This window comes from Artemia sp. Qi Xiang Cuo, chromosome 20 (genome assembly GCF_049724085.1).
Source record: "Artemia sp. Qi Xiang Cuo chromosome 20, ASM4972408v1, whole genome shotgun sequence".
Classification (NCBI taxonomy): domain Eukaryota; kingdom Metazoa; phylum Arthropoda; class Branchiopoda; order Anostraca; family Artemiidae; genus Artemia; species Artemia sp. Qi Xiang Cuo.
The window spans coordinates 43434224-43578402 of record NC_142813.1 but is presented as its reverse complement, the minus strand read 5'-3'; the positions used below and the strand labels follow the sequence as shown (position 1 = coordinate 43578402).

The 144179-nt window shown below is 35.6% G+C and overlaps 1 protein-coding gene across 3 annotated transcripts; it reads left to right on the top strand.

Annotated features, from left to right (window-relative positions):
- Nucleotides 1-28406: 28406 nt before the first annotated feature.
- LOC148940242 (dual serine/threonine and tyrosine protein kinase-like) lies at nucleotides 28407-120699 on the top strand. Of its 3 annotated transcripts, none has more exons than XM_089105844.1 (15): nucleotides 28407-28623; nucleotides 35123-35418; nucleotides 41275-41454; nucleotides 49330-49457; nucleotides 50863-50990; nucleotides 58443-58603; nucleotides 73970-74201; nucleotides 76556-76803; nucleotides 90369-90581; nucleotides 98160-98343; nucleotides 100159-100315; nucleotides 103238-103484; nucleotides 107411-107660; nucleotides 112443-112607; nucleotides 117756-120699. In XM_089105844.1, the coding sequence occupies exons 1-15, from the start codon at nucleotides 28497-28499 to the stop codon at nucleotides 117836-117838; spliced, it is 2799 nt and encodes a 932-aa protein (XP_088961970.1). In that variant the 5' UTR covers nucleotides 28407-28496; the 3' UTR covers nucleotides 117839-120699. The 3 variants fall into 3 exon arrangements, with proteins under 3 accessions (XP_088961970.1, XP_088961969.1, XP_088961971.1); XM_089105843.1 differs by having other exon boundaries at nucleotides 98160-98352; XM_089105845.1 differs by having other exon boundaries at nucleotides 28494-28789; nucleotides 98160-98352.
- The last annotated feature ends 23480 nt before the right edge of the window (nucleotides 120700-144179 follow it).

Here is a 144179-nt window from a genome sequence, read left to right as displayed (position 1 = left end):
GCTAGCTACCGCTGCAACCTAGATAACAACATAATGTCGTGTTTTTCTATTCACGTCATAGCTCTAATAAAACTATGACGACAATCATTATTTATCTAGTAGGGTTTCAGACAAGGTGGTTCTAATGATGTAATTTAGTGTTGATCTGACTCTAATTTTAGGAGTTCTGGGTTTTATATTTCTTAGCATTGGACTGATCGTCTCTTACTAGGTTGGTAGCTGCTGCTGCAACCCGGATTCACGTATATTGTTATGAGAGGCAACGCAGCCGAGTGGTCCGAGCTGCTGGTGTTAGCCACCAGTCTCTTCGGAGGCGTGGGTTCAAATCTTACCACTGGTATTATGATTTATAAAGGAAACTGCTGTATATAGAAACCTTTTGAAATTAACAAAAATAATTATTATAATAAAATAAATTGTTACGATATGGTAAAGAACTAACTCTAGGCCATAGTAATTAATTCAAATTTGAAAATAAAGAATTATGGCGGAAACCCAAATGGTAGTATAAGTAAGCTACATTTCATAAAAACTGTCTAACGAGATTTGAACTCAGATCGCAGGATTCAAAGGCCTAAGTGCTAACCACCACACCAAGTAATGTCAATTTAAGAAAGAATTTTAACAGTATATGATAAATTAAAGACCAAACTCTAACCATCAGCATTGTCAATCAGTTCGTGTTAACCTCGTCTCAATAGTGGAGAATATCGTGATGAAAGTCAATTTTCTTGATTTTCAAGCCACTATATTTTCTTTGAAATTCAAGCCAAAGGACGGTGAGTTTGCCATATAGAAGTTTTGAACAAGGCTGTTCTAATAATGTACTTCTTAATTGGATCTGAATCTTTTTCAGGAGTTATGGGTTACATTAGTGTTAACTATGGGGCGTGATCGTCTCTTACTAGGTTGCTAGATACCACTGCAACCTGGATACATGCAACCTCTTGAATGACATCTCGCTCGCATCTCGCATCTCATCTCGCTGCAACCTCTTGAATGACAAAATTTATTATTAAATATATTAATGTTTTATGTAACGTCTCTTAATAGGTTGCTAATTTAAAAATACAAAATTCCGCATTTTTGCAGATAGGAGCTTGAAACCTCTACTAAGGTTCTCTGATACACTGAATATGATGGTGTCATTTTCATTAAGATTCTATGACTTTTAGGGGGTTTTTTTCCCTTTTTTCAAAAATAAGGCAAATTTTCTTAGGCTCGTAACTTTTGAAGGATATAACTGAACTTGGTGAAATATAAATATCTTAAATCAGCATGAAAATCCTATTCTTTTGATGTATCTATTGGTATCAAAATTCCGTTTTTTAGAGTTTCGTTTACTATCGAGCCGGTTCGCTCTTTCAGTACAGTTAGTTACCACGAACTGTTTGATGGTACCATTTATTCTGAACTATATCGGTCTTTTATGTAATGTTTGAAAGACTACAGTATGGAAAGACATCAAAAAAGCAGTTTTTGGTGGAAAAATTTATTCTCTTTTAGAAATAATTTATTTTAGTTACTATAGATTTTTAACCCAATTAATTTCCTTTAAAATTAGCCATTGAACAACTATCTACGATGTTCCAGTGCAAAGCCATCTCTGGATACAAAAGAAAAAAGAAAAAAATATCCCATTTAGGCAAAATGTTGTAGTAGCTGCCACTTTTCTTGATTTTCAAGCCAATATATTTCCCTTGCTGTTCAAGCCAAAGGGCGGTAAGTTTTCTTTCAAGGGGTTTCAGATAAGGTGGTTCCAATGGTGTACTTTTTTTTGATCTGACTCCCTTTTTAGGAGCTATGGGTTTTTATATTTCTTAACATTGGACGTGATCGTCTCTTACTAGGTTGGTAGCTACCACTGCAACCCGGATTAGGACTTTAAATCCTGTAATCTGAGTTCGAATCTCGGTGGAGTGTTTTTAATTTTAGAATTAACTATACCGATCGTTTATATAACTGTAGAGTTAGTAAAGGCAAGAGTTTGTTCTTTATTATAAAAATCTTACCGCTGGTATACGATTATGTTTGAAAGACTGCAGTGTGAAAAGACATCAAAAATGAGGTTTTTGGAAGAAAAATTTATTCTATTTTAGAAATAATCTGTTTTAGGTACTATAAATTTGTAACCCAATTAATTTCCTTTAAAATGAGCTATTAAACAACTCTCTACGATGTTCCATTGCCAAGCTATCTCTGGAAACAAAATGAAATAAAAAAAATATCCCGTTTAGGCAGAATGTTGTAGTAGCTGCCACTTTTCTTGATTTTCAAGCCAATATATTTCCCTTGCTGTTCAGGCCAAGGGACAGAAAGTTTACTATCGTCTCTTACTAGGTTGCTAGCTACCGCTGCAACCCAGATATTCCAATAATTGTCTTTTAATGTAATTCTTTAAAATGAGCCATATAACAACTCTCTACGATATTCCAGTGCCAAGCTATCTGTTGAATTACTAACCTATACTATAATTAAGTGGCGTATAAAATTTAGTATAGGCAAGCGGTCGTTCCTTATTATAAAATTAATTTCCTTTAAAATGAGCTATTGAACAACTCTCTACGATGTTCCAGTGCCAAGCTCTCTGTGGAACAGAAAAAAGAAAGAAAAAAAAATCCCATTTAGGCAGAATGTTGTAGTAGTTGCCACTTTTCTTGATTTTCAAGCCAATATATTTTCCTTGCTGTTCAAGCCAAGGGACAGAAAGTTCCCTATACAGGGATTTCCGACAAGGCGATTCTAATGGTGTACTTTTTGTTTTGATCTGACTTTTTTTTAGGAGTTATGAGTTTTTATATTTCTTAACATTGGTCGTGATCGTCTATTACTAGGTTGCTAGCTACCGCTGCAACCCGGATTGCTAGCTACCGCTGCAACCCAAATTTCTAAAGATAAGTATGTGCTGCATCATCATCTATATACCTCAGTTACTATAGACTACAGCTCGTTCCTTAATGTATTTTCTATTCACGTCATAGCTCTAATATAAAGCTATGACGACATTCATTATTTATCTAGTAGGGTTTCAGACAAGGTAGTTCTAGTGATGTACTTTTGTTTTGATCTTACTCTATTTTTAGGAGTTTTGGGTTTTTATATTTCTTAGCATGGGACTGATCGTCTCTTACTAGGTTGCTAGCTACTGCTGCAACCCAAATTATAAGAGGCAGCCTGGCCGAGTGGTCCAAGACACTGGTGTTAGACACCAGTCTCTTCGGAGGCGTGGGTTCAAATCTTACCGCTGGTATACGATTATGTTTGAAAGACTGCAGTGTGAAAAGACATCAAAAATGCAGTTTTTGGTGGAAAAATTTATTCTCTTTTAGAAATAAATTATTTTAGTTACTATAGATTTTTAACCCAATTAATTTCCTTTAAAATGAGCTATTGAACAACCCTCTACGATGTTCCAGTGCCAAGCTATCTGTGGAAAAAAAAAAAGAAAAAAGAAAAAAATATCCCGTTTGTGGAGAATAACGTGGTTAAAGTCAATTTTCTTGATTTTCAAGCCAATATATTTCCCTTGCTGTTCAAGCCAAGGGACAGAAAGTTTCCTATGCAGGGGTTTCGGACAAGGCGGTTCTAATGGTCTACTTTTTGTTTTGATCTGACTCCTTTGCTACGAACTATGGGTTTTTATATTTCTTAACATTGGACGTGATCGTCTCTTACTAGGTTGCTAGCTACCGCTGCAACCCGGATGTCTTTTCAAAGATATTTTATCATTAAAGCAAGTCCAAATTCTAGCAACGATTTCTACTAGGCTTCGAACTTTTGGTTTTATTTTTTAAGGTTTTTGAATTGTTGTAATCTCTTGTTAAAATATATACAAATATTTTTGCAATTACCAGTTTTTTTGCTCTTTACTCAATTAAATGTCTTTTCATACTGTAGTATATTCAAAGATATTTGATTATTACAGCAAGTTCGATTTCTCACAACGATTTCTGCTAAGCTTCAAAGTTTTTTTTTTCTAGTTTAATGTTTTGCAATTGTTGTAGCCCCTTGTCAAAATATATGAAAAATTTTTTGCAATCACCAGTTTTTGCTCTCTATGCAATTTAATGTAATTCTCCATACCTGAAAATTTTCAATTTTTCCTCATATGTGTGACAAGTCTGACAACGTCATTACAATACTGATGTATATAAAAATGATTTCACTCAAATAAATAATTTTTTTCCTGAAATTCATGCTCTTAAAGAATTTTCTCAAAGTACTGACCTGTCTAAATAGTTTCTTAGGCCAGAATATAACAGGATGACAATTTTCCTGACAACAACGATTTCTACTAAGCTTCAAACTTTTGGTTTTCTTTGTTAAGGTTTTCGAATTGTTGTAATTCTTTATCAAAATATGTACAAATAGTTGTGCAATTTTCAGTTTTTTGCTATTTACACAATTTAATGTCTTTTCACACTGAAACTTTTCAAAGATATTTGATTTTAAAGCAAGTCCAATTTCTAACAGCGATTTCTGCTAAGCTTCAAACTTTTGGTTTTATTTTTTAATGTTTTTGAATTGTTGTAATCTCCTGTTAAAATATACACCAATATTTTTCAATTACCAGTTTTTGTTCTTTAGGCAATTTAATGTCTTTTCGTACTTCAAAGATACTTGATCATTACATTTAGTTTTTTTCCTAAATTAGGGTTTTTAATGAATTTTCCAAGACTTCTCACCTATCTAGATTGTTTTTTTGTATGCGAGAATATTCCAAGATACGAATTTTTTCGAAAAAATATGGAGCCGTTTTCTAGAACTGACACACATATGAAATTATTACTCACCTGTAAAGATAGTAATATAATAAGGAAATGTAATATTTATACACGCTTATCATTCTGCAAGATAATAATAGTTTGGCTTAACCTATATAGTACACATCTCTGTAGTGCTGTCCTATATTGCCAAAGAAAAAATTCCGTTTTTTTTTATTTTTCAGTTCAGAATCACTAAAGTTATTATGCAAACTGCAAAAATATTTTTGACATATGAGCAATAGTTTTAATCTTTTAATTCAGACTAGAAAAATACCTTAAAAAATTTTAAATCAGTTTTGTTTTTTACTAGGTTCTAGATACTTGATACGGGACTTAACTGTGACTTAATGTGAGTCTGAGAAAAACTCAGAGATATATTAATAATAGCTTGTGTTACAACAGGAACCTTATATTACTTAGAAAAAAAGATGAATGTGCCAGTTCTTGATACTTTTGGTATGTGGATTGACAGTATAAGAGGATTGATTATTTTCCAATTTACAAGATTCTGAATATTCAGATAGTGAAGGAGCTTCAGAAAGCAAAGAAACTTCAGAAAGTGAAGGAGCTTCAGAAAGCGAAGAAACTTCAGAAAGTGATTTGGAGTATTCCTCCAAAATCAGTGAAAACTCAGCATCCTCAAGAGAGAGAGTGAATCCTCACGGACTGTGAAACAAATGATGGAAGATCACCAAAAAGATCCTGAATATTCAGAAAGTGAAGAAACTTCTGAAATTACAGGAGCTTCAGAAAGTGAAGTTTCTTCAGAAAGTGAAGTTTCTTCACTTTCAGAAGTTTCTTCAGAAAGTGATTACTCAGCATCCTCAAGAGAGAGTGAATCCTCACGGACTGTGAAACAAATGATGGAAGATCACAAAAAGATCATGAATATTCAGAAAGTAAAGGAGCTTCAGCAAAACAGGAAAGTGGTATAGCTTCTCCAAAAACTGTAAAATTTGCATCACCTATAAAAAGTTTTGAAACTAAAAGACATCCGGAGTCATCATTTCGTGGAATGGACGGGAAAAAACTCAAAGGTAAAAAGTTTGCAAAAACTGAGTCATTTTTCCAAAAAATTAAGTCATTTTTTCCAAGAAAAAAAGAAGAAACAGCAGACAAAAAAGTAAAAAAAAGTTCTTTAAAAAAGGTTAAGTTAGGCCAGGTTAGGTTAAATTAGACTAGGTTAAGAGTTTACTTTCGTTTAGATTTTTCAGTTTAGAGCTTTAATTTAGAGCTAGGTTAAGTTAGGCTAGGTTAGGTTAAGAGGGCTAGGTTAAGTTAGGTTAGGTTAAATAGGGTTAATTTAGGATAAGTTAGAATAAATTAGTTTAGGTTAGGTTAAGTTAAGTTAGGTTAAGTTAGGGTTCAGTTAGGTTAAGTTATTTGTGAGCATGTGCGCATGCTTAGCTAATGGCTTAGATTAACTTGTGTTAAGTTTAGTTTTGTTTTTTTAGTTTAGATTTCTAGTTCAGAGTTTTAGTTTAGAGCTAGGTTAAGTTAGTTTAGGTTAGGTTAAGTTAGGCTAGGTTAAGTTAGGTTAGATTACTAGTTTGAATTCTGACTGGTATGTGGATTGACAGTATAAGAGGATTATTTTCCAATTTACAAGATTCTGAATATTCATATAGTGAAGGAGCTTCAGAAAGCAAAGAAACTTCAGAAAGTGAAGAAGCTTCAGAAAGCGAAGAAACTTCAGAAAGTGATTTCGAATATTCCTCCAAAATCAGTGAAAACTCAGCATCCTCAAGAGAGACTGAATCCTCACGGACTGTGAAATAAATGATGGAAGATCACCAAAAAGATCCTGAATATTCAGAAAGTGAAGAAACTTCTGAAATTACAGGAGCTTCAGAAAGTGAAGTTTCTTCAGAAAGTGAAGTTTCTTCACTTTCAGAAGTTTCTTCAGAAAGTGAAGAAACTTCTGAAATTAAAGGAGCTTCAGAAAGAAAAGAAACTTCAGAAAGTGATTTGGAATATTCCTCCAAAATCAGTGAAAACTCAGCATCCTCAAGAGAGAGTGAATCCTCACGGACTGTGAAACAAATGATGGAAGATCACCAAAAAGATCATGAATATTCAGAAAGTAAAGGAGCCTCAGCAGAACAGGAAATTGGTATAGCTTCTCCAAAAACTGTAAAATTTGCATCACCTACAAAAAGTTTTGAAACTAAAAGACATCCGGAGTCATCATTTCGTGGAATGGACGGGAAAAAACTCAAAGGTAAAAAGTATGCAAAAACTGAGTCATTTTTCCAAAAAATTAAGTCATTTTTTTCCAAGAAAAAAAAAGAAAAAAGAAGAAACAGCAGAAGAAAAAGTAAAAGAAAGTAAAAAAAAGTGAAAAAGTTTCACGGACTGTGAAACAAATGATGGAAGATCACCAAAAACAGAATAAACTGAAAATGCGTTAGTTACGACAATATATGGATGAATTGTTATGTTTGATGATATTGTCCTAATAGAGCTAGGTTAAGTTAGGCCAGGTTAGGTTAAGTTAGACTAGGTTAAGAGTTTACTTTCGTTTAGATTTTTTAGTTTAGAGCTTTAATTTAGAGCTAGGTTAAGTTAGGCTAGGTTAGGTTAAGAGGGCTAGGTTAAGTTAGGTTAGGTTAAATAGGGTTAATTTAGGATAAGTTAGAATAAATTAATTTAGGTTAGGTTAAGTTAAGTTAGGTTAAGTTAGGGTTCAGTTAGGTTAAGTTATTTGTGAGCATGTGCGGGTGCTTAGCTAATGGCTTAGATTAACTTGTGTTAAGTTTAGTTTTGTTTTTTGAGTTTAGATTTCTAGTTTAGGTTTTTAGTTTAGAGTTAGGTTAAGTTAGGCTAGGTTAGGTTAAGTTAGGCTAGGTTAAGTTAGGTTAAGTAGGGTTAATTTAGGTTAAGTTAGATTCAATTAGCAAAGGTTATGTTAAGTTGTGTGTGAGCATGCTTAGCTGCAACCGCTGCAACCCGGATTATGATGAACTTTATCGGTCCTTTATGTAAATTTTGCTGAATTGTTGCCTCTCTATAAACTTCATTATTGTCTCTGCCACTTGTTTATCATTTGTTTCAAAAACGAAAAGGATATCACAGTTGAAGCATGGCTTGCCTCATTTCTTATTAAACAGGATATACCCAATTTGGTCACTGACAATTTACTGAAGTTCGTATAGAGTGTGCCATGGCTGAATTCGCAGACCAATGCTAGTCTGATTAGAATAAAAGCAAACAACATTGCTCAACAGGCTCTGGCATTTCATTTTCATGAAAAACTACTTGTCAACCTAAAAACTAACCTGTTCTCAGTGAATATTGACTAGATAATAGATCAGTCTATTGCCAAACAGCTTTGTTTGTGTCAGTTTCTGTAATGTCATTATGGGTTTACTGGTAGATTTACTTGCTCTATTAGAGTGCGATCATGGATCAGTATCTATTATTTTCACTCAGTTGGTTGGAGGGACGGACTATGTTAAGAAAACGGGCGTCCCCATACAGAACTAGATTGAAGATTGCAGAGTCTGAGAAGGCGAAGCAATCCCATGTCTTTTCATTAATCCCTGACAATAAAGGTTGCAGGTGGGTTGCCCAATGGAACCATTAAACAGCCTTGGCTACAAAAAGGAATAAGTGGTTTATAAAATGCTTCCTCAGGATAGCAACTCTGCAACTTTGCATTCACATTTGATTTGAATGAATGATATGCAATAAGAAATCAGGTATAAATTAAAAAATAGATAATTTTCAAAACATTGGAATGCATGTTCTACAGGAAATGAAGGTTAGCCTATATTTGAATACAGTATTAAGTTCTAAATGTAAAAGAATTTTTATTTCTTAACAATTGTTCTTTATTCTGAATTCCACACTTATTTAAATGAATTTCTTTTACTGTATACTGTTCAGTCTATAGGACTGTAAAAGCGGAAAGGTAATGTCAGAAAGAAGCAAGATGGGATAGGCCGGGACTACTTATTTACTAAATTCTAGTATAGTATTCGCTGTGCTTTGCAGTGTCTGTGCACCTTTACCATATTAATGGTTCAAAATTACTTTCATTCAGGCACCTGAATGATATGTAAAATATTTGCTCTTGGAAGCACGTTAATTACTAGTTTGAATTCTGACAAGTTCCGTTGTAACCTATCCAGCCATATGTCATTAGAAGTAGAGAGCAAACATGAAATAAATGATATTATTTCATGACGTCTTCAGAAACAACATAATGCCGTGTTTTTCTATTCACGTCATAGCTCTAATAAAGCTATGACGACATTCATTATTTATCTAGTAGGGTTTCAGAAAAGGTGGTTCTAATGATGTACTTTTTTTATATTTCTTAACATTGGACTGATCGTCTCTTACTAGGTTGTTAGCTACTGCTGCAACCCGGATTCACATATATAGTTATGAGAGGCAGCGTGGCCGAGTGGTCCAAGGCGCTGGTGTTAGCCACCAGTCTCTTCGGAGGCGCCGGATGGAGAAGAAGGGGGAGAAGGGGGCGCCGGATTTCCTAGCATTATTTAAAAAAACGTTCAGAAATTAAATAAAAAAACAAGTTTTCAACTGAGAACTTTTCAACACCAAAACTTAAAACGAACCGAAAATATTACGTAGCCTATATGATTGGGTTCGCCCCTTAGTCGACATGTCGCTCTTTACGCTAAAATTTTTTTTAGTACTTTCATAAGAGCTATTTATTCTAATTAACGGCCTTTGTGATTAACGGGTCATTCTTAAAGAATTGGAAAAAAATTCAAACTTTAGCGTAAAGAGCGACGTATTGACTAGTGGGGAGAACCCCCCTCATATGCGTAATAATAATATACGAATATAGAAGTTCCTTACGTAAGTTAATTTGTAAGTTGCGTATATTTATTACTAATAAAAACGTTCGTAAATAAAAGCCATTTAGCCAAAAAAAGTAAAATTAATTTGAAATTTTCGTTTTAACTATTCATGTACGGTGAGCAAAAATCAAATCCTGCATTAATTTAAAAACGTTCACAAATTAAATAAAAAAAAATAAGTTTTTTTTTACTGAAAGTAAGGAGCGACGTTAAAACTTAAAACGAACAGAAATTATTCCGTATATGAAAGGGGCTGTCTCCTCCTCAACGACTCGGTCTTTACGCTAAAGTTTTACTCTTTCTCACAATTCTGTTTTTTAGAACAATAACAAACTTTGGCGTAAAGAGCGAGGCGCTGCGGAGGAGACAGTCCCTTTCATATACGGAATAATTTCTGTTCGTTTTAAGTTTTAATGTCGCTTTTTTTTTATTTAATAAAGAATAGTATCCATTTGCTAGAAAAGAGGCAAGAAATTAATAGTTTTTAAAAATTAAGTTTTTTGTTAAAACTAGTGACGGCGTATTTGCATTACAGATATCAAAATATACCATAAATTATACCGTGTTTCTGTAAAAGGATACCACAAAAACACCGCTTTTTTCAATGGCCAGCACCGCTTTGTGGTACCGGTCTAGTGGCAACAATGCCTGTAGTTTCCTAACCCTTGAATATACTCATTAAATAAAAAAAACAAGTTTTTTTTAACTGAAAGTAAGGAACCACGTTAAAACTTAAAACGAACAGAAATTAATTCGCATATGAAAAGGGCTGTCCTCTCCTCAACGCCTCGCTCTTTACGATTAAAAAAACGTCTTTACGTTTAAAAAAAATAAGAGCTGTAAGAAAGTCAAGCTTTAGCGTAAAGAGCGAGGCGTTGAGGAGGGGACAGCCCCTTTCATATACCAAATAATTTCTGTTTGTTTTAAGTTTTAACGTTGTTCCTTACTTTCAGTTAAAAAAAACTTGTTTTTTTATTTAAATTTTGAACATTTTTGAATTAATGCAGCTTTTCATTTTGGCTCACCGTACATGAATAATTAAAACAAAATTTGCATATTAATTTTACTTTTATTTGGTTAAATAGCTTTCTCGAAACTTTTTTAATTTTATTTACGAACTTTTTTATTAGTAAGAAATATACGTAACTTACGAATTAACTTACGTAAGGAACTTCTATATTCATATATTTTTAATACGTATATTAGGGGGCTCGCCCCCTAGTCAATACCTCGCTCTTTCAGCTAAAGTTCGAATTTTGTTCCAATTCTTTAAAAATGACCCCTTAATCACAAAGGCCGTTACTTAGAATAAATAGCTCTTATGAAAGTACTAAAAAATCTTTGGCTTAAAGAGCGAGGTATTGACTAGAGGGTGAACCCAAACTTACACGGAATATTTTCTGTTCGTTTTAAGTTTTGATGTTACTCCTTATTTTCAGTTGGAAAACTTGTTTTTTTTATATTTAATTTCTGATCTTTTTTTAAATAATGCTGGGAAATCCGGCGCCCCCTTCATGGCAATGTCCCTTCCCCCTTGAAAACTTCCTTCATATAAAGATCTTCCCAAATAACCCCTTGTCCCACCCACCCCCTGCCACCACAAAAAATCCCCCCTGAAAAGGTCTGTGTACTTCCTAATAACCAATACTATATGTTAACATTGGATAAAGTTCATAACTTTCATCCTAAAGGACATATTTATCATATTTTCAACCATGTTGAACAAAATGGCTATCTCAAAATTTTGATCAGGTGACTTCGGTAAAAAAATGAGCGTGGGAGGGGGCCTAGTTGCCCTCCATTTTTTTTTCACTTAAAAAAGGCAGTAGAACTTTTAATTTCCGTTCCAATGACTCCTCCCACGATATTCCACGACCACTGGGTCAATACGATCACCCCTCGAAAAAAAAAAAATTAAAGGCATCCGTGATCTTTCTTCTGGCAAAAACTTCAAAATTCCACATTTTTGTAGATAGGACCTTGAAACCCTTATAGTAGGGTTCTCTGATACGCTGAATATGATGGTGTGATTTTCATTAAGATTCTATAATTATTAGGGGGTCTTTCCCCCTTTTTTCGAAAATCAGCCAAAGTTTCTCAGGCGCGTAACTTTTGATGGGTAGAATAAACTTGATGAAACTTATATATTTGAATTCAGCATTGAAATTTGATTGTTTTATATGTATCTCTTGGTATCAAAAACCCGTTTTCTAGAGTTTCGGTCACCATTGAGCCGGGTCGCTCCTTACTTACAGTTCGTTACCACGAACTGTTTGAAAATCATTTTTTTTTGTTCTTCTATAATTTACGAAATTTAATGGTGAAAAAGCTGGTGAGAACAAGGCCAGAACAAAATTTGCACTTTACTGAAAAAATACAAATGAATTTGCATTGTCAGTTTAATATACATATACTGATATTTAGTAGTCAAAATGTTAATATTATTTGATTTATTAAAGTTATAAAAGTACGAACATTTATATTTTTTTCAATAAAATGCAAATTTTTTTCTGGCCATGAGAAGACATAGGGGTTTTGAGCCCAACTTATGTTAATTTCTACTCGTTCCCCCTCATCAACGAAAAGATGTCTCTGGGTTGGTCATAATTCTGCTAGGTCATAAGTTTTTTGGCCATTAATTTACTTCTACTACAAAAATAGTAAAACAGAACCTTTCTCTTTCTTCCAAATCCATACTCTTCAGATGCTGAGTACAATCCATTGGCTAAGCCAAACTTTCGATTTCTTTGGTAAATTTAGGTTTTAGTAAAAATAAAAAATGATAATTTTACCTTATCTCAGGTATGGTAGTAAGCGCATCTTTTTTACATAATTTTTTCCACCACAATAAAAAAAAGAGAGATTAAAACAGTAACCCTCCGCCCCCCACCAAGATAACTACCTATAGAATATTTATATACCAGGGCTTGGGGTAATGAATCTTACTGTCTTCTACTCTACGTATTGTATACTCTTCCCATCCCCCCTCTACGGTTACTATCCCCATACGCCCCATACGCCATGCGCCACATTTCCAATTCCCCATACGCCCCAAATTGTTATTTTAGTAATGTTTACTCTGTAATTTCCACTACTAAGCTTTTGAAACTTAAACTGGACAACTTTACTCGTAATTCCGAAATTAACATATTCGTTTTTTACGATTTTATATACTAGCCTTCAGCGTAAAATATTATATTCTGTTGAACCCCTTTTAATTTTCAAAAATACTGAAACACAAGAACTTATGAATTTCAACTAGGAGTAGTCAGCCCCTGAATTAGCACATTAATTTATTGATCCTTTCCTTGGAAGTCCTGTACTTACTTTTCCTTCATTATCTTGATAGAATATTTTTATGATAAACAATTTGCAATAAATATACAACAAATTAAATTTTAAAATGTGAATATTTGATACTGTCTATGCTATATAACAAAATAATAAGAAATACTCTATTTATTTTTACAAAATCTTGATAAATCAACTGTTGTTTGAACAAATTCCGTAGGAATTTCAAAATTGATTTATATATCACAACTTTTGAAGGGTTTTTACCATTTGTAATGTTACGAAGAAGCATTACAATTGGGCAAACTGAAAGAAGTTTAGCTATATTCAACTGTTAACCTTTTAAAGAGAAGGGTTTCTAATTGGAGTGGAGCTCAAAATATTAAACTGATTTTAGGAAACCGGAGGGAAGTCGAGGCCGGGCCCTGCTCCGCTCTCTTCACCAGGGTTGCCAACTTTTTGGTCAATGAATATTTCCCTTGAGCATCCAAAAATGGGACCTTTTCAGCCAAATTTTGTCCATAATATGTCCATCTTGAAATCTCGGAAACTGTTTTTTTTTTTACGACTTGCAAACCTCTTTAAAGTGGTCAGTTAACATCGAATATAATGAAAACGAAAAAGATTCATTTAGTACATTCAGAAAAAATGAACTAGTGTGAAAGCACAAAAGTCATCAAAACATGTAAACAGTAAAAAAACTAATTGTAGGAGCTTAAGGCTCATCTTCCTACGAGAGTTACGCTTGACAGCTATGGTTAGCATGAGGGTCAGCCTTTTCACTTGTTTTGGTAGCTTTTTGCCAATCAGTGTATTTCTTGCGCATGTCATAAGGTAAAATCGAGGAGTTAAGTGACGTTGCAGAGCGCTAGGTAAGCTGGGGTGCCCTTCAGTCAGGGGGTAACATCCCCAAAGGCATAATTACTGGACCTTTGGACAATGCTGAACAAAATAGATGTCTACAAATTCTGATTGGATGTTGGTTTTCGGAACTGATAGGCGTGGGGGGGGGGGGCCTCAAATCACTTTTGACTCTTATAAAGGGTACCATTTTTAACAAAATTTCTGTTGGATGCATCTAGGGAAAAGAATACGTGTGTGGAGGGGCGGGGCTTACTCCAAGGATGGCACGGCCCTTTCATTTCAAGAATTGTTCTTTAAAAAAATTAGAAAAAAGGTCGAACATCAGCGTAGAGAGGGGGGTATTGAGGAGGGAGTAGCCCCCGTCATATATGGAATAATTTCTGTACGTTTTAAGTTTTAATGTCACTCCTTACTTCCGGTAGAAAAAACTAGTTTTTGTGTTTATTTCTGATCGTTTTTCAGATAATCTCAGGAAATCCACCCCTTGTGTGAAAAAATTTCCCATGAAAAATTCCTCTATGCAAAGTTTCTCCCATGTAAAATTCTTCCGCCGGGAAATTACCCCCGGACAATTCCATCCCTACTGCGAATCCTCCCCAGAAAATTTTTTGCTTACGATTCTGCCTGAAAAATACTCCTTACCACTTTTATTTGAAGAAAGACTTGTATACAGTTAGTTTCTGATCCTTTTTTAAGGTCATTGGGGAATATCCCTGTTTGGAAAATACCCCCCTGGAAAGTTTATCCCCCAGACATTTCCCATGGAGAATTTCTCCTGGTGATAATTACCCCATGGAAATTTTCCCCGTGGAAAATCCCCCCCCCCCAAAAAAAAAATAAGATCCCAAGAGAATTCCAACTCCGCTTAAAACTTCCCCCTGAGAGTTCCCTCAAATTGTCTTTTCATGTACAAAGGAGTCAACAACGAGAAAAAAGAAAAATAACACACATTCTGAATACAAACTCTGGTAAATTCTCCCCATGTAAAATTTCCCCTGAAAAGTTCATTCCTAGAAATTTCCATTCCAATTGGATATTCTCCCCATAGAAAATCCATCCCCAGAAGATCTCCTTCCTCCCTAGGAAAATGTTGGTATACTTCCCTATAATAAATACTATATGTAAACAATAGGCAAATTTCATAACTTGCGATCCTTCCTCTGGTGGTTCTGAGGGGTCATGTCATCTCCAAAGACATATCTATTGTATACCTTTCAACAATACTGAACAAAATGGCTATCTCAAAATTTTGATCAGAGACTTTCAGGAAAAAAGGGCGTGGGACGGGGGCTAGTTGTCCTCCAATTTCTTGGTCACTTATAAAGGACACTAGAACTTTTAATTTTCGTTTGAACGAGGCCTCTTGCAAAATTCTAGTACCATTGGTTCGATGTGATCACCCCTGGAAGAAGCAACAACAGCAAATAAACACGAATCGTGACGCTTCTTCTGGCAAACACTATAAAAATTCATTTTTATAGATAGGAGCTTGGAACCTCTACAGTGGGGTTCTCTGATATGCTGAATCTGATGGCGTGAGTTCCATTAAAATTCTTTGACTCTTATGGGGTGTTTTTTACCTTTTTCGAAAATTTGGCAAATTTTCTCAGGCCAACTAATGGGTAACACTATGCTTAAAAAATATTATATATTTAGAATCAGCACAATAAGCAAATTTTTTGGTACATCTATTGATATCAAAATTGATTCCAGATCATTAAGAATCTATTTTTTTTCTTTTGCTAACTTTACATTTTTAGTTGGCAATACTTGAGAAATATATCGATGTTTTTGCATGACTATTGGAAGCCAGAAGCGATTGTTAACGAAAAAGGTGCCTGTTTGCCTATTATCTTGACTGTATATAACGTAAAAGCAAGGAGAAATAAAATCGTTTAATGATGAAAGGATACAAACTTGTAAAGAATTCTAAGAGTATTTGCAGATACTTGTCGGCGGGAAAGAGTTTGAATATTCACCAAAACTAAAAATTGAGTTCTCATGACAATTGCTACAGCGGCAGTATTGGATTTTTATGCTGTTTCTAAATATATAAAATTCTCTCAGTTTATTGTTACCCACCCAAAATCAAAAATCTGGGAAAATTTGCCTGATTTTTGAAAAAAGGTGAAACACCCCCCAAAAAACAAGCGATCTTATGGGAAATCCTTTTATTACATACATCATATCAGAAAATCCTACCATAAAGGTTTCAAGTTCCAATTTTCAAATTTTGGAATTTCTCTTTTTTTCAGAAGAAACATCGTCGGTGCATGTTTATTTGTTTTGTTTTCCACAGGGGTGATTGTATCAAACTGAAGGTCTAAGATAACTAGGAGGGAGCTAATTCAAACGTGAATTTAAAGCTCTTTTTTAAGTGACCATACAGACTGGGGCAGGGGAAAGGCTTGTTTTCTTGGTATTTTAGGGCACCAAAATATGACTTTACCCCGGAGAGGACGAATTTGCAATCAATTTAAATTTCTGAGAAGCTAATTGATTTAAAAGTATCAATAACTATATTTTAGGCTTCCCAGTGTTAAAAGAAAGTAATGCAAAAAGGTGGCAGTACTGGATTCAACCAAGTTGATTCGCTTTATTTGTAATGAAATTAGGTTACGTTTGGTGATCTGTAATTGCGTATCAGCAGGAATTAGGGGGGGGGAGTCATTGCTTAAGTAGGGGTAGGGTAGATTCCTAAAAAATACATTCTAATGGACAAACTGCTTTCTCTTCATGAGGCTTCAGATAAATGTTGAAAGAGGTAGGGGGAGTGAGAATTATTAAAATTGTTTCTCTATTCAGCTAATATGTTACATTCCCATATCTACCAGCGAAGAGGTGGAAAATATAAGGCAGGTCATCATCAGCCCCACCAGGAAATTTCTTTGGGATGGCAAATACTGCTAGGAAAGCAATTTTAAATGGCGTTATTTTCTTTTTCAATTTATACGAAGTACTTTAAAGTACCTTACTTTAGTTGAAAAACATTTTTTATTTTTTTAATTACATACCCGCTCGTAGGTTGAGCTGTTGTTGAATATTGTTTTGGAAACAATAGGGGGCTTGAGAGGAAGGCCTTGACTCAGCCAATCTTTGTTCAGCCACTGTGAAAAATGCCTCTTTCATCTCTGTCGTAATTAGGATGTTTAAATCTATGTTGTTCCAAGACTTGTCCCAAAATCAGAGCATTAGTATCTGACATTTCCTGAGATGTAGTGTGATGAAAGGAATTGCTCTTGAGCCTACATTGATGAGTCTAATCAGCTTCATCAGTTGCCATATTGAGGTATGCAATTTTTCCAGAGCTGCCTTGATTGCAAGTATCAATTTCTGAATCTTTTTCGGGGTTAGGTACACCCTTCTTACCTCCTGGTCAACCAAAAAACCCGAGAAATATGATCCGTCGCAAAGGTTGCAATTCTGATTTCTCGCTCAGCATGAACCCAAGTCTGTGCAGGAGAATCATCTGATTTCTCGCTCAGCATGAACCCAAGTCTGAGCTGGAGAATCATAAAGGTCTTTACATTTTTCTGTACTAATAACTTTTGGTAATTGTGCATAATCTATTTGTTCATGTAAGCATGCCATTGGATGGTTTGAAGATGGCCATAGCTCACGATGGCACTTTGAACTGATAGATTTTGTTTTTGAAAGTGAACCCTAACCTCATTATGTGAGTTAGGTCCTTAAAGTCGGCGGAAACATGAAATACTTTCCAGAGATAATAATTTTGAGTAAGCTCTAGAAAGAATATTTGAAAGATGCTGCTGACATCTATTAACAGAATCCAAGAACTTTATCAGTTTTTGGAATACTGTCAGGAGAGACGTTCTCTGTCTTTAACATCTTTATGACAGTACCTAACGTGAGGTCACTGTATGATAGCATGCTCAGAGTCACTCGTATGGAAGAATCTAAGACCAAGAATGACTTTCTGTCAACTGATGTGAACTTTATGTCCTCTACTTATGCAGTTGATGGTAACAAAATAAACTTTGGGTTTATGCGTGGTGCCTGTGAAGCTGAAAATGCGTCTTGACATTTGTAAGCTCTCGCTCGGTCCGGGATGCCGAAAGGGTCCAAGAAATACTACGTTTTGAAACGATATTTTCTTCAATATTTTAAGTATATACTGTTATCCAGCTAGCATAGCATATTTTTAATTGAATTCTGGAAGTAAATTCAGCTCTAATCACCAGAAAAACTTACGACATGCCAGACCAGACATATAAGTTAGCGCTGTAGTCGTTACAATACTATGCAATGACGGTACGTACGCCTAAGGCATCGTGACCTTATATAATGGTGGTCTGTACTTCCAAAGCATTATGACCTTATGTAATGAGGGTCTGTACTCCCCAGGCGTTATGACCTTATGTAATGGTGGCCTGTACACCCAAGGTTTTATTACCTTATGTAATGCCGGTATGTACGCCCAAGGCTTTATGACCTTATTTAATGACGGTCTGTACACCCAAGGTGATTTGACTTTATATAATAACGGCATGTACACCTAAGGTGTTGTGACTCTATGAGATGATGGTCTGAACACCCAAGGAGTTATGAACTTATGTAATGGTAGTCTGTACACCCAATGGTGTTATGAACTTGTGTAATTCCGGTCTGTACGCCCAAGGCGTTATGACCTTATATAATGACGGCCTGTATACCCTTTACGTAATGAGTAATATACCATACCATAAATATTGGGTTTAATATACCCAAATGATTAAAATATAAATAATTACAAATAAGACACAAAAATTCCCTTCTGTAATATTCTGTTTCATGATTTCTGCATACCATCAGGGTTGCCAGCCTAACCTAACTTAACGTAGGCTAACCTATCTTAACCTAACTTAATCTAACCTAACTTAACTTAACCTAACTTAATCTAACCTAACCTAACTTAACCTAACCTAACCTAACCTAACCCAACCTAACCTAACTTTAACTAACCTAACTTAATCTAACCTAACCTAACCCTTGAATGCTGACAAAGAGATATATTTGAACTATGAGACAAGTAGTAGTAGAGATCTTATTGGGGATGTGTGTCTACGTTTTCATGACAGTGAAGAGTTAAACTCCTTTGTACTAGTCAAAAATTTTCATCATTCAAAAGGTGGATATGTGAAAGTATCATTTCCAGAGAAGTTAGTCCTCAAAGAGAATGCCAACTTAAAAATAATAGTTGATGAAGATGGGCAACTTCTAGATAATGATTCTGGTAACACGTTAGCCGTTGATAGATCTTATTGTCATCTTTCCGGTGTTAGCATTTGAATGAAATCAGTAAGGAAAAGAGGGACTTACTGCTGAACCAACATTGTAAATCCTATTTTTTCAACACGCAAAAACTGTTGCCTCTGTAACAATAATATGATAATAGTCGGTGACATTGCAAGTAAAATAATAAGAGCATTGACAGAAATTGCTAATAATGCTAAATAATGTCTGTGACATATTTTTATGTTGTTACTACATGTTGTTACTTCAATAAAAATATTTTATGCATTACTTTGTTATATTTCTATTATCTTAGGAAACGTTAGCATGTTAAGTGCTTAGAATGTTTATTAAAAAGTTGAAGATTTTTTATTTTCTTTGAAAAAAAATTAGAATTGAACTATAACTTTTTTCTTTTCTCTAAGAAAATTCAGAAGAGAACTTTAAATTTCTTTGTGTCTTTGTGAAATTAAGAACTGAAGTTAATAAAATTCAGACTTGAGTTAACTTTTCATGATCAATGTATAACTTTTTCTATCTTCTATGATAAATTTAGAACAGTAATTTTAAATTTTTCCATCTCTTTGAGAAAAATCTGAACTTAAGTGGAAAATTTTTATTTTTTCTTTAAAAATAGAATTGATCTTTAACTTATTTCTTTTTATATGGATAGTTAGGAAAAGAACTTAGACTTTTCTTCACATCAATGAGAAAATTAGCTCCTTATCTTTTGATGCCTAGGGCGTACAGGCCGTCATTACATATGGTCATAACGCCTAGGGCGTACAGGCCGTTATTACATAAGGTCATATCGCCTAGGGCGTATATGCCGTCATTACATAAGGTCAAAACGCCTAGGGCGTATGGGCCGTCGTAACGTAAGGTCTTGACGCCTAGGGAGTACATGCCGTCATTACATAAGGTCATAACGCCTAGGGCGTATAGGCCGTCATAACATCAGGTCATAACGCCTAGGGCGTACAGGCCGTTATTACATAAGATCATAATGCCTAGGGCGTATAGGCCGTTATTACATAAGGTCATAACGCCTAGGGCTTACAGACCACCACTACACAAGGTTATAACGCCTACGGCGTTATAGGCCTTCTGGCAGGGGATAAGTTGGTCTGGAAATTGCAGCTCAGATTAGGCCCAGCATCTAATTATAAAGATTTTATAGTTGGTTAACATTAGGCACCAATCCCGGAACAGATGACATGGTCTCTTTGGCAGAGTCGCTGGACCTTGTATACGAAGTTCTGGATAACACCATTTGCCCCAGGCCTACCATTACCGCCCAACAGCCTCACTCGGTGGCAGAGCTGGTTTTGGCAATTGAACCATTCAAGAGAAAACAGCTTATCACGCTACCTTTCTCCCCAATGCTGAAAAACTTCACCAAGCAGTGCTCAGAAGAACTGCAGTCATCAACAAAGAATAAGCCACTCCCAGAACATGATAATTTCTTTGATCCTCTCGACATACCGGGCCGAGCGAAAGCACGGACTTTCACTCTTTGAGTAAAGTTTCCCCCTTTTCCTCAGTTTTTACCCCTTTTTAGATATTGGCAGCTGGCAACCCTGATGGTACGCAGAAATCATGAAACAGAATATTACAGAAGGGAATTTTTGTGTCTTATTTGTAATTATTTGTATTTTAATCATTTGGGTATATTAAACCCAATATTTATGGTATGGTATATTACTCATTACGTAAAGGGTATACAGGCCGTCATTACATAAGGTCATAACGCCTTGGGCGTACAGACCGGAATTACATAAGGTCATAACACCATTGGGTGTACAGACTCCCATTACGTACGTTCATAACACCTTGGGTGTACAGACCGTCATTACATAGGGTCACAACACCTAGGGTGTACATGACGTCATTGCATAATGTCAAGTCACCTTGGGTGTACAGACCGTCATTAAATAAGGTCATAACGCCTTGGGCGTACAGACCGGCATTACATAAGATAATAACACCGTGGGTGTACAGGCCACCATTACATAAGGTCATAACGCCTGGGGAGTACAGACCCTCATTACATAAGGTCATAATGCTTTGGAAGTACAGACCACCATTATATAAGGTCACGATGCCTTAGGCGTACGTACCGTCATTGCATAGTATTGTAACGACTACAGCGCTAACTTATATGTCTGGTCTGGCATGTCGTAAGTTTTTCTGGTGATTAGAGCTGAATTTACTTCCAGAATTCAATTACAAATATGCTATGCTAGCTGGATAACAGCATATGCTTAAAATATTGAAGAAAATATTGTTTCAAAACGTAGTTACTTCTTTGACCCTTTCGGCATCCCGGACCGAGCGAGAGCTTACAAATGTCAAGACGCATTTTCTACTTCACAGGCACCACGCATAAACCCAAAGTTTATTTTGTTACCATCAACTGGATAGGTAGAGGACATAAAGTTCACATCAGTTGACAGAAAGTCATTCTTGGTCTTAGATTCTTCCATACGAGTGACTCTGAGCATGCTATCATACAGTGACCTCACGTTAGGTACTGTCATAAAGATGTTAAAGACAGAGAACGTCTCTCCTGACACTATCCCAAAAACTGATAAAGTTCTTGGATTCTGTTAATAGATGTCAGCAGCATCTTTCAAATATTCTTTCTAGAGCTTACTCAAAATTATTATCTCTGGAAAGTATTTCATGTTTCCGCCGACTTTAAGGACCTAACTCACATAATGAGGTTAGGGTTCACTTTCAAAAACAAAATCTATCAGTTCAAAGTGCCATCGTGAGCTATGGCCATCTTCAAACCATCCAATGGCATGCTTACATGAACAAATAGATTATGCACAATTACCAAAAGTCATTAGTACAGAATAATGTAAAGACCTTTATGATTCTCCAGCTCAGACTTGGGTTCATGCTGAGCGAGAAATCAGATGATTCTCCTGCACAGACTTGGGTTCATGCTGAGCGAGAAATAAGAATTGCAACCCCCCCCACGCCCATCATTCCCCCAAACATATCCAATCCATATTGTGATATAGCCATTTTGTTCAGCGTAGTTGATTTCCAGATAGAAAATATGTTTTGAGGAGGACACTCCCCTAAAACCCTCATGGCAAAGGTTTTAAGTTATGCCCTGGGGGCATATAAGGTTTTATAGAAGGCGTTGTCGTAGAAACTTCAAAACAGGCTCATTCGAGTGGAAATTCGAAGGACTAGTACCCTTTTTAAGGGGCTCAGAAGGGGCTCATTCGATTGGAAATTTAGAGTTCTAGTGCCCTTTTTAATAGTCGAAACTGATTGGAGGGCAACTAGCCCCCCCACGCCCATCAGTCCCCCAAACACATCCAATCAAGATTTTCAGATAGCCATTTTGTTCAGCGTTGTTAATTTCGTGATAGAAATATGTTTTTGAGGAGGAAACTCCCCCACAACCCTCAGGGCAAGGGTTTTAAGTTACACCCTGGGGGCATATAAGGTTTTTATAGAAAGCGTTGTCGTAGAAACTTGAAAACAGGCTTATTCGATTGAAAATTCAAAGGGCTAGTACCCTTTTCAATAATCGAAAGTAATTGGAGGGCAACTAGCCCCCCCTCCCCCCCTATACCCATCATTCCCCCAAACACATCTAATCAAAATTTTGAGATAGCCATTGTGTTCAGCGTAGCCTAGTTGATTTCCAGATAGAAAATATGTTTTTGAGGAGGACACTCCCCCCGAAAGCATAGCTTACAATCCTTGTCCTGAGGGCTGTGAGGGGGTTGTCATCCTCAAAGACCTAATTTACAGATCTTAAAATAACGTTGAATAAAATGGCTGTCTCAAAATTTTGATTGGATGTGTTTGGTGAAAAGTTGGGTGTTAGAGGGGGGTTAGTTGCCCTCCAATCAATTCTGACTATAAAAAGGTCACTAGCCCTTTGAATTCCAATCAAATGAGCCTTTTTAGAAATTTCTATGACAACACCTTCTATAGAAACCTTATATGCCCCCTGTTCATAACTTACAACCCTTGCCCTGAAGGCTGAGGGGGAGTGTCCTCCTCAAAAAAATAATTTTTATGTGGAAATCAACTACGCTGAACAAAATGGCTATCTCAAAATTTTGATTGAATGTGCTTCGGGAAATGGTGGGCCTGGAAGGGGTGTTAGTTGCCTTCCAATCACATTCGAATATTAAAAAGAGCACTAGACACTCCAATTTCCAATTCAATGAGCCCTTTTCGAAGTTTTTATGACAACTTCTTCGATACGAAGTGTCCTGCTCTAAAGGAAAAAAAATAATAAATGATACATTGTGCCAAAATCGTTTTTATATGCCCTCAGGCCAAAAGTTAAAACCCTTGCCCTGAGGGTTGTGGGGGAGTGTCCCTAACAAAAACATATTTTCTATCTGGAAATCAACTACGCTGAACAGAATGGCTATCTCAAAATTTGATTGGATGTGCTTGGGGGAATAATGGGCGTGGGGGGGGCTGGTTGCCCTAAATCACTTTCGACTATTAAAAAGGGCACTATCCCTTTGAATTTCCAACTGAATGAGCCTTTTTAGAAGTTTCTACGTTAACGCCTTCTATAAAAACCTTATGTGCCCCCAGGGCATAACTTAAAACCCTTGCCCCCAGGGTTGTGGGAAGTGTCCTCCTCAAAAACATATTTTCTATTTGGAAATCAACTACGCTGAAAAAAATCGCTATCTCAAAAATTTTGATTGAATGTGTTAGGGGGGATGAGGGAAAAGGGGGTGGGTAGTGAGGCTTGTTGCCCTCCAATCACTTTCGACTATTAAAAAGGGCACTAGCCCTTTGAATTTTCAATCGAATGAACCTTTTTTTAAGTTTCTACGACAATGCTTTCTATAAAAACCTTATATGCCCCCAGGGCATAACTTAAAACCCTTGCACTGAGGGTTGTGGGGGAGTGACCTCCTTAAAAACATATTTTCTATCTGGAAATAAACTACGCTGAACAAAATGGTCATCTCAAAATTTTGATTGGATGTGTTTGGGGGAATGATGGGCGGGGGGGGGGGGTAGCTGCCCTCCAATCACTTTTGACTATTAAAAAGTGCACTAGCCACTCCAATTTCCAATCGAATGAGCCCTTTTCGAAGTTTCTACGACAACTCCTTCGATACGAAGTGCCCGGGTATGGAGAAAGAAGAAGAAAAATAAATAATACATTGTGCCCACATCGTTCTTTACTTAGGCAGCGCTATCGCACTACCTATGAAATCTTTGTTTACATCTTTTTGGTTTTTTTTTCTATTAGACTCAATCATTTTCTATTTTTCTATATACTCTGCGGGAGGACAGGGGGGTATTTCTGGGGATATTTTCTGCGGGGGGCAATTTCTAGGGGGGTTGTTTTCTTCGGGATAGGGGGTATTTTTCGGAGGTAAACGCTGGCCACTGGCGCTAGATGTAGGAATTTCCTTTACAATGGTCCCTTGAACAGCTCTCTCTGTCGTTCCAATGACCTACTAGTGGTAAGAAAAAATCATGAAAAACAGAACACATCATTGCTACGATTGCAGAATAGTGATTTTTCTTGTTGTTCTAATTGAGGAGCTGTAAGTTTCCTGTTAGAGGTTTTTGACAATGGTGACTCAAGTGGGCGTTCAGACGCTGAATTCTGCCTCATATTTTGTCCAAGTTTCCCGCTCAGAATGGTTGAAAGCTGAAAATAGGAACTATCAATCAACATTTTCAGAACTGAAAACATATATTTAGGTGATAATTATGACTGTAAATTTCCTAACTCTGAAAGTACCTTTGACTTTCAACTATTCTGAGCGGGAAACTTGGACCGAGTCTGAGATAGAATCCAGCGTCTGAACGCACACTAAAGGTGCACTTCTATTTCGATCTTTCTTCATTTTAGAGGATCTTCAGATTTTGTTTTCAAATTCATGTTAAATTGATTTCAAAATAATATTTTACTTTTAAAACTAATCGAAATAAGGTTTACCATCCCCAATTAGCTACAAATGGCCATTTTTCTTCACCAGACAATTTTTTAAACACATCTTTAAACATTTGGTCGGCATAGACCGTGGCTCGTTCTTTTCTAGTTTGAGCTATTGCCGCAATCATTATTTTCGTGCATAGTTACTATAATGCACTAATGTTATGCAAAAACCGACTAAGTAACATTTTTTACGAAATTGAGTTATGAGCTCCACCTTATGTAAAGTTTCACGACAAGTCGTTTGGTATAATCAGAATCGATCTACGTCTTCAAATAAGGTCACAGTTAAAATTTGAAATTTTCAGTCTAAGTCCTTTTACAGCAATTTGTAAATCGCAAAAACAAGCCAAGTCCTTGGATCCGGTGGTAACTGGACTTGGCATGTTTTTGCTTTTTGTCTGTGGCCGCAGGATTGGACTTGTACTTTTTTGATTCACCACCATCATCAGTGTTTACAAACCAAATGGAATTTCTGGAAGGAGAAAAGGGTGAAAAGATTAAACTAATAAAGCATTTTGCTAAATTTTTATTTTCTTGTGTTTATTAGTTTAAAGGTTAATATTAACGTATTTAAGCCATTTTTCCTTCTCTTCTTTTCATCGTGTGACTGGTAGTGTGGAATTGCTTTCGTTTTGGTGTTTTCTTTAGTTCTTGGTTAGCCAATAGGAATGTCCGACCCTCCTCACTCAGGAGGTTCAGCTACATCTGCAGTTATCTACATCTGCTGTTATCATTATTATGAGGACAAAATCAGAAGAGTCTGGTTAACAAGCAATAGTGATCTTGGTCCCCTTAATCCCACTCTGGGGATAATCATAAAAGCAACCATGCTTTTAAGAAAACAGACTACAGATTTCCAAAAGGACTCAATATTGGCAGGGTCAATCAACGGTGTTAACTGTTTGAAGGTCAAGAATAAATCGGTGTTCAATACGGTTCTGGAGATAAGGAGGCTAGATTTGGCTGATGATCTAATGTTAACATTTTCCTGTGGCAAGGATTACCCTGTCCCAAGTTCACAAGATTGCAGGACCCCCCCCCCCAAGGGGTACATGCCGGAGGGGCTTGTATTTGTTGATAATATACCCTCAATAAAATTTGCCTTTTATGCAGATGACTTAGCCATTGGACCGTGGGTAGATAGACCCGGTGAAAGATTCGTTGCCTGACCAAGACAGTGAAGTTACTGTGGAAAAGGCACATTCCTTTTGAAAGCGTGGCTGAAGTGCGAAGTACACGAGACGGAGAGAACGGACTGAAAGAAAATACAAAGGCGAAGAATATGTGAGTGCCAAAAATATTGTTCATCCTGCTAGAAAGCAGAAGGAAGCTTTTAGAAGTTGCAGGCTGAGTTGTTCTGAAAAACTTGGTAGAGAAACGAAAGCCAGTCTGTTTTAATCATATTGGACTATAGGTGAAAAGAAACAGCAGCAGCAATTTCTTCTCAATTGCGTGAACAGAACTCGACTGAAACGAACCAGGAAAAGAAAAGATGATAGTAACAAGGTAACAAGGTCTTTGCTCTAACCAAAGCAGAACTCGCAACGGTTCAAGGAAAACACGGGAAGTTATATTTTATTAGCACTCCTGACAGACGCCAAGCTCTCAGCAAATCAGTACCGGCTGACTTTTATGTTATAATGCAGCTTATTGAATCATTTCCTGCTTATGAATCCCACTATGCAAGGTCACAAACTTCCAGGAAATATCTTTCTTCTGATCTAAGCCTTCAGAAGATACACGATCTTCACAAAAATTTTGCTGCAGAAAAGGGTTTGCCAGAAAAATCGTTTGCAATGTACAAGAAAGATTTCTACCAAGAATACAATTTCGGATTTAAACCTCTTGTCAGTGACTCCTGTGGAACGTGTGAGAAGCTTAAGCAACAGATTAATTGTGCTGATCCTGAAGATTCCAAAAGAGTCTTGCAAAGTCAGCTTGAGGCCCATGAAACAACCTATAGATCAGCGTACGAGTCTAAAAAGAAAGACCAAGAGGTTGTAAAGAACGACAATTCCACTCTTATGTGGGTTTTTGACCTCCAGCAGTCCCTTCCTACGCCCTTTGTACAGACTCTAATAGCTTTCTAAGCTAATAGCTCTAATAGCTAATAGTTTTTAATAGCAAAAGGTAACTGTGGACCTACAACCTTGCCATTCATGAAATACGCATTTTGAAAGAGGGAAAGTCATACATTTACCGTTGGCACGAAGGAATAGGTGACAAGGGAGCCTCTGAGGAAGCCTCTTGTCTGTTTAAGCATTTGAAGGCACTGCCGTCAAGAATAAGACGGCTAGTCTTGTACTCGGCTATATGTGGTTCTCAGAATCATAATACGTATGTGGCCGGAATGTTTTCGTATTACGTTTCCAAAATTGCTTTGGAGGATTTTGAATTGATAGATCAAAAGTTTCTCGAGCCCGAACATACTCACCTCGAGTGCGACAGCGATCATGCCAGGATTGAGAAGGCCAAAAAGTATACAGACTTTTAAATCCGAGTTCCAGCTGACTGGACGAACTTAATACGTCTTGCAAGGGGAAAAATTCCCATGACCGCCACTGAGATGCAGAAGTCAGGAAGGTTTGACTTTATTGATTTTTTCAGGAATAGTTGTGTCAAAAGGACAGTGGACACCAAAAATCGGCCATTCTCTTGCTTAGCTGTCCGTTGGTTGCGGTACGAAAAAGAATTTGGCATCATCAAGTTAAAACTTGTCTAGATGAAAATGCATCAATCAGAACAATGAATTTTAGAAAGAGAGGACCCCAGAAAGTTTTATTTGCAGGTATAAAGACAAAGTATCCCAATGGGAAGACGATTTCCAAAGTGAAATAAGACGACTTGATGTCACTTCTGTCGTTTGTTCCTGAGGACTATCATGCCTTCTACAAAAGTTTGCTTTATGACAATACAGTGGTGGACTACCTCGAAAATGAAAATGAAGAAGAATTAGCTAATATTCTCATGTTTTACAATTTTTTTTAACATTTCTTACATAAACGAAGTTGACTTAGCTTGAATTTGTAATTTGTTTTTTGAAAGATTTTGAGAAAATTCAATTTGCAAAAACCGGTTAAATCAAAATATACTCCATTTTAGCGAAATCAAATGGCAAATTTCAATTCCTCGATGTTTTTTTGCACATATAATTTTTCCCAAGCAGTTTTCGTTCATAATCGGATTCAGGAGACGCTTTCAACCAGAAACATCGCTCTCCTGTAAAATTTGGAAAATGTGACTTAGACGGTTTTTGCATTACGCTACGGAATGGTGTTTCAGAAATTCATCAATTCTGCGCACCTTGACGGATGGAATTGAACCAAACGCTTCTCTGGAACGGTATGGATCTTTGATTAAACTTCAGTGGAAGGGTTGATGAACCAAATATAGTTTCTCAGATGGCGAAATAAGGATGATGCATAATGTCGAAATTTTTCGAAGAAACTGATGAGAATTCAGCAATATTTGTTTTGGAAAAATCAAGAATAAATTCGAAAACTTATATGTTAACATTGATTAATAGAAAAGAAAGCAAGATTTATAACATCAATGGGGGTACCTCACCTTGCAAATGAAGTTTTAAAATATTCAAAAAATTGTAGATACTTACGAAGAATCCTTAAAGATACATTGAATCATTTGGAGGAAATTAACAAAGAAAAGTTCTTTCACAAAGGTAGGGTAAATACATCTCTTCATAAAATTAAGCTTGGAAAAGTTCTTGAGGTGCTTTTAGCTATCTTGCAGAGTTGTGCGGCAAAGAAAAGTATAAAATTCTGGATTTGTGGCAAAAATGATTAGCCTATGAGATTTGGAAAGAGCATAAAAAAAGGCATTGACTGGTATGTTTACTTTATTCATAAGTCAATAATATGAACTGCAAAAAATTTACCAAAGTATGTCCCAGGAAGGTATTTTGAAGTACCTACCTCCACTCCTTGTCCCTCTAGAGGGTCCTGACCTTTGATGACCTTTAAAAATTTGGGAGTGAGACAAGGACACTGACTTTTGATGACCTAAAAATAATTTGGGTAAAATTCTATTTAGCTACTTTTGGCTATCTTGCAAAAGGGTTAGGCCTAGGTTAGGAAAATGGGTAAAGTTCTACAAAATCATATTGAGTTAGGACTAAAGTTAATACACCATTCGATGCCTCTTTTTTATGCTTATTACAAATATAATGAGCATTTCTATTGGAAATGAATTTCAGGCCCCCCCCCCATATATAGGCCAATTCAGGGTTAGGTTAGGTATAGCCTAGGCCTATATGCGGGGGGGGGGCTGAAATTCATTTCCAATAAAAATGCTTATTTATATTTGTAATCAGCATAAAAAAAGGCATCAAATGGTGTATTCACTTTAGTCCTAACTCAGTAATATGATTTTGTAGAACTTTACTGGAAAATGAAACTTTCAGGGATGGGTCTACAGGCTAAAGTTTGCCCAGGATGATATTTTGAAATATCTACCTCCACTCCTCCTCCCTTTAGAGGGTCTTGAAATTGGCCTACATGACAGGAATTGAAATTTTGACAAAACAATTTTACCTCAATTTTCAGTTATCAGTTTCTTTTTCTCTAGGTTTAGTTCTGAAAATGCAATTTCTGTTATTTGAGTAGAATTTTAAGCCATATGGGTGCTTTTTTTCAAAATTTAGGAAATGTAGGCTATTTGTATATCTTTAAAACCTTATAAATTGGGATTGAGCAAAGTTGTGAAACTGAAAACAATTTTGTTGTACTTCATTTAAGCAGAAGATCTATTTTGAAAGGTTTCACTTTTATAATGCACAGATTTTTAAAGGTCAGGGCCCTCTAGAGGGAGAAGGAGTGGAGGTGGGTACTTCAAAATACCTTCTGGGACATACTTTAGCCTCTAGACCCATGCCTGAAAGTTAAATTTTTCTAACCTAGCCCCTTTCCAAGATAGCCAAAAGTAGCTAAAGTAGAATTTTACCAAAATTTGTGTTAAATGAAACCTTGCAGAATAGATCTTCTGAATAAATAAACTACAAGAATTGTGTTTACAGCTTCACAATTAGGCTCACTTGCAATTTATGAGGTTTCAACTATCTGCAAATGTATTCCCTATATTTAGAAAAACCCATTGATAGGGCTTAAATTTCTACTAAAATAACAGGAATTGCATTTTCAAAACTAAAATTAGAGAAAAGAAACTGAAAGTTATGGTTTAATATTGTTTTTCTAAACTCTAATAGGCTAAGATCCATACCAATAAGTAGACAAATTTCTAAGAAAAAGAAATTAGAAGAGGGTCAATATAGTAGCTTGGCAATACCTTCCCAGATTATGTTTTTGGCCCTTGCCCTGAGGATTGTGGTGGGAGGGGGAGGGATTGTCATCCTCAAAGACCTAATTTCCAGAACTTTAAAGTATGTTGAACAAAATGGCTATCTAAAAATTGTGATTGGATGTGTTTTTGGAAATGGTGTGCATAAGAGGGGGGGGGGGGTTAAACGCCCTTCAATCACTTTCAACTATTAGAAAGGGCACTGGCCCTTTCAATTTCCAATCAAATGAGCCCTTTTTGAAGTTTCTGCAACAATGCTGTCTATAAAACCTTATATGTCCCCAGGGCATAACTTACAACCCTTCCCTTAGGTCTGTGATCCTCAAAGACCTAATTTCCAGAACTTTCAGCTACATTGAAAATAATGGCTATCTCAAAAATTTCTATTGGATGTGTTTGGGGAAATGGTGGGTGTAAGAGGGGGGTTAGTTGCCCTCTAATCACTTTCTACGGTTACAAAGGGCACTAGCCCTTTCAATTTCCACTTGAATGAACCCTTTTTGAAGTTTCTATGACAACTTTCTACAAAAACCTTATATGCCCCAGGGCATAACTTACAACCCTTGCCCTGAGGGCTTTGGAGGGGTTGTCATCCTCAAAGACGTAATTTTCAGAACTTTCGACTATGGTAAAAAAAATGGCTGTCTCAAAATTTTGATTGGATGTGTTAAGGGAAATGGTGGGCATGAGAGGGAGTCAGTTGCCCTCTGATCACTTTCAACTTTTAAAAAGGGCACTAGCCCTTTCAATTTATAATTGAATAAGTGCTTTTTGAAGTTTCTATGACAACATTATCTGACAGTTAATTTTTTAAAATCACCCCCTTCTTTCACAAACCCCATTCCTCCCAAAATCTCTGTCACATGGATTAAACTACTTGGGGTGACAATAACCACTGACTTGAACTGGGATGCCCATGATCAAAAATATCCTAAAACAAGCTTCCCCTTTGGTTTCCCTTCTAAAACTTGTTAAAATTTTCTTGCCCAGGGAAGGTTCCATATCATTATCATTTTTTGGTTCCATATTGTATCATAGTCATTTTTTGAAATAAATATCTTATCTTAAGCTCACCATGTTGGCTGAGAAAAGGAACCTCCTATGCCTTCGTTTTGGTACCAAGACCCTGTCTGTTCCTTGATTACGTTCCATCATTCCCGAACCCTACTTTCCTGCCCACAACAGACCATCCCATATAAAATCCCAAAAAGTCCCTGAACTGACTCGCATCCACACTAAACATGAAAGGTATTGGAAGAGTTTTGTTCTGAGTTTTGTTGAGTTGTACAATAGCCAAGAGAATTAGTCTTTAATTTTATTATTATCAATTTTTTTTTCTTTTGACTTTTTAACTAAGTTTTTGACTCATCATATTTTTTTTTTATGTATTTTCATTAATTTTATTGTTCTCTATTTTGTTTTTATTTTTGACTTTTTAATTAAGTGTTGATCTTTTTCGTTTTTTTTTTATGATGAATTATGTTCAAAGAGAATGTCATGTTCTTTTGATGGTATATGTGTGTATGCTCTTTATTATATATATATATATATATATATATATATATATATATATATATATATATATATATATATATATATATATATATATATATATATATATATATATATATATATATGTATAGTGCCTTTGAAATATATATATAGTTTTTTTTTTTTTTTTTTTTAATGATGAAAAATTCAAATTTGGCAAAATATGCTGTGAAAGAAATTTTAAAAATAAAATTCTATTCTATAAAAACCTTATATAGCGCCAGGGCATAACTTAAAACCCTTGCCCTGAGGGGGGGGGGGTGTCATACTCAAAGACATAATTTCCAGAACTTTCAACAACGTTGAACAAAATGGCTATCTCAAAATTTTGATTGGATGTGTTTGGGGAAATGGTGGGTGTGAGAGGGGGGTTAGTTGCCCTCCAATCACTTTCGACTATCAAAAAGGGCACTAGCCCTTTCAATTTCCAGTCAAATGAGCCCTCTTTGATGTATGCCTCCAGGGCATAACTTACAACCCTTACCCTGAGGAAAGTGGGGGGGGAGGGTGTCATTCTCAAAGACCTAATTTTCAGAAGTTTCAACTACGTTGAACGAAATGGCTATCTCAAAATTTTGATTGGATGTGTTTGAGGAAATGGTGGGCGTGAGAGGCGGTTAGTTGCCCTCCAATTGCTTTCAACTATTAAAAAGGGCACTAGCCCTTTCAATTTCCTACCAAATGGGTCCTTTTTGGAGTTTTTACAACAATGCTTTGTATAAAACAAACCTTATATACCCCCAAGGCCTAACTTACAACCCTGGCCCTGATGGCTGTGAGGGGTTGTCATCCTCAAAGACCTAATTTCCAGAATGTTCAACTACATTGAAAAAAATGGCTATCTCTAAATTTTGATTGGATGTGTTTGGGGAAATGGTGGGTGTGGAAGGGGTGTTAGTTGCCTTCCAATCACTTTTGGCTATTAATAAGGCCACAAGCCCTTCCAATTTCCAATCAAATGGGCCCTTTTTGGAGTTTTTACAACAATGCTTTGTATAAAACAAACCTTATATACCCCCAAGGCCAAACTTACAACCCTGGCCCTGATGGCTGTGAGGAGTTGTCATCCTCAAAGACCTAATTTCCAGAATGTTCAACTACATTGAAAAAAATGGCTATCTCTAAATTTTGATTGGATGTGTTTGGGGAAATGGTGGGTGTGGAAGGGGTGTTAGTTGCCTTCCAATCACTTTTGGCTATTAATAAGGCCACAAGCCCTTCCAATTTCCAATCAAATGAGCCCTTTTTGTAGTTTCTATCTCAACTTCTTTGATACAAAGTGCCCTGGTTCAAAAGAAACCAAAAAAAAGAAAAAACATTGTGCCAATTTCTAGGTTTCAAGAGGTTTCTGTTTCCATATATATATTTTTCACTTGGTCATATCTGTATCTGTATTCCCCCACTCCAACTCAACTTCATGTTGTGGTAACCAATATCAACTTGTATCTTAAGTATATTATAGTGGTTGCTATCTAGATTTTATTCTAATTCTAGGAGCTTCCATATTGTTATATACTGCAGATCTTATCCTACACTTCTACTACTAACAACTCACTGCAGCACAAATCTGCCTCAGGCCAACACAGCTATGTATGCTCCTTCTCCATCCTGATCTTTTTAAGCCCCCCTCTACACCATCCCACTGCCATAACTGCAGGTTCTATTGTTCTATTCTTGGTTTGCAGACTTATCTTCCTATTCTTTCAAACTTTTTTCAACTCTGAAAAAAATACCCAGGGCCTTGGCTATTATACCCTCAACATCTTCACTGCTTCCACCATCTTTACTAATAATGCTACCTAGGTAAGTGAAGCTGTCCACTTGATCAATCTTTTTGTTACTCAACATCTTCACTTGTTCCTAGTCCAAGCAACTTAGCCTTCTGAACATTGCTTTTCAAGCCTATTCTCATGCCCAGAGTCCTAAGAACATCCAAAAATCATTCATTTTGCTAAAATTTTTGTCTAGACACTCAAATAATCAGCATAATATAAGTCTAGGAGAGTTTTACTTTTCCATTTGGTTCCATGCTTGCCCATATCATTTTGTTTTTCTCAGGACAAAATCCATCAAAATGGCAATAGAATGCAATTCCTCTTAACTCCTGATTCAATGCACAACCAGCTTCTAACCTCATTTCCTAACATAACTGCAGCAATTTGGTTCTTCTGCCTAGCACTAATCACTACAAGAATATCATGATAAGGTGGCATGATTGATTGAATCAGTGATGGTTAGACTTATAAAAGACCTAACCAGTATGTTTACAGAAAATGTTTAGTTTTTGTAGCCAACCTACATAAGAGGACTTCTATAGGGCTGTGACTGAGTTTTTTTTGCGACCTGAGAAAAAACAAGCTTAAAGAAAGCCATAAAGACCAGATCAGTAACATATTATTTTTCCACCAAGCTAAAATCCATTTTAATTATGAGTAAAGTAGGCAATATGTAGTTTACTACTGCTACTAACAACTGACCAAGCTGCCCGAGGTCAACACAGCTACAAGCGCTCTTCCTCCATCCCAATCCATTCAAAGCCTCCTTCTAACACAACCCCAGGAATTTCCCATTCCCCTTAAACCTTTTCCTTACAAAATCCTCCAACCCCAACCAAGGACGACGTCCTTTCTGTTCAGCCCTTGACAGTTGGTCAAAAAGGACAATCTTTGGAAATCTGTCATCCTTCATCTGCAGATCCATTTCAATCTCACTCACTATAGCCATAGAAAGTGGGATTGGACCACACTTTTTGTAAAGCCTACTGTTTGAAATAGCCTATGGTCAGTCAGTTGGGTACCCAAAACAATCTGTAGACAATTTCTCTGGAAAATACCTAGCAATTAGAAAATTAGTTTTTTGCTTGAAACCTCACTTATGAGAAACAAGAATTAAGGGGGAAATTTATTGGCTATGGTGTACAATTTATTGTTGTGTTTATGGCAAAGGAACTCTCCCTAAGTATGAAAATCCTTAGTTTCAATTTGGGCATTTAACACACATAGAAAAAAGATTTGGGGCTGAACTGGATCTCTTTTGCCATTAGACCCCTTACCCCAGAAAACGCTCCCAGTTCTCCTGGGATTACCTATATTATCCTTCCTAAGATATCCTAGTGGATCTCTTTTACTATTAAGCCCATTGAGTCGTCCAACTAGGCATATCTAAAAAAAACATTAGTAAACAGTAAAAAAATATGGGAATTTATGTCTGAGAGAAATCTCTTTTATCACTGCACCCCATACCCTAGAATCAGTTTACTGTTCTTTTGATTCCCCCCAAAATTGTAAAAGATGAAATTAATTCTTTGTTTTCAGATAATGATGGAAAACTTGAGGTTTCCCCAACTGAACTGCATGAAATGAATCGGATTCTAGATCGCCCTCCAGCAATATTTGTTTTTGGTCAATCAAGGGCAAGTAGGAATTTTCTAGTCAATGAAATTCTTGGCAGGCAGCTATTGCCACTTTTATCTACTCCTCAAGAAGCTACTGCACCCTTGAAAGTGCTTGTCTTGAAACAAGATGGAAAAATACCACCTAACATTATTGAGACTTTGTCAAAAAACTGTACTCCACTTACATGGAGTGAGATTATGATGGAAGAATCAGAGGTATTAGTTACAATAATCATTAATCTTATGGGTGCATTGGGAGATAGGATAGAGTTGCCAAGGAAAAAAAACATTTGAAGATAATATTTTTCAGTTTTTCAAAGGGTCTTAGGTTTGTACCCAAGTGTTTATGGAATTCAGTTCAATTCAATATCAAATTGTACAAAAACATTCAAACTTTTAAAAGTATCTTGGTGACATTTTCTCAAATCCTGAGGTTAACAATATTGTTGAGTTTGTATTTAATTTTTGTTTTCTTGCTTCTGTCTTATAATTGTTTCTCTTTCATGTTCTTTTTCTTGTTCTGTATCTTGCAGCTTCTCTTTCTGTATCTAGTTTAAAATAACACAAAAATATTCAAATTTTCGAATTTTTTAAAATAAATTGGTGACATTTTTTCCAATCCCTGTGGTAATAACGTAGTTTTTTCTTTTTGTTCTCTTTCGTCTGTTCTGTAAGTTATTTCTCTTTCGTCTGCTCTCTCTGTCTTCTTCCGTATCTTGCAGCTTCAGTCTGTGGATCCAAGTCCAGTAAGTTTCTCCTTCGTGTGTTTTCCTTATTTCTTCCGTATATTACAGCTTAAATTCTGAATTCAGTTTAAAATTACTCAAACATATTCAAATTTTCAAAAGTAGCTTGGTGACATTTTATCAAATCCCGGGGTTGATACTGTAGTTTTTTTTTTTTTTTTTTTTTTTTTTTTTTTTTTTTTTTTTGTAAGTCGTTTCTCTTTCATCTGTTCTTTTTCTTCTTCTTTATCTTGCAGCTTCAATTTCTGAATCCAGTTTAAAATTACACCAAAGTATTCAAATTTTAAAAATAAGTTGGTAACATTTTCAAAAACCCTGGGTTGATAATGTTTTTTTTATCTCTTTCTTCTGTCCTGTAAGTTGTTTATCTTTTGTCTGTTCTCTTTCTTCTTCTTTTTATGTTCTTTTTCTTCCGTATCTTGCAGCTTCAATTTCTGGATCCAGTTCTAAATTAAACAAAAATATTCAAATTTTTAAAAATAACTTGGTGATAAAGAATTCTACCTGCAGCAGTTCCATAGTTTGTTTTGTTCCTGTAAATATAATGTTGATCTGAAGTACTTTCCTTGTCTATGACGATGGTATTCATTTCTTGTTTCTAGCTGTTAGAACTTTTCACGAGCTATTTGTGTCTCGTAGCATGTTATTCGTGTCTCATAGCTGGTTTCCATCTTCTATAAGCTGAGATTTATCAAATCGGTACCGAGATAATAATGTCTCGGATGAAGTTGAATCTCAAAATTTTCTTAGAATGTTTATATTTCCATCTTCTTTTTTTAAACCAATTTTTTTTCAATCCTTGAAGGCTATGAAAAATTCGTTGTTCTTTCAGCTTTTTCAATGACAATACAAAAAAGGATTTCAATGAAAATATATAGAAAGGTATTTATGAAAAACTATGGGGGCAACACTGCTCCCTCCCCCCCCCGAATGACGCACTTTATCCTGCAGTTTCTTTTTCTCCTGTAAATTATGCAGTTTCACTTAAGCAGTTTCTTTTTCTCCTGTATATTATTTTTATGAATGTTTCATTCTCTTATATACATTTAGGACCAATTGAGGAGGGTTGGATTTTTCTCCTGTATATTATTTTTATGAATGTTTCAGTCTCTTATATACATTTAGAACCAATTGAGGAGGGTTGGGGATGTCACTTTTGTTTTTAGCCAAACATCTATCTCTAAAAAAAACTTTGTTTTGTGGGAATGCTATTTCGGTTCTTTTTCTTTAATCTTTTCATGTTCTTTGCTTTTCACTTTTTGCCTTTGTTCTTTGCTTGTTCTTTTCTTGTTCTTTGCTTTTCACTTTTCGCTTTTCAATCTTTTCACTTCGGTTCTTGTTCTTTTCTCGTTCACTCCCTGCCTTTCTTTGCTCTTAAGGGGTGGCGACAAGGACACCCCTTTTTGTAATTTTAAAATTTTGTAATTTTGTAATTTTAAAATTTTGTAAAATGTTCTGTTTCCTGGTTATTAAATGTGCAATTTCCACTTAAATGTTGTTTAATAATATCCTCAACCTTTTCTTTATTTCTTCTGTACTAAAGTTTTGTCAGTAAAGTATGTTTTGTTAATGTACTTGTCGTGGGAAATGGGTTAACTTTCCTTACAGGTCAGCAACCAATCTGGGGCATTAGTTTCAATGAGAGGTTAGGCTTAAGATGTAATTAATTAAAAAGCAATTAATGTAATTAATTAATTTAATAAATCCTTCTATACTAAGTGCCCTGATCTAAGACAAAAATAATAATAATACATTATACCCACATCGCTCTTTACTTAGGCAGCGCTATTGCGCCGCCCATGATTAGTCTCAGTCTCAAAGTTTCATTCCAGTTTTCCTGTGTTTTTCCAGTTGTCCAGTTTTCATTCCAGTTTCAACTTTGTATTTTCTTTCAAATTTTTCATTTGCTGTCTATTCATTGAAGCGTCACATTGTTGTAACATTATTTATTGTAACATTGTTCTCTATCTGTTTACTGTAACATTACACGATTAATTTCTATGTTTAAGATTCAATTAAAATTAAATTTTTACACAAACACCGTGTGTAGAAATACTGATATTTCTATTTTGACGTTCCAAAAATTTTTAAGACAACATGAGTAGAGAGTAGAGGCGCGAAAGTTTTTCTTAACATAATTGGAACTGGAAGATGGCAATCTTGTAATAATTTGTTCATGCACTATCCTTAAAAATTACAGAGTAATGTAATAAACAGGGATTTTACTTTATATATATATATATATATATATATATATATATATATATATATATATATATATATATATATATATATATATATATATATATATATATATATATATATATATATATATATATATATATATATATATATATATATATATATATATATATATATATATATATATATATATATATATATATATATATATATATATATATATATATATATATATATATATATATATATATATATATATATATATATATATATATAAAAAAAAACAAAACAAAATATATATAAAAAAAAAATATATATATAAATATATAATATATAAAAAAAAATATATATATATATATATATATATATATATATATATATATATATATATATATATATATATATATATATATATATATATATATATATATATATATATATATATATATATATATATATATATATATATATATATATATATATATACTTATTCATGTACTTATTGGTACTATTTTTCTTATCGTTTGCGCAATGCGTCATGCTAAGTGTTACTTCTCCCATATATATATATATATATATATATATATATATATATATATATATATATATATATATATATATATATATATATATATATATATATATATATTAAGGTGCATATTAGTTAACTTAGAGCAACTGTGTACAGGAATCTTGGGTGTTTAAATAGATTGAAGTTTTTATCTCCATGCAAGATTGTGACAAATTAAATCTTGCATTAATTAATTATTATTTTAAGTGCTGTCCATGTGCCTGAATACTAACTCACCCGTCAATTTTTCGGGGGCTACAAATTGTTCCGGATAAATCAATAGTAATTTTAGACAGTTGTTTTATCACACCCTAGGAAGACTGATAACTTATCTGAAACTAAAACATCCTTTTTATTTAATGATGTTCTTCATTTGAGACGAGTTTTTCATTTTAATTTAGGAATGTGGTTTTTAAAAATTTAGGATAAAGATCACGTTTTGAATGCACTGAAACTTTTGAATGAGAATCAACATTCTTGCTTATCAAGAGATAGGGATAAATTTATTTTCCTATTTTGTTGAGAAGGAGAGATAAAAACTAAGTGTAAGATGTCAACCTCCTCTCACTGGGAATAAATTCAAGTTATCTGAATTAATAAGTAAAACAAGGGCGTAACCAGGTTTTTTTTTCTGGGGAGGGGTCTCAAAACTTTTAAAAGCGCTAAAAAATGTGTTTATATGCATGTTTGTAACGTTTTTAGGAGTCAATACATTCTAAGACCATACTGGCTATACATGACGTATGAAAACAAGAGAAGAAAGGAAATAATAAATGAAAAATAATATCAAATAGGTTAGATAACGAGGATTTTGTCAGCCAGTGGTAGAATATGAAGACGAAGAACAAGAAAATATTTCGACAAGGACCCCTCCGCCAAGTCGTCTTCAGTGCTAAAAAAAAAAATCAAACAAAATCTAACCATCCGAAGTGAATCTAAAGAGAGCATAATAGGACAGAAATCCTATTTAGGAGTTAGACAGAAATCTGGTGTGTGTGTATGGGGGGGGGGGGTTCAAACTTGGTGACCCCCTCCCCCTTGATATGGCCTTGAAGCAAATCACCATCGTTGGTCACATTTAAAAAGAATTCATAGAAGATGGCTCTATGAGAGATGGTTGATGATTCATAGAAGATGGTTATATAAGAAAAGGTGTCTAGCCACCTTTTCTTTCTCTTCTCGCAAGTGTGGATTTTTGTTATTATTGTTGGTTTATTTCTTGTGTACCTTCTTGTTGGTTTCTTTCTTTTCTTTCTTGTTGGTTTATTTTTTTTCCGCCTTGTATAAGTTGTGTCGTATAAGTTCTATTATGCAAATCAATAAAGTAGTTCAATAAAAATAAGTTAGTAACTAAACAGTAGTTTAGTTGCAACCATAGGGTTAGCACAAACATAGTCGAATCAAAATTATGGTTATACCCTATATTTTTTTTCCAAATTTCTAATATCAGGGATAGAAGTATTCATCCTTTTCTTAAGCTTTACTAAGGGGAACCTGAGATTCTTTTTTTTCTACTATTTACTTTATTTTGCAACTCTAAAAACGTTTCTCTGCATAAAGAAAGTGCTAAAAAAAATTCTATAGAGTTTTATGTTCAAAAATATGGACTTTTATATTTTTTTGCGAGAAGAAAGATCACGGATGCATGTTTATTTACTTTTTGTTCTCGGGGGTGATCGTATCGAATCAACGGTCCTAGAGGATTTGGAGAGGGTTCATTCGAACGGAAATAAAACTTCTAATGCCCTTTGTTAAGTGACCAAATAGATTTGAGGGCAACACGCCCCTCCCCCCTCTCTCGGCGGTTTCCCTCCAAACCATTTGATTCAGCATAGTTGAAAGGCTCAATAACTAAACCTTTGAGGATCATATACAACCCCCCATAGTCCTCGGGGAAAAGAATATAAGTTAGGCAATTTGCCTATTGTTAGCGTATAGCATTTGCGTTTGGGAAATATACGGACATTTTTCTGGGGGATTTCCCACGGGAAGAATTTACTGGGGGAATTTTCAAGAGGAAGTTTCAAACGGGGGGGGAGGAGGAATTTTGCCGCATGATTGGAAAACGGTCAGAAATTAAAAAAAAGAAGTTTTTTTTCAACTGAAAGTAAGGAGCAACATTAAAACTTAAAACGAACAGAAATTATTATTTATATGAGGGGGGCTGCCCCTTGCTCAACCCTCGCTCTTGCGCTAAAGTTTAAATTTTCTTCACAATTCTTTAAGAACGACTCTTGAAACATAAAGGCCATTGAAATTAAAAGACAAGTATTGCTAAAAAAAAAATTAAACTTTAGCGTAATGGGCGAGAGTTGAGGAAGGGGCAGTCCCCCTAATATACGGATTATTTTCTGTTCGTCTTAAGTTTTAATGCTGCCCCTTACTTTCACTTGAAAAAACTTTTTTATATATAATAAAGTAAGTTAAGAATTTGTATTCGTATTATGCTAGTTTTGTTTTTGGATGGGTTCTGCTTGTTTTTCATTATTTTATTTATGTTTTTATGACTAAAATTGTCTGTCTAATCCTCTCTAATTTCTACGCATGTTCCAGGTTGGTAAAAAAGTGGAATACAAAGAAGTACACGTCCCTCATCTTTTATTTCGGGATGATGGAAAGATGTATGTCGTTCCAGAGTTAACTGGTAAAGTTACAAATTCAATATCTGAGTTTGTCAAGAAATCTGCCCCTGTTTTTGTATATGTTGTCAAAGGCTCTGTATTATCTGAAGTTGTAAGTTACTTTTTGTTTTGCTTAGAAAAATAAACAAACTGCAATCTGGCCAATGATACTAGTAAGAAACATCATTAGTCTAAGAAAAAAGCCTTTTACATTCCAAAACATAATTATTAATGTCAACTCTGGCAAATGCAGCAACGATCTCAGAATGATGTTTGGGGGGGGGGGGGTCTGGCCACGTCCAGGTATGGAAAAAGTTCCAAAGCTGCCAGTAGCAGAATTCAACAGAATTCCAAAAGCTGCCGACACTTTAGCAGCACGAATTGTGCTTTGACAGATTTTCTTTGAGCAAAAAGTATTTTTGTATGTAAAAATGGTATTTTCAGACAAAATTTGCAAACAAACTTGAAAACTCCCAATTAGCATTGCTACCCCACTTTTTGCACGGCGGGCCACGCCCCTCAAAATATCTCATTTATACGTGACATCCAAAGATTTTCACATGACATACCTTTTATTGGAGTGTTAGGGCAAATTTAGGGCAAGTTAGTTAAGGATATATCTAGTTTGTTTTTTTTAACAAAGTTCGGTAATTTATGTCAACGTGGGTCACGAAGCAAAATAGTGGGTTGATTTAATCCCATCAATCTTGGAAGTCATTTATGAAAATAGCCAAGGATAATGATTTATCTTCATACGGGTGTTATTAACAGCCGTGGAGTCAATGGAGTTGGTTATAAATTATAACCGACTCCAGACGTTTTCAATATACGACCTCACCTCCGACTCCGATTCCATTCAGCAAAATTTACAAAAACTCCGACTCAGACTCCATGACTTCGCCTCCACATCCATGTTTTAAAGCTTCATTTAACTAGATTTTATAAGTTATAACCGACATCGACCCATGTCATATTCAATATACCGACTCCAACTCCGACTCCTGACTTCATTCAGCAAAACTTCACTAAAACTCCGACTCCACAGTCCTGGCTGTTACACACTCAACTCTAATTCGTATTTTGAGTCATGCAAAACTAGTTAGAACAGTCTTAACGGATAGATCTAAAGATAACATTTTTCCTGGGACTCAAAAAGTATAAATGTACAAATAATAAAATAATAATAAAATAAAAAGTATAAATATAAAAAAGTATAGATATGTCCTGTGGCTGCTTCGTGTAGACTTCATATGATGGAAAAATTAAACGTTTCAGAGGGGCAATAAAAATGTTGCCATTGCAAAGATGATTGATTTTCGGTTTGTATTAGGAAGTAATAACGGTGGTAAATGTTCCTGGTGCAATTAAAAGAGATTAAATTACAAGTTTCGTTGTGCATGTTGTATAAATGGTTGACTCTATCTCTCTCATTAAAGGAAGATTAAGATCAGCTTGCCAGCTTTTACTTTGATATCTCCAAGTCTCAAAACAGCACAACAAAACAGAAATAAAAACCCTGAAAAAGAATCAACACTTAACATTACGCAATACTATTCATTTCCCTCTCATCATTTTCTTATCACAATCATGTCACATTTAATCACAATCATGTCATATTTAATTCCCTTCCTTAATATCCTTCTAAAATTATACTTTAATTTTTACTTATACTTAACATTACACAATACTATTCATTTCCCTCTCATCATTTTCTTATCACAATCATGTCACATTTAATCACAATCATATCGCATGTCACATATAATCACAGTCATGTCACATTTAATTCCCTTCCTTAATATCCTGCCAAAATTATACTTTAATTTTTACTTATACTTAACTTTACACAATACTATTCATTTCCCTCTCATCATTTTCTTATCACAATCTTGTCACATGTCACATTTAATCACAATCATGTCGCATGTCGCTTTTAATCACAATCATGTCATGTTTAATTCCCTTCCTTAATATCCTGCTAAAATTATACTTTAATTTTTATTTATACTTAACTTTACACAATACTATTCATTTCCCTGTCATCATTTTCTTATCAAAATCATGTCACACATGTCACATTTAATCACAATCATGTCACATTTAATTCCCTTCCTTAATATCCTGCTAAAATTATATTTTAATTTTTACTTATACTTAACTTTATACAATACTATTCATTTCCCTCTCATCATTTTCTTATCACAATTATGTCACATGTCACATTTAATCACAATCATGTCACATGTCGCTTTTAATCACACTCATGTCACGTTTAATTCCCTTCCTTAATATCCTGCTAAAATTATACTTTAATTTTTACTTATACTTAACTTTACACAATACTATTCATTTCCCTCTCATCATTTTCTTATCACAATCATGTCACATGTCACATTTAATCACAATCATGTCGCATGTCACATTTAATCACAGTTATGTCACATTTAATTCCCTTCCTTAATATCCTGCTAAAATTATCCTTTAATTTTTATTTATACTTAACTTTACACAATACTATTCATTTCCCTCTCATCATTTTCTTATCACAATCATATCGCATGTCACATTTAATCACAGTCATGTCACATTTAATTCCCTTCTTTAATATCCTGCTAAAATTATACTTTAATTTTTATTCATGCTTAACTTTACACAATACTATTCATTTCCCTCTCATCATTTTCTTATCACAATTAAATCACATGTCACATTTAATCACAATCATGTCACATGTCGCTTTTAATCACAATCATGTCACGTTTAATTCCCTTCCTTAATATCCTGCTAAAATTATACTTTAATTTTTACTTATACTTAACTTTACACAATACTATTCATTTCCCTCTCATCATTTTCTTATCACAATCATGTCACATGTCACATTTAATTCCCTCCTTAATATCCTGCTAAAATTATATTTTAATTTTTACTTATACTTAACTTTACACAATACTATTCATTTCCCTGTCATCATTTTCTTATCAAAATCATGTCACACATGTCACATTTAATCACAATCATGTCACATTTAATTACCTTCCTTAATATCCTGCTAAAGTATATTATATAGATTTTGGAATTCTTCATACTGTTATAGGATATCTTTAATCTATGTAGTAAATTATATTCTAATTTTCTATATACATACATACTATTATTTCCCTCTCATCATTTTCTTATCGCAATCATGTCACATGTCACATTTAATTCCCTCCTTAATATCCTGCTAAAATTATATTTTAATTTTCCAACATATTTTAATACGGGCTTCCTAACATTATTTTAAAATTTTTAACCTACTAATTTAATAAATCTCTATTCAATTTGAATAGCTTTTCTGATCCAAAATCTCTGCTAAACAATTAAAACAATTCTCATATTTGGTAATTCATAAATATCTGCATAAAAATAATCACAGGCCGCTTTGAAACACTACGACAAACTGAAGCTTTTCAATGGCCAATATTGACTGACAAAAGTTCAACTCTGAATGCACTAATTAATTCATTTAATTAAGTAATACTGAATTAATTAATAAATTCTGATTAATTAATTAATACTGAATTAATTCATTTAAAAATACAACACTTGAGACGGTAATGGGATAATGCGGAATGATAAGACAAACACATGTTAAAATATGCACATTTATAACAGTGCAGATAAGTCATTTCTGGTAGAAAAAATGGGGAAGATGTCAGCATAATCGGTATGTGGATGTCAGTGTGATTGCACAAAATTTATTCCCACCAAATTAGTTAGTTGGCCATGCAACAGTTGTGTTATTCCAGTTTTTTTCTGCAAACTTAAATTACCTTGTGTACTGTTAAATTTTATGTTTGTGAGGAAAATTTCAAATCCTTGGAGTAAGGACGCTCTGAGGCAAGGGGAGCGGGGTTTTTACGTTTTTATGTGTAGTGTTCATGTAAGTGAGCTGTTTTCTTTTTGGTGAATAATGTCAATGGACTTGGGCCCGGTTCACACAAAAAGTGACAATAAAAGCCTGTTTTTAATCTCTGTACAACGTGCCTCTTATCCGTTCTTTCTAAAAAATTTCTCTAATTTTCTATAAATTTTCTAAAAAAAAATTCCTGAAAGGTGGATCGAAAAAAATCCATCGAAAAAAAATATATGAATTATGGATTCGGGTCCAGATCTATTTGCGCTAATCCCAGTATTTTTTTCATCTCATTTATCTTTTATATTTAGTTTTTTTTAAGTGAAGGGTTAACTTTTTGGCAGCACAAGGTCAATAAATTTTAGATTTTAGGTGTATGAAAGAGGTTCTATGTTTCTTAAGCTTTTAAGTATTCAGTGTCTGAAGAGGCGCTTTATTGATCGAGATTTGATAAACATACCCCTTCTGGCATATGTTCTGATGAAAAAATATTGAAGCCTCCTAAAAGAAAAGAGATTTTAAGTGTATGAGAGAGGTTCTAGGTGTCTTTAGTCTTTAAGTATTAAGTATCTCTAGGGGTGCTCTACACTGGCAAGATTAGTAATTCACCTTCAGTATAACAGATATCTGGGAGGGGTAGTTGCCCCCCGGCCCTTGTCCCATAGAAAATTGTGTCCCTGGATAGAAGCACATTTTTCGTATAGCTAACTGTTTGAAGTACGGTCAGTCAGGTCTCTTGGGGTGCTCTACATGATCTCTAGGGATGCTCTACACTAGCAAGATCAGTAATTTACCTTCAGTATAACAGATATCTGGGAGGGGTAGTTGCCCCCCCTGCCCTTACCCCATAGAAAATTGTGTCCCTGGATAGAAGCACATTTTTCGTATAACTTACTATTTGAAGTACGGTCAATCAGATCTCTAGGGGTGCTTTAAACTGGAAGATTAGTAATTCTTCTTCAGTATAATATATATAAAGGTTGAAAGCTAGTCATAGTGCACGCGATTTTAATGTTTTTAAAAAAGATTATAAATTAATAACTTTCAATTTATAAATAAAATGGAAATTTATAAATCTGTAACTTCAATACCTTTTGCAAAATAACGATAATAGTTTTCCATATATATATATATATATATATATATATATATATATATATATATATATATATATATATATATATATATATATATATATATATATATATATATATATATATATATATATATATATATATATATATATATATATATATATATATATATATATATATATATATATATATATATATATATATATATATATATATATATATATATATATATATAGTGTTTTCCTTCTTTATGTTCTTGGGGCAAGATGAGCCTAATGTAAAAGAAAGAAAATGTATCGGGCCAAGCGGGGCCCAAAACAAGGTACAAGATGTCTTTTTCTGAACTCAGATTTGGACAACGTTGGATAATTATTTTCTTATCGGCTTTAGAGTTACATTACGTCAGGGCCAAGGAACTTTAATCAAGACGAATAATATTGACAAAATTAGGTTGTATTGATAATAATAGTAGATGGTTATAAGCTTACCTAAGCTATGGATGTCAGATCTTAATTTTTGTTTAAACGATAATTTCGACGGGACCTGTGCCTGTGTTCATCAGGTTCAAATTCAAATCTCTTACCTAAAAATAAAATCACTGAAAAACACTAATAATGAGCCGAACCTGGAATTATTGTTGACATGGCCTGAATTTTTGTAAAGGTATTGATGGCCGCTATCCTAGTAGATCTCAAGAAGGTTGGATTTATAGCAGGGGGTGGATTTTTTTTGCGAATTTTCAATCTATGGGTAATGGGTTCCCAAATTTCGCTGACGCGGAACTCACCTTTGTCTTTATTGATGGCTAGTTTGTTTTTAGCAATTTCCAGAGCTTCTCTGATTTTCTACTTTAAGAATTGTGGAACAATAGCAACAAGTTGGACCTGGTCAAACTTAATGGAGTGAGAAGGGTTTTCAAAAATATGATAGGCCAGTGCAGAAAAACTATCTTCCTCCTTAAGCTTTGTATTTTTAAGGCAGACATCAATGGAATCAGCATGTCCTTTTAATCGGTGATGTAGAGATTTCATGGCACGACCTGTATAGGTATCACCGCAACTCCAAGGAATCTCATATACCCCTGGTGGATCTGAAGTAATCTTATTCTTGCCTTTGTTCAAGAAGGATGAGATAGGCAATCCAGAAGGAAAAAGCACCTTAAAGCCAAGCTTAGTGAGTTAGGAGCTTAAAATGCCAGTAATGCCCTTAATATAAGGTAATGACAAGAAGGGTTTATTTTCTTCAGTCTTTGGGACAGTGCTCTTGGTTTTTGTGCTCATCCTTCTCCTGAAAATAACCTTATCAATTACTTGTTGGGGTGTCAGTTACCTATCAGAACATCTTTTATATGATCAAGTTCAGCCTTCAGCTCAAAATCAGGGGAACATACTACAAACGCTCTATCAACCAATGAATAGACTACAGAATTTTTGACTATGGGGTGGTTATACGAGTCATGTCTCAGATATCTGTCACTATGAGTTGGCTTTCCGTATACGCTCAAGTCAAACCTAGTTTCTAGTTTGGTAATGCCAACATCTAAGAAGGGTAAATTGTTGTTAGTTTCAAGTTCAATGGTGAAATTATTATCTGGACCCTGCTGGTTGGAAATATTGAAAGAGGATCTTATTTCGTCTTCTGTCCAATTCCAAATAGTTAAGCAATCATCTAAATATCTTCTGTAGATCCTTGAAATCCTACTTGAAGATATTATTTTCAATATGCTGTAGAAACACCTCACTGAGACCTGGTGCCAAGGCTGATCCCATTGGTATGCCCCAACTCTGTTTATAAGTTTATGCCTGAAAGTAAAGTAAGCATTGCTCAGACATAAAGACGTGAGAATAGTGATGTGTGTGGTGTCTAAGCAACCCTAGTAGCAAACTCCTCAAATTTAAGTTTTAAGCTGAAAGCTGAACTTGATCATATAAAAGATGTTCTGTTAGGCAATGTATACCCCCAACAAGTCATTGATGAGGTTATTTTCAGCAGAATGATGAGCACTAAAACCAAGAGCACAGCCCTTAAGAGTGAAGAAAATAAACCCTTTTTATCATTACCTTATATTAAGGGCATTACTTGTAAGTCGGGTAATAGATGCTTCAACCCACTCCAATGTTAACTCAAACGCGAGTTACCTTGAGGTCGCCAGGACTTAACATCACACGTTTGTGATAAACTTGAGTTAAAAGACATGGCGAACTATTATTTAGAGACTAAAAGAGGCTTGTTTTCATTCGAGGGACAGTTTTATGAGTATTTATAAAGTAGGCCAAGGCCGTATCAAGGGGGAAGGGTACTGGGTATGATCCTTTCCCCGAATTTTTTTTTTGACCCGTAAAAAAATGCTTATCAACGAACTTTTAATGTGTCTTGTAGGGACTTTTTTAAACCCTTGCCCACCCCCGAACAAAAATCCTGGACACGCCTTTGAGGTAGGCTATTATAAATTAACGCCAAAAAAGAAATATATTTGTTGTCTTCCCTTCAAGGTGGCATATGAAACTAAGAGAGGAAAGAAAATAAATAAATGAAAAATAAAATAAAAAAAGGTGAGAAAACGAGGATTTTGTCAGGCAGTGGCATAACATGAAAACGAAGAATAAGCAAATATTTCGACAAGGACCTCCGCCAAGTCGTCCTCAGTGCTAAATAAAAAAAAAAACGAGAATCTAACCTCTCGAGGTTTACCCGACAACGACAGAGCAAACACTAAATAAAAACCAGGTAGGAATCAATGAAAAAAAAATTATCAAGATGATTGAGCAAGAATCCTTTGCCTCGCAATAGCCTTAGCTGGTCTACAGTTTCGGTTTTCATTAGATATGCAAATATGTTCTCTTGAGTTAGACTGGGCGAAAATATTGATTGAGTCTTTTAAAATTAAATTGTTATAAATTAGGCTTAGTGAAATATCTCCTGTGTCTCTCTTCAAGGTGGGTAATTGGAATAAAGTTAACGTGGGTAATTGGTTTAATGAAAGTGAATTTTCTAGGAACTAGGAGAAGTTCGTGAGCTACGAAGAGCGTTTGGAAATATTCCAATATGCTTTGTCAGTTCCGTTTGGCTGGCTCCTCCTGATCTAACGGAGTCTGATCAAGATCAATTTGAGTACAACATGGGGTGAGAATTCTTCCTTTTTTCCTTTCCTTGAATTTTTCCTTAAATTTTCCTTTCTTTAAATTTCTTTCTTCCGAACTGTTTTACTTGCGTAATTTGTCTTTGACAATTGTTTTAATTACGAAATGCTGTTTTTGTATGATTTCTTTATGGTTTCCTGCATGTAAATATGTAATTAAAATGTGACGTCATGTAGAAAGATCTGTGAGTGGGGGCAGAGATATACCTAACTACCTAGAATTGGGGCGCGACTATCATAAGTTCTACTGAATTGATCCTAAAATTTATTAAATATTACTTGTGTTTTATCCTTCAAAATAGAATATTACCAGCGGCACAACCAAAATATTTGAAAGGTAATAGCCTGACTTATTGATTCACGTTTTCTCTTCAGACAGCACTTCAGGACCATCTAGTCCTACGGAAAAGTGGTGAAGTATTTACACTACTGTAATAGAACGTTTGGTAAAGTTCTAGATGAGGTGCTTTTCGTTATTTTGAAACATAGTTGAATTAGATGAATGAAGGTTTCAGGAATGGGTCTAGAATATTAACTGTCACAAGGAGGCCTTTTGAGGTATATACCTCTAACATATCTGTACAATCATCCTTGAACAGATCTGTATAATCTTCCAGTGCCCCACTAACAGTGGAGAAAAAAAAAGAAGACATCAGTGCTACTCATGCAAAAACTGATTTTCCTTGTTGTTCAAGGTGAGAGGCTGTAAGTTTCCTGTCTGAGGTTTTAAGTAATGGTGATTCCAGTGGTTTACTGTTATTTCAACCCGACGTCATTTATGAGGGGTTGTCCTGCTAATTTTCTTAATTTCCATATATCAAAATAATAGTTACCGTTCCTTAATGAGCTAAAATGGCGTTTCTGTCTCACTAGACAGATTTTTTTAACACGTATCAAATATTTTTTACTATGGGCCGTGGTTCGTTCTTTACTAGCACTTTTCTTCAAAATGAGCCTTTAAACAGCTCTCTATGATGTTATGATGTTCCAGTGGCTCGCTATCAGTGGAGAAAAAAGAAGACATAAGTGTTACCCATGTAAAAAGTGATTTTATTGTTTTTCAAGCCAGGGGGCTGAAAATTTCTTTTAGGGGGTTTTCGGCCATGATGATTCCAATGGTGTACTTTTTGTTTCTATCTGACGCTATTTTCTAAGAATTTGAGGCTATTTTTCCGAATTTCCATAAGCTTTTTTTTTGGAAATAACATTTTACTATTAAGGCTAATCAGGGGGTAGTTACCATTCCTGAATCAGCAATAAAATGACATAATAAAAAAGCGTATACTCTTTCATGATGATTTGACAAAAAATGATTTTGGCATATTTTCACACCCATCATCAGGAAAACACGAGTAAATACTGTAGTTATATGTTTTTCTTTTTCCTTAGGAATCTTATGAAAAAAGATTCATTTGAAAGACGGAAATCTTGGACTCAAAATGGACCAATTGATAAGCATCGTAGCAACAAACCTCCTGCGGCTGACAGTGTACTTGTAAAGCAGGTAGCTGATGCTGGTAAGTATTATCAAAGTGAAAAAGACAGTTGATTTTCCTATAATTTCGTAGCAGAAAGTGTGCTCTAATTTTATTGGCTCTCGTTTATGGCACTTTCCTAAGCCAAACCCCTTGTTCCTTATGCGTATATCAGAAAGGGAACTCCTGCCTTTTTAAAACCTGATTGGTTCTTGATTATTTCTGTTTGAAATTTTAAGACAGTAGAAGTGATAATAGGTTAAATTTCTTCTGATTGGCCCTCCCTCCTTTGCGAAATTTAAGCCATTAAAAGAAGAAAAAGCTTTTTACTCACTACCTTTTTTAGAAATAGTTTCCTTGTTTCTCTGTTGTATTATGACAACAATAATTTCCTATTTACAAATAGTTATAAAATAGTTAGAGTATAACAAAAATAGGGTATAAAATAGGGTATAATATAGGGTGTAAAATAGAGTATAATAGAGTATAATATAATATAAAATAGGGTAGAGTATGAGAAAGAGGGCAGAGGAGAGGAAGAAACATGGAACGAGAAAAAAGAAGATTAATGCATTAATAGTTACAAACTTATATAGTTATAGTTGATATTGTATAATAGTTATAATAATATATGATAGTTATGTGTAATAATACGTTATAACTATTTTGCAATGCATGCATGTAGTAGTTACATACAAGGAGTTACAAATTTGTCGTAGTATTAAATACCCAGCAGCAGAAATAAAGTTATATAATAGTTTGAAACAGAAATTAAAATTAATGACCAAATCAAACTTAAAGATGACGGGTACTGATGTAGATGAATAAATTCTACAAACAAGTAAGGTTAATTCAGTATTCAAGTAAAACTTAAAACGAGCAAAAACTAGTACAAAAAGAAGTTTAGTCCCTTTACTACTCCCCTAACCGTAAAAGTGTCATTTCGTCCGATTTTGTTTAACATGCCCAATACCATAGCATTGTATGAAAGTTTCAACCTAATGCCCGTAACTGTTCCTGAAATCAATATAGATGCACCCAGATACATCCTTTTGACAACTTGGATGCATCTAGTGTCTTTTGACTTAGTGTGACATCCTCCTCAATATTCCCTGAAACTTTCAACTTAATAGCATTAGCCATTCATGAGATATTACAGATAATCCCCTTTAAAAACCTGGATGGGCTAGAGCATTTTGACAAGCAGGATGCAGCTAAACTCCTTTGATTTTATTCAATAATTCTAGGCGTAGTAGAAGTTACACTAATATTTGCAGTCACAGTCGCAATCGCAGCAGTAGTAGCAGTCGCAGTCACGAGTTGTGGCTTTCAAAACGAACATATAAACGTTCAAATGGGAATAAATCCCTTTATTTAAACAGTGAAAACAGGTACAAAAACCTACATATTTCGATCACATATCGAGTGATCGTCATCAGTAGAAATACTAAAACCTGTTTACACTGTAAGTAAATGGACTGATCCCCATTTGAACGTTTATTTATTCGCCATAGAAAGACAGTGTGATCTGGAAAAAGGATGCCTAGTTTAAGGTACTAGGTCGAAAATTCGCTGTGGCTTTCGTAGTCGCAGTTGCAGCGCTCGCAGTTGTAAGTTGTTACAGTCGCAAGTATCCGCACTATCAGTCGAGCTGCATTCGTATTTGCAGTCGCAAACAGCTACAGTTGCAGTCGGGAAGTATTCGAATTCTTAACTAGTCGCAGTCACTAGTAGTCACTGTCGCAAGTAGTCACAGTCTCGGTTGCAAGTAGTCATAGTCGCAGTCGCAAGTAGTTGCAGTCACTGTCGCAGTCACAATAGTACCACCAATAGTGGTCATGAAAGTTTCAAGTTCGTACCCTTAGCCGCTCCTAATATATTGCAGATACGCCATTTTGATAACCTGGAAACACATACCGTTTTTTAATTTAGTTCAACATTCCCCTTAACGTTCCATGAAGTTTCACTTTTATGGCCTTAGTCTTTTTGGACACACACAGGATCAATCATCCCCTTCCCTTCCCCAGTGATAAATCCTGTATGTAAACAATGTGAACATTGTATAATTTGGGGGGCATGTCAGCGGCTGTGGGGGGCATGACATTTCCAATGGCATAGCTTTTAGACGTTTATACTATTTTGAACAATATGGCTATTCTATAATTTTGATCTTTTTTCAGGGGGTAGGGGCATCTGAAAAGGAGATTTGGAGACTCTTTGCCCTCCAAGCACTGTTCATCATGCCCTGAAAGTTTCAACTTAATACCTTCAGCTGTTCCTGAAATATTGCTGATGTGTCCTTTTGATAATCATCATGCACATAGTGTGTTTTGATTTTGTTGTAATATATCCCTCGAGATTTCCCGAAAGCAGTGAAAAGTAGAAGTTGTTGCAGTCGCAAGTAGCTACAGTCGTTTTCGCAACCCAGTCACAGTTGCAGGTGCTGCGTTAGTAGAAATAGTAGTAGCAATACTAGTGGCCCTGAAAGTTTCAAGTTAAAACCCTTAGCCGTTCCTAAGACACTGCAGATTCTCTGCTATTGCTAGCACTCAGTGTCTTTTGATATAGTTCAGTATCCCCATCAACATTCCCCAAAGCTCCACCTTAACATCCTTAGCTTTTTTGGATACAGCCAGGATCAAACGTTCCTCCTTTCCCAATGATAAATCCTGCGCCTAATATTGGGCAAATTTAATAGTTTGCAACCCTTGCCCTGGGGGCTGTGGGGGAGAGGGGTCTTGGTATCTCTAGAGGCGTAGTTACTAGACATTTGACTGTTTTAAACAAAAACATTTTTTCGAAGTTTCAAACATTGTTGGGGAGGTCACATCTAAATAGGACGAGTGGAGGGGCTGGATGCCCTTTGGTCACTTTCGAGCATCTCCCTGCATATTCTCTGAAAGTTTCAACTTAATATTCTCAGCCGTCCCTGAGATATTGCTGATATACCCGTTTCGTAGCAGATCCAGGGGGGCCGATCGCCCCCCTTTCTTGGCTTGGGCTAAAAGTTATATCATTAGATTTTCTGTGACTTGATTGCGATATCAACGCATCTCTGAAAAGGATTTGACGACACTTGATCCGTCTGCCTTAAGTCTTTAGGGAATTGTCTAGAGTGTTTGGTGTCACCCGAACTTGCAAGGCACTTTGTAGCTTGTCACTCGTAAATCGTTGAAGCTTCAAAAAATGTGAATGTCAAAACCTGCTTCTTATTCGATAACTAACCAAAAATCTTGAAATGACTCCAATAACACATACTTCTTAGGATTAGTCGTGATTCTAGAAGGGTTTGAAAAGTATACAATTTTTGGATAATATTAAATAGTTATGGTGTCGAAGCGAAAGCAGTTAACTCTCGACAACTTTTTTGGTTCGAAAGCTAAAGCTAGGCGAGTGGACGCCGAAACTGAAGATAGAAATAATGAGAGTTTTAGTGTTAGTAGCGATTCCAGCGCTTTGACTAATAGTGAGATTGTGCATGATTCATTAGCATCCATTGAAGAGTATAGCCCCAAGCCTAACACAAACATCGAAAATTCCGCCGTCTAACTACAGCTTTCCCTGTTCAGTTCACGAGAAGCAGGGCAGGGATGAAAAGAGATTTTCAATCGTACTCGCTTGGAAGAATTTCATTGGCTAGTACTTTGAATAAGATGAGGGATGTTATTCTGTAAATATTGTGTTTTGTTTAATGTTCGAAAAATTTGTTAAAGAAGCCCCTCGTGATTTTTGCTAAGCTAACTGGAAAAGACGGTGGCTTGGTGTCTCATGAAAATAATCAGTATCATCGCGATTCAGTTGACGCAGGCAAGCATTTCCTTCTAAAACATAACCCTGAAACCAACATTTTAAGCCTTGTAAACGGATAACGTAGCCAGCAAGTTCTGGAAAACAGAGCGAGATTCAAGCCAATTGTAGAATGAATTGTTTTCTTGAGTCGACAGAACATTGCTCTTCATGGCCATAGAGATGATGGAGAATTATTGGCAGAAAAGGACCCATTGACAAACGAAGAGAACTTTCGAGAACTTTTAAGGTACCATGTAAATACCCCTGGGCAGGGGGTATAGTAATATACCGTTTCTCACTCCGGAAACTATATTTAAGCTTTAGTTTTTTGGGGTTTAGGGGGACTAAAGGGTACCTAGGTTGGGTTCGGTTACGTATTTAATGTATGCTATGCTTTACGTGTAAATACCGTTAGGGGTAAGGGGGGGGAGGACACCACTTTAAAACAAAATTTTGACAGCTCAGTTGCAAATGCTACACAGAATAAGTTAATTGAATGTTGTGCCAAAGAGATTCTTAAAGAAATTCTTGCACGAGTTCATTTTGCCAAGTTCTGCAATGTGGTTGTTGATGAAACGAAAGATGTGTCACACAAGTCGCAACTGAGCATTGCCTTTTGCTACAATTGCAATTGCACAAGACGTGAAGATTTTGTTGGTTTTTTAGACCTACACGAAACGTGTTACTCGGACAGCATTGGAAACTTTGAACCGACTATTAAAGGGGAAACGCTTGGAAATGTCGTTTTGGATTTTCTTCGATCTCTTGAGCTAGACTTGGAAAATTATGTAGGCATAGGCAATGATGGATGTGCTATGATGGTTTCAGAACATTGTGGTGCTGTAAAAGGGGCCCAAAGGTGGCAAAGAATGCCCTGCGTTTCCCATGTTTCAACCATGCTCTAAATCTTTCCATGTCAAAAACTTCTCCTGTCCAGAGTGTTAGAAACTCCATCGGAGTAATAAAAGAAATAGTTGCTTTTTTTAGTGCCTCTGCATAGCGTAATTATGTTTTAACCAGAGTAGTGAAAGCACAGCTAACTAGCATGTGTGAAACGCGCTGGATCGAAAGGCACGATTCGTTAATGCAGTTTGTGGTAGAGCTCCCTAAGATAGTGGAAGCTCTTGAGATCATCAGCGGCTGGGCAGAATGCACATTTGGAGCAAAAGTAAGATCCTTATTAACTGCTGTCACATCCTGCGACCTGATAGTATCCATTTACTCTCTTAGTAACATATCTGGATTGATTTTATCGCTCTGTCAGCAATTTCAGAGGAAGAGCTTAGACCTCGCGTCTGCAGCAAGCCATGTTAAGGATCTTCTTATCCAGCTGCAAGTCAAGAGTCGGGAGAGTGAAAGTGAGTTTAAAAATACATTTGACGAGGTAACTAAAGTGGCCACTGAGCTAGGTTTAGAAATAACAGTCCGAAGGATAGCGAAAAAGCAAACGAATCGGATTTATGTACCACTCAGTTCACATGAGGAATATTATAGACGGTCAGTTTTTACCCTGTTGGACACGCTTATTTCGGACTTAGAAAGCCGGTTTTCTTTTGAAACACTGGACACTTTTAAACTCAGTATTTTCTTTCAGTTGAATGGAAACGAATAAACAACAATTGCTAATACGATTCATGACTTGTCCGAGCGATACTGATCAGTAATGGGTTTCCCCTCCCAATCGGTTTGTGAATCTGCCCTGGCCGGAGAAGCGACAATATGTAAAACTCGGTGGCTTTGTCTGAGAGAAAGCAATGCAGGCACAGGTAGAATATCTCAAACACTAGGGGAAACTTTACAGAAACAGAAGTGCTACGCTGATATTTTCCCGAATATTTCAGCGCTCTTGCAGATTCTCTTGACCCTGTCATCTTGTGTGACCTTGACCTGCCAGTGTGGCATCTGTTGCACCAAGTTTTTCTACCTTGATAAGATTGAAAATGTGGCTAAGAAGTAAAATGACGGAGGAAAGACTTACGCACTTGCCCTTCTTCATCTTCACCGTGATATTGTCACAAGTGTAGAAAGTGTTATTGATAGATTTGCTAATAGTGGAAATAGGAGGCGAGAATTTGTTATATAATATTGATATTGTTTCTATAAATGTAGTTTTGTGGATAGCTTTACAGAACCGACAGCTAAATGCCGGATAGAAGCAGAGGTATGCAACTTTCAATATCAGTAAGGTACCTCAGGCTTAATTTAGAATGGTAATTTTTCGCAACAAATCCCCCCCCTCCTTCCTAAAATTCTGGATCCGCTACTGCCCCCATTTGACAACCACCATACACATACTTGTTTTTTTTTGTTTTTTTTTTCAATATTCCCTCAAAATTTTCAGAAAGTGGTCGCTATTAAAAATAATTGTAGTTACAGTCGTGAGTAGTCGTAGTAAAAGTCCCAATTAGTTACAGTTGCAAGTAGCAGCCATCGCAAGTAATATTAGCAGCAGTCGCATGTAGACGCAGTTGCAGTCACAGCAGCAGTTGCTGTAGTAGTCGCCCTGAAAGTTTCAAGTTAATACAATTACTCGTTCTTAAGATATTGGAGATAGGCCTTTGATATTAACTGGATGCGCATAGTGTCTTTGGATTCTGCTCAGTATACCACTCAACATTCCCCGAAACTTCATTTCAATACCCTTAGCCTTTTCGGACACACTCAAGGTCAAACATTCCTTTCCCAATGATAAATTCAAAAATGGACAAATTACATAATTTACATTTCTTGCCCCGGGGGCTATGGAGATTATGGCATCCATGGAGGCATAATTATTTGACTTTTTGACTATTTTGTAAAAATAAATTTCTATCAGTGTTGAGGGTGGGGCATCTAAAAGGACACGAGGGGCTGGATACCCTCCTACCACTCTTCAAGTCCTCCTCAACATCCCCTGAAAGTTTCAACTTAATACCCCTAGCAGTTCTTTAGATATTGCTAGTATGCGATTTTGACAACCATCATGAATGTAGCGACTTCCCTTCAACATTTTCGGAAAATTTCACCTTAATACACTAAGCTCTTTTGGAAACCCAGGTTCAAACGTGCCCCTTGTCCTTATAACCAACCGTATATATTGAAATTGGGCAACTTGGATGACTTACAACCCTTGCCCCTGGGGCTGTGAGGGGCTTTGTTATCCCTGGAGGTTAAGTTATTTGACCTTTATAGACTATTTTGAACAAGATGCCTATTTCAAAATTGTGATCGGGTGTCTTGGGGGGGGGGGGTTAAAAAGGGGCACGGGAAGGGGCCTAGTTGCAATCTAATCGCTTTTTAATATCCCACTCAACAGGCTCTGAAAGTTTCAACTCAATACCCTTAGTCGGCCTTAAAATATTAGAGATACGCCTTTTTGGTAAACCGATGCGCATACTGTCCTTTGATTTAGTTTAACATACTCCTCAACATTCCCTGAAGCTTCACCTTAATACCTTTAGCATTTATTTTTTTTTGGATACACCCAGAATCAAACTGATACAAATAAAGCAAAAACTCCTTATTTACGCGCCTATAAACCTTTTAAAATGAAATTGCTTATTGTCAGTATGTATGCCAGGGAAAGTGATTAATGAATCCCCGGGTGCGGCTCATCAATAATGTCAAACAAATTTACCATTTCACCAGTTAATTGCGCGTTTTAGGTTTAGCAACTTCACTTATATGCATTTTGTATTTTAAAATGGATTTTTAATTTTGTTTTAGGATACCAAATTACGTTGCCAGGGACACGTACACGTCAAATTTCCGCTGGAAACGGATACAGTCAAATAGTAATTGGATTAGAAAGCCTCCCGAATTTAAATATTTTTGCGAGACGTCAATTCCAACTTCGCCTTGTCAAATGTGCAACAATCCTGACTGAGGTTTTTTCTTTTCCTTTTGTTTTATATTGTCTAATAACTAACAAATTTGACACAATATGGTCAATGTTTAAACTTAAGCAGTAGAAAACATTTAATCTAAAAAAATAGTAAGAAGAAAAAAATATTTCGGCCCTTACTTCTGAACACAAGCTAGGTTATGACAAAACAGCCAATTTTGTCAAGTGTCAACGATCGAGTCAATGTGCATTTTGATGGCCCTCCCTCCGTATCTCAATTCTAGCCGGTATGTCCCTATAAAAGTGAAATTCTTCCTTGAAAATTTCTAGAAGAAATTATCCTTTTGACTATCATTAAAAATAGTATTGTTAGCACGTCCTGTTATTAAATTGGCAGTTTTTAAACTCTACGCTCTATTGGTTTTAAACGAAATTTTAATGGCTAGGAAACTTATTTTTGAACATTTAACACAGAAGCGAACTGAATATTCGTCCGCGCGAAGATATTTTTCGTCCGGCGACTGGAAATCTGACTGCTCAAGCGAAATATGACTTCTGCCAGAACCTAGCTTCACTTTATTAATTAATTGTCAGAGGTAGGACAAGAAATTCTTTTTTCTTCTAATTGTTTTGGATATAATATGTTGCTGTCTTTTTCTCAAGAATTAGACAGTGTTTATATCAATAAATTTTTTTTTTCTTTTAGTCCATTTTTGTGGTTTGTCCATTTGTTAACTAGTAAGAAGATGGTGATATAATAGAATAAAAAATGATCAAAATGTAAGTCTAACTTTTATAAGTACAAGTTTATCTTTGTATATATTTTGCTTTCTTTTCTTTTCATTGTACTTCTGTTTTCTTTTCATTGTAGTTTTTATACTTTATAATTCAAACGCATAGGTAGGACCCTATTTCAAGAGTGGTAGTTTTTTTAGTGGGGGGGGGGTCCAAGTATGAAAAAGGTCTTTTTATAGGTTTTATTATATCATCGAAAGTAAGCACTTTTTTCAGTTTGGTAGAGGATGTCCGGCCCTCCTCTTAACTTGGTGTTCAATAACTCACTGCCTTACAAACGTAAGTAAAAGCAATAGTGCTTCTATAATCTAGATACCCTAATTATTACCCTTGATGAGAATTATTCTGTGTTTTATTTTATTCAAATTATTTCTTTTTTCAAAAATTTGTGTGAAGTTCCCAGGCTATTTTGTGGATTACTATTTTCCCATTTGCAGTAAAAACATTGACTACAATGTAATTTTCCATATTTTTATAACGAGATTATAAAAAATAAATTTTGTGTCTGTTTGAAAGTCTTTATTTTCAGCATCCATTTCCTGTAAAAACATTGACTATAATGTAATTTTCCACATTTTTATAACGAGATTGTAAAAAATAAATTTGGTGTCTTTTTGAAAGTCTCCATTTTCAGCATCCATTTCCAGTGAAGACATTTTCATTTCCAGTATAAATATTGACTACAATGTAATTTTCCATATTTTTATAACGAGATTATAAAAAATAAATTTGGTGTCTTTTTGAAAGTCTCTATTTCCAGTATCCATTCCCAGTAAAGACATGTTCTGAGTATCTAAGTCTTGTGAAATAAAACAAAATTTTCCATAATAAATATTTTTTGGTGTATAATTATTCTCTATGTTTAATAATTAAGGTATCTAAATCTTGATTAAAATGTTCTTGATCAGGTTTTAGGTAGCAAATCTTCATAATTACCAAAACTCTCCCCTTGGCTATGCCACTGGTTAAGTCAGACCAGGCTGTCAAATTTTCGATCCTCATATTTTATATTCACTCTCTGAAAACGAAAGAATTTCATGTACAAAAAAAAGGAGATCGTCCCTCTCACACCTCGTATATTTTATCGCCTTATCAAAGTAATTAATTTCTACTAAAGCAGTTGAAAATCAATTAAGTTTACTCAGCTCCAAGGCCGTATCCAGGGGTGGAGGGTTATGGGGTTTCAACCTCCCTCCCTTCCCAGCCCTCACCCGAAATGTTTATCCGACGTAAAAACGTAACAAAAATATAAACAATTTTTTTGCATTTTTAGAATTAAAAAAAAAATCTTTTGTAACCCCCCCCCCCCGAAGAAATTCTTTTGTACTACACCCCCCCCCCCACCCGAAAAAACCTTTTGTAGCCTTCGCTTCAATTATTTTGGGTGATATCCCTATTAGCTCCAAACAAGGCCATATCCAGGGGACGGGTTAGGGGGGTTGCACCCTCCCTTCTCCTCCCTCCCCCCCCCCCCCGAAAGGCTTGTCTGACTTGTTAGAATGTAACAAAAATGAATATAGACAAATTTCATATGTGTTTAAATAAAAAAATTACACCCTCCCCCACTAAAAAATTCTGGATATGGTCCTGGCTCTAAATGTCCCGATTTTCTTCGTTTTCCTTTTTTTTTTTTTTTTTTTTTTTTTAATTAATAATAATATTAAAATGCATACTAAATTCCAGGATATTCCTAAAAGTAACTTTATAGTATCTAACGTCTTGGACGGTAACAAATATGTTTACAAATTAAGGTTTGACCTTGTTGCTCTGGTGGTGTTACCTCAAGATTTTCTCAATGAAGAAATGCGGTAAAAAAGCTGTTTAAATTTTGAGACTATATTAAATTAGCAATTTAGTATAGCAATTATTTAAAAATAATTGTTAATGTGGGTATACTATATTAAATGATAATAGCGAAAAAAACACCTTATTTCATATTGAGAAAGCTTGGTTTTACATCCACCAAATGTAAAAAAAGAAAAGAAGTTGGAATAGTGGTCTTTTTAAGGTTTTCATGGTATGCATGTAAGATTTTGATGTGGAAGCTAGATGGCATTGGTTGTTGTGTGTTTTTTTCCTGTCTTGGGGACGAACGTAGGTTTCCTCTCATCACTTTTCCACACTCTTTACATGTATCCCAATAAGCGCAGCATATACCTATTTTCAAAATTGTAAAGTGTATATTGAATGCCCGATGAAAAAATATGACAATTGAATTTTCGACTCTGAAGCTATTGTTGAATCTAATTATAAAGTATCCGTACTATATATATTTTTTTTTTATCCATTCAGTGCCAAAAGGAATTTGACTTCAGACAGTGTTCTCAAAACGAGAAAAAAAAAGAGTCATTTAAATTTTTTGCAAGCAACCGTCATAATTTCAGACAAAGTGCAACTAGATATATTGTTGATAGGGGAACCTATGCGCAATTTTCGAATCTTTAAAATTTTCCGACCGGGAAGTTTTTCATGATCGGTTCTTTTCAAGCGGCGAATAGTCTTTATTTTTCTCCGACAGTTGTTTTTACCGTTTATTTTTCAATTTTAAAATGAAGCAAGTCCAATGTCTCCACCCTATATGCTTGTTTTGTTGCTTTTTTAGTTGTATAATTGTTATTTGATTTTTAAAATTAAATTCCCTTCTTTTCCTTTCTCTTTCTTTAAATCTCAAAGTGGATTTTTATCCTTTTTTTTCTTTCTGATCTGATTTATTTTCTTATATTAGCTTATTATCGTGTGCATAATTTATATTTTGGTTTCACCCTTTGCTGTTTTCAGATGAACTATATTTTTATTTTATTAGATATTAATTTTTGCTTTACTTATTCTTTTCTTTTACATTTTGTAACTATCTCGACTAAAGGTTACATCTGACATTTCCATACCTCTAAGATAATTGCCGAAAACTGTTTACCAAGTTGTTCTCAGTGGTAGGATCAGCAGGTCAATGTAGATCATAAGGATTAAAGGGTGATTGACCCCAAGGCCGTACCCAGGAGGGTTAGGTGGGCTTGAACCCCACCCCCCCAAAATGTTTTTCTGACACATAAAAACGTAACAAAAATGCGCCTGGGTACGGCCTTGATTGACCCTACACTGCCCTGCGCATCTTTCCCTTTTGAAGTGGATGTAAATATAAATTATACGAAGGGGGGATGAAAAAAAAAGTTTTGAATTCCCTCTCCTTTGGCAAGAACTGATATATCCCCTCGCCAGAAAATGTTTATTAAATATGCAAAAATATTATTTGAGCTGCTTGTTGCTGGAGCGGAACAAGTCTAGAAAGCGCTGGAGGAACAAAACCTTATACTCTGTACATTGTTAAAAATACTAATATTTAAGCTTTCCTTTTTGTTTTACCTTTCGTAATGGACAAGACAGACGGCGTTTTTTTTTTCAGAGCTTATTTATGACAATAGTAAGTTTGCTTTTTTCAAAAATGCTGTGTTTTCATGGAAAATACTTGCTTCCTAAAACCTGGTGGCTCAAAGCAGAACTTTTGTTCACCCAAACCATCGTTTGCCCATACCTTTTGTAAAGGGCTGAATAGACGTAGTGTTTTAAGAGCATGCGCGTACAAACCAAAAGCTTGCATTTTCTCAGAAAATGTAGTGTTTTCATGACAAATATTAATATTTGTAAAACATGGACGTTCAATGAAGACGATTTTTTTGAAAAGCCACCGTTTCCCCATGCCTCGCGTAAAAGACTGGACATCTATTTTCTTCTAGCGTTTTGTGAGGGTGCATGTGCGAACAATAAGCCTGCTTTTCTCCTTAAAACCATAGCGTTATGTTTTATAAAACATGGACGTTCAATGAAGACAATTTTTTTGAAAAGACACCGTTTCCACCTGCCTCATGTAAAAGACTGGACAGATATTTTTCTTCTAGCGTTTTATGAGGGTGCACGTGCGAACAATAAGCCTGCTTTTCTCCGTAAAACTTTAGCGTTATGATTTATAAAACATGGACGTTCAATGAAGACGATTTTTGTTACTTGTCACCTGGTCCCCAGTACTAACTTTAATTTAGGTTAGGATTGTCTCTTAGATACTTGTGTGTGTTTTATTGATCTTAGTCAAATCCAGCTGGATTAATTAAATCTATATCTTTCTTTTTTACAAATCCTTGTATTTCAATATATACAATTTTTTTGAACTGCCGATTCCTCCATAAACGACTTCTTTAATGTCCAGATATTTTATTATGTCGGGTTGTGTGGGTGCAGTTGAGAAGAATTAGCCTTCTTTTTCCCTAAAAACTATATCTTTATGTTTTACAAAACATGGACGAGTAATGAATACGATTTTTTTGAACAGCCACTGATTCCACCTTCCTCATGTACAAGACTCGCCAGCTATTTTCTTCTGGCGGTTTGTGAGGGTGCAATTGCGAACAATAAGCCAGCTTGTCTCCGTAAAACTTTAGCGTTATTATTTATAAAACATGTAAGTGCAATGTATACTATTTTTTTTGAAATGTCACTGTGTCCTCCGGAAACGCGTAACATAAGGGACATAGTTTTTATTATTGCGTATTTTGGGTGTGCATTTGCTAAGAAAAAGACTGCTTTTCTCCTTAAAACTATATCGTTATTATTTACAAAACATGGTCTAACAATGAAGTATATTTTTGTGAAAATCCAACGTTTCTTCCTGCCTCATGTTAAATTCGGTACATATATTTTACTTAGTGAGTTTTATGAGGGTGCACGTGCGAACAATAAGCATGATTTTCACATTAATACTTTAGCTTTATGATTTACAAAACATGTACGTGCAATGACGACAATTTTTTTGAAAAGACACGGTTTCCCCATGACTCATGTAAAAGACTGGACAGATATTTTCTTATAGCGTTTTGTGAGGGTGCAATTGCGAACAATAAGCCTGCTTTTTTCCTTAAATCTTTAGCGTTATGATTTATTAAACATGGACGTGCACTGAATACTATTTTTTTTGAAAAGTCACCGTTTCAACATGCCTCATGTAAAATACTGGAAAGATATTTTATTCTAGCGTTTTGTGAGGGTGCATTTGCGAACAATAAGCCTGCTTTTCTCCGTAAAACTTTAGCGTTATGATTTACAAAACATGGACGTTCAATGAAGACGATTTTTTTGAAAAGCCACCGTTTCCCCATGCCTCATGTAAAAGACTGGACAGATATTTTCTTCTAGCGTTTTGTGAGGGTGCATGTGCGAACAATAAGCCTGCTTTTCTCCGTAAAACTTTAGCGTTATGATTTATAAAACATGGACGTTCAATGAAGACGATTTTTTTGAAAAGCCACCGTTTCCCCATGCCTCATGTAAAAGACTGGACAGATATTTTATTCTAGCCTGTTTTGAGGGTGACTGTGCGAACAATAAGCCTGCTTTTCTACTTAAAACTGTTTATTAATGATTGATAACACTGGGAATCGCATTGAATAATATTTTTTTTGAATAGCCAACTTGTTACCCTTACTAATGTACCAGACTGGACCTATCTTTTAATCTGGCGGTTTTTGTAGGGTCAGGTGTGACGAATTATCCAGCTTTTATCCTTAATACTTTATAGTTATGATTTATCAAACCTGGAAGTACAATGAAGAAGATTTTTGTGAAAAGCCGTGTCCTCATGCATCATTTAAAAGACTTGAAAGATGATTTTCTTATCGAGTTTTTTGATTGTGAACATGCGAACAATAAGCCTGCTTTTCTCCTTAAAACTTTAGCGTTATGATTGACAAACCATGGACGTTCAATGAATACGATTTTTTTGAAAATTCACCGTTTCCACATGCCTCACGTAAAAGACTGGACAGATATTTTCCTCTAGCGTTTTGTGAGGGTGCATGTGTGAACAATAAGCCTGCTTTTCTCCTTAAAACTTTAGCGTTATGATTTATAAAACATGGACGTTCAATAAAGAAGATTTTTTTGAAAAGCCACCGTTTTCACATGCCTCATGTAAAAGACTCTACTGGTATTTTCCTCTAGCGTTTTGTGATGGTGCATGTGTTAAGAATAAGCCTGCTTATTGCCTTAAAACTATAGCGTTATGATTTATAAAACATTGACGTACACTGAAGAATATTTTTTTGAAAAGACACCGTTTCTTCATGCCTCATGTTAAAGACTGTACAGTTAATTTTCTTAAAGCGTATGTGGTGGTTGAAAGTGCGAAAAATAAGCCTGCTTGTCCCCGTAAAACTTTAGCGTTATGATTTATAAAACATGGACGTTCAATGAAGAAGATTTTTTTGAAAAGCCACCGTTTCCCCATGCCTCATGTAAAAGACTGGACAGATATTTTCTTCTAGCGTTTTGTGAGGGTGCATGTGCGAACAATAAGCCTGCTTGTCCCCTTAACACTTTAGTGTTATGATTTATAAAACATGGACGTTCAATGAAGACGATTTTTTTGAAAAGACACCGTTTCCTCATGCCTCATGTAAAAGACTGGACAGCTATTTTTCTTCTAGCGTTTTTTGAGGGTGCACATGCGAACAATAAGCCTGCTTTTCTCCTTAATACTTGAGCGTTATGATTTATAAACCATGGTCGTGCAATGAATTCGATTTTGTTTAAAAGTCACCGATTCCCCATGACTCACGTAAAAGACTGGACAGATATTTTCTTCTAGCGTTTTGTGAGGGTGCATGTGCGAACAATAAGCCTGCTTTTCTCCTTAATAGTGTAGCGTTATGATTTACGAAACATGGACGTTCAATGAAGAAGATTTTTTTGAAAAGCCACCGTGTTCCCCTGCCTCACGTAAAAGACTGGACAGATATTTTCTTCTAGCGTTTTGTGAGGGTGCATGTGCGAACAATAAGCCTGCTTTTCTCCTTAATACTTTAGCGTTATGATTTATAAAACATGGACGTTCAATGAATACTATTTTTGTGAAAAGCCACCGTTTCTACCTGCCTCATGTTAACGACTGTTAATTTATTTTTATTATATCGTTTTATTAGGTTGCACTTTCGAACAAACTCCCTGATTTTATCCTAAAATCGTAATCTTTATTTTTTACAAAAAAATGCCGTGCTATGACTTAAATTTTTTTTGAAATGCAACCGTATCACCAGGCATAACTTAAATGAAGGGCAATATATTTTATTATGTCGTGGTTGGCGTGTGCCTTTGTTAAGACTAAGCCTGGTGAACAACTTAAATCCATAGCGTTATGATTTAAGAAACATTGACGTACAGTGAATACGATTTTTTTGAAAAGCCACCGTTTCTACATGCATAATGTTAATGACTGTAAATATATTTTTCTTCCAGCGTTTGATGAGGGTGCATGTGCGAACAATAAGCCTGCTTTTCCCCTTAACACTTTAGCGTTATGATTTATAAAACATTTAATTGCTATGACTAAGATTTTTTTGAAAAGTCACCGTGTTCCCCGTCATAGTTTTAATTACGCTAAGTTTATTTTCTTCTAGCCGTTTGTGTGGTTGATCGTGCTAAGACTAATAAAGATTTACTACTGACTACCTTTGAGTTATGTTTTACAAAAAAAGGATGTGGATTGAATACGATTTTTTTGAAAAGCCACCGTTTCCTCATGCCTCATTTTACCGAATTTTAATTTAATTTTATTCAAGCGTTTTATGAGGTTGTACATGCGAACAATAAGCCTGCTTTTCCCAGTAAAACTTTAGAGTTATGATTTATAAACCATTGATGTGGAATGAATAATATTTTCTTGAAATGACACAGTTTCCCCATGCCTCATGTAAAAGACTGGACAGATGTTTTTCTTCAATCGTTTTATGAGGGTGCACGTGCGAACAATAAGCCTGCTTTTCCCCGTAAAACTTTAGCGTTATGATTTATAAAACATGGACGTTCAATGAAGACGATTTTTTTGAAAAGCCGTTTCCTCATTCCTAATGTTAAAGACTGTAAATTTGTTTTAATTCTAGCGTTTTGGGAGGGTGAACATGCGAACTATAAGCCTGCTTTTCCCCGTAAAACTTTAGCTTTATGATTTACAAAACATGGACGTTCAATGAATACGATTTTTTTGAAAAGCCACCGTTTCCTCATGCCTCATGTAAAAGACTGGACAGATGTTTTTCTTCTAGCGTCTTATGAGGGTGCACGTTCGAACAATATGCCTGCTTTTCTCCGTAAAACTTTAGCGTTATCATCATAGATTTATAAAACGTGGACGTCCAATGAAGAAGATTTTTTTTTAAGAACCACCGTTTCCCCATGCCTCATGTAAAGATACGGACGGCTGTTTTTCTTCTAACGTTTTATGAGGGTGCACGTGCGAACAATAAGCTTGCTTTTCTCCGTAAAACTTTAGTGTTATCCTCATAGATTTATAAAACATGGACGTTCAATGAAGACGATTCTTTTGAAAAGCCACCGTTTCCTCATGCCTCATGTAAAAGACTGGACAGATGTTTTTCTTCCATCGTTTTATGAGGGTGTACGTGCGAACAATAAGCTTGATTTTCTCCGTAAAACTTTAGCGTTATCCTCAGAGATTTATAAAACATGGACGTCCAATGAAGACGATTCTTTTGAAAAGCCGTTTCCTCATGCCTCATGTAAAAGTCTGGACAGATGTTTTTCTTCCAGCGTCTTATGAGGGTGCATTTGCGAAGAATAAGCTTGCTTTTCTCCTAAATTCTTTAGCGTTATGATTTATAAACCATGGACGTTCAATGAAGACGATTCTTTTGAAAAGCCGTTTCCCCATGCCACATGTAAAAGAATGGACATATGATTTTCTTATATAGTCTTATGAGGGTGCACATGCGAACAATAAGCCTGCTTTTCTCCGTAAAACTTTAGCGTTATCATGATAGATTTATAAAACGTGGACGTCCAATGAAGACGATTTTTTTTTAAGAACCACCGTTTCCCCATGCCTCATGTAAAGATACGGACGGATGTTTTTCTTCGAGCGTTTTATGAGGGTGCACGTGCTAACAATAAGCATGCTTTTCTCCGTAAAACTTTAGCGTTATCCTCATAGATTTATAAAACATGGACGTTCAATGAAGACTATTTTTTTGAAAAGCCACCGTTTCCTCATGCCTCATGTAAAAGACTGGACATATGTTTTTCTTCTAGCGTTTTATGAGGGTGTACGTGCGAACAATAAGCCTGCTTTTCTCCGTAAAACTTTAGCGTTATCATGATAGATTTATAAAACGTGGACGTCCAATGAAGACGATTTTTTTGAAAAGCCACCGTTTCCTCATGCCTCATGTAAAAGACTGGACAGATGTTTTTCTTCAAACGTTTTATGAGGGTGCACGTGCGAACAATAAGACTGCTTTTCTCCGTAAAACTTTAGCTTTATCATCATAGATTTATAAAACATGGACGTTCAATGAAGACGATTTTTTTGAAAAGCCACCGTTTCCTCATGCCTCATGTAAAAGACTGGACAGATGTTTTTCTTCTAGCGTCTTATGAGGGTGCACGTGCGAACAATAAGCATGCTTTTCTCCGTAAAACTTTAGCGTTATGATTTATAAAACATGGACGTTCAATGAAGACGATTTTTTTGAAAAGCCACCGTTTCCTCATGCCTCATGTAAAAGACTGGACAGATGTTTTTCTTCCAACGTTTTATGAGGGTGCACGTGCGAACAATAAGCTTGCTTTTCTCCGTAAAACTTTAGCGTTATCATCATAGATTTATAAAACGTGGACGTCCAATGAAGACGATTTTTTTGAAAATCCACCGTTTCCTCATGCCTCATGTAAAAGACTGGACAGATGTTTTTCTTCCAACGTTTTATGAGGGTGTACGTGCGAACAATAAGCATGCTTTTCTCCGTAAAACTTTAGCGTTATCATCATAGATTTATAAAACGTGGACGTCCAATGAAGTCGATTATCTTGAAAATCCACCGTTTCCTCAAGCCACATTTAAAATACTGGACAGATGTTTTTATTCCAACGTTTTATGAGGGTGAACGTGCGAACAATAAGCCTGCTTTTCTCCGTAAAACTTTAGCGTTATCATCATAGATTTATAAAACTTGGACGTTCAATGAAGACGATTTTTTTGAAAAGCCACCGTTTACTCATGCCTCATGTAAAAGACTGGACAGATGTTTTTCTTCAAACGTTTTATGAGTGTGCACGTGCGAACAATAAGCTTGCTTTTCTCAGTAAAAATATATAGTTATCCTCATCTATTTATAAAACGTGGAAGTACAATGCAGACGATTTTTTTTGAAGAACCACCGTGTCCACAGGCCTCATGTAAAGTTAAGGACGGATGTTTTTCTTCTAGCGTCTTTTGAGGGTTGACGAGCTAACAATATGCCTGCTTTTCTTCTTAAAACTTTAGCGTTATCATCATAGATTTATAAAACATGGACGTTCAATGAAGACTATTTTTTTGAAAAGCCGTGTACTCATGCCTCATGTAAACGACTGGACCGATGTTTTTCTAACAGCGTTTTATGAGGGTGCATGTGCGAAGAATAAGCCTCCTTTTCCCCGTAAAACTTTAGCGTTATGATTTATAAAACATGGACGTTCAATGAAGACTATTTTCGTGAAAAGCCACCGTTTCCCCATGCCTCATGTAAAAGACTGGACAGATGTTTTTCTTCTATCGTCTTATGGGGGTGCACGTTCGAACAATATGCATGCTTGTCTCCGTAAAACTTTAGCGTTATCATCATAGATTTATAAAACATGGACGTTCAATGAAGACGATTTTCTTGAAAAGCCACCGTTTCCTCATGCCTCATGTAAAAGACTGGACAGAGGTTTTTCTTCCAACGTTTTATGAGGGTGCACGTCACTTGCTTTTCTCCGTAAAACTTAAGCGTTATCCTCATAGATTTATAAAACATGGACGTTCAATGAAGACTATTTTCTTGTAAAGCCACCGTTTCCTCATGCCTCATGTAAAAGACTGGACAGATGTTTTTCTTCTAACGTTTTATGAGGGTGCACGTGCGAACAATAAGCCTGCTTGTCTCCGTAAAACTTTAGCGTTATCATCATAGATTTATAAAACGTGGACGTTCAATGAAGACTATTTTTTTGTAAAGCCGTTTCCTCATGCCTCATGTAAAAGACTGGACAGATATTTTTCTTCCAGCGTTTTATGAGGGTGCACATGCGAACAATAAGCTTGCTTTTCTCCGTAATACTTTAGCGTTATCATCATAGATTTATAAAACCTGGACGTCCAATGAAGACGATTTTTTTTGAAAAGCCACCGTTTCCTCATGCCTCATGTAAAAGACTGGACAGATGTTTTTCTTCCAACGTTTTATGAGGGTGTACGTTCGAACAATATGCCTGCTTTTCTCAGTAAAACTGTATCGTTATCATCATAGATTTATAAAACGTGGAAGTCCAATGCATACGATTTTTTTTTAAGACCCACCGTTTCCACAAGCCTCATGTAAAGTTACGGACTGATGTTTTTCTTCTATCGTTTTATGAGGGTGTACGTGCGAACAATAAGATTGCTTTTCTCCGTAAAACTTTAGCGTTATCCTCATAGATTTATAAAACATGGACGTTCAATGAAGACGATTCTTTTGAAAAGCCACCGTTTCCTCATGCCTCATGTAAACGACTGGACAGATGTTTTTCTTCTAGCGTCTTATGAGGGTGCACGTGCGAACAATAAGCCTGCTTTTCTCCGTAAAACTTTAGCGTTATCATCATAGATTTATAAAACATGGACGTTCAATGAAGACTATTTTCTTGAAAAGCCACCGTTTCCTCATGCCTCATGTAAAAGACTGGACAGATGTTTTTCTTCCAACGTTTTATGAGGGTGCACGTGCGAACAATAAGCTTGCTTTTCTCAGTAAAACTTAATCGTTATCATCATAGATTTATAAAACATGGACGTTCAATGAAGACGATTTTCTTGAAAAGCCACCGTTTCCTCATGCCTCATGTAAAAGACTGGACAGATGTTTTTCTTCCAGCGTTTTGTGAGGGTGAATGTGCGAAGACAAATCATGATTTTCTCATTAATACTAGAGAGTTATGATTTATAAAACATGGAAGATAAATGACGTCTATTTTTTTGAAAAGCCGTGTACCCATGCAAAATGTTAAAGAGTGTAAATAGGTTTTACTGAAATAGTGTGGGTAGTTTGCACATGCGAACAATAAGACTGCTTTTCTCCGTAAAACTTTAGCGTTATCATCATAGATTTATAAAACGTGGACGTCCAATGAAGACGATTTTTTTTTAAGAACCACTGTTTCCCCATGCCTCATGTAAAGAGACGGACGGCTGTTTTTCTTCTAGCGTTTTATGAGGGTGCACGTTAGAACAATATGCCTGGTTTTCTCCGTTAATCTTTAGCGTTATTAAGGCAGATTTACAAAACATGGACGTTCGACGTGAACGTTATCATGGTAAAAATTTGAACTTTATAAAACGCGGAAGCTTAAACAAGGAAGATTAGTTTGGGCAGGCCATCAAGCAGCATATTTGGTTAGATTGGACGAGCTCAAACCTATATTTTATGCTTATTATTTCCACAAATCCAGCGTTGAAAATATTCGGTTTATTAAGCCAAACTCTCAAGCCTAATTTATTTAGGGTAAGCAACGCGTTAATTTTGTAAGAATTCCTGGTTCAGAGACTCTTTGAAATACGCGACGTTTTCTGGACTATAATATTTGGTTTTCTTGACCATTATATCAATTTTTGCGGTCGTTGATTTGTTTTAGCTTTAAACGATGCTTAAAAAAAAAAAAAAAATAGACCCTACCCCTCAAGAAAACCTGGTACTTGTTATAATTCAGAACAGACCCAAGAAGTTAAGTTAGGTTAATCATAATTAAATATACCAAAGTTTTATGAAAATACAATACTATATTAACAAAATTATGGAGACTAAAACAAAGAATTATGGTAAACAAAGAAACATGCCTAACCAAAATACCAATTCTATACATTAAATATTTAATTAAGATATACCTACAATGTAGTTTTTCCACTGAGTGTAAGCTAATCGTCTGTGGATACAGAGAGCTAAGCTTGTTTTTGTCAGATCTTGCAGATCAAAATTCATGAGTGTGTTTTGAATAATTAAAAAATACCGAAACTCCTCTGGGTTTGGTTGTGTTTACCCATGAATATGTGTGTTTCCTAACTACCTTCTTATTAACTCTAACCCTGAACCAAAGTTATGCTTATTTTTGTGCTACCACGTGTCAAGGTCATAAGTCGAATATGTAGACAAAACGTGTTTGGTTTACCCAAAGAGGGTCTTTTCTAAGACCCTAAGTAGGGGCGCTTTATCAATCCGAGGGTTTGTGAGAAACACATAGACTGGAGATCTAGAAAAGATTTTGTCTAGTACATCCACCTGGACCCAATTTCCGGGAGAATTATCCCTTCAAAGTCATTTGTTGACCTTTGGTTAGGTTAGGCTCCATTCGGTTTGCTCACGTTCCCTTACTGGGGAGCCACACTGCTCGCTAATTCGGAGAGGATCTTTGGAACTTTATGCCTTTGAGTACCAATATTTCTAATTTTGGGAAATCCAAATATAAAGAAATTTATTCTAGTAATTTTTTAGTTAAGACGTTGCGTGTGTGTCTTTTTTGTTGTTGTTTTAATAAGCAAAACAAAAATGTTCACTCAAAAATGTTGCAACTCGATAACTTTTTGCTCTTTATACTGACTTAAAGTTTTACACGGGATCTCATCCCGTGTATCCGATCCCGGGATCCGATTCGATTTTACACAGGTTTTAGGAAAGTGGAGGCTATTGGCTACCCTTCTTTGCATAGGCTTAAGGAATAAATTATTTACTTACGAATTACGTCACATGCATAAACCAGTAAATTAAAGCAAACTCTCTACCATGGAATTATTGGGAGCAATTTCTGTTGTTTTTTTCTTTAATAAATTAAAAAAGGTGATTTACACACATTAAGGATGTGTTATATACTGAAGCTTTTTTTGCTTTTTTTTCATTTCCTCCTCGCTTATGTGCATGATCAATAAAAATCTAGAAATTTATTCTTGCTAATTAAAAAAAATAAGTCCAATATCCAAATAAATCTAATCCAATTAAAACCAATAAATCCAAAAAATGTGTCTGGAAACCTTTTTTTTATTCATTAATTAAGGACTTGCATGTTTTTTGTATGTGTGCGTGTTTGTCGTTACAGACAGCCAGAGGGCTAGAGAGTTTACCTTTTAAAACAGCCGTGCGACTTGAAAACTCTTCTTTCTTTCTACTGGCCCAAGATGTCACACGGAAGACAATTAGGTTTTAAGGCAGGGGTTTATTGGCTTTCTGGGATACGCTTAAAGAATGATTTCATTGGCTTGCAAAATACGTCATAGGCATAAACTAACGAAATTGAAGCTCATTTTTTACCACGGCATTGTAGGAAAGTAAGCATTTTTTATTTCTTCAATAAATGTAAATAGAGATGTTTTGTATACATTATAGATGAGTTTCATCAGGGCTGCCAATTCAAGTCTACGGGGGGAAGACGTTTTCTTCATTTTTTTTAGAATAAAGAGACAAAAATAAAAATTAAAAATACTTACCCCCCCCCTCCAATTGGCGTCCCTGACTATTATGTTATATACTAAAGCTTTTTTTTGCTTCTTTGTCACTCTCCCGTTGCCTAGGTGCATGATCGTTGCCTGCGATTATTCGTTTTGTCCGCTTTTGATGTAGCACGCAGCATACAAATAACGCCACGTCGCGTTCTATTCGCAAAGCGACAAGAAGATCAACTTTATCAAAATCTTATGACGCTTACTACTGGGAAACATGATGAGATTCGTTCAATAATTGTTGAAACGGCAGCCTTGAAAAGAGAGGATCTTATTGAAATGGCACGAAATTACAAATTTCCTGGTGAGTGAACATGTTTTTTCAATGATCATTGTGATCATTCAGTGATCATTGATGTAACCAGTTGTGGAATTTAGATGGTTTTGTGACTCACCTGAACGTTGGAAAATCAGAATTATATCGTAGTGTTGACTGGTAAAAAATTTTGTGACTTGTAAGCCTTTTGTTCTGCTATTGGCTTAAAATTTCATATAGGAAACCAATCAGGCTTTAAAAATCAGGGGGCTTCCCTTTCTGATGTACGCTTAAGCAATTATTTTTTTGGCCTGCAAAATAACGTCATATGCATAAACCCAAACAAATTAAACCCCACTTTTTGCTACTGAATGGAATGTAATCTACTTTGTTCTTTGATTACATCTTGACATCATAATATGAAAGGATGTCATATACGTGAAGCCCACTTTTTACCACTAGATGGAATGTAATTTGCTTTGTTCTTTGATTACATCTTGTTTTTACAATCAATTTGTCTAGAAAGGGCTCCACTTTTTACAGGTGGGGCTTAGCTTGCACTAATCATTACTTGATTGCGCTAACGCGTTTTGAAATGTTACATTCGTTTTTTTCCAATAGTTTTATTTTAGTTATTATTATAATTTATCTTATTTACGCTTTATCTAAGAAAAAATGTATTATGAACATTTTTTTTGTTGACGCTTTGAAACATTAAAGCACACTGTTCAAAACACACTATAGGCTACTTTTAATAAAACGCAAATGACGCAATACGTTTAAAACATTTATGTGTCGTTTTAAATTTAAATCCAAGGATGTTTTAGCATATCTTCACTAGACCTTGACCCCAAATTACGGTTTTCAATCTTTGTGTTTTATTATGTTTTCGTGGGATCCCTGATCCCACGAAAGCATGGGATAATAAACATATGGGATAATTTGTGGGATCCCTGGGATAATATGGGATAATTTGTGGGATCCCTGGGACAATATGGGATAATATTTGGGATCCCGGGATAATATGTGGGAAAATAAATGTGATCCCTGATCCCATTTATTTTCGTAGAAAAAAAGGCTGTGTAAAATAAATAATTATTCATTGAGACTATTCAGAAAAAACTATTCAATAATCCTTAATTATTGAAATAATTCAGAATATTCATTCTAAAATTAGTGTTCCATAATTTCTCAGGAAATTGTGGCTGACCCAACACTTCACAAACAGATCAAGACACAACAACTGTTTCAACACTTTATCGCGGGTTAGTGCAGAAAAGATACTGCTTAAGAACTATGAAAGAATTATTTATGACAATTCATACATTTATAATTCGAGAATTCGCACGATATTGTAAGGGGTAAAGGGTAAAATGTATAATGCAAATATTAATTAAGTGACTTTTTTTAGGAAAAGGCTGGTAAACTGAATTAAAATTGAAACGTCGTGCACATTAGTGGTTCTGGTCTCCCTTTCGCCCGGGGGAAACTCCTGGTTTGCGTCCCTTCTCCATGTCTCCAAAAATTTTCAGGCCAAATTTTAACGAAATTTTTATTTATTAGCAAAATTTTTCGTTTGTTAATAAATTTTTCTTTTTATTTAAGTTTGATTTTTTCTTACTTTAGCCTTTGCAAAATTATCAATTATCGCGTCCTTACTGACTGCTTCTAATTCTTTAATTTGGTCTACTTAATTTTTGCTTAAAATTCAATTTAAAATTGCTTTAATTTTGTCTACTTTCTTTTATTTTCAAGGACCGATTACGAAGTAGGGGAAAAAAGAAAAATTTAGGATTCAATTTGCTTAAACTTGCTGCCAAATGCGTTCATTAAAATTTGAGTTTTTAGCAAGTTTCACTGTCTTATAAACAATCCCTAATGTTTTACCTGTTGTTTGTGTTTATATATAAATATAAAAAGACAGAATATTTATAGTTTATTTAATATAAAATAATGATTTATTGAAAAGAATGCGATGGGTTATTGAGCTTTACAAATTTGCACTTTAACCAAAGTACTATTTGCGAAGTACTGAATGACTTTGATTACTTTAAGATTAATTTTTAGTGTATTTCAAGTGACTTGGGCAGATTCGCGAAACTTTTAGAGGGAGAAGGGATCTAAGATTTGACAACGTGTCTTTTGCCAGAAAAGTGTTGTACTTTTCATGAATCTTGCGGTAGCTGCCAACAGTCATATTCACCGACCCTCATTTTTGTCATCTTTAATTCATATATTTTTTTTGTATAAATAAGTTAATTCCAGATTGGTTAACATGATTTGAGACTTCAAAGGGTATGTCACTTCAGAGCCAGGGGGTACCAACCCACTGCCTACTCCCTTGCCCCTAAACCATACATGAAATGTATAGTGCAGCAAGAGTAATTGTTAATTTTTTTAAGGAGTTGATGACTCAGAGGATAGTGGTTATGAAGACTCCCATCCAATGAGCAGTCAGGAGGTGGAAAAGCACACTGAAGTTATTCAGGAGCTTGTGCTCGGTGCTCTCAATAAAGCAGTGGCTGCTCAGCTAGTGGACTCGATAGATGTTTACAGGAAGTCAGTTATTGGTACGTTGCAACGCTGTGTTGAAGCTCTTGAAGAAGATGACGAGGAACATGATCATCGGGCACATGACTCTCTGAAACAGGTAAGGATCTTGCTGGCTTCGGGTGTGAATGTAGCTTACTACGAAGGAAAAATACAAGAAAGATGTGCCCGTAAAGGCCTTTCTTGTTTATGGCTTTTTCATTCGAAGTTATGTTTGAAAACAGTTCTTGTTGACCAGATTTAATCAGTGGTATCAACTCATGGAAATTTGGGAGGGAGGGGGGCTTCTTTCGATGTTATCATTGAAAGTACCAAAAACGGCCAATTTTCCATGAAAATACTGAAAAAGAGGTGTTTTTCAAAATCTAGGGGGAGGGCAAAAAATTAACTTTTCCCCTCTCCGCAATTTAATGCCACTAGATTTGACTTTGCTTGAAAAAAGCATCTTCAGATGCGCTTGATTTGTCTTATGAGCCTGAAATATCTCTGGAGTTGAAAAAAAAAAAAAAAAAAAAAAAAAAAAAAAAAAAGGTGCGTGCGATTGCCATAATAAAGACACGGCTTAAGAAAAATGACTTTCCAATACAAAAAGCTGAATTTGTATTTTCGATTCTATGCGTAGAAACAACAAAGAAAGATTATGGAAAAATATTGCAAAGAAACGTAAAAGAATAAGACACCTTTTGGGTTATACTTATTTGTTTAGGGTATATTTGAGAAAAGGAATGTGTTATTTGTTAAAAAAAAATCCAGAAATTGTAATGTAAAGCAAAAAATTTGAGTATATAATTTGAGTAAATTGATATTTGAGTATATAATTTGAGCAAAAAATTTGAGTAAAAATATTTTGTAGAGTGGGTTTTGCTGACACAGTAGTAATATTAAATTGTTCAGTAATTAGACGCTGTCACTTCAAATAAATGCCTAGTGACTAATTGAGGGTTCTAAGAAACTATACTTGGGCCAAAAACTTTTCTTGTGTATTTGAAGGGTTTAGACGACAATCTAGCAACAAAAAATCATCTTTTTGTTGAAGATCAACCCCAGGGTTGCCACCTGTAGCACAAAAGTCCTATTTTAGCACTGTTTTGTTATGTTTAGCACTGTAGCACGTGCTCTGGGCTGCTAAAATAACACGAAAGCGTTCTTATTAGCACTATTACAGTCAATTTTTTACTATAGCATTGAAAATCGCTTCGTAGAACGCAAATATGGGTATTTGTAGCACTTTAAGAACTGAGCGTGGTGGCAACCCTGTAGGACCCACATTAAAGTCGGTACAATAAAAATTTTGTAAAATTCATTTTGAATTTCTGGCTGATGTATTGAGGACGGAGGCTTCGGTGAATACCGAATCGGTGAATTTAATATTATAATTACTACTACTTTTACTAATAACTTACCGCAGCGCCAAGCCGCTGGAGGCCAATACAGCTACGCATGCTCCTCTTTTATCCGAATCTATTCAAACCCTCTCTCTTTACACCCTCCTAAGAAGTTCTCAGTTCCCTTAAATCTTTCTTTACGACATGCTCCCATCCCAGCCGCGGAAAACATCCTTTCCGTTTAGCACTAGATGGTTGACAAAAAAAAAAATTTAACTAATTTGAATAATTAAGCTTTTTAAATTAAATTAATTTTAATTAACGAGATTTGTTAGTTAAACTTTATTGATTGAACTGAATTGAATTAATCTAATAATTTAAATAATTGTGTTTGGTACTTTTAATGGTGATGATTTTTTTCTCGGAGGCAAGGTTACTTTCAAGTTCTTCGAGTACTTTTCAATGTATTTAGAGATAAGTTTTAATACTGTATGTCATACTCTGAAATGTAAATTATGCTTTATTAGGTATGTCAATCAATACAAAATAAATCAATAAATTAAACAATACAAAAGAGACCTTACGTTTTATTGTAAAATTAATGCTATAGAACTTACACAAAAAATAACAACTTTACATTACGAAGTTACTGTAAAGCAAAAAATGTAAATATGTACTAGAATAATAAAATACAATTAATTAAAATGATAATATAAATCAATCAATTTATGAAGCATGAAAATATTCATCAATTTTTTGTTTTACATTGATAAAACTCAAGACGAACGCGCTATAGGAAACAAACGTTTTGTTAGTTAACACCACATCACCCATTATGAAAACTCGGACCGAGGTGCGAGTGCTCCGGAGAACGTAAAAACATAAGCGACATTAGATCTTTTCAGGGGTAGACAAGTCAGATTTCTCTTGAACACGAAACTTGGCTTCAACGTTGGAACACTAAATTTTGAAGAATCTTATCTTAAATTAATTTATTCTAATTTACATATAAAAATTGGTAATGAGCAGAGCTATGCTATTATTAGATGTTTTAAGGAATTACAAGTTGATTTCGAAGTTTAGAGTTGATTTGAAAGATATTTTGAGAAAGTTTCTGCCAAAATACGCGTTCCAGTGTAGTTGGACCGCTGAGAGCAGATCAAATAAGAGGAGCTGTTTATACGCGCTAATGAAAGAGTATGTGGGAGGAGCTGTTTGTTCGCACCGAGAATGAAGAGCCAGAAATCATCTGCGGTGAACTTACTGCTAATTATCTTTATACAGTGGTTAACACATACCAAAATACACCTGATCCGTTTTTGCGTTATATGTATGTGATGGGTTAAGATTTAAATCTTTCACCTTTTGCAATAAAAATCTTAATTTGTATGGCTCTATGCAGATGGCGTCATTAGAAAGTTTCCCTCCTGTGGATGCCATAAAGTGTTGACAATGTGTGTTGGGACGAGATTGGTTAGTTAAACTTTATTGATTGAACTAGATTTGATTAATTTGATTATTTAAATAATTGTGTTTGCTACTTTTAATGGTGATGATTTTATTCTCTGAGGCAAGGTTAATTTCAAGTTCTTCTTGAACTTGCACTTGAACAATGTATTTAGAGATAAAAGCGTCTGAAGAAAGTTTCCCAATTAATTGCTTGATAAATTTAACTCGGTAATAAAGGCCGGCTAGTGAGTAATACTGGACTCTCTTTTTCTCAAGAATCCAAACCAAATTACTGGGTGCTTCTTCGGTTATTTCTTTGGTGCTTCTTCTTCTTCGATTATTGTAACTAAATTTCATAAAACACCATATTATTTTAAAAAATATCTTGCTCACAAATACTGAAGAGAGAGAAATTTATTAGGACATACAAACCACAACTACAGTTTAATGGCCACCTGAAGAAGTAAAAAGCTTGTCCGGGGGGTGATGATGGCAAAAATACACTAAAACAAGAAAAAAAAACAGTTGACTTATCCTTGTCGGCAGAACAAATCTTGTAACAAAATAATTTCGAAAAATCTACTATTCTATTAAAACCCCTAGAGTATAATTATTAATTCACTCATTTACCAAATTTGTCAAATTTAAATTTTCTAATTTGTCAGGAGTGTGGGGGATTCTTCAGAGAAATATTTTTTATAAGGATGGCTCTCGTTTTTTCTTCATCATTGCAAGTAAAGATGTAAAACATTAATTTATTTTCATTATTTTAAACTGAAAATCAAACAAAAAAAAATATGTTTTTTCAACCGAATGTAAGAAGCAACACTGAAACTCAAAATGTACAGAAATTATTTTGTATATGATGGGCGTTGCCTAGTCACAAAAATTACTCCTAATTATAAACTGACATAAATTGTAACTGGTCACTGTAAATTAAATCTATTTTTATGTAGAATTAATAAAAGTGATTGTTCCAATTGTGATTGCGGTGACGAGGAGACTTTATATCATTATCTTTCTGAGTTTAAAGTTTTTGAAAATGAAAGAACTGAAATGCAATTTAAATTACAAGGCTTTTCTTACTCTAATACTTTTAATGTTAATGTTATCTGGTTCATCAAAGAGGCTCGGTATGCCGTTTTGGAATACTTGAACCGAGCAAAGAGACTAGATATTGTATAAGTTTTTTTCTTTCTTTTCCCCTTCATTTAATTACTATTGTGCGAATAATTGTTGTCAACTTATTGCTTTTCCTTTTTCTTTGTTTCTTTGTGGTGTTTAGTATTTTGCTTGTGATTTTCATATTTTATGCTTTACTTTGTAGATTAGATAGTGAAATACTCTGTACAGGTTTAATAACTGAGTAAAATCATTCATTCATTCATTCATGGGCGTTGCCACCTTCTCAACCCCTCCCTTGTTACGCCAACGATTTTTAGTGCTTTAAAAAAGCTCATTATTCCAATTCAATGGCCTTTGTGTCCAAATGATTGGGACAAAAAGCCAAACTTTTGCAAATATAGTGAGGGGATGTTGAGAGGGCAGCCCCCCTCATATACAGAACAATTTCTGTTCATTTTAAGCGTCAACGTTGGTCCTTACTTTCAGTTAAAAAAAAGTGTTTTTTTTCGATTTCATTTCTGGTCATTTTTCCAATCATGTCCTAACCAAGATATGATGTAGGCTACCAGCCCCACAAACCCCACCCTTATTTCTTGCTGTTAAATTGTATGTATTAGTATTTGTAAATAACTATATGTGTGTATTATATTGTATTATATTGTGTATTATATAATTGTATGTATCAATTGTTGGTAGTGTTCCGCTTTTTCAATTTCTCTGTTTAAGAATTAAAATGTTGGATTATATTTAAATTTTGGATAAAATTTGGTTATTTAGTAAGAATTTCCGATGAACAGAAGTTTTTGTTGAATAAGTCCTGAATAACATTTTCTCAACATAATTTTGGGTTGACGGAAAGGGGTAATATTGTTTATATGGATGGAAAGACTGCGTGACTTTTGATCTTCTACCCGACTGAAACCATCGCGACCTCTAAAATAGGGTTCTCTGATGTTTAAATACTGGTCTACACTGGTCTAATTTTGCACAAAACATTAGAGGTAGGTATCAATAAACACTTTTTTTTTTCACCTTGAACAAAAAAACAATTTTAAATTAAGTAAAACAATTAAATCCAATTAACAATTTTAAATACATTAGGTGACACACCATCATCTGTAAACAAATGGTTTTAGAGTTACAGGAAAATAAAAGTCTTACTGTAACTATTGAGACGGTCTAAATTAATTTAACTTGACTTAAATAGATTTAAAGATTGTGCTTGGCCGTTCATATAGGGGGGGGGGGGGGCAGAGAGGCCCCCCCCAGACTGAATGATTCTGCCTGATGTTTTAGTTTTGAGATTTCTAGTAGGCCGATAACGTATTGGAAGTGCCGATTGGACCAGGTAAGCCCTCCCTAAAATTTAGCTTATGGGCGCCCATGAGATTGTGTATATATTTTTAAAGACAATGAAACATTGTATAGAAATAGGAAAAGCGGAATATTACCATTTGAAATTACTGAAAACAAAGCTCCTCGAAATACTTGCCCCCTCCCCCCAAGAAATTTTCTAGTGAGACTCAGGATGCCCCACCTCAACTATCCCACCTCTGTGGTCTTTTTTACGTGAATTTTTTATTTTATGCTACATAGAAGAAGACTGTCGCAATTGTAATGGCACTATTACCCCTTCCCGCAATCATCAAAAATAAAGGTGTGGATCAAAATTTTTCCAGAAATCAAAAGGGATTAGATATCAACCCCCCCCCCCTCCCTGCCCCAAAAATCATTCTATATTTATCTGACGGCTAATTGAGAGTTGGGATATTTACGTATTAAAATTTGCTCTGTGAGGTGTCTACCCACAGCGACTACAAAATGACCTACCACCCCTCCTTCAAATAATAGCTGATGCTCACTTATCCCTGTATACAATTTTATTTAAGAAAGACGAATCAAATCATTCAAATGAAGCTCTCAAATAAATGTCAGAAACATTGTCTAGCAACAAGAAGGGGCGGGGGTCCATCCTACACCACCCTTATTTAGGCTTATTCTAAATGAAGGGAGGTGAGAGGGTAATTTCTACCACCCCCATCCCCCAAATACCCCTTTCTACATTTACCTAAAGGCTCATGGAGAGTTAGACAGTTTGTGAATTGAAATGCACTCTTTTAGGCATCAGAAACCTCCCCTCTCCTCCATGCCTACACAACAACCTACCGCACCTGCTTCATAATAGCTAATGCGAAATTACGCATCACTAAAAATAATTTCACGAAAGATCAACTAAATCAGCTTGGTAATGTTAAGCATTAAGACATTTGTCTATATTAACCATTGATCTTGAATCCGAATTCGAAAGTCATCGAATTCATCGAATAAATCATCGATAAATTCGAATTTATCTCGAATGACTGTTCAGGAACGAAGGCTGCATCGTGCGGTATTTTCCTTCTTCTTCCTTCTTCTGTGATTTATTCCTTCTTCTGTCTATTCCTTCTTGTGATTTATTCCTTCTTCTCATTTATTCCTTCTTCTGTGATTGAAATGTTCAATAAATTGTTCTTTGATACTTTTAATTCGGTTGACTATCTTACAATTTCCAATCAATAGCAACTTGGTTCTCTTTGGGCCAAAATCGTAGTTTAATGCCACAAAATGGCAAAAAACACCGTTTTCCCATGGCAAAATGGCAAAAAACACCGTTTTTCCATGGCAAAATGGCAAAAAAAAACACCGTGATCCCGTGGTACGATCTTCTTGGTCATTTAAAAAGAGCAAGGAATTTTAATTTCTTTTCGAATGAGTCCTCTCCCGATCATTGGTTCGATGCGATCACCCCTGAGGGAAAAAAAAACAATAAACACGTATCCGTGATCTTAGTTCTTGCAAAAAAAAATAAAAAAAAATCCACATATTTGTAGATAGAAGCTTGAAACCTCTAAAGTAGGGTTCTCTGATATGCTGAATCTGTTGATGCAATTTTTTGTAATATTGCTTTACATTTTGGTGTTATTCTCCCCTTTTTCAAAAAATTAATTAAAAAAACTTTCCGAAAAATAAGTTTTTCAAAGAAAAGTAAAGGCCATTTTAAATTTAAGCTCAGCAGATAAAAATACCTTTTAAATTTCAAACTCAAAACGACCAGAAATTACTATTAAAGAACAAGTGAAACCCAAAACGGACAGAAATTAAATAAGCAATCATAGCAAAAGCATACAACAAGTAATAATATAAATGAATAAATAGATCTTAAAGCGAGTAATGCTTAGATTGAATATGAAGATCAAGCTTAAAATGAAAAAAAAAATATTTTCCTATGGATGTATAAATGAAACTTAAAACGAACAGAAATTGAATAAACAATAAATGCAAACAAACATACAATAGATATTAATGTAAATTAATAAATAAATCTTAAAACGAATGAAACTTAAACTGAACATGCAAGTCAAGCTTAAAATGAACAAAAATCACTACAAACAAGGGTTTGGATATGACCTCCTTCTCTCACTGTGAAAGTCTAAGACCTACTAAGTCATTGGCGCTTTACTGAAAACCAATTTTATGACAAATATTTTCTTTTCTACTTAATATTGAAAATAAACATTAAAATTATACTAACATTTTGAACTGATGAGCTTTCAGCAATTAATATCATTATACATAAAGTATTCAGTTTAATTTATTTGCTTTTTTAAAAGTTGTTAAAAACGAATATAGTTTCCCTACAGACAAGTGTTTGGATACTGCCTCCTTTCCTAACTAAATAAAAACCAAAAGCCTACTACGTCATTGGCGCTTAACTGAAAACGGATTATATCACAAATATTTTATTTTCCAGTTCTTACAGTATTGAAAATAAAAATACAAATACAGTGAAATAAATTCTTGAACTGATGGATCTTTCAACAATTAATATCATTTTTCGTCAAATATTCAATTTGATATTGTATATACTTTCCAATACTGTTCAAGACGCATATAGTTTTTACTAAAGCGCCAATGAAGCACTAGTTTTTAGACTTTTACAGTGAGAGAAGGAGGTCAAACCCAAACTCTTGTTTGTGGTGATTTTTGTTGTTTCAAGCTTGATTTGCATATTAAAGTTAAGTTCCACTCGTTTTAAAATTTATTTATTCATTTACGTTACTATGTATTGTATGTCTGTTTGTATTGATTGTTTATTTAATTTCTGTTCATTTTAAGTTTCATTTATACTTCAATAGGAAAACATTTATTTTTCATTTTAAGCTTGATATTCATATTCAATCTAAGCATTACTCGCTTTAAGATCTATTTATTCATGTTCGTTTTGGGTTTCATTTATTCTTTAATAGTAATTTCTGGTCATTTTGAGTTTGAATTTTAAAAGGTATGTATCTGCTGAGCTTAAGTTTAAAATGGCCTTTACTTTTTCTTTTAAAAACTTATTTTTCGGAAATTTTTTTTAATTAATTTTTGTTCGTTTTGATTGCAAAAAATTTCAAGTTTTTAAAAATTCCTTATTTCAAAATCAAACTTTAAAAAAAAATCAAATATTCTTTAAAGAGACAAAACGGTCATCACAGTAGCAATACGAAAGTGAAATAATGGATATGTGACTACCTCTGATTTTTCCTAATCCGATGTTTGAACTATTTTTAACAGTACTTCAATAACAAAATTTTTATCGGATGAGTCTGGGATAATAGTCCGTGGGGGGACTAGATTAAACATTGGTCTCTTTTGACTCTTTAAAAGTGAACTAGAACTTTCTATTTTCAATCAAATGAACCCTCTCTGAAGTTTATACGAGTATCCCTTCTATAAGAACCATATATATCCCCAGAGTATAACTTACAACGCTTATCCCTGGGCCCTGGGGGGTTGTGTCGACCCTGGAGTTTTAATATCTGATGGTTGAACTATTTTTAACAAAATGGTCACCTGAAATTTTTATCGGACGGGTTTATCCATCCGGTACGCCCAAATGCGTGGAGGGCGAGAGGGGCTTATTTCCCTCTGATCTTTTTTCACTCTGAGAAAATGAACTATAAGTTTTAATTTCAATTTAAAATTTAAATTTTAATTTAATTTCAATTAACCTTCTCTGAAATTTATACGAGCATACCTTCCATAAGAACCATATATGCCCCCAGAGCAATATTTACAATGCCTTCCCCGGCCCTGGAGGGGGGGTGTGTTGACACAGGAGTTTTTCTTATCTGATCTCTGAATTATTTTTAACGAAATGACCATACGTAAAGGTGGTTTTGTTATATGATCTTTCAACTATTTTTAACAAAATGGCTACCTCAAATTTTTATCAAATGTATTTTGGGAAAAAGGGCTTGGGGGGCCAGTTGCTCTCTGATCACTTTTGACTCTTAAAGAAGACACTAGTACTCTCGATTTCTAAATGAATGAGCCCTCTTTGAAGTTTATACGGCGACCCCTTCTATATGAAGTGCCTCTGGGAAAAAAATAAATGAAGTGTGGGGGGAGGCTAGCTGCCCTCCAATCACCTTTGACTCTTAAAAAGTGAATTACAACTTTCAATTTCCAATCAAATGAACCCTCTAGGAAGTTTATACGAGTATCCCTTCCATAACAACCATATATGCCCAGGGCATAACTTGTCATATCGACCCCAGGGCTCTGGAGGGCTGCATCAACTGCAGAGTTTTTTGTTATTAGGATTTTGAACTATTTTTAACAAAATTTATATCTCAAAATTTTTATCTCATGTATTAAGGGGGTGGATGAATGGGGGGCTAGTTGCCCTCCGATCTATTTTGTCTCTTAAATAGTGAACAAGAACTTTCAATTTCAAATCAAATGGGCCCTCTCCGAAGTTTATACGAGCATCCCTTTCATAAGAACTATATACGTCCCCAGGAAAACACTTACAACGCCTATCCCGCGGGCTCTCGGGGGTGTTTTCGTTATCTAATTTTTGAACAATTTCCAAAACACTGGTTATCTCAAAATTTGTAGAGGACGGGTTTAGGAAAAAAGATCGTGGGGGGGGGGGCTATTTTAACTCTCTTGACTCTTAAAAAATTTCCAATCAAATGAGCCCTCTATGAAGTTGGTACGAGCATCCCTTTCATAAGAACCATACATGCCCTTAGGGCATAACTTAGAACGCCTTCCCCTGTGCCCTGCTGGGTTCTATTGACACCGGATTTTTCCTTACCCGACCTTTGAACTATTTTAACAAGACGTCTATCTCAAAATATTCATCAGATGAGTTGGGGGATAGCTGCCCTAAGATCTCTTTGAAATATTAAAACGGGAGAACGAATCGCCAATTGCCTGTAGAACGAGTACTCTTTGAAGTTTTTATAAGCAATCGTGTCATACAAACCATATATGTCTCAGTGTATAACTAAAGATGCTTGCCCCCAGACCCCAGGGGATTGCAACGACACCTGAGTTTTTGTTATCTGACTTTTGAGAAATTTTTAACTTAATGCCTATTTCAAATTTTTTATCAGATGCATTTGGGGAAAAGGGGCGTGGGAGGCTAGTTGCCCTTCAGTATCTTTTGAATCGAAAAAACTTAACTAGAGCTTTCAATTTCCAATCAAATGAGCCATCTCTGTAAAGAAATAATTTTTTACGAGCATCCCTTCAATAAGAACCATATATTCCCCAAGGGCATAACTTACAACTCCTGCCCACCGGCCCTGGGGGCTGTGTTGGCCCCTGAGTTTTCTTTATATGGTCTTTGAACTATTTTAAAACAAGCTATCTCAAAGTTCTTATCGGATGGGTTTGAGGAAAAAAGGGCGGGGCGGGGGGGGGGCTAGGTGCCCTTCAGTTTCTTTTCACTCTTCAAAAGTGAACTAGATCTTTTGATTTCCAATCAGATGAACCTTTTTTGAAGTTAATGCGAGCATCCCTTCTACAAGACCCATATATGCCCCAAGGGCGTAACTTACAACTACTGCCTTTGTACCCTGGTGAGCTTTTTCGACACTAAAATTTTGTTATATGGTCTTTGAACTATTTTTAACAAAATAGCTATCTTAAAATGTTTATTTGATGTATTTGGGAAAATACGATTTAGGGGGGGAGCTATTTACCCTCCAATATCTTTTGACGCTTAAAAAGTGAACTAGAACCTTCAATATCCCATCAAATGAGCCGTCTCTGAAGTTTATACGACAATGTTGTCTATACAAAACCTTATATGCCCCCATGGCATAACTTACAAACCTCGCCCTGAGGGCTGTGGGTGAGTTGTCATCTTCAAAGACCTTATTTCCAGAACTTAAAGCTACGTTTAATAAAATGGCTGTCTCAAAATTTTGATTGGATGTGTTTGGGGAAAAGGTGGGCGCGAGAGGGGGGTTAGTTGCCCTCAAATCACTTTCGACTATTAAAAAGGGCACTAGCCCTTTGAATTTCCAATCGAATGAGCCTTTTTTGAAGTTTCTACGACAACGCCTTCTATAAAAACCTTATAGCCTATGCCCCCAGGGTATTACTTAAAACCCATGCCTTGAGGGTTGTGGGGGAGTGTCCTCCTCAAAAACATATTTTCTATCTGAAAATCAACTACGCTGAGCAAAATGGCTATCTCAAAATTTTGATTGGATGTGTTTGGGGGAATGATGCGCGTGGAGGGGGGGCTAGTTGCCCTCCAAATACTTTCGACTATTAAAAGGGGCCTGGCCCTTTGAATTTCCAATCGAATTAATCTTTTTTGAAGTTTCTACGACGGCACCTTCTATAAAAACCTTATATGCCCCCAGGGTATAACTTAAAACCGTTGCCTTAAGGGTTGTGGAGGATTGTCCTCCTCAAAAACACATCTTCTATCTGGAAATCAACTACGCTGAACAAAATGGCTATCTCAAAGTTTTGATTGGATGTGTTTGGGGAAATGATGGGCGTGGAGGGGGGCTAGTTGCCCTCCAATCACTTTCTACTGTTCAAAAAGGCAATGGCCCTTTGAATTTCTAATCGAATGAGCCTTTTTTGAATTTTCTACTACTGCACCTTCTATAAAAACTATATCTTCCCCAAGGGCTTAACTTAAAAGCTTTGCTCTGGGGGTTGTGTTGGAGTGTCCTCCTCAAAAACATATCTTCTATTTGTAAATCAAGTTCGCTTAACAAAATGGCTATCTCAAAATTTTGATTGGATGTGTTTGGGGAAATGATGGGTGTAGGGGGTGGGGCGAGTTGCCCTCCAATCACTTTCGACTATTAAAAAGGGCACTAGCCCCTTTAATTTCCAATCGAACTAGCCTGTTTTGAAGTTTCTAGGACAACGCCTTCTATGAAAACCTTATATGCCCCCAGGGCATACTTAAAACCCTTGCCCTGAGGGTTGTGGGGGAGTGTCCTCCTCAAAAATATATTTTCTATCTGTAAATCAACTACGCTGAACAAAATGGCTATCTCAAAATTTTGATTGGATTTGTTTGGTGGAATGATGGGCGTGGGGGGGGGGCGAGTTGCCCTCCAATCACTTTCTACTATAAAAAGGGCACTAGCCCCTTTAATTTCCAATTGAATTAGCCTGTTTTGAAGTTTCTACGACAACGCCATCTATAAAAATCTTATATGCCCCCAGGGCATACTTAAAACCCTTGCCCTGAGGGTAGTGGCGGAGTGTCCTCCTAAAAAACTCATTTTATATCTGGAAATTAACTATGCTGAAAAAAATGGCTAACTGAAAATTTGGATTGGTTTTGTTTGTGGGAATAATCGTCGTGGGGAGGGGGGACTAGTTGCCCTCCAATCACTTTCGAATATTAAAAAGGGAACTAGAACTTTCAATTTCCAATAGAATGAGCCCCTTTTGAAGTTTCTACGACGACCCCTTCCATATGAAGTGCCTCTGGGAAAAAAATAATAATAATAAATAAATAATAAAATAGGCGTTGCCTCAGGCAAATTTTCGTAGACTCGCAGCTTTTGATGGGTGACATTAAACGTAATTAATTTTGTATATTTGGAACCAGCATAAAAAGAATACTTTTGATGTTTTAATTGTTATCCGAATTTCTTTTATAGAGTTTCGGTTACTATTGGGCCGAGTTGTTCCTTACTTACAGTTTGTTACCACGAACTGTTTGATTCATCCACAGTTGGAGGGAACTGTAATTCCTTTAGTATGTATGCATTTCCTAGTTGCAATGATTTTTGGCATTTTGGGGTCATAATTCTGGTTTTGCTTTTGATTGTTATTTTATTGGTTCTTTGCGTATTTTTTGTATATTATTCTTGACTAGTCCTTTTTATTTTATTTTCTTAATGGTGATAACTTTATTCTTTTTCCCTCAGAATAGTATTATCATTTTTAATAATTTGTCAAGTTACTGATCAATTAATTAATTTTAATCAATCAATTTAATGAGTTCAAGTAATTAACTTAGCTAACGAATTAATTATTAATTAATTTAATGGTACTTGTCAATTAATCAGAACGCACTGAAGATCTTGATCTGAATGCAAGATCTAAAAAACCGGTTTCATAGCCACAAAGACAAGTGACGGGTGACAGACTGCATTGGACTTATATATTTTGAACTATATATTTGCGCATTAAGGGGGGGGGGTAAAGTACAGCAGGTCTGTATGCAAAATGTGTTGGCTACAATTATTCTGAATATTATGAAGTAAGAATTGTTTTCTAACTTAACGCTGTCCGAATACTTCATGCTTTACCAAATACTTTTTCTCAGATCTAACACTGAGATCTAGAGCTTGAGTGTGTTCTGAATAATTAACAAGCACTAATTTAATCATTGAAATAATTTTCTTCAATCGTGATAATTTTATTCTTTTCCCTCATTATAATATACTGTTCTTGTTTACAGATTCTCAATGCCGCGTATCAAGTTCAAGTCAGTGTTCGTTCATCCACCTCCTTTGTTTCTACATTCTTTGAGCAGTTGCTACAGCTTATTATGCAAATCGTCTTGCCTTGGAATGCACCTCCCAAACCGGATCGTGAATGGAGAGCCACTGTGGCTGCAGAGACACTTGACTCTTTAAATCCTAGTAGATTAGCACGAGGTGTTTGTCATCAGGTGAGTCTAAACCTTTCTTTTGCGAGGACCTAAGAAAAAAATACCCTTAAAATGATTACCCCCCGCCCAAAAAAAACAAAAAAAAACTGCTCATGAATGTTTCATAACGATAAGCCCACTCGAGAGACAAGAAACAGGGCATGATTACCAAACTGTCATCTAAAATATTCGTGATCATTAAAAGTCTCAAACTTTTCATTACTAAAATTCATCATCTTTTAATAAAAGCTACAAACTCTATGCAATCTCTTTGAACTGTATGCAATCCTTGCTTGTCTACAGGGCCGGATTTAAATCTTGGGTGCCCCTAAGCCCAAGTGTTTTGGCGCCCCTAGGCCCAAGCAATTTTTTTAAGGGGGGAGGCAGAGATATACTGGGAAATCCCCGAAAATTTGGGGATAGTGAAAGCTCTGAACAGAAGGCAACTGATGAGTAATGAGCCAAAAGTAATGCAAGAGAGAGGTGATACCGAGCTCTCAGCTGCCGTTGTTGGGAGACAGGCATCAGACAGTTTATAAGTGGACACGGAATTCCTGTCTTGTTATAAAGTCACTTTTCTCTGAATTGGTAGCGCGGCAGCCAAGTGCACCTGGCACTTTGACGATAAATCACATCACTCGCTAGTAAAAAGTGATATCGCTAGTGATAAATCACTAGCACCTGGAGATCCTGGCATAAAAATTCCGCCAGAAAAAGTGTTTATTATCAAAAAAGTCATGATAGCACTTTGCAATATTGCTGGAAAGCCTGTTATTGGCGCTGCTCAAAAGTTGGAATCTATGGTGAAATTATCTCAGCAGGCTTGTTAACTTGTCCAACAGATCATGTGAATACATTGGTAATTACTGCTGTTGAAGCTGCTTATTAGTGCATGGCATCAGCAATAAGCGTGCTTATTAGCCCTGGCATGTTGCAAAGATTAGGCCTGTCTGTCCTGTTATAGTAGTTACGAGGTCCCTTCAAGTTGGTCGCCATTGTCATCTGGGGAGAGGTATTGTACCTATCCATTATTTGTGTGAGCATGATCCTGATTGGCTGAAAAACGTAGATTCAAGAATTCAACAAGCCATTGAATTTGGCAAGCTTAGTGGATTTATTAGGTCAAGAGACTCTGTCATTATTGTTACTTGGTGTCCTTAAGGAACGGGTTTTACCAATAGCAGGGGCGAATCTCTAGCATTTTAATTGGAGGGGCAAGAGGGGTCCATATCTGGATAGTCAAAGGGCATGGGATGTATAATATTTTTTTTCTCCACATTTTGGGGGGGGGGGGCAAATGCCCCCTCCCTATATTATACATCCCGTGCCATGAGAGGGGGGCAACTGCCCCCCCCCCCTCATGAACCTCATATAACGGTGGAAATGATGAGCTAAGAATTTATTTTTACGTGTTTAGAATTAGAAAACAACCATGATTAAAAAAAAAAATTCTATTCGCATTCATATCAGCAATCATGAATATTTGTCCGTTACAATTGCAGCTTCATGTTACCCTACAACATGCAAGTATCGATACTTGCTGGAAGTATCATAGCAGAATCTCTATCTGGTGGCAAAACACGCATAACGAGTTAAAGTTCTTTTGAGATTTACTAGTCGTACTAAAGTTTAGGATAATTGCGCTGACGTTTTGTCTGAACTGTTACTCATTATACGCTACATAGCACGAAATCTGTTAACCAACTTAAGGAACGAAAATACGGAAAGGGAGTAGACACTCAGAAATAACATTCTAGTTTCTCTTACAAAAAGGTTCCTTGAGACTCTTAATTTGATGGTATATCAATAAGGTGGAACTTGTCCACTAGTTTCAAGTGAAAATTCCAAGCTGGTTTAAGTAAATTGGTTTTCTTCCAATCTTCTAATCAGTTGAGCATTAAAGAGTTTTGAGTTTTAAGCGGCTTTCTCACTACACACATAATTATCTAAGTTACGTTACATTATTATCTTACATAATTTACATAATTACGTAATAATCTACGTAACAATTTACGTAATAATCTTAATTTACGTAATAATCTAATTTACGTAATAATCTTACATAATTACATTACATTATATTACGTTACATAATTATTTAAGTTACGTTACATTACCTTAAAACGAAAAAAATATTTAAAAAGAGAAAAACGAGGATTACACAAGCCAGTGAAATAAAATGCAAATATTTAGGTCAAGACCTCCGCTTGACCGTCCTCAGCGCACGATAATAAAATAAAAATTACTAATAAAAATCCAAGGATACTATAAAAATTTTAAACCTTAAAACAAAGCACAAATAAAATTTGACGACCCTTTCCATGTAACGGTGAAAGGGTAACTGAGTAAAAAAATACAGTACTGAATGGGAATTCAATTTTTTAATTTATACAGTGCATTTTTAAAAGCTATACGCTTTCCAGGTAAAACATCACCACCGATTAGGCTGCAAGATGTGATTTTTATTTTATTTATGTAAAAACGATCAGAATTAGTTCATTATAATTGGGGCTTAAATAGGTTTCTCCAGTGTCTCTATTGAGAGCTACTCTATTGTAGCTCTGAAATTTTTTATAGTATCCTTGGATTTTTATTAGTAATTTTATTTTATTATCATGCACTGAAGACGGTGAAGCGGAGGCCTTGACCGAAATATTTGCATTTTAGTCCACTTTTTTCACTGGCTTGTATAATCCTCGTTTTTTTTCTTTTTAACTATTTGTTTTGTTTTATCCTGATTAGCCAGTGTGATCTCAGAAATTATTTGTTACGTTACCTTTCACACTTAAACAAGTCTTTTATGGCTAGGCTAAATTAAAAACCAATAAAACCGTAAGGATCATCGTTTAAAATGCTTGCGCATATACGAATATAATAATAAAAAAAAGATGGAATTGTGAGTTTCAAGATCTAATCTTGTGATTATTGTAGATGGCTTGTGATGTAAAGAAGCCATGAAAGGCTTCTTGGAGAAGTGTTAATTTATTTTCAGAATTCATTGGTTGTAATTGCAGAAATTCAATTTTTTTGCTATTACGTTGATTTTTCCACAACATACTTAAGTTACGCGTATGTAATAATTTTTTTTTACAACTTAAGTAAATTAAAATTGTGTAGAACTTGAGTCTACTCAGCTACAAGGTCGTATCCAAGGGGGAGGTTACGGAATTCGAACCCCCCCCCCCTTGATTTTTTTTCTGTCTCGTAAGAACGTAACGAAAATGCCTATAAACAAATTTTGATTTGTTCTTTAGAGTTTTTTGCCCCCCCCCCCGCCAACAAACATCCTGGATACGCCCTTGCTGACCATGCCCATATTGCAGACAAAATTTGCTCCATCAGGTCACATAACATTAAGCAAGGCCTTAAGTAGTGCTAATGGGAAAGGTTCTACGTTGTAAAAATAAACTATCTAGGTCTTACACATATAGTAAAGGAAATATAAATAAATATAATAAGGCTGATAAAAAAAAAGAAGAAAAAAATGGGGAAAATGGTGAAAGTCAATAGCGAAACATAACAAAGAACAAAATATAATGTAACAAAACTATTTGCGTCGCGAGACCCAAATACTATAGATAAAGTTCAAATTTTTTTCCAAAATCGAATTGAATTAAAATTAAGAAAAAAATAAGGCACAATAAAACAAAAGCAATTTGCCACAAGCTCAAGAAGCTTACACTATTCCGGGGAGTCCATCACCACCCTAAATAAATGAGCAGATTCTGTTGATTTGAGTTTAGCTTCGCTTGACCAAATCTAATGACAAAAATACAATGCAAATTACTTTGTTATTCCACCTTAAAGATTTAGGATCCGAGCTCAATGATATGACAACGAATTTCTGAGAGTAGAAATTCTCTGTAAGCTTGTTATAACAAAGGGAATGAAACTATGGCTTATTAGTGAAGGTCCTCTGGTTCTATTCTGCGTGTCGCAAGAAATTAGCTTTAACTATCATTTCTCAGTGGCTTTGCCACTCAAAGTGGCTTTGTGATTAAATTAATAAGCAGGTTTTGATGACTTGAATTTAGCTTCGCTTGAGCAAATTTAATGGCTAAATTTCTATCTAATTGACTTTGATATTCTCTTTAAATGTTTAGGATTCGATTTCAATGATACAGCAACGAATCTGTAAGGGTAGCAAGTCCCTTAAGCATGAAACGGTGTCATGATAGCGAAGGTTATCTGGTACTATTCTGCCTGTGGCAAGAAATTAAGTTATCACGCCTCAGTGTCTTGGGAACTCTAATTGGTTGTATGGTTTAACAAATGAGCAGATTTTGAGGATCTGAGTTTCGCCCACCAAATCTAACGACAAAAAAAAACAAGTGGCTTCTATACTTTCCCTTTTATTGTCAGTCCCTTTGACTTCTATACTCTATACTCCCGCCAAGTGCCTTTCATACTCTCCCTTTTATTGTCACCCCCTTTGGTTTCTATAATTTATTGTCCGGCCAAGTGGCTTCTCTACGCTCCCCTTTCTTGCCACTCCCTTTGGCTTCTATACTTTGTTCTCCCGCCAAGTGGCTTCTATGCTCTCCCTTTTATTGTCACTCCCTTTGGCTTCTATATTTTATTCCTCGGCCAATTGGCTTCTCTACTCTCCCTTTTCTTGTCACTCCCTTTGGCTTCTATATTTTATTCTCCGGCCAGGTGGCTTCTCTACTCTCATTTTTCTTGCCACTCCCTTTCGCTTCTATACTTTATTCTCCGGTCAAGTGGCTTCTCTACACTCCCATTTCTTGCCACTCACTTCGGCTTCTATACTTTAGTCCCTCGCCAAGTAGCTTCTGTACTCTCCATACCGTGTATTCCCACCCAGTGGCTTATATACTCTTCATTTTATTGCCACTCCCTTTTGCTTCTATACTTTGTTCTCTCGCCAAGTGGCTCCTATACTCTGCCTTTTATGGTCACCCCCTTTGGTTTCTATAGTTTATTCTCCGGCCAAGTGGCTTCTCTACTCTCCCTTTTATTGTCACTCCCTTTGGCTTCTATATTTTGTTCTCCCGCCAAGTGGCTTCTATATTCTCCCTTTTATTGTCACTCCCTTTCGCTTCTATATTTTATTCTCCGGTCAAGTGGCTTCTCTACGCTCCCTTTTCTTGCCACTCCCTTCGGCTTCTATACTTTATTCCCCCGCCAAGTAGCTTCTGTACTCTATATACCGTGTATTCCCACCCAGTGGCTTCTATACTCTTCCTTTTATTGTCACTCCCTTTTGCTTCTATACTTTGTTCTCCCGCCAAGTGGCTCCTATACTCTGCCTTTTATTGTCACCCCCTTTGGTTTCTATAGTTTATTCTCCGGCCAAGTGGCTTCTCTACTCTCCATTTTCTTGCCACTCCCTTTGGCTTCTATACTTTATTCTCCGGCCAAGTGGCTTCTCTACCCTCCTTTTTCTTGTCATTCCCTTTGGCTTCTATACTTTATTCACTCGCCAAGTGGCTTCTGTACTCTATACACTGTGTATTCCCACCCAGTGGCTTCTATACTCTCCCTTTTATTGTCACTCCCTTTGGGTTCTATATTTTATTCTCCGGCCAAGTGGCTTCTCTATTCTCCCTTTTCTTGCCACTCCCTTCTTCTATACTTTGTTCGCCAAGTGGCTTCTATACTCTCCCTTTTATTGTCACTCCCTTTGGCTTCTATATTTTATTCTCCGGCCAAGTGGCTTCTCTACTCTCTGTTTTCTTGCCACTCCCTTTGGCTTCTATACTTTATTCACCCGCCAAGTGGCTTCTGTACTCTATACACTGTGTATTCCCACCCAGTGGCTTCTATGCTCTCCCTTTTCTTGACACTCCCTTTGGCTTCTATACTTTGTTCTCCCGCCAAGTGGCTTCTCTATTCTCCGTTTTCTTGCCACTCCCTTTGGCTTCTATACTTTATTCCCTCGCCAAGTGGCTTCTGTACTCTACATACCGTGTATTCCCACCCAGTGGCGTATATACTCTCCATTTTATTGCCACTCCCTTTGGCTTCTATTCTTTGTTCTCCCGCCAAGTGGCTTCTATCCTCTCCTTTTTCTTGCCATTCCTTTTGGCTTCTATACTTTGTAGAAGCTTCTTCCCTCGCCAAGTGGCTTCTGTACTCTATATACTGTGTATTCCCACCCGGTGGCTTCTCTACTCTCCCTTTTATTATCATTGGTTATTGTAAATTGAATTAATTTTTATTTGAAATTAATAAAACAATTGTTCTACTTGTGATTGTGTAAAGTTTTTTCAACTTTATTCCATTATCTTTTTGAGCATAAACTTTATGAAAATGAAAGAATTGAAATGCAAATCAAACTACAAGAATTTTTGGACTCCGATATATTGAATATTATTGTTATCTAATATATTAAAGACGCTCGCCACGCAATTTTAGCATGTTTAATAAAACAAAAAGGCTGAATATTATATAAAGTTTTCTCTCTTCTTTTCTTCTCTTCCAGCCTCTTTTTTATGTACCTCCTTCTGGATTTTTCCTAATTCTTGTTTCTTCTTTTTATTCGTGATATTTCTTTTCCGATTTCTGATATTTTTATGCTCCATTTTTTAGATTAAATATGGAAACACCGCTTACGGGTTTAGTCACTGAAAAAAAATCACTCGCTCGTATTCTCCCTATAAAATTTAGGATCTGAGTTCAAACCATTATGAGGTATCGAATCTACAAGGGGTGCGATTCCGTCAAACAAATTGTGGCTTTTTAAGGAAGGTTCGTTGGTATATACTGCCTGTTACAAATAATTAGTTTCGGCTATCGCATCTCAGTGGCTTTGACACTTAAGTGGCTTTATGATTAAACAAATAAACGTGTTTTGAGGATTTGAGTTTAGCTTCGCTTGACTGAATCTAATGATAAAATAACTAGCCAAATAACTTTGAAGTTTTCCTTTTAAGATTTAGGATCCGAGTCAATGATATGGCAGCGAATCTTAAAAGGATATCAATTCCGTCACATACTGTTTGCTGGATTGGAGATAGAGTAGATGAATATGTTTTATTTTGTGTCTTCGATATCCAGTTAGGTCGTGAATATTTATTATAATTTGATTTATCTTTTTATTTATTTCTTTTATTATTATTATCTTTTTTTTTCTTTTTTGGGGAGGGGGGGGGGTAAGGATGTCTGGTAATGATTGTGTATGTAAGTTTTTGTAAAGAGTCATGTCTACCCATACAAGTTTTATAAACTTCGGGTTATCTTGTTAGTGTGTTTTATTTCCCTTAATAAAAATCTTTTTCTTCTTCTTTTCTTAATCTTTCCTCAAGAAATTAGTTTTAGTCGTTGTATCTCAGTGGCTATGTGAACCTCCGTAGAAGATTTAGTATCTGAGTTGAAGCCATGATATGGCACACAGTCGCCAAGTGTAGCAATTCTGTCAATCTTTTGGCTACCATAAGCGGTTATGATCCATGCTTTGAAAACGTAGGCTAAAGTTCAATATACCGTGTGTTAGCCCATTGCGATCGCCCTGTGGATGAAATATAGCTAAGTGTGACCAATCATGTCACTATTAGGCAACACGGTATCTTTTACGCCACGTTATAACGTGGTATATCCACGGTATCCATGGGTATTTTACACAATTTGTTTTTCCAGCTTTGCGAAAGACTTCGCGAATCTCATGAAGCCTTTCAACAGAGCATGCGTCAGTTAGAGGCACGTCTCAATGGGCAGTTAGAAAGATGCGAGGAGATTGGGCAGCGAATGCGTCGATATCATGCACCTCGTCTTGCTCGTCTGTCCCTTGAAGCTGTATCTTTGAAGGACTCTGCTACTTATGGTAAATTTGGTAATTTTTTTGGTTATTTGTTTTGCAAATGACAAATTTGCTTTTTATTAGTTGCTTTATTTATTTTTTTTTTTAATATGTTTTGGCATTGTTAATGTCAAGGTTTGCACAAATGGTGCTCTCGTAATATTGTGCAATAAATTTAGGACCTTGTTGAATAGGTATCACCTTATTGTCACAGGTGTTAAGGAATCCGCTATTTATGGCAAATTCGGTAAATTTTTTGGTTAATATTTTTGCATATGGTAGTTTTTTTCTTGTCCGTTGCTTTGTTATTTGTGTTTTGGCATTGTTAATGTCAAGATTTTACGCAAATAGTACCCTGTAGTTTTGTAAATAAATTTATGACCTAAGATCCTTGTATTTAAATTGCTCATTCTGTAATAGCAGCATATTAGAACATTGATCTTTTGAAAAAAGGAAAATAATGTCGGCCGTTCTGTAATAGTAGCCGTCTTGAATTTTTTTCTTTTGAAAAAAAAGAAAAAATTGCGCTTGGACCATACGGCCGTTCTCGCATATACACATCATGCATAAGGACTTCATAAATAACGCCGTAAGCAGTAACGCGGGCTACACTGCCTTTCCATCCTGTAAAAATGAGAAGCTGTGTAAGATTCCGTAAAAATTCAGCAATTCCAAAATTTTCAGTAAGTTTTCAGTCATTTCAGGATATTAGTCAACCTATGTGAAACTAATTTTTATTAGTTTGAATTTTGACTATCTTCGTAAAACTCTCTTGGAGGGATGACGCTGAGACGCCTCTTAACTAGTTCTGAAAGAGAGAGAAAAAGCGAGAGAGAGAGAGAAAGAGAGAGAGAGATTGGTTGAACGGAGGGAAAGATGGAAAAGAAAGAACAATAGAAGCTGATGAGAAACTAGACTGTTAAGAAGCCTTGCCTAAAGTTTGCGTCTAGCTTTAAAAAGTATATGGCAGAAATGGACGACAATTTAAATCGGTTTAAAGAAATGGGGTGAAAAAAAGAAACAAAAAGAAAAAAAGAAAAGTAAGAAAGAAAAAAAGGAAGGGCGGAAAAAAGGAAAGAAAAAACGTGAATGTTTTACTCATTTCCGATTTGAAATCGCTCATGTCACTTGTCAAATAGTCTTCAGTCACAATACAATTTTTACGTACGCTTTTGTGCATTTTCATTAAACAAACATTTTTCTAAACACGTATTTTCCAAAATCCAGGAGTATTACAGTTTTTTTGTTTTTTCAATGAAAATACCAAAAACGGTATATTTCAACGAAAATACCGAAGAAGTGTTTTTTTTTTGGGGGGGGGGGGTAATTAAGCTGAGGGAAAGCATCCAGGCCGGTCACACACCCTCTCCGCAAGAAATCTTATTTCTTGAATTTATGGGCACTTCTTTTTCGAATTATTAAATGAATTTGGGAAATGCTTGTTTGCAAAAACGGTTCTTTAATGAAAATGCACCTAAAATGTGTTTGAAAAAAACATGGAAATCAAACCATATTTTTTTGTTCATTTTCAGTAAACAATAATTTTGTCCAATCAAGCATGTCCCAAAATCCATGAGTGTTCCGATTTTTTTCAATGAAAATACTAAAAAAAGGTAAATTTCAGTGAAATACCAAAAATAGGCATTTATCAAAATCTGGGGGGGGGGGTTACGCAAAGAGGGGTCTTCGGAGCCTTCCCCCACGAAATCCTAAAGCTTCTAGAATTTTTGGGCACATCTTATTAAAATAACAAATAATATTGGTTCTTATGTTATTCCCCCCCCCCCCTTTATTTTTTTATCTTTGTCCTAGAAACATGTTACATCTTTTCTTTTCAAGGTGTACCTGCTCTTGGTAGAGAAATTGGAAGAGGTCAGTATGGCGTCGTCTTTGCTTGTGACACATGGGCTGGCTATACTCCTTGTGCAGTGAAAACTGTAGTTCCTCCTGATGATAAACATTGGAGTGATTTGGCAATGGAATTCTACTACTCAAGGTTAGTGATGTCATTGCATGATTGATTAAGTTTTTTTGGATGAATTTCTAAATATGTCGTGGAAATAAAATATACTTTAGATGGGTAGAAAGATTAAATGGTTTAGCATTAAATTTGCACAACAGAGGACAAATATGTCAGAATACTCAGGGTTAACGAAAAGTTCGTGAGCACAAATGTTCACACTCGCCAAAGATGGAAACTTACAGAGTCCCTTTAGAAAATTAACCAATATACAGGGTTGCCAATATTAATTTTTGAAACCTGTGAAAAAGTGCCAAAAAACCCGTGAAATTCTTCCTTCTGTTCTGCTACCATGCGGTCTGTTACCTGCATGAGTTCTGCGGGTATTTCCAGCCTTGATATTGACGCTACCAATAAATTAAGTTCAGTGCTGGTTCAATTTGAAAAGATGGCATTAAAAAAATCGTCATGAGAATGTCAACAGAGCAAAATTTCATATTGATTATCGATACCGCTACCTATCTTAGTCGAAAAGTAAAGAACCAATCATAGAGATTCATTTTCACTTCGTCATTTTCATAAGTTATGCAAAATAGATGCAAGTCTTTGATCTTCGGTAGCTATTAAGGATCTTTGGGTGTGACAAGGTCCAAACGGCTGTAGCAACAAAATGTCTATTTTGACCTATAGTGGTTTTAAAGTAAAACAAAAGACGTCAGTCTCCTTAACCGCTCAGTCAACTGGTTGGTCAAGTGCTTGAAATCGTTTAAAAGCTCCTCTATCTTGCCGTTTTCTGAACATTTAGAAAACGGCGAAAATGACGCTTTTAAAAACTAAAAAAGTTAGAAGACAAGACCAATTGAAATAAATTCGCATGAGTTATACTCGATAGAAACTGGTGACCAACGTTTGACAAAAAATCACAGCTGAAAGAATAGAATATAAAACAGAAACGTTCGCTAGCGGTTATAAATAAAATTGAGCCGCAACACAGCTTTTCTGCGAAACTCCTTTCTTTCTATGACAGCAGTGTAATAATAGCCACATGTACACGGCTACGCGCCACACGGACGCGGAACGTGCCAGCAGGGAATGGCCATTCACTTCTTCTTTCCAGCCTTCTCAGCGGCCTTGGTGACTTTGCCACCAGCAGTAGGTGGGTCCTTGAAGTTGACCGACTTGATGACAATCGTCAACCGTAAGATAGAAGAAAAAGATGGATTCTATAGTTCCAGCATACCACATTGGTTAAGACTTTAGGTCCTATTCCTATTCGGTTGATAAATGGTGTTCGCGCAGGGCGCAAAAAAATATAAGAAGAATCTCCAAGCCATTACCAAAGCTTAAAAGTAAAGTACAATTTAAAAGCAGTTGTATTTATAAAAAAAAAAGAAGAAAATCAAGACATTTGGTTTTGATTTAGAAAAATTTCCAAAAAGTGTCCTTTTTTTCAAAAAGTTGCCTTTTTTGAACCAATAGTGTCCCGGTGTCCCTCAGAGTGAAAAAGTGTCCAAAAGGCACTAAAAGTGTCCATTTGGCATCCCAGAGAATACTCATCCTGCAAAGCTGCATGGCCGGGAATGCAGGAAAAAAGAAATAAGAATGGATGAAGCGAAATGAAAGATAAAAAACACATGTGCTAAAAATAAATTTAATGACAAACAGCTGTAGCGATAAGCAATTTTATGGTACTGGGCTTAATTGTGGTCATAAAGATTGACCGCGTCAAATGTAATCTTTGCCCTTAAATCCGTGAACTTACACCTTATAAGTTCTCCGATAGTATCACTTATAGCGCTAAAGATTGTTCCATCCAGGCCTGCGCCACAGCAATGGGGAGTAAGGTATATTTATTACCGCGCCACCCTCAATTATTGAGAGAAAACAAGATGTGTAGCTATATAAGTGTGACCTCTTTTCCTCGAGCTATCTGGAGGTCAGAGCCCTGGGAACATACCTTGGAGAAATACGAACTAATCACCTGTTGTGCGATTAGATACAGGCATATAAAAGAAAATAAACACAAATAGAAGAGTTATATATTTATTGTAACTTACATTTTAGGTTTACAAACGTGCTCACTTCAATTGGCGGCAAATAATAAACAAGTCTCTACAATGACTTTAAAATAATTTAAATTGCAATGCGTGGATGCCAATATAATTCTGTCAATAATAACGAGAGAACGAAAAACACTTTTCTTCACTATATATCCTAAGTCCTGATCATGTGCCGTGGGAGCTATCCCACGATTGGCCTAAGTCCAGAGGCGAGCCAAACCCTCCGTCCAATAATCTGTCTTAAATATTTTTGATGATTTAGACGTTCACACACTCTTATAACTTAGACTTCCTGCAAAAACATTGTATTTTGCAGTTTTTTTATTACCACTCTTCTCGGCCAAATTCAAAGCTGGATAGCGCCGTCCTTTGTCTGAGGCTAAGATGCAATTTTTCTCTTTGCTGATTAAGGAGTTTTCTTTTTTGAAACTAGATTTAGACTTAATTAGAGGAAGTCGGAATTATCTTTAGAAAGAAATAACTTTATTTTTGTATTTTAAATATATCGCATTTTACTCACGGTACACAGCCGGTCTCCACTGATTACCTGCCATGTAATCCACAGCAAACGTTATTTCTTTTTTCTGTTCTCTCTCACTCTCTCACTCTCTCACTCTCTCACACTCTCTCTCTCACACTCTCTCTCTCTCTCTCTCTCTCTCTCTCTCTCTCTCTCGCTCCTCTCTCGCTCCTCCCTGTTATTTATTAATATATTTTTTTTACTTCTTTTTTTCTTCCTTGTTATTTTGTTTTGATGGTTGACAGTGAATGCAAATATTAATTAATTTTTGGAAATTGTGCGTTGGTTTAATTAACTTTAACTTCTGGCGTTTTTTGTATTTTTTTTATTAACTGAAAGCCTTGTTTCTGTTGTTGTTGTACCATTATCTCCTTTTAGGACTGTTCCCGAGCACGACCGTATAGTCTCACTACGCGGATCTGTGATTGACCACACTTACGGACAAGGGTCCGCGCCAGCCGTTTACCTTATAATGGATCGTCTTTCAAGAGATCTCTATGATGCACTCAAGTTGGGTCTCAGCTGGTTCTCAAGACTTCAAATAGCCCTAGACGTCGTCCAGGGTATTCGTTTTCTTCACTCTCAGGGACTTATTCATAGGGATATTAAATTAAAAAATGTTTTGGTAAGTGTTTGGTAACCTGCTTTGGTAAGTTCTGGTACGTTGTTAGTTGGTAAGTGTTACTAGGTTGTTAGGTAAGTGTTTGCTTCGTACTTTTGGTAAAATAAGCTTATTGTTTAATTTGTATGTCCAGGTAAGGTGACCTTGAGGAAGGGTGTTGACCGTAGGCGGAAAAATTAGTAACGTGTTATTAACGCTCAGAAGGTTATAATAGAGTATTATCTTACAAAAAGAATAACATAAAATGTATTACGAGCAAAATGGCTATTAAACATATGTCTGGTGTTTTGTATCCTGTATAAGAGAGTTTTATATCTGTCTCTTGATTGGTTGATTTGTTGATATTAATTTCTGATTCCAGCTTGTGTTCTGTGTCTGATTCAGCTGAGTAATTCCCGCAGATTTATTAATTTGTAATAGGCCACTGATGGCATGTGTTTTAGCGAGCTCCATGCCTTTTTTCTTCTTTGCCACCAGCAAAGGTTCGTAAGATATTTGAAGTAGGCAAAACCACTTATTGCCACCTTTCGTGTTAGATACCGGTTGGCTGTTTACCGCCTTCTTCTTCTTCTTGTTTGGCTTATTATGAAGACACGTTCGCATAGTCTCCTCACCGGAATCAAATTCCGAGCCCTGCAGTGTGTTGCTGCAGCTAACCTAACAGTTTTTCATATTATCTGGTACCTATTAAGGTAATAAATGTGTGTCTAATTCAGCTTGAATTGTGTTATAGATGGCGCATGGGTAGATAAAATCAAGCAATTGTTGATCTCTTCTCCCTCATTCTATATAGTCTTTTATTTTCGTCTTCTTTTACTGTTATTTATGCTGTTTACTGGGTTTTCCTTTTTTATTGTTTTGCTTTCTGTTATTTATCTTATTGTTTCTCTATTTTCAAATTCCAATACAATCTATTGTAAACAAAAAACATAAGCAATAAATTACTAATAGCCGTCCCTCTCTGAATACTAGTTTAGGATACTCGGATACAACATTCGGATAGCCACCGATCAGGATAGTAGAAGCCACGATAATGAGAGTGGTCAAGCCTGAATCTGAAACATGGTCGCTTTCGAAGGATATGTAATTTCTAAGACCACACTGGCTAATCATGATAAAATGAAACAATAGTAAAAAAAAGAGAAAAACGAGGATAATACAAGCCAGTGAAACATATGGACTAAAATGCAAATACTTTGGTGAAGACCTCCGCTTGACCGTCCTCAGTGCGAGATAATAACATCAAAATTACTAATAAAAATCCATGGATACTATAAAAATAATTTTTCAAACCTTAAAACGAAGCGCAACTAAAATTTGAAGACCCTCACCATGTAACGGTGAAAGGGTAACTCAAAGGTGAAAGGGTAACTCGTTGAAAGGGTTTTAAGGTTTGAAAAATTTTTTTTATAGTATCCATGGATTTTTATTAGTAATTTTGATGTTATTATCTTGCACCGAGGACGGTCAAGCGGAGGTCTTGACCGAAATATTTGCATTTTAGTCCGTATGTTTCACTGGCTTGTATAATCCTCGTTTTTCTCTTTTTTTACTATTGTTTCGTTTTATCGAAGGATATGAGGAAGATGTGATTGATGTCTTCCAGAAGATTTGTCTAAGGATAGCTTTAGGCATCCGTTTCAGTGATGGGATATATAAAACAGCAAGCAGAAAAAAAGTGGCTCGATCCCACTTTCTAGGGCTACAATGACAGAAAAGCTGAGATGGCTAGGCCACGTCTTATGGGTGAAGTATGAAAAATTGCCAGAGATTGTGCTTTTTGACCATCCAGGGCCAGAATGACAAAAGGCCGAATCGGATGATGTATGCCAAACGCCTACCCAAACACCATCTATAACGAAACTCAAGCTGAATTGCACTCATATTTATTACCTTAATAGATACCAGATAATATTGAAAAACTCGAGAAAAATCTCTCCGACGAGACTTTCCGATAAAACGGTTTCAAATTACATTGCTTCTACTAAAATCGTACTCTATTCTTAATCTTTTCAACCCCAAATTGAAATCGTTACTTTTAAAAATGGACCATGCATGCAAGATTACCGGAGATTGAGTTTTTTGGCCGTCCAGCTTGGGTCAAACGAAAAGCAGGCCGTATCCGAATTAGGTGAGAAAGGGTATAATGAAAGATATGAAGGAAATCGGTCGCCAATCGGTGTTCTTCGTTTTTTTTTTTTTTTTTTTTTTTTTTTTTTTTTTTTTTTTTTTTTACTAGGTTTGATAGGCTACTGAAAATCCATGGGCAATCCATGTAGGCCGAAGCAAAAAGCAGAAAGTCCTCGAATAGGTTGGGATTAAGTAATAAGAAATGATTCATATAAACTTCATGGGAGTCGAGCTTTGAACATATTGGAGTGAAGAGACTGTGTCCTCAGCTCTGTTGACCTCAGGGGGCTTGGTGTTGCGATGCAATTCCGGTAGTAGTTGTAGTAATATTATAATATTATATTGTTATCTTATACTATAATATTATATTATATTGAAGTAGTAGATATTATATATGATATAAATATCATATTAATTATATTATAAACGAACGTGACTTTACTTCGAAGGGCCAAACAAACAGATTGGCCCTTCATTTGGAATAGCATCAGAAGGTGATTTAACGATTTATAGCCACAATTTTTAGAAGTTCTTTAATAGTGTATTCTTATTTCTTTAATTTGTTTTTGTCTTTGTTTCATCTCTTTACATTTGTTTTTTTCTGTACTGGAGACTATATATAAATTTTAATCCGGAATATGAATCATTTTAATCAATATTAATGGCTTAATCCCATTTTTTCTTTCTGTTTCTATTATTTTGTTTTTGCATCTTTTTTTATTCTTAGATTTTGCTGAGGCGTTTTCTTATTCGTCATTATTGTTGAATTAATGACAATGTATTAATGTACAATGTATTAATGTTGTTGTTATTGTGCTCGTTATTTGTCATTATTATTCGTCATTGTTCTTATTATTCGGCTAAAAAATATACCTAGCAAATTTCGATTTTGGATTCTGGATAATCGATATCTGGATATAGATGCTAAAAAACCTAACCTTGCACCTTTTTTATATAATGTTAGATAAAAGTAATCATGCAAAAATCCTGTACTTACGCTTTTAAAAACCTGAAGTAATGATTTTAAATCAAGGGTGTATCCATTATTTTTCTCCGGAGAGAGGGGGGTACCCAAAAAAATCATTCCAAAACGCATCAAAAACTTGTTTATAGATATTTTTGTTGCTCTTTTACGAGTCGGGTAATTTTTTTTTTTTGGGGGGGGGGGCTGGTAGAATTTTAAAATGCTATATTCATTTTAATGGAAAGTGGCAATGCACCATTTGTAACGGCAATGATCTCTTGTAGTATAGTTGGAACACCGGTCCGTATTGCCCCTGGCTCCTTATAATAATTCAAGGAAATTAATTATTTGATTACTAAAAAAGTAAATATTAATTAATTAGATAAATTAATTAATTAGTGAGAACTTTAATGCTTAAACATAAGGAAAGCGCGTCATCACATTCATCAGAGTTAAAAGAAACGCCTCCAAATTGTTACATTCATCAGAGAACGCTCCCTTCTAGGCAAAGAAAAATGTTCGATAAATACAGGTAATCATATTTAGTTAAAACTGAAAAAAAGAAATGTTTCACTGTAGACCCGTCTGTTACTGTAGTTGTTACACGGTTCTTTAGTATCTGTTTTTTGAATTTTGTGCTGATAAAAATTTGAACCAGCTGAATTTTTAAGCGTTATTAGAATTTTATAATATTATATTTATTTTAATGAAAAGGGTGGATGAGTTATTTCACTTATCTCAAAAATTAGACTTTTAGTTTTTATTTCATGTTTAGTATGTGTTATTTGCTTTAATTTTAATTAAAAAAATGACTAGCTCCGTTCTTTTTTTATAGTTGGATAAAAGTAATCGAGCAAAAATCACGGACCTAGGCTTTTGCAAACCTGAAGCAATGATCTCCGGTAGTATAGTTGGCACTCCAATCCATATGGCCCCTGAGCTGTTATCTGGTCATTATGATAGTGCAGTAGATGTCTATGCTTTTGGAGTATTACTTTGGTACATCTGTGCAGGCTCCGTTAGACTACCCTATGTTTTTGAACAGTGTAGAAATAAAGACCAGCTGTGGAGCTGTGTCAAAAGAGGTGGGTTTAATCCCTTTTTTTAGCATTACTGTGAGCCCTTTTATGATATTTCGTCCCTCCCCCTCAGTTAGTGTAGTTATATAGATTTAAGGTAGAATAGTTCGTACATTGATCTATGTGGCTCCTGTGCTGTTATCATTGGCGCCAAAAAGCTGATTTTTTTGGGGGGGGGGCTTAGCTGGTCTAATTGGTATTTCCAATGCTGTATAATAGAAATATCAAAACAAAAATATAAAATATAAGGCAGCCTCATTCAGCCAGGGAGGGAGGGGGGATGGAGCCCGGCCTATATTTTTATTACAGACTGGCCTATAGTTTTATTATAGGCCAGTTAGACTGGCCTATATTTATTTATAAAGAATCAGTTGTGGAGCTGTGTCGAAAGAGATGGGTTTTTATTTTATTATTTTGTTTTTTATTATACTTTCTTTGGTACTTTATTCTTATAGCCACCACATTCAAGTTCTTGATCTGAGTAGAACCGGTTTCTTTCTGTTTTTCAGCATGTACTCGGTGACAATCAGCCTAATGCGAGAAAGATAAACTACAATATAGGTATATTTTAATTAAATATTCCATATATAGAATTGGTATTTTGGATATATTAGGTTAGAAACAATTTAATATAATGCGTTCTGGGTGGCCTGATGTCCATAATTCTCTGCTGTAGTTTCCATAATTTTGTTACTATAGTATTTTATTTTCATCATATTTAGGTATATTTCATTAGGATTAACCTAACTTCACTTCTTGAGTGTGGTGGCTATAAGACATAATTACCCTTTCTTTATATTATTATTATTTTAAGGCTTATTAATATTATAAGTTTTTATGATATTATTTTATTTTTTGCTTATTTATTTTATTATTTTTATTTTATTTTCCTTTTTTTATTAGTTCAAGCATTGCTGCGTGCCCTAAAATTGTGAGTTTTGTATTTAGTTATGATACTTTGCATTTAGTAGATGTGTGTTACTGTGGTGCATTTATCTCATATAATATTTTCCCTCCCCCCCCCCCCTTTGAAAGAATACAGCTAAACTTTAGTTGCCTTTCACAGAGCTTCGTATAGGTGTAGGTAAGAACAATATGTTTTTACTCTGTGAATTATCCTCGGTATTATGACTATCTGATGAGCCACGGAGCTATGTAATATTTTAATGAAAAAACAAATTTTCAACTGAAAGTAAGGAGCAGCATTAAAATTTAAATCTAAAAGAAATTACTCCGTACATGAGGGAGGTTGTCCCCTCCTCATCCCCCGATCGTTGCGCTGATTTTTTGTACTTTAAAAAAGCTTCTAATTCCAAATCAATGGCCCTAGTATTTCAGCAGTCGTTCTTGAAGAATTTGGATAAAAGTCAAACTTTATTGTTAAGCGCTAGGGCTTGAGGGTGGGAGGGATATATGGAATAATTTTTGTTCGTTTTGTCTTAATGTTGCTCCTTAATTTGAGTTGAAAAAACTTGTTTTTTATTTAATTTCTAATCCTTTTTTAAATCAAACCTTGAAATCTCCCTTCCCTCTCCATAGGCTATTACCCCCAGACCCCCCCCCTCATAAAGTTCCACCCGAAAAGTTTCTATATATCCCAGTATTAAATGAATACGATATGTAAACAGTGGGCAAATTTCATAACTTACAGCCGTTTCCCCAGGAGCTGTGAAGGGTCATGTCAACCCCAGGGATTGTGGAGGGCTATGTTATCCCCAGAGTTATAGCTATTGAACCCTTCAATTATGCTGAACCAAATGGCTATCTCAATATCTTTATCGGATGGCTTTGGGGAAAAGACGGGGGGCTAGTTGCCCTCCAATCTTTTTTGGCAACTTGAAAAGGGCACTGGAACTTCTAATTTTCGTTTGAATGGGCCCTTTTCTGATCTTCTAGGACCGTTGATTCAACACGGTCACCCCTGAAAAAAATAAAAGAATAAAGACGCATCTGTGATCTTTCTTCTGGCGAGAAATACAAAATTCCACGTTTTTCTAAAGAGGAGCTTGAGAGGTTCTCTCATATGCTGAATCTGATGGTGTGGTTTTCATTAAGATCGCTTGACTTTTGGGGTTCTTCACTCCCTTTTTAAAAAATCAGGCAAGTTTTTTCAGGCCCTTAACTTTTAATGGGTAACATCAAACCTAGTGAATTTTATGTACCTGCAATCAACATAAAAAAAAACAATTGTTTTCATGTATTAATTGTTATATATATATTTTTTTTTTAGAGTTTCGGTTATTATTCGGCCGAATGGCTCCTTAGTTACAGTTTGCAAAAAATGTGTTAATTTTTTTTTCTAAGTGAAGCATTCCAATGTACCCTGTCGCCATGATATTTTACCCCTCCCGCCTTAAAAGAATATAATTAATTTTTAGTTGACTTTCGTAGAGCTCTGTATACTTACGGATAAAATTATAGCTATTTTTTCTATGAAGTACCCTTGGTAACATGGATACCCGATCAGTCATGGAACTATCAAAACAGGTTTTTTGATTAGTAGTTTAAGTGTTGCTATGTGTCCGTCGTCCTAGTATTATACCTGCCCCTCTCCCTACCTTTTGAAAGGGGCCATTTGCCCCCCAATTGGTGCCCCCGAGAAATAGTGGTTTTTCAAACAGGTACGCTTATAGATGGCAATAACAAACAGTTCTTTTAAAATTAATTCGAGTATTATTCAACAAGCAAAAATAAAGCTGTATAACAATTCTAATTTAAGCCGAACCTAGCTTACTATAATTAAGTAAAAGAAATTAAATACGAACGTCAATGAACAATCAATTCAGATATCAAACAATTCCGGGTAATCAACTGTAAGCAAGGAGTGACTCGGCTCAATAGTAACCGAAACTCTTAAAAACAGAATTTTGATAACATTAGGTATATCAAAAGCTGGCACTTACGCAGGGAGGAGGTTCTCCGGGCCCGCCCCCTCCGAAATCTCACGATTTTTTTTATTTTCCCATAATTTTCTTATACTTCTCACCGAATAAGGTATTTGACGGATACACCCCCCCCCCTCCCGAAAAAAAATCATGCGTACGTGCCGGATCAAAAGTATTGGTTTTTTGGGCTGATTCCAAATTCATAATAATTAATAAGTTTAGTGTTATCCATTAAAAACTAGGAGTCTGAGAAAACTTGTCTGACTTTTGAGAAAAGGGGGAAACACCCCCAAAAAAGTCAAAGCCTCTCAATGAAAACAAGTACCATCAGATGCAGCATATCAGAGAATTCTACTGTAGAGGTTTCAAGCTCCCATATGCAAAAATGTGAAATTTTTATATTTTGCCCGAACAAAGATCACGGATGTGTGTTTATTTGTTTGTCATGTTTTTTTCCCTGTGGTAATTGTATCAAACCAATGGTCCTACAACATCGGGAGAAGGCTCATTGTAACTGGAATCAAAATTCCTAGTGCTCTTTTGAAGTGTGCAAGAAGATTGGTGGGCAACTAGCCCCCCCTCCACAACCCTTTTTTCCCCTAAGTGTCCCGATCAAAATTTTGAGATGGCTATTTTTTCAGCACAGTTGAAAAGTTTAATAAATTTTATTCGTTGGGGGTAACATGATCCTTCACTACCCGGTAAAAAGGCCTATAAGTTGTGAAATTTGCCCTTAGTTTACGTATTGTATTTGCTATTAAGAAGCATTCAGACAATTTTCGTGGCGTGCTTCGGGGGGGATTTTCTACGGGGAGCATTTTTCATGGGGAGAACAGTTTCCGGGGGTTAACTTTCCAGGAAAAATTTCAAACTTGGGATTTTTCATAAATTTTTTTACGAAATTATTTTTATTTGTCTTACTTTCTCTTTGCCGACTTGCTTTTACGTGTGGAGATGTTCCGGCGGAAATTTTGAGCTGGGTTGGAATACTGTGGAGTATTTTTTTCATGGGGGTGGGGTCAATGGGAGAAATTCTTAATGGAGAATTTTCTGCGGGAGAAATTCTCCATGGTGAAATTTTCCGTGGGAGCAAATTTTCACGTGTGGGTGTTTCCGGGAAACGTTATCAACGGAGATGGGATTTTTGGCATGATTAAAAAAAACGATCAGAAATCGAAGTATTTTTCAAATGAAAGTATACTAAGGAGAATTTTTCAGGCAGAATCCTCCGCAAGAAATTCCCTGTGGGAATTTTCAGCGAAGATGGAATTGTCTGGGGGGAATTTTGTGTGGGAGCAATTCTCCATGGAGAAATTTTTTGTGGGGTGAGGGAGTTTTTCATGAACGGGAACGCGGATTTGCCGGCATTATTTGGAAAACGATCAGAAATTAAATTAAAAAACAATTTTTTTTACAAGTGAAAGTTAGGAGCAACTTAAGAACTTTAAGACTTAAGCGTAAAGACTGAGGGTCGAGAAAGGAGCAGCCCCCCTTATATATTGATTAATTTCTGTTCGTTTTAATGTTTTAATGTTGCTCCTTACTTTTAGTTAAAAAAAAAAAATTTATTTAATAAGTGTAATGAATGAATAGATGAATCCAAAAACGATGAAAAACTAAAAGGAGCTTAACGATAAAAAACTAATCAAGTAAAGCTTAAAACGAACAGAATTTGTGGGCTGAAAACTTCAATTGAAAAATTGGGGGCTTCTTGTGGAAAGGGGCTGAAAAAAAATTCTTCCTAATCAGTTAGAAACTCACATCCGTCTTTGGATTGACACAAAAATTAGAAATCTTAATTGAAAGTGTATCATTTCCCTTAGATTCATTGACAGTTGTTTATTTATCTTGGAAAAATTGATGTTTTGGATTTATGTCAATTTTGCGAAATGTGTTGTTTTAGGCGCTCGTCCTGAATATCTATCTTGTTTCGATGAGAACTGTTGGCAACTAATGCAAGACTGCTGGGCCGGAGATCCCGCTAAGCGCCCTCTGCTGGGAGCCGTGGAAACAAGACTGGATCAGATATTAGAAAAATCAAAACAAGAGAATCTTGGCTACGAAGGAGGTCTGTATCGATGTTTATTTTTCCTTTGTTTCCTATAATTAGTAATTCACAGCTGGTGTTTTGTTTCTGTTTGAAAAAGATTTGGCCACTCAGTTGCACAATTTACAAGCATAACTAGCTGTTCGAAGATTTTCTGATTCATGTTTGCTTTGGTAGAAGTGACAATGTTGTTGACAAATACTGGCAATGTATAACAGCGTTGTTGTCCATATCACTACAGAGAAAAGTCTGATGCCTCCAAAAGTTTGCGTGTATATGGCTTGTATTTCTGGATTTAGAAGTTTCCCAAGGAGAGTTTTGAAGCTCGTTTGACTGATTATATATAAAATTACAAGTCTGTACGGAAAATATGGTTTGATTCCATTCTCTATGGCTATAATGAAAGATAGGCTATGTTTTATGTAGATCGACTTTCTAGGGCTAAAAGTGAGTTCCACAAAGAAAAGCGGCAGCAGCGGTAACTCTGCGTCTGGAGACCATGTTTAAAAAAAAGTACGGAGCCACGGAGCACTATCACAAGGGGTGCGTAGAGCCAAATTTTAGAGGGAGAGGGGTTGTAACATCCTTTAAATGGTGTCTAATAAAAAGAAGTATGTGTTATCCCAAGATTCCTCAAGGTTGAATTTGTCAACAAACCAGATTAAAATATTGAAATCTTTAGTTATGATTTTGGTCAAGAATGGTTCTGAAGCGTGGGCTCTTTGAAAGATGAAGAACGATTTTTTAGATGCTTTCCAGAGGAATTGTCTGGGGATTCTTCCGGGTACCTGACTGACTGACTGTATTTCAAACAGTTAGCCATGCAAAAAATTTGGTTCTATTTCCCCCGCTAGGGCTATGATGAAACGCCATCTAAGAAGAAACCGCCATCTGAGAAACATGGCTTGGCCATGGTTTACGGATGAAGGATGATAGATTGCCAGATTTGCCAGATCGACAGATTGTACGTTTTTGTCATCCGTCTGAGGCCAACCAAAAAGCAAGTATCCTCGGAATGAGGGGGTAAATGGATGCATAACGAGTCTAGCGTGTAACGAGTTCTTAAAATTCTATATTACACGTTACATTTTACGCTAGATTATATATTGTATATTACAAGTTAGGTTCTATAATCTGTATTATTATCTATATTACGAGTTAAATTCTATATTCTATATTACGAGTGAAATCCTATATTATATTCTATATTACGAGTTAAATTTTATATTCTATATTACTAGTTAGATTCTATAAATTGTATACTGTGTTCTATATTACGAGTTAAATTTTATATTCTATATTGCAGGTTAAATTCTATATTATATATTGCGGGCTAACTTCTAGAAGTTCCACATTAACTTCTATGTCAAACTCTTTATATTACGAGTTAAATGTATTCTTCAGACGCTTAAGTATAGTTGAGAGACAAAACATTCAAGATTCGCTCTCGTTGTTTGTACGGGAAGCGGTTTTGATTGAACACTCAAAAAGAGCTGTAAGCAGAGTGTAAATAAACTTGAGACGAACTCCCGAACGATTTATCCACTAAAGTCGTCTTCTGGCTCCTTCAAGTGGCTGTTGAATAGACAAATAACCTAAAACTGAAACAGTATAAAACTCTGGCATATTTGTTGGCTGTGATATGTTGTTTCTGTGATATGGTTTCTGATATGTTGGCTGTTCTGCTGTTTTTCTCACAATAAAACCAAAATAAAAAACTGAGTAATTGAGTAAGGAAATAAAAACTAAAACTATAATAACAAAATAAAAAATAAAACCACCGCCTTCTGGGAGCATTTTTTTAATGGTCCATTTCCGTTAATTTTTAACCGAAAGCGAAAAATTCAAATACCCATGAATATAACAAAATATGATATAGACGAATAGTATAAACATGATAAATACTATTATTAACGCTAATATCAACTCTGCAGAACAAAGCCGCCTGAGGCCGACACATCTACGCACGCTCCTCCTCCACCCCATTCTGTTTAAAGCATCTCTCTTTACACCCTTCCGAAAATCTTCAATTTCCTTTAAATCTTTCCTTGCGATATCCTCCCACACCATTTGGTGACGACCTGCTTTTCGTGTGGCCCTAGATAGTTAACCAACTAGGACGATATGTAGCAATCTCCCATCCTTTATCCGCAGAACATGCCCTAGCCATCTCAACCTTTCTCTCATTATAGCCGTAGAAAGCTGGAGTGAACCACATTTTTTGTACAGCTGTTAGTGTTTACCGTCAGACGGGTACCCAATCCAATCAGTAGACAATTTCTCTGGAAAACATCTAGCGTATCCTTTTCCGTTTTTTGGAGCGTCCACTCTTCAGAACCAAACTTGACCACTGTCGTCACTGTAGCTTCCAATATAGACAAAAGAATATAAATTTGAACAAAATACGGTATAAAAATATGGGAAATATGACATAAATATAACAGTGTATATTTGAGACTATTACATTGTCTGTTTTTCCTTGGCTGGTTGATTTATCTTTGTTTTTTTTTCCTTTGTTTCTTTTTTCTTTGTTTTTTTTTTCCTTTGGAAAGAGTTACTGAATTATGGGATTTGTCTCTTTTTTTCGAGAATGACAAGTAGGATGGTTCTCGATCTGGTCATTCCTCAGAGTAGAAAATATATAAAAAACTCGAAAACTGGCAAAGAATGCCAAAACGATAACAAAAAAAATGAAAAATCAGAATGAATAATCATTCGTCAATCAATAATTTAAATGGAAACTGTGAAATAAAGAAAGTTAAGTAGATTAAAACTGGTCAAACTAAATTATAAAAATCAAGTAAATGCATCAAAAAATTAAAAGGGGCACTACAAAGGAATGGGGGAAGGGGCAAAACAAGCGAATAAATACAAAAACATGAGTAGCACCACCATAAAAAAAGAGATTCTAGTTGGAAAATTTGTTTGTTTTTCTGTAATGAAGGAGACAAAGGTTTTTTTCATATCTGGAGGTAAAGCAGTGAACGGGGGACAAAATATGGGTTCATAAACAGTTCGAGGTGGTCGTAATCTGGACGGGGAGTGACGTTTGGGAAAAATGCTTTCCGTGCAAGTGTTTGTTATTACATATTTTTTGCAAAACCGAGGCACAGCGTAACTCCTGGGTTCAAGGATTTCCAGTCTAGCTTCTCTTAGAAGCAGAGAGTATAGCACCTTGCCTTCTTTGAAAATTATTCACAGGGCGCTATCTTCGATGGATTAATTTTTTTCTGATTTTTCGCGATAGATACCAGGGTGCCAAACGGGACAAGCAAATACGAGATGCGGGGGGACAAAAGAAGGAAAAACCCCTAAGGAATAGGATGGGGGGACGCTAAATTTATTTAGGAGCTTAAGGAGGAGATAGACACATTACCTCTATCGATGGTACCTTTAACATGGAGATCCCACCTTAAATTTGAAGAAATTGTGGCGTCAAGAATTTTAAGGACACGATATTTCAGGAGGGATAGGGATAAGAAAACTGGACGAGGATATCTAAGGACACATATTGGCCTTATCGTGGACTTAGAGGGGTTTCCCCTCATGTGTAAGTTCAAGGCATCATCTCCAATTTCATTGAGGGTGCTCATAGGGTTACTTATTACATTTCTGAAGCAAGTTTTAAAAACCGTTTGGTCATCAACAAATTTTCATCGGTCAGGAAATTCCTTAGCGAGGCTACTGATCATAAATGAAAAGAGGAGGGGATTTAGGAGAGTACCTTAGGGTATTCCATTGTAGACTGGAATATATTCTGGTATTTTTCCCCTGCACAATCCATTTGATAAGACGGAGGCAACCAATGTCACCAGGAAAGAATCAATATTGAATTCACTGACAAGTTTCTCAATATATTGTGGTTAGCAGGGTCAAATGCTTTTTGAAAGTCAGTGGAAATTAAATTTACCCGGGTACTTGGCTTTTTGAGGATTTTCCCAATGTAGTCAATGAGAGAAACAAGGCAGTGGGAGGTAGAAGTGGATTTGAGGCTCCCGAATTACCTCATGTGAGTAAGAGGTAGGGTCTTTTCCTTTAGCCAATCTGCAAAGGATCCTTCATATACTTTCGAAAAAATTGGTATAAGACGAACGCTTTTAAGACCAAGCTTTCCGTCTTTCTTTTTCAAAGGGGTTATGAAACCTTTTTTCCATATCGTCGGAATTTTCCCAGGCTCGATAATATCTTTGAAAAGGACCGACAAGGGCTTTGAACGGAAATCACTGAAAGCGCTAATCAGAGGAAATGGCATATCCAAAGGAGAAACAGTTGTTTGTCTTTGTTTCCCAATTCTTCTATCTAGTTCGGAGTGGAAACAGGGGGAGAAGATCACCTGTTGATAATTGATAAGACAATGCTGGAAAATTTTGAACGATGGAAGCGAGGAATCTGTTAAGATTATTGGCATTAACGTCAGGGGAATCGGGTAGATTGAAGTTAAGCTAAAACGGCTTTTTAACCTCGGAATACTAATTTGAAAAGACGAATGAATGGTAATTCATCAGTTTGATATGGACGAGAGGGGTGTGGCCAATAATTTTCGTTCTATTTTATAATGATGAATATGGAGATTCTTTTTATTTGTTTTTTTTTTTCGCTGATTCCAAGTTTCCAAAATATTTTTTTTTTAGTTTTTTTTTTCACTGTAGAAATGCAAGCACGTCTTTTTCGAAGGCTCATTCGAAATTCCAATAGACTCAATCAATATTTTCGCCCAGTCTAATTTAAGATAACCTATCCACATATCTAATGAAAATCGAAGTTGCAGAATGTCGAAGTCTATTGCCAGGCAACGAATATTTATTCAATTCAATTGGTGAATTTTCTTTTATTTATTTCTGGCTGGGTTTTTGATTCAATATCTATTCTGCTCTTGTTAAATTCACTTCGAAAGGCTAGATTTTGTTTGTTTGTTGTTGTTGTGTTTTTTTGTTGTTGTTTTTTTTTTCAGTGAGGACGACTTGGCGGAGGGCCTTCTAGAAATATTTGCTTGTTCTTCGTCTTCATATGTTGCCATTGGCTGACAAAATCCTCGGTTTTTCACCTATTTTACTTTTCATTTATTATATTCTTTCCTCTCTTCGTTTCGTACGGAATAAATTGACATTTTTTTTTGCAAAGAAAAGTTAGGTTATGATTGTTTTCTTATTAGTTAAACTGTTTTTCTAGGTCCTGAGGTGGTTGAAACAGATCATGATGCGGACAGCTTATCTTCCAGCCCTTATATCGATATCGATATTAAAGATGACTAAAGAATCGCTTAGTGTATTAGTCAATATCTGCAAGTTCTAAAAAAACAATAAAAAATATCACTTGTATGCTGATTCAAAGAGGATGAACAATTCGGTGGTGTTGTATCTAAAGTTACCTGCTGGCTGCTTTTGGTAATCCAATTAGCCGTTCTATGTAATCAATTGGCCTTATAATTCGATCAATTTACGTGTAATCATAAATAGTATCTTTCTTGTCTCACCTTCCCTCCCCACCCATATTTAAAATATTGTAACGAATTTCCGTAATAAAATATAACCAAATCAGCAATATTAAATTTATCTTCCGTGTTGCTCCGACGGCCACGAACAATTCCACTCTGCTTCTAATAATTCGTTAGCTGTTGTACGTAATTGATTTGCCGGATAATTTGACCCCATCTTTTCTTTTAGTAATACCCCCTCCGCCTCTATTTCAAACATTATAGTGAATTTCTATAATACAACACAACCAAAATATTAATATTTAAAATATTGATTGCATGTTGATCCGGTGATCACGAACAATTTGATTGAGTTTGTGGTAATCCGATCAGCTGTTCTACGTAATAAATCGGCCGGATAATTTGACACAACCTTTTTATAATTAAATATAGTCTTTATATTATAAATCAAGTTCGCGATTTTTCTACTTAGCTAATTCAAAAAATGAAATGTCATTCTAACTCTTTTTTGGCACTAAAAGCTTTTAAAAAACATAAATAACTGAGAAATTGAAAAAAAATGAAAAACTTTCAAAGAAGAAAGAAAATTTTGCTTCCAAACATGCATACTACTCTTAATTTATGTGGCAGCCCTGGGCCCTAGATATGACGCCGTCAGAATGTGCAATTGGGCAATTGGGCAAAGTGATAAACATTTGAAGTTGTCCTACAACAAGTGATCCAGTTTATTAACTTTTGTAAAAAAAAACGATATTGAATTCTGATTATATTGTGTTATATTTTATTTGTGTGATATTTAGAAGAATATTGCATTTTTTCACATATCCCAATTTTATCACATTTTTTTTTCAATATATCGCAATTTTGTATGAATGATTTAGAATCTTGCTTATGTTGTGTGGTATTTTCATCTACTCATTTAAATAAGTGGTATTTAATAACCCTTTTATACTCATTTTCATCCAGTGGGTATCAACCCTTTTTTATCGTTTTTCCAGGAACATGGGTTGAAAGAGAAAAGTGTTAGGGGATTTTTCCTGGGCAGCAGGGTTTTGGTATAAAGAGTAAGAAATTGAAGTGTTAAAATTATTTATGTGAGTAAACGAATGGGATATAGCTGATTTTTGACTAGAAACGGCTGAGGGATGAAGTTGAAACTTTTTGGAAAAGTTTTTTTGTTGAAGAGGGACTTCGAATTCTGTGTTGGGGGAGAATTGGGCAAGATTTTTCTCCTCTGATCCTTACAAAAGAGTATACGTTAGAGGATTTACTTTTTATGTAAAACCAATGGGAGGGGGGGAAAGGGGACTTCGAATGCTGTGTTATGAGAGAATATGGCAAGACGTTTTTCCTCCGATCCTTACATAAGAGTAGGCTATACGTTAGGGAATTTCGGGGGATTTACTTTTTATTTAAAGTCAATGGGAGGGGTGTAAGGGGACTTCGGATTCTGTGTCGCAGGAGTAAGGAGCTGAAAATTTTTACTCTGGTTCTCTCAAAAGTGTGTACATTTTTACTTTTTCTTTCTGTCTTGCAACTGGCTTTCCAGCGGGTATAAATAAATTTTTTCACGTATGGATGTAAAAATTATTTTCATCTTAGCAGTTACTCATTGCACCTATGGCATTTTTTGTAATCTGTATGTACCCTTAATTGTGGCTTATTTTGAGGGGGGGGGGCGTAAACCAACATTTTTTTCTGTGGTAGGGGGTCGTAGCAGAAACCAATGACACATAACACATTTTATGTGCCATTTAAATGACAAAAGTGCCATTTTCAATGGCACACCACCACTTTCTGATTTTTTGCCTAAATGCAAAGTAGACTATTTAAAGATACTAAGTTTTTCTATAGTATTTAGGATATCTATATTAAACGAGAATACAATTGGTTGGGATGGAGGGAGACATCTACTCCCTAAATCCCTTCCTATGGTATGCTCATGGCTATAGCCATAAACCTCAACGATTTTTGGATTAAACACCGTTTCAAGGTGTGTCAATAAGGAGGCGCTAAGTCGCTTGACTTTTTTCCTTTTTTTCTCAAAAATATAAATGATTAGCCTCTCTTCCCTTATTTACCTCCCCTCCCCCTAAATAATCCTAATTTTTCTGCGTACATGGCTGCCTGTTTTTTTTATAGTGGCTGTGAGTAATTTGTCAGTGAAATATATTCATGTGCGTTCTTATTACAACATAGGTGTTGGTCCTTTTTTCTTTTATTTATTTTTATCGCATCATTTTTAATTCCTACAAATTTCGAGTGTGTATTTAAATTGAATTGAATTTGCTTTCCTTCTGTTGAAGAGAATTTTTGATTAAAATTTGTAATTTTTTTTGCTTCTTTGCGAAACCATGGCAAGTCGTCATATATTTTCCATTTTTTGGGTAGGTAGTATTAATTGAATAGACTTAAATCGCGCCTTTGTCCCGAAATTTCTTTTGTAGCGGGTGAGAAAGAAAGAATTGGGTTGCTTTTTTTGAGTTTGTGGAAAATATCAATTCCGGCAAAGAAGTTGGAAAGCTTTCTTCCTATAGTAGGATATTATACTAAAGTTATAATTCCACATGTATCTAAAATTTCCAAGTTAGCTAAGGAATGATTCTCACGAAGCAAAATTTCGAGTGCTTTTTAAATTTTTAGGATGTCAATAAATATCTAGAAACATACGGCTCTCAATTCAATAGAATAGTTATTTTTTATTTTTTAATTTTACATGGTCTCAGGGCAACTGAACCCTCGTTTAATTGAATCCTCATGCAACTCAACCCTCGTTTAGCTCAATCTCTGTTTACAAAACCCCTTCAATACAACCCACGTACAACACAACCCCTTTCAACTCAACCCCAATGTAATTCAACTCCCGTGTAATTGAACCATCATATAACAAAACCCGATTTACCTCAACCCCCGTGCAATACAACCCTTAGATTACCTTATTTCAAGTTGCCTGAACGGGGGCTGAGCCAAATGGGGTGGAATTAAATGGGTTGATATAAATAAGCTCACTTTAGAGGTTTGAACTGCAGGAGGGTTGGGTTCAATGGGGGTGGAGTTAAACAGTGGCTCAGTTGAACGATGGTTCAACTAAATAGGTTCGGTTACGCACGAAGCATCATGATACTTCGTGAATCTGAACAATAGAAAATATTAATAGTACACTGTAATTTATGTTCTTTTCCAAGATGTGTTCTAAGATTCATTCTAATGTTTTATTCCTATTTTAAGAACCTGTGTTTGTGATATATCTTTTTCGAGATGTATTCTATCTTAGCTCATTCTCATTCCTTTTTAAAATGCATTTACGCAAGCGGCTTTTTATTTTATTTTAATTTTTTTGATATGTGCCAAATGCAATATTTATTATTGTTACTTCTTCCTGAAACTTAGCTTGTGTAAGCTTTTCAATTTATACTGTTGTTTTGTTATTTAGTGTGTCGTCGATTGTTATTTGGAATAAAGCGTTTTGCAAATATTTTTATTTTATTTTTTTTACAATTTTAGTTCTTGGGCTTAGTCATTGCACCTGTACTATTCTTAAGCCCATGGCAATTTCAATGATTTAATAACATGAAATTGCAACTTGGAACGTTAACAAACAACTATCGTGTTGATATCTTGACTGGCGAATTCAGACGATTCGAACTGGACTCATTAGGAATTTCAGAAAATCATATCCCAGGAGTAGGAAACATGAAATTAGGTGATATAGAATTTATTTACTCAGGCAGGAAGGATCGGGTAAATAGACATGTAGTAGGGCTCAAGGAACAACTATTTTCCTTAGGCTGGGAAGGTATTAATAACAGAATACTAATCGCTCATTTCACGACTAAAAAGTGCAGGGTATCAGTCATATACCCCTGTAAAACCGACTGATGGAGATGCCCCTGTAAAACCGACTGATGGAGATACTCCTGTAAAACCGACTGATGGAGATACCCCTGTAAAACCGACTGATGGAGATACCCCTGTAAAACCGACTGATGGATATACCCCTGTAAAACCGACTGATGGAGATACACCTGTAAAACCGACTGATGGAGATACCCCTGTAAAACCGACTGATGGAGATACCCCTGTAAAACCGACTGATGGAGATACCCCTGTAAAACCGACTGATGGAGATACCCCTGTAAAACCGACTGATGGAGATACCCCTGTAAAACCGACTGATGGAGATACCCCTGTAAAACCGACTGATGGAGATACCCCTGTAAAACCGACTGATTGAGATACCCCTGTAAAACCGACTGATGGAGATACCCCTGTAAAACCGACTGATGGAGATACCCCTGTAAAACCGACTGATGGAGATACCCCTGTAAAACCGACTGATGGAGATACCCCTGTAAAACCGACTGATGGAGATACCCCTGTAAAACCGACTGATGGAGATACCCCTGTAAAACCGACTGATGGAGATACCCCTGTAAAACCGACTGATGGAGAAACCCCTGTAAAACCGACTGATGGAGATTTTACTTACAACTACAGGAACAACTGGACTGGGTCCCTGGAAGAAATATGATATTTCAATTAGAGAATTTACTGCCCAGGCTGGTAGAAATAGGGATAGATGGAGAGTGTAGGTAAATTTCGTGTAGGAAAGGAAAATAGCAATGGCTATAGGCTGCTACAATTTTGTAGGAATAACAATCCAATTATAACTAATATAATGTTTGGCCATAAATGGCTCATAAGTTAACATGGTATTCACATGATGGTAAGATGGCCAATCTTATTGCAGTGAAGGTCATTATCTAGTAGTGTCTAGAGTTAATGCAAATCTAAAATTGAGGAAAGGTGTCTACCTGGTTGGTAGACACCAGGATGAGAATTTGAGATGAGACATTTCCATGAATAGTTGAATTCCTGGAAGACATTTTCCAGGAAGGTAGCCGGAGTGCACTACCAATAGGAATTATCTCATTTATCGAATTCTAAGGCTGGACAGATAAAGCAAATGACAAGTAAAAAGCAGACTAGACTGGATTTTGACTGTGATGAACCGGATAAAGAAACTGTAGATTGCCTAAACTCTCACCTGGCAGCGATTGTTTAGTCACTTCCACCACTAAGCTCGGAGGATTTTCCGCATCTATCTCCAGACTTTATGGATTACCCAATTATCACGGAATCCCAAGTTCGCCTCAAATTGAAGAAACTGAAGAGGAACAGTATTACACCACTCGATATTCTTGTTGACTCATTGAGGCTTTTCCTGAATTTTTGAGCGCTCAGTTAACTTTAATATTCAACAAGATTACAATATAAGGCCAGTGCCTACAATAATGAAAAAGGAATTCATAACACCTATTCCCAAAAGAGAAGCCACCTGTGATTTGGCTGGTGTGCGGCCGGTTGCGATGACCTCTATTTTTACCAAGATCTATGAAAGTTTCATCGATGAGTAGCTGAACTTTTATTCTGCATAAACTTGCGTTAGGAGCAAGTTTAATTAACGCAAACTTGAGTTAATTAAGTAAATTACACTACTTTAGACTACGCTAGAGAAGGGGGCACCCCCCTCGCCCTCCCTGGATCCGTCACTGCTTCAAAAGGGCTCAGATGATTGGAAATTGAAAGGGCTAGTGCCATTTTTAATAGTTTAAAGTGATTGGAGGATGAGGATGACAACCACTCTAACAGCCCTTAGGGTAAGGGTTATAATTTTTGCCCTGGGGGCATATAAGGTGTTGATAGAAAGCGTTGTCTTTTCAAAAAGGGTTCATTCGATTGGAAATCGAAAGGCCTAGTGCCCTTTTTAATAGTCGAAAGTGATTGAAAGGCTTGACATATTTATAGTGAAGATCAATGTGGGTATAATGTATTATTATTTTTTTTTTGTCGTTTAGACCAGGGCACTTCGTATCGAAAGAGTTTTCGTAGGAATTTTGAAAAGGGCTCATTCGATTGAAAATAGAAAGGGCCGATGCGCTTTTTATAGTCGAAAGTGATTGGAGGGCAACTCTTCCTCCTCCCACGCCCACCCTCCCATTTGCCTATTATGTTTAAAAACTAAATGTTGCCTTAAGATTAAATCAGAATGCACTGTGTTAATGCTAATTCCCAATAAGGCATCTCATCAGTATTCCAAGAACGACTGAGGGTATTTTGTTCAAACTTTCGGGACTACTTCTGCTTTTAAAATTTAACCAAATCAAAATAGCGTAAGTGTATCCAAGCTATCAAAGAAAGTAAACAGCTTTTTTGCGAATGGTATCAAGTTTTCCATTTCAGGTCAATTAGAGGAAGTAAGAAACTAAATTAAATACTATTATTTGTTTCCAGATTTTTAAAAGAGTGTATGTTGTTAAAAATTGCTGAAAATTTTTCTCCAGCATACAAATAGCAGGCTAAACTATAAAGTCTTAAAAAAAACGAAAAGATTTAAAGTATTATTTTCTTTTTCCCTTAAAAGAATATGCCAATATAGAAGGCGTTATAACGTCCTCTGTCGTACAACGTTCCTTTTATCCACTTTTGGGTTTTATTCTATGGAGTTTTCAAATTTTGTTCAAACATTTTGGCAACAGATCCCGTTTACTTTTCAACTTTTTATTCAGTGAAAAAAAAAAGAAATCTAAAAAAATCGCAAATAAAAAGAAGCTTTTGATATAAATGAAAAGCAAGAGAATTTAATCTGTGTCATAAATTAGTCCCTTCGAGGCTAGGGTTCTAGTGGTGTCGGAATTATTTTCCACAGATTCCAAATTTGCTCGTAAGTGTTTATTCTTCTCTTTGTTTATCTGAATGCATTGGGGGGGGGGGGTTCCATCCTCATCAGAAAATATCATTTGGTAACAAAAGAAGTCTAAACGGAGAGAAACTAAAATGCAAAAACAAATGGGGGGAATCTAAAGGAGACACACGTCCCTCCCCCCTTCAATTGACACCACTGATTAAAATGAATAATCAAGTCACAGACCTTAGCGAACAGGAATTATCACACATAACAGTGGGGCTACTGTCTTATTAAAACTCTATATGTTAAAATTTCTTTCATGCTTTACTGAAGAAGAAAAATATTTTGAATAATGCATTTTTAATTTACCAAATAATCAAAAACAACTAATCAAATTCACAGGAAAAAACAAGCAATATCTTAGAATAGCGACTTTCAATTTAGTTCACTATTTTAAAAGGATACTTATCGTCACTTTTGATTCCATTACATTGAAAAACATATTATTCTTACATATTATTACATTGAAAAAGATATATATTAAAACATATTATAGGGCAAATCTAGGGGAGAAGTTTTCTAAGTTTTTCCCTGTTTCTTGTAGAGTTCCCCAGGGTTCCGTCTTAGGACCCCTGTTGTATTTAGTGTATGTTGACAGTATGCGGTTTTATATTCCTTGTGTGTCTATGAGATCTTTTACCGACAATACAGCACTTGTTGTGGCAGTGAACACTCTTGAAAAGTTGGTACAGATAGCAAAGAGAGCTCTGCAAGTGTTGAGTTAGTTTGTAGGCAGTAGCTTACATATCATTAACGCAGCAAAGAGTAACTCTATTCTGTTTAGTCGGACTGGTGTATCCCCAAATCCTCCCAGTGAAATAGCAATAAATGGTGATGTACTAAAGCGGGTTGAGGAAGTGGGTTACTTAGGATTCATTCTCGACCAGAACCTCAGCTGGCGAAGACACGGTGATCGGGTTGCGCGTAAGGTAGCCCGTGGCCTTTGGATTTTAAGACGTTTTCAACATTTATTCCTTCTCATATTTTAGTTCTTTTATACCATTCTTTGATTGTGCCGTTTATAAATTATGGATGTATGATTTGGGCTAGTAATTTTACTTGCAATTTAAAACGAGAGCAGATTCAGCAAAATAAAGCAATGAGGTTAATTGGTAAGCATGATACAGGAATTTTAAATACAGAGTCAATTTTTAGGAAACTTAGGATTTTGAATGTAGGTCAGATTAGAGATTTTCAGATTGGTGTTTTTGTGTTTCAGAGTATGAATGGTTTAGCGCCAGATGTTTTTAGTATTTTTTTTTTTCGTTTTAACTCATTTTATCATGGATATGCTACGAGAAATGCTGGAGACCTAGTAAGTGAGCCAAGAAGTATGGTTCGTTCTAGCCATGTGGATAGGCACTCGGGTCCGGTGGTCTGGAATACTTTTCCAGTCTCAATTCGGGAAGCGGAAAGTGTCCCGCAATTTAAAAACCGGTTAAAGAAGCATCTCCTTGCCGACGGTTGGTGAGTGTGGGGCTGGAAGACGAGAGAGGACAAATTAAGTATTTTTGTTTTTTGTTCTGTTATTAATATATTCGTTTTATTATATTATTTTTTTTATTATTTATTTCTTTTTCCCTTGAAAGAATATGCCAATATAGAACGAACAGAAATTCATTAAAAAAAACTTTTTCCAAAAAATAAGTTTTTCAAAGAAAAGTAAAGAACTCCATTAAACAAGAAATGAGCAAAAATAAAATCAAATAATCTACCGAGCGTGAAACCACCACAAATCAGCATCGATAAATAAATGAAACCCAAAACGAACAGAAATTACAATAAATAACCGAGTCAATTTCAAAACGAGCAGAAATTAGTGTTAAGTTGGGCTCAAAACCCCTATGCCCTCCCTCCCAAAATTTGCACTTTACTGAAAAAAATACAAATGAATGTGCATTGTCAGTTTAATATACATATGCTGATATTTAGTAATCAAAATGTTAATATTATTTGATTTATTAAAGTTATAGAAGTAAAAACATTTATGTTTTTCTAAAGGGCCAGGAACTGGGCTATTCTACATTTAACATCTTCACTGCTCCCACCGTCTTTTACTAATAATACTGCCACTTGTGGCAGGTAATACTAACAACTTGATCGATCTTCTTGTAACCCATTTTCACCTCTTCCCTTTGATTTATTTTTAGTCTCACCGACTTGGTCTTCCTAAAAATTAGTTTTCAGACCTATATATTGCACCCTGAGCTCACGAAACCTCCAAACATCATTCACTATGCTAACAATTTCATATAAGACATTCAAATCATCAGCATAATCCAAGTCAAAAATAGTTTTGCTTTCCCATTTGTTTCCATGCTCTCTCATAGCCTTTGTCGTGTTCCTTGGGACAAAATCCAACAAAATAATTCATATAAATTGGGACACAACGCGATCCTGCTGATTCAACACGAAGCCAGCAACTAACCTTATTTCCTACTGCAATAATGTTGTTCTCGTACATAGCACTAATCACTTAAATGTGTTTATCTGGTACAAGAATAGGTGCTTCCCTGAAGCTCTCTTGCGGCATAGCACTAATCACTTAAATGTGTTTATCTGGTACAAGAATAGGTGCTTCCCTGAAGCTCTCTTGCGGAATAAAGCAATTGTTCATAATCTATAAAACTGAGCACAAAAGGCATAGCACTAATCACTTAAATGTGTTTATCTGGTACAAGAATAGGTGCTTCCCTGAAGCTCTCTTGCGGAATAAAGCAATTGTTCATAATCTATAAAACTGAGCACAAAAGGAATAGCACTAATCACTTAAATGTGTTTATCTGTTACAAGAATAGGTGCTTCCCTGAAGCTCTCTTGCGGAATAAAGCAATTGTTCATAATCTATAAAACTGAGCACAAAAGGTGTTTGTGACTCAAGCACTTCTCGATTTATTAATCTTAGAGTAAAAATGTGGTCAATCCATCCTCTCACCTTCCTAAAACCATGCTTTTCTACTCTTAAGAATTTATCTGCAGCGTATCTAAGTCTAAAAAGTATCATCATTCTAATTAATTTGCTTCTACAGAAACCAAGTTACTGCCTTTACAATTACCACACTCACTCGTGTTTAAGAAAAATAATATTCATAATCTTCAGTAATATATCCCCAGCTTCACAACCACCATATTTAAAAACTTATTTACCACACAATCAGCACATGAGGCCTTACTATTTTTTTAACCTTTTTGTATTGTCTCTAATTCTTCCTCGCAAAATAAATCTTCCTTCACTTCAGAATTGACACCAACTTTTCATTCTTTCCTATATCATTTCCTGTAACTTCATCACAGTTAGCCACATTCTCAAAACGTTTTGCTCATTTTTTATTTAACGCTTTCCTTTTCACTAATTGAGGCCCCGTTCCTATTTTTACTTGGACAGGTCCAAATTGACTGTACCCTCTTAATTTTTTAACATGCCTACACGATGTTTTATTAATATGCCGGCTGGTTGCGTCTTCCAGATCTTCATCAATTTTATCCATGGCTTCCACTTCACACCTTTATAATTCATATTTTAATGCTTTTTCTACTTTCCTCTTATTCTCATGTAATCTCAAATACCCATTGTACAAACCCCTTCTCATTTCCACCAAACTCAAAGCGTCTTCAATAATATTCCTTGGTGCGTTTCTAACTTTACTGTCTAAGACACCATATGCAACTTCACAAACTATTTTCCTAAATACCATTCCCTCCATCTTCTAGGTTGTCAAATTTTAGACTCTCCATCTTAATATTCAACTCAAATGATTTTATTGTGAAACGCCTAACACGGTCATCGCGATCAGTGGCAGTTCTTATCATAATAAAAGATAAGGCACTAAACAATCTGTACAGTAGATGAAGGATGACAAATTACCGAAGATTGTCCTTTTCGGCCAACCGTCTAGGGGTAAACACAAAGCAGGTCGTCCACGGTTGAGGTGGGGGGATGTCATACAGAAAGATTTAAGGGAAGTGGGAACTTCCTGGGAGGTTGTAAAGAGGGGGGCTTTGAATAGATTGGGATGGCGGAGGAGCTTACGTAGCTGTGTTAGCCTCAGGCGGCTTGGTGCTGCGATGAGTTGTTACTAGTAGTCATAGTAGTGCTAAACATATAAAAATCACAGCCATAGCCATCGTCATACAAATGTATAAGTAGTATGTTACCTTATACTTTGCGGCCTTTATGTTCCATCCTATGTTATTTGCCGCCTTTACGTTCCCTGGCAGCTTTCCAGTGCATGTACCTATGGATCTGGTTTGGTAAGTACAGTCTGGTTTGGTGGGTATAATCTGGTTTGGTGGGTACAGTCTGGTTTGATGGGTATAGTCTGGTTTGATGGGTATAGTCTGGTTTGGTTTTTCAAAGAGAGTGACTATCCCTATGCATATAGGTAATACTTCTACAGGGCATTACACCTTTTTAAAGAAAGTGAGTATAACTTGATTGGTTGTTGGGATTTGAATAAAATGAATAGTTTTCTTTACAATTCATATTAGTAAGAGAATTTCATTCAAAGAGAATAGTTTATTTGAGAGGATATTAGTGAAGAAAAAATGAGTGGTGAATTTACACTATTGGATATTAATGATGGAACCGGCAGCAGCAGCAATGATATACGAGTACCTAATGTAGCTGTGGAAATAACCGCCGGTTGTAGACTATGCCTTGAATGGGACACTATGTATGCTAGATACGTGATATCATTAAGCAAATTTAAGCAGGAGGAGCAGCTATGTTTTGCTGGAAAAGTGAATATTCTCCATTTAAATAGACGTTATTCAGTATTAGATGACCTATCGAAATATATTGACGAGAATACAATTCATGAATGATTATTATTGCGATAAAGTTCAATAAAATTGTTTCTAAGTGAATGATATTTTTTTCTTTCTATAGCAGACTAGCGTATGTTTTTTAGGGTAGAAAAAAAAATTCTGGTTAGTCTGAAGTTGGCTGTGAGAGAGTTAGGACTCTAAAAAATGGATAGATTCGAGAAAGAGCAAATCATGGGGAATCTAGTTCTTATGGAAAAACGTTTGATTCTAGATGACAATTTTCTAGAGTTGTCTATTCAAAGGAAGATATTTTCTCGAGGGATGTTTGTCGATATAATAAAAACTGATTCTCCATCATTAGACTATTGTATAAAACTTCTACATCGTGGTTCAAATGTATTTACACAATTTATTGATATATTGATTACGACACGGCAAAATGATACTGTGGATATGATTTTAAATACTATCTTAGAAATTTAGGACTTTTTTCATGACAAAGATGGTGTTCAAGGATGATTTACTCCTCTCTCTCTCTCTCTATCTCACACAATTTTTGTTGTTGCTAGCTCAGTTTCATTGTGGCAGTGAGAGTGTCAACACATGACAAAATATTTCATACATGTCCGTTATGTATGTACACACTGAGCAGCTGGTCATCATCATGTGAGAATTGCACAATGATTGAGGAGTATTATGAAAAGTGTAAATTGTGCAACCCATGTAAATTGCATAGAGAATATGCTATACAAATTAAAGGTTGTAATTCTAGTCTTGAAGAGGTGTGTGACTCTCATCCTAGAGGTCACTTATGCTCCAATTGTCATTATGATAAATGTAATCAGTGGGAGAGTACATATCCCGGTATGATTGGAAAGAATCCTAACCGTGATTTTAGTTTATTGCTACGAGATTGGTATCGTCGTTGTTTTAGATTGTTCTGGGAGGAGAAACCGGGTCGGAGATTAAATTTCTGGAACAGCAAAAGAATTTATTTTCTACTTTATCGTTGTGAAGATACAGGGTCTTATGATTATAAGCCCATTGATTTTTATTTGAAGTTGAGGGAATATGATTCGACATTTGAAAACACTGTTTATGAAATTACTTCAGATGCGCAAATTAAAACATTTAGTTCTATAGAATGAATGAGATTAGCATCATTGACTAAACAAAGAGATGTGACAAGAGTGAAGTCACACTCTACTGTAGAAAATGTAACCCTGACATTGCAATACATCAGGATCAGTAGACTGTGAATTCAGATAATCTACCTGCACTAGTTGTTGTCGACAAATACCTAGTAGTGGATGAAATCTAAAGAGTAGAAAAGTCGTTTTATCATGTATATAAATTTTTTTTTTTATTAATAAACAATTTCACATACATCTTTAGAACAGTTTATTCTTAGGGCACTAAAATCAATATTAAATACACTTGTAAGTATATTCTGCACTAGAAAGTCGTTCAATTGAGGTAAGTCAACGTAGATGTTGAGAAACTGCTTGTTGGTGTAGCCACGACATCTGAACATGAAAAAGAGTAGTGCATGAAAGCCAAATGTCTTAGTCTTTAAATCCTGTACTCTTCGTTGATTTTGAATAATGGTTTTCCTCCTCCTTTCAATAAATCTGCTGATGTAGGGGGCGTATAATTTATACGATAGGAAAAGAGGATAAATAAATTTAATATTCTTCGCATTTTTAAAGATACCTAACCAATCATCGGTTGTCAAAGTCGATGGAATGCTATTAACAATCATTAGAGCATTTTTAACACTTGGGATTTGTTCCAATGAAGTTCGAAAGTATGCAATAGGAGTTCTATATAGACATGTAAGAATCCATTGTAAATAAGTTGATTATTCGATTTGTGTTCATGGTGCTGGGTCTAGTAGAACAGTGCCGCTAAGTGTGATTTTCCAACATGTTTCGAATTGACTCAATGATATTAGTGTGATACTCTCAGTCAGAGCATTGGCAAATGTACACTCTAAACGTACATTCTCTCTTCTTACTATGCTCATATCCTGTGAGCCAGACAAGTCCAAAACAATAACCCCATGATTTTTTGAAAACATTGAATTAGTTATTCCATTTTCAAATAGTTGAGAGTCATGATCTAGAGATTGCATGGTCAACTCGTACAGAGTTATATAGAATTTTTGTCAAACGATAGAGTTTAAAGTGGAATACCATTCACTTTGCACTCTAGGCTGGCTAGACCAAAAAAATTAAAATCATGGGGGTGTGCAGTCCAGTATCCAGCAGCACTTCCCCTCTTCACAAAGGCAAAGGCCAGTTTTTTTGGGATTTCCCCATTGATAAATGGTGAATCACTATAACTACGAGAGCCTGTTGCACTTTGATGTTGATAGGTGATCCTATGGGGGACAAGAAGTTTAATAGTAGTACCATTCGTTCTTTTTATTTCCGTTGACACTGTAACAGATCTAACACCTTGTTGTTTTCGGACTGGGCGTATTTTCGAAATGATTATGAAATTTACATTGGGTGCTCGTGGAAGTGTTTTTCTGAAAATGAAATTCGACGTGGCCATCTGTAAATTTAAGTCAATCTTGATTTTGGGGGTTAGCCATTGGCAAATATTGAAAATCTCATGATTTAATTATGTAAATAGATGGTACTTCAGGGTCACTGCAGTAGATAACTCCCCGTCAGCATCAACGCCTGATCTATATTCATAGCCCAATGATAGTCCCCTCAACACCTTGTATGCCTTTGACGTCAAAATCGTAAATTGTTTGTAGAGTGAGTAGTTTGATAAATTACTACTAGCGCTCACCAATGTTTTATTAGTAAATGAATTAATCTTTTTAAATAGGTTTTTTAGAATATAGATTTCATAGGAGAGACCATCGCCAGCAGTTGGAGTGTATTTTCTGACTTTTTCTTCACCGCAACATTTAAATCAATAAATGTTGACGACAAATCAATGAAATAGTCTTTATTGGAAAATATTTAAAAGTGTATATTTTCTGAGAGGGGTTGTTGGGGATGAAATTGTTCATAGTAGCCATAATTCACACTGACATCAATATTTTAAGCATTGAATATATTCAATGAGGAACTGATTGATGGATATGATTCCTTGTGGGGGAGATAAGTCATCTTAAGAGAAGAAATCCTTCTTTGATCTAACAATCTTCTTCTTTTTCTTCTTCTGCTTATTGGTCTTCGTTGTTTTATTCTTCAAAGTCCTTGTTGATGTCCATTGCTTCCCGCCTGCGTAGGGACTGATGAGTGAATGATGCGAACGAATTCTTTTCAGCCCCTCCCCATTTTTTCTAAATTTTAGTTGCTCCCCAACGGCTCTTGCTGAAGATCTAACATTGTCCTTAATACTCCTTGAAATTCTTACCTGAACCTCAGTCCTTTGGTGTTGAGGAAGCAAAATTTGATGCGGCTGGTACAAGATGTTTTCTGGCAAGGGTCAGAACAAAACAAAATAGCCAAGCAAACCAGCTACCAAGACCATAGCCAGACATTGTAGTACGACCCTTATAGTATTCAAATTCATTGTCTAATTGACATGGACTGAGAGCACCAAGATAGAAATCAATATCGAAATAGACAAATATAATTCTCCTATTTTTAATTCTAGATGATCGTACCGTCGCTAATAAGGAGTAAAATGTGGAATGTAATCCCTGCTAAGTCCTTGGTTATTGCATGAAGATCACCCAATTCACTTCTTTGTGTTAACAGACAGAGTTTCAAATATGAAGTGTTTACAGGAACATACTGAAGATGCTTTATATTGTAGTGATGAATATGTTCTTGCTTTGTTTTTCGTTCAAGAACTCTTAGGAAGGGGACATTTGAATTACAAACTCTCGATGTTTCCACAAATGAGGCATAGAGAAATGTAAAACGGTTCGCAGCCACGTCAGTCGGATAGTCAGCGATATTAAAATTAGTGTTGTCGGCACTTTTGCCATTGATTATATTAAGCTTAAAGCCAAGAACATCTCTCAGATTGTCATTGAGAATAACCGTTTCGTTGGCAATAGGTGAACTAATGTAGATCTTGCCCTCCTTCTTTGAATAGTCGAAATGAAAAGCTCCTTTTTTACGAGCAGAAATTCTTTTATTAATAGAACGACATAAATCATTCATACAGGCTAGTTCCTCGTAAGGTAATTCAATATATGGATAATCCATCCAATTGATTTTTGAATTTGTTCTTGATCACTTGAAGGTGGTGGTGGTGGCCAATTATAGAGTCTAATTTTTATAACATATCTACGATTCTTTCTCAGGATGTCATAGGTATTTTTGAGAATACAGTCGACAAGAGCCACTCCATATACACCGTCACATTTGATGGCGGGGGAGAGTTTTGTCTAAACATCATTTGCTCTATTCAACTCGTTGTACAGAGGATTAGAAACATTGGAAATGAATTTTACATAGAAATCATTGGGCATTGTCAATATCTTCAACACCGATCCAAGAATCAAAATTAGAGTTGTATCCCAGCCACCGAACAAGTAACTGTTTCTTACCCCTGCGAGTACGTGTCTTCAATATCTTTTCAATTTGACAGATTTCCCTAGCATTTTTAACTTTTTGCAGTTCATAGTCATAAAAGCCGACTAGAATCTCTTCATCTTTGGTATTACGCAAGCGATAAGTTATGGGTTTAGAGTCTAGGATTTTTGCCACTTTAAAAAGTTCAGTGGACCACAAGTAATTCCCCTTTTCAAAAACATTAGTTGTTCTATTAATTCAAACAGTATCACCAACATTGCATTTATTTTTCTTCTTCTTGACAGCTAACTCATTGGAATATACTTTAAGAAATGTGTCAATTGTGTCGTAATCAGAATAATGAGCTTTCGTTGGTGTAGAGTTGGACAATGAGCGATGAGCTTGTTGATTGTAAATCAACATGATTTTATCTAGATCATGAATAAAAGTCGGTGTATTTTTCAATGTACAATATCTTGAAATTAAAAGTCGAATAGTTCTTATCAATCGTTCGGCCAATGCAGCCTTTATAGGACTGTGACCATGATAGAGCAGTGTACTATATTTCTCTAGTACTTTTGCAACATGAGGATTAACAAATTCACTACCGCGATTTTTTGAATTTTTTTATATGAATCCTGTTCGAGAACACTTTTAATGACATAAACACCTTCAACACCTCTCTTTGATCTTCATGGAATTGGATATGCCTAGCGACTATAAACACTGATTGCATTTAGAATTTACTTGTACGGTGTATTGTGACGCCTTAGAAGCTAATCTCCGTCCAAGTGTCCTGATGGCATTATATACAGCGGGTAAAAGGCTTCTGTTGGTCAATCTTACCGGGAACACAGCCTTTGTCGCCTGTGCGATGAGTTACTTGGTGCGTAGTGTAGAAAGTAACGGACGTTATGGGTGTGAACACCGGTGATTTTGGAAAGAGTAATTGGGGACCTTAAATTCCCCACCTCACCGATACTTTTATAAGCACCTTTCAGAACTGCAACCATTTTGAAGGTAAAAACGTTACGTAACTTCTGCTACAGTGTTGTTGATGTACTGTTGGTGGTGATGGTGGTGTATGTAAAGGTGACTTTGATACGCCTTCACTTTTTTTTAGCTGTCAGCGGTGTGCTATTATTTTCCAGAATTGATTTAAAATCTTCTTATTTTTTTAATATTCTCAATGTTGTTGATGATGATGATGATGATGTATTTTCGTTTAATTTTTTTAGAATTTTTCTATTCCCAATAAGACTTTTTGGGAAGTTTATTGTATTTAGAAAGTTGTATATATGAGCGTCAAATGATAATAGTCCTTTACGATTTGTAACCATGTCATACATTAAATCAAGTAGATTATAGCTCTTGCCCTGAATTATAATCCTTTCCCCATTGCTCTCAACTTGAATTTGATCACTTTCCAAGAGATAGGTTAGGAGTCGTTTTATTTGTTAAACAAATTAGATGGGCATAAGATTTCCAAATTTCATTACAAACTAATCCATTTATTCCATCTTCAATTGTTTTCCAGCAGCAGCAGCAGAATACTCAGAAGATGATTCCTTTTTGGGATCAGCAGCAGAAGCAGTGGGCTTCGATCGAAATGACCTGTGTTTGTCCTATCGGCAAAGTGCATCTTGAAGAAAAACCGGTTTTTATCGTTCTCGATATTCTTCATGCTGAGGAATTTAGTCTGGTTATTCTGAAAGTATTCGACTGGTGAGAGAACTAGTTCTATAGGAGTCAATCTGTAGGGTTTTGCCATATAGAGAAAACTGTTGACAAGTCCTGCAATTATCGGCAGTAAAAGTGAGAAAAGAAGTCGTTTCCTTTTAAAATTCTTTCCTTTCTTTTTAGAGGCCAATGTACGTACAATGGAACGATGTTGCTTTGCCTACTGCTTAACTACTTCTGGCAGTTGAACATTACCCTCGGTCAAATTTAAACAAATTTCAGATATTAGATTAATGAAGTCATTGTCAATACCGTGTTTGAGTATTGCTTTCCTGAGCGGAGGTTTTGAAGTGCTTAGAACTAAAAACAGGTGCCTATTTTCATGTAGTTTCTTCAATGTCATGATAGTAACTAATAAGTTTTTTTAGAATTCACAGGAAGATATACTGTAATTTTACCGTCGAAAACATTTGTGGCTAAAAATATATCCTCGGGTGTATTTTGATTATGATCCAATAAGATATAACCGTGGGGTTTATTAGTTGCCTGATTGTATGCTGAGAGCAGAAGTTTAGGGGAACCTGGATAGATCTGTTTATTGAGCGTTATTAGCGAGCTAGAATCACGAACAACTCTGTAGATGATATATTAGGTGCAGTTCAAAGCAAGTGTTCGCATAGATTTGCTCTGACGAAAGAGATTGTGTAGAATCAGAGTAACGGAAATCTGTTCATGATGAGAGCGAAAAGTGAACAATTGCAGCATTTCCCGCGACCATCTTTTAATACATTCAGCCAGATAGTCAATGATCAGCGAAGAGTTTGGTTCAATAATGTTGAAAACATCAAGTCCCTGTATGAATTGTATCTGCACCAGTCCCATGGCAGCAATTGCTTTTATTTTATCGTATGACTCCTGCCAAATACTATAGCAATAGTAGATTTTTTCGGCTTTTCCACAAACATTTTATCACAATTTTAATTATTTTAGTTAAGAGTTTTGTTTTGCCCAAAATTGAGGGCCCACACAGAAACGATCTAAATGGTGTTATAAATTGATACATGTTCACTTCAACAGTTCACCTGGGCAACTAAATGTAGACCCTAATTGTCTAATGACTAAATAATTTCCCTACTACTACTACTCTGTTCTTCAAGAAGAATATGAAGACGAATAAAGAATCATATTTTCTTTTATTATATACATAGAAAAGTAACAATACATTGAAAAAATCACATTAAACATGAAAAAATACACTTTTTTTTAAATTTATTTATAATAAAAAAATACAGCATTTACATGGGCACACAGAGAGAAAAAACACTTGAATACTTTTTTTGTTTATTTATAGAGAAAAAAATACAGCATTAAATTAGAGAGCACTTGAAAAAATATCACTTTTTTTAATGAAACATTTACAAAAAAAATCTGCTCTAAGTAAAAAAAAAAGATAACTTTGATAGTGGCAGTGCGCCCCCCGCGCTGGCGGCCGGCCCCCCCCCCCCCAGGCCGCGAGCCCCCCCCCCCCCCAATGCCGCGAGGCCCCCCCACCAAAGGTTTTAGGAAATAATTTACAGGACTTTATTTAAACCGAGACTTTCCCTATGGATAAAACATTCGGCCCGGTTTGAAGTTAAATATTGACCAAGGGGGAGGGTGGTCACACCGTCTTGACAAACATAGACCTTGTCGGAAATGGTACTCATCGCAATTTTTTCTATATTTACAGTAAAGTTCTTGTAGTTGAGAGACCGAATTCCCCGCGATTTGGCTCGTGGAATTGTATATTCAACAATACAATTCCTATACATGTCAATGTAAAAATTCTTATCCACATAGTGTGTTGGTACTCCGTTAAAACGTTTCTTGATTCCCTCATCGTGTTTCAGCATAAAGTACACCTTCGGACCTACGAACATACCACTGGAAATCATGTCGCTTCCCGTTTCTGATTTAAAAAATAAAAGCTGATTTGGCGCCCGACGTTTAACTAGCTCTGGGTAAAAACCACTCCAATTGGTGTAGTCCATCCGTGAGCTGATAATTTTACCGTGCGCCAAATCATCAATTAGATTTTGGGTTTTTACTTTTAACAATAGAGAATCCGTGTCACCATAGCAGACCTCTTCTTGCCAATTTTACGGCCACTTTACCCTAGCCACATTGTATTACAATTCCAACATGAGCTTTTTAGAGATCTCCAAGATCGCACTGCCTGCAGCATTATTTTTATTCAAAACACTGCGTCTTTTTTTTCCTATCCAATAGTACTATGTCTGGACCGATTATTAGAAAGAGAGTATAGTTTAAATTTCCAATAATTCGAGAACAGTGTTTAGGGTCGATCATAGAGTCTCAGTCTCTACAGTTGAGAACACTTTTACATAGTTTACCGAAGACTGAATTCAAAAGCAGCTTATAAATTTCTTTTTCAGCTTTCGTCTGTGCTTCAGAACGTTTGCTGACAAAAGTGTCAACATACGTTTTCAAATAGGGTTTTTGACTAAACTGGTGTGCTCTGTGAAGCTTTGTGACGTTGAAACCGTTGTTGCACATCCATTTTAAAGCTACATGATGAACAACTATGTTTCTTTTGGGCAGAAGGTCAGCAACAAGTTTTGGTTTTGAAGGTGTCCAATGCAATCCGTCCACCTCTACTAAACGCCTATTGCGAGGTCTCAAAGAGTCCTTAGTCACAGGTCTATTGATGCACGGGAAAACAAAATCCTTTACTGAATCTTGAAGCTCAACTGGTATCTCCCCATCAATTTCAATTTCAAAAAACCATCCAACCGGTCCATTCTCCTCAACTCTGTCGTCGTCAATGTTGGGGAAATGGGGAGCTTGAGGGTCATTGAGCCATTTATAGTCACCGCAAGGTAGCGCATAATGGGACATGGCCGAGGGGTAGAGAGAATTCATATCAAGCAAAACTGCATCCGATTTTGTCCCCGTCTTCTCTCCAGTTGGATCAGTTTCCAAGATACGGTCCCCGTGACAAACAAACCCCCCCTCATTGATCGTTCTATTAGCAGATGCTGATCAATTTCAGTAATTCACTCAATTTCTTCCCCACACATTTTTTTGATAATTTCTATCACCATACGAGGCGAAGAAAAATAATAGACCACATCAAGATTAAATTCTTTAAATATTGTACCCGTATTTTGACACATAATTTCAAACAAGGTTAAAACATCACTCAAAAAATACAGTTTGAAGTAGTCAAATCCATTTTTACACCCTCCCGCTGCACAAACTTTTAGCAAAACTGTATTCCTCGGGGGTGCAACTACGATCGTGAAGACTGTCGTAAAACGATTCAATACAAGGAATAGACTCCTCGGCGAATCTCGACATGGAACAATAATAGTCATACAGATATATGTCCTTGACCGTTAACAAATCATACAAATCATTTGGAAATTGTTGCTTGAGAAGGGGGAAAGCATTGCAACCGTCGTTGTTTTTCTGCACCTGAATTAATTCGCTCAAAGATTTGGGGAAAAAACTGTATGAATCTAAAAGGCGAATTTTATTCGTATACTCAATGTCGGCTTCAACAAATTTCCACATAAATTCCAAAACAAGCAACTTTTCCGCTGATTTAGGTATGATTTTGTAGGTAAAGCTGTCTATCACCCATGCATCATCTATTGTTCCATTTCTTTGAAGATTTGCTAATGCTGGTAACACATACTTCAGATCATAGTTAGAGTTATGTATAAAAACAGGAAGAAAAAGTTGCTGTTTAATTTTTAAATTACATGAATTGTGAGCCCACTTTTGAAAATTACTTTTTCCTAATTAATTGGGATCAATAAGGTGGTTATGATCCCGGATCGCGTCTTTTGGGACAAGAACATCTCTACAGACCCAGCAAATTGTCCCCTTTTCCAACGCCAGTTGCTCTTTATCTGACAATGTCATTGGGTAATTGATGTGACGCAATCGTGAAATTGCCCCGTTTGCTGTTTTTATTAAAGAAACCAATAGCTTTTCCATGCTGCCCTCCTCATCCATAGTAAAAAAAACTCTTCCAATTGCATTTGATTGTTAGAATTATGACGGGCGTGTGCATAGAAAGACGCGACTAGTATGTACTTCATGACTATATTTGACATTGATGAGTCCGATACCTCAATCAGTCTCTTTTCGCAATCTAAACACACTTTATCAACTTGTAGCAGGTAATTTTGAAAATTTTTAAGATGTAAAGTGTCTTTGCCTTCTGCCGGCATTTCAATTCGTTGATTCACATGAAGTCCACGATGGCTCCTGTGACCCGAGAACTTTCTCTCCAATCTACTGGGGGACAGGAAACTGGGGCAGTAGAGGCGCTCCCCTTTTTTCAAGTCTTGAGATAGGGCTCATCTTATCTCTGTAACAGGGAAAAAATGACCATAGGACGTCGCATCCTTGGGGTCTTCGTAAATCATCGAAACACAATTTTTAACATTTTCCACCATCGGTGTCCTCACTGAGTAAAAACCTCCTTTTCTATTTGGTTTCTTTCCCCCATCTACAAATTCAGTGTCATACTGGAGAACAACCACCCCCACCCCAACATTTTCATTTTATTTTTAAAATATGCTTATTTATTTAAAGGAGACCGGATAATTTCCTTCTAAACAGTAAAAATTTAATTTAGGGAATTTTTCCCGCCATTACGTGCAAGTTCGTCGAGATTTTTTACTCTTGAATCTTTGTTTAATGTTTTATGGGCTGCTGCTAAAAATGCATACTTAAAAAATTGCAGCCCCGTGTCAAATCTGAAACCCTGAGCCCCTCCTGTAGCCGACAAATCTGGGTGGCATTTTATTTTTAGATTACCCGATCCCCTCTTAAAATAAAGTATTTTTTAAATCTACTGAGATTCAGATCCATGTGTTCAATGTACAAAATTGTGGACCCACTCCCTCTCTCATTAAATGTGTCCAAAGTTGAAATTAGTTTATTTACCCAGTTAAAAAAGTTGTCTTCAAATTCGTTTAGACCTGCGTAAAAATTCTGGCTCCCTGCTGAAAAATGAAAATGAAAAATATCCCCGGATGTCCTCTTTTGTAAATAGACTTTTTGATTCACCGAAGCTTTAACCCCCCCTTGGCCCCCCCATTTCTGAATATGAATCTCAATGTTTGCTCGAATTCTATCGATATAGCTATGGAGAACTTTCACAGGGTCAGTTAAAATAATGCCCGCGTTTTCCTCGGGGGGGTTAAAATCTACCCTGTATGTTTGCAGGTGACTTAGAGCAGACTCTAACAAATAAAATTCACGCAACTCTGGGGACATAGCACTATTTTCATATCCTGCACCTGTTTGTACAGGACTCAATTCACTAATAGTAAAGTTGTCGTTGAAAATATCCCTGGAAAAATTAGGCCCAACAATTTGCATAAGACTGTCCATTTCTTCAGCTGTAGATTGAAAATCCAGGGGGATATCAAATAACGTACCTTCACTATCATCCGCCGAGAGGGGACAATTACCCATGATACTTTGAAGTCCCGGGCCAGGGAAGGCAGAAGTTTTCACAGCTTCCCCCTTACACTAGAAAATGAATTGATTAAGTTTTTTTTTTCTTTGACGAAATTTTTATCACAATTATAAAGCACTTTTCTTTTTTCTTTTTTTTTATCAAACAATGTATAATAAATTAAAAATTTTGTTAATAACACACTGACACACACACACTGACACACACACACACACACACGCACAAACACACACGCACATACACACACACACATACACACTGACACACACACACACACATGCGCACACATACACACACACACACACGTACACACACACGTACACACGCACACTCACACACACACAGAGAAGATACACACACAGAGAGAAGACACATACACAGAGACGGCGCACACACACACACACACACACACACACACACACACACATAAAGAAACATCTCAACGTTTGACTAATAGCAATAAAATAAAATAAAAAAAGTCAATCGAATATTTGTCTTACTAGCCCATTTAAAAAAAGAACTTGATTCTTTTTCCTACAAATCTAGCCGTCCGTAATAAATAGCGATCAGACTAGAAGCAGATTTCTTTTCCTACAAATCTACCCCCCCCCCTTTTTTTACCCCACCCCTACACACCCTTTTTTTCTTCAATAATTACCCCCTTTAGTAAAAACACACACGCGCATACAAGTAACTGATTATAAATTGTTAGCCGAACAAACGATGATCGTTTAATGTTGCTTAAACTAAGACTTCAAATGAAATATGGACAAAAAATTTCACGAGAAGTTCCTTATTTCACTGAAGAATACATGGAGCAAAGACAGGTTTTTCATATGCTTAGTTTTGTTACACCTTGAAGGAATCTGCATTTGATTAGGCTAAAAGACGTGTGCTGACCGGTTTTTTTTCTTAACTTTAGTACATGAACGTCATCTCTGAGTCGAATGTAAAAGTTAAATTATCAGCAACTTGTTTAAAAAGGGAATTTGTAAAACGAAATTGTGAGTGCGCTATAAAGTTGAAAGCTATCTGATAAATGGCGCTTACCATAGAAGTTGCAGTTAGCTCGTTACAAAGTGACCGTGGTGCATAGCGAATAACGCTTTCTCTCATCGAATTCTGTGCAGAGCTGACACTGTCATGAGAAGGTCCTGGTTGGTCCAGAGAACTTGCAGTTTGCATTGATGTTTTATCTCCCAATCTTGGTCGCTTTTCGGAGGGAGGGTGAATGCAAGAATCCACCTCAACATCCTTAAAAAAGAAGAAAAAATTTAGTAATAAGCCCCTCTTTCACAGATAAATTGCCCTCTAAAGTTTATTCTTATGTTTCTAGCACTTTAGAAATATTTAAAAAGCTTTTAAAATAAAATTTTTGAAAATTTTGAGTTTGTAGGGAAGGGAAGGAGGTAAGGATGATTTCAAAAACATCTCCCCATAATATAATTTGACCTATAAAGTCAATTCTGATGTTTGTAGTGCTCTATGTCTTAAAGCTTTACAAATATTTAAAAAAGCTTCTGAAGTAGAATTTTGGAAAATTTTGAGTTTGGAGGGAAGGGGGATTTTAAAACCCTCTTCCCGTGATATAATTTGACCTATAAAGTCGATTCTGAAACTTGTAGCGCTCAATCTATTAGTGCTTTAGAATGCCTGCTACTTTTTACAAATTAGTATTTTTCTGCTCAAATATTCCTTTGCGTCCATATGAATATCATGATACTAAACCCCCAAAATTTCAAAATAAAAAAAAATTACAAAATTTAATTAGCTAGCTCAATTCTTACTTATTCAGAATATTAACGGAGGGCATTGGACTCTCAATTACTTAGTATCAAACACAAAAAAAGTTGATAATTATGTGCTGAGCTCTTAAAAGTTATATACCTAAATTACTAAATACTTAAAACCATAGAAAAAAAGGAAGAAAAGGATTAATGGACATGGCCTAAACTAAAAAATTATTAAAGATAGAAGGAATTCACCATCTAGCCCATATCTCACCCTATACGCTTATTTTTTTTTTTTTTTAGCACTTTCAAAAGAGATATCTATTCTAATTAACCGGCCTTTGTGATTCAAGAGTTCGTGATTTGAACAAAATTCGAACTTTAGCGTAAAGAGCGAGGTATTGACTAGGGGGTGTAAACCCCTTAATACATGTGATAAAAATATATAAATATAGAAGTTTCGTTATGTAAGTTAATTAGTTAGTTAATTCATACCTCAATTTTGAGAAAGCCATTTTTAGCCACCAAATTTGTAAACATGCTCTTCTTAATCAGATAGTGAGAAAACATCCCATTACAGATAGAAGAACGTAGTGATTTGATTATTTTATTGGTGAAACTACCCGTCCTGTTTGAATATTAACACCTTTTTCAGGTGGAAAGGATGAAAAACGATTTGATTATTTTTATAGCGAAACTGACTGGCCCTGTTTTTGAATATTTACCGATATTTGATGAAAAAAAACAGGGACTTTTTAATTAGAATAGGAAGCTTTTTTGAAAGCGCTAACAGCTTTAGCGTAAAGAGCAAGATATTGAGGAGAGGGGCGACCTTTCATATCTGCCGAAACTAATATGCAAATTCTATTTTAATTTTTCATATACAATGAGCCAAAATCAAAGTGAACATGCCTTTTTTTTTAAATATTTACTAAAATTGAAATACATGGACCGTTTAATATTTAAAAGAAGGAAGCTTTTTAAAAGAGGTAACAACATGGTGAAAAAAAACAAAAGTGTAAGGAAGGAATTTCTTCCTTAACTTAATGGTGAGACAATTTCTTTTTATTATAATAATGAGAAAATTTTACTCACCAGAAGCTGCTTAGAATATTCCATATCTATGTAAATGATCACAAAAATACCGATACTGATAGGTTGAATGAACTATTCAAACTGTTGAAAATCCTAATTTGAAACCTGAATATATACAAAAAATAATTGAATATATTGGCAGCTAA

Excerpts from the sequence above, each read along its gene's own strand:
- LOC148940242 (XM_089105843.1), top strand. The coding sequence starts at position 28,497 with ATGGGGGTACCTCACCTTGCAAATGAAGTTTTAAAATATTCAAAAAAT. Across the intron at positions 49,458-50,862 it reads CAATTTGAGTACAACATGGG|GAATCTTATGAAAAAAGATT; the intron begins GTGAGAATTCTT and ends CTTTTTCCTTAG. Across the intron at positions 74,202-76,555 it reads ACGAAATTACAAATTTCCTG|GAGTTGATGACTCAGAGGAT; the intron begins GTGAGTGAACAT and ends AATTTTTTTAAG.